Source organism: Vipera berus (assembly GCF_964194415.1).
Source record: "Vipera berus genome assembly, chromosome: 3".
Classification (NCBI taxonomy): Eukaryota; Metazoa; Chordata; class Lepidosauria; order Squamata; family Viperidae; genus Vipera; species Vipera berus.
In genome coordinates this window covers 191,992,774-192,136,952 of record NC_138204.1, presented here as the reverse complement: position 1 = coordinate 192,136,952, position 144,179 = coordinate 191,992,774, and the positions used below count along the sequence as shown (strand labels likewise).

At 39.2% G+C, this 144,179-nt stretch overlaps 4 protein-coding genes across 4 annotated transcripts; 3 read left to right on the top strand and 1 right to left on the bottom strand.

The window, feature by feature from the left end:
- Window positions 1-49,650: 49,650 nt before the first annotated feature.
- PTDSS1 (phosphatidylserine synthase 1) lies at window positions 49,651-77,526 on the bottom strand. Its single transcript, XM_081322732.1, has 13 exons — window positions 77,228-77,526; window positions 73,574-73,665; window positions 67,500-67,544; window positions 66,054-66,178; window positions 63,985-64,143; window positions 61,186-61,337; window positions 58,921-59,062; window positions 56,729-56,841; window positions 55,664-55,729; window positions 53,851-53,950; window positions 53,323-53,391; window positions 52,339-52,408; window positions 49,651-51,179 (listed from the first exon to the last, which is right to left on the bottom strand). Exons 1-13 carry the CDS (start codon window positions 77,404-77,406, stop codon window positions 51,070-51,072), a joined length of 1,422 nt encoding a protein of 473 aa, XP_081178858.1. The 5' UTR covers window positions 77,407-77,526; the 3' UTR covers window positions 49,651-51,069.
- A 137-nt stretch (window positions 77,527-77,663) lies between these two features.
- On the top strand, window positions 77,664-87,183 carry MTERF3 (mitochondrial transcription termination factor 3). The gene is made up of 8 exons (XM_081322733.1): window positions 77,664-77,827; window positions 78,409-78,736; window positions 80,078-80,230; window positions 81,047-81,236; window positions 84,137-84,284; window positions 85,048-85,119; window positions 85,872-86,033; window positions 86,460-87,183. Exons 2-8 carry the CDS (start codon window positions 78,424-78,426, stop codon window positions 86,652-86,654), a joined length of 1,233 nt encoding a protein of 410 aa, XP_081178859.1. The 5' UTR covers window positions 77,664-77,827; window positions 78,409-78,423; the 3' UTR covers window positions 86,655-87,183.
- Window positions 87,184-89,958: 2,775 nt separating this feature from the next.
- On the top strand, window positions 89,959-99,108 carry UQCRB (ubiquinol-cytochrome c reductase binding protein). Its single transcript, XM_081324871.1, has 4 exons — window positions 89,959-90,013; window positions 92,131-92,202; window positions 93,378-93,544; window positions 95,508-99,108. Exons 1-4 carry the CDS (start codon window positions 89,995-89,997, stop codon window positions 95,583-95,585), a joined length of 336 nt encoding a protein of 111 aa, XP_081180997.1. The 5' UTR covers window positions 89,959-89,994; the 3' UTR covers window positions 95,586-99,108.
- A 17,869-nt stretch (window positions 99,109-116,977) lies between these two features.
- On the top strand, window positions 116,978-140,684 carry GDF6 (growth differentiation factor 6). The gene is made up of 2 exons (XM_081325343.1): window positions 116,978-117,394; window positions 139,333-140,684. The coding sequence occupies exons 1-2, from the start codon at window positions 117,055-117,057 to the stop codon at window positions 140,271-140,273; spliced, it is 1,281 nt and encodes a 426-aa protein (XP_081181469.1). The 5' UTR covers window positions 116,978-117,054; the 3' UTR covers window positions 140,274-140,684.
- The last annotated feature ends 3,495 nt before the right edge of the window (window positions 140,685-144,179 follow it).

Here is a 144,179-nt window from a genome sequence, read left to right as displayed (position 1 = left end):
AATCAGCAAGAACATCATTTCAATGATTTACAGTCCTCCATAATATATAAAAAATCAAATATATTAATAAAAGTGCATCTTGCACCAAATGACACGCTAGGCTAATGCCTATCATATTTGATAGATCTGTCCTATAATTTTGTGTGGCAAAATACAATTGTTATCATTCAGTCATAGGTTAGAATCAACTGAGTAACTGTGGCACTCCAGTTTTGTTCAACTAGACATTCCACTGTCTTTCACCCCCCCCCCCATACTTCCTAGATATAATGCAAGTTATAATCGAGTGCCTATCTCAGAGCCTATCTCAATAGAAGAAGGGGCCGACAGAGAATGAGGTGGCTGGATGGAGTCACTGAAGCAGTAGGCGTGAGCTTAGATGGACTCCAGAAGATGGTGGAGGACAGGAAGGCCTGGAGGAATGTTGTCCATAGGGTCGCGATGGGTCGGACACGACTTTGCAGTTAACAACAACAACATCTCAGTGCCACAGATTGGTTTTCCCTGGTTTAGGACAAGTTTGTATAGCTTTTTGATCTACTTTTAGTCTTTAACTTTCATACAATTATGACCCTATTGTATGAATACTGATCACTGAAAGAAAAGAAGTAGGGATGCGATTCTATGGAGATTCTTGATGATCCAGGTCACGGTTGTCCCAAAGGTGCTTTTTAAAAGGCAACTGGACTTTCTTGTTTTTCCCCCCTTCCATTCACCACCATTCAGTCAGAATTGAAGAAGCTTCCTGGATGAGAAGTGAAACATTTTCAAAGAAAAGAAAGAAAGAAGGAAGGAAAAAAACCCAAGAAAGGCCAGTTGCCTTTTGAAAAGCACCTTTGGGATAGAGATTAGATGAGCAGTCATGGGAGACAGTTGTTTGAGATCTCAGATGCAGTTGGGGAAGCCATCTCTTGCTTTGTTTAACAACTCCAAAACCTAACCCTGAAGACACAACATATTGTATATGCCATGTCTGAGAAAATGGTATCACCAGAGTGGTGGGCTAATGAAGACAACACTCTAAAGGCTGTCATGCCAGGCTGTTTAAAATCATAGTTGATATTCAGAAGGACAAACAAAGAGAACTCAGTGAATTCAGATATAAGCAGTAGCAAAATAGTCTTGGATAGCAAAATATGGGGAATAATGTCTATCAATGCCTCTATTTTTACTTATATTTCCTGGATTCTAACTTAGCTCTTTTATCTGGGCTTGGCCTGTTCTTATACTATGCTCAACACCTGATCCAACAGACTTAAAAACTTCCTTCTGGTAGAGTTTGGAAACGTTTCTAGCCATAGTAGTGGTAGTGACTGTACTGTAAAACAAGAAATAAGAGGGGCCAGGATAAAACTAAAACTGGTTCCATTTCATTTACATTTAAATTTAATTACAAATACAGCTAAATATTTATTTCTGTAAGTCATCTGTGCTGTTATAAATCTTCATATAAACAGAAAGGCATCATTAATACTATTGAATTATGTATTTAATACTTTTTCACATCTTTCTTATGGAAAATTATCACTTAATTGCATTGGTAGCTGTAATTGTAATTGGAGGGGTATTTAAAAGTATGGAAATTGCTTTACAAAAAATACACATAACAATAGTAGTTTGAAGAATCTTACAATTGAAGACAGATTTACTCAAAGGTGGACATCCTTTTTAATATAGCTAAAATAGAAATACTGAATATGAATGTTCAAAATATTGGGATTTGCCTGTAAAGTTATAAAATATTACTATTAAGTTAGATATGTACATAAAGACTTTTTTAAAAAGCCAGTTTTCTTTTCTCTTTTTACATTTTATGTACTTTATATATCTATAAGTAGACCATTATTTCTCCTTCCTCTTTTGTTAAACAATTGGATTAATGGCTTCCAGAAGAGCAGCACATAATTTTTTAAAGACAGCATGAAACTCCAGAGTTAAGGCTAACATAGCAATAAAAGCAGGAAGTGTTTAAACATTTCATTTGGTTGTGTTGCAATTGCAATACTCCATGCTTTCATTTAGCTAATTATCATCTTATTGATAGACACTTTCTGATTTCCTTGTTGTTATACAAGATATGATGCTTTGTGGCATGCTGAGATAAGCTAAGACATTTGAAGTGGCTTCTGTCCCTTTGGAGCCTAGAGTACTTTAACTATCCTTCTCTAGGATGAAAGCTTTGCTTTTGCTTTCTTGCTTAAATTTATTTATTTCGTGTCTTCAAGTCCATTTTGATTTTTGATGACTGCTTGGACAAGTCCCTGCAGTTTTCTTGGCAACATTTCTGAAGTGATTTGCCATTGCCTGCTCCCTAAGGCTGAAAGAGTATGACTGGCCCAAGGTCACCCCTAAGGCAGGACAGTCTTCTGGTTTAATTTAATTTAATTTAATAATTTGATTTCTATACCGCCCTTCTCCCGAAGGACTCAGGGCGGTGAACAGGGCAATACACAGTAAAAATCGAATACAAAAATTAAAAAGCCATTAAACATCATGCCCATAAAATCAATCCATATTAAAATTAAAACTAGTTTTAAAAACCCAACCCCATCCCGTCAGACCAGGCCAGCTTGTTCAAAAAAGAATGTTTTGAGATCGCGCCGGAAGGAGCGAAGGTCGGGGGCCATCCGGAGCTCAACCGGTAAGCGGTTCCAAAGGTCTGGCGCGCCCACAGAGAACGCTCTCCCCCTGGGGGTCACCAATCGGCATTCTTTGATCGGCGGCACCCTGAGGAGGCCCTCTCTGTGGGAGCGCACTGGACGGAGGGAAGTTGACTCCAGCCGCAGGTGTTGCCGTAGGTAATCTAGCCTGGCGCCTTAACTACTGTGCCAAGTACTACAGGTTTCTAGCCTGGCGCCTTAACTACTGTGCCAAACTGACTCTCTTCTTTGATTTATATGGCCACCTAATACAAAATGACTATCATGAGTTGATATTACAGGCCACTTGACTTACAAAATAGAAACAAACAATTTGAATAGGTTTTTTCAGTGAGTTCAGTTCATACAGTTCCTGCTTTGCCTTGCTGCTTTGAGCTATACCTTTACAAATTGATTCCACATCATCCTATGGTTCTACATCTCTAATTTTCTCTTTTCCTTCCAGTAGTTGACTGCCCGCCTATTTTCAATCACATCAATTGCTTATGGACTTTTAGAGCATCATTCATATTGTACAGAACTACTAGACATGTGCCCTATTAGTTGATAATGTTAGCTGTAGCTGACATCTCTTCCAAAGAAACATGTAAAGCCAATGGAAGTGCTACAGCCGTCTTTGTAAAATAGCCACTGATTTAATACAGTCACCCAAAACAAGTTGAAGAGCTACTTTCTCTCTTCTTACCAACAGTCAAGTAATATATTTAGCCTCCAAAACAGGATCTAATTAGACCTCTACTTTAATTCATGACTCTAAGATGCCCTTGAGAGCTTGCATAATAAGTGGGAGAAATATATGTTCAGGTTTAAAGCAGAATATTACCATAAACGTAATGTGCTGGAAGGAAATGAGAAATATTTATTCAAGTGATATATCTGCTCTGAATGGTAACTCTCAGGACAACTGGATTATTGGAATGTACACTGCCAAAATAAAACATGTTTCTTACCTGAATGGGACCTTGGGAACTTCCCTCCTAAACCTATGCCAAATATTTCTACTAATACTACATACATACATACATACGTACACACATACATACATACTCACCTCACAGGATTGTTCTTGTGGGGGAATAGGAGGAGTGTCAGGACCCACCTCAATCCACATCTTAGGAAATAAGAACTCTTGGATGCAAGTTAGTCCAAAAGGAAAATGTTTACTAGGATGGAATCGATTGTGGGAATACAAGACGGAATCTGAGAAAAGTTACATTTCAATCCTATATAAACCATTCCCATTCCAGCCCCTCCCCTCAACCATTTGGTCAGGCTGTCGTCAGTTGCTAGGTGTCAGGTCCTTCCATGGGAAAGGGAACTCTCCTTGGTTTTATGGTTATTGCTTTCCTTTTCAGTTGTAAATGAAGATACAATCCAGACCTGTCTGTCCCCCCTCCCTTCCCCAGTAAAACATCCCCTGTTGTTTGAAAATCGCTTTAGTAACCATCCTCTCCCCCCCCCTCGGAGAGATGGCAGAATCCCCAGAAATAGCACGTTGTTCTACCTATACAATTATGAAATGTGATATAAATGGATTCTGACATTCGGCTCTCCTTTCAGAAAAAAGATGAGTCCATCTGTGGGGAAAGAAAACATATAAATGTTAGCCTGGTTTGTTTGGATATTCTGTATGAAACCTCTTAAGCAACTTAGGTGCTTTAACATGGAGTTTGTTAACCCACTCATTTTCTGAGGAGGAGAGGTGTTTCCATGCCACTAAATATTGTATCGTTCCATGGTGTTTTCTGGAATCTAAGATTTCTTTCACTTCAAAATGTTGTTCTCCTTCCACCATGATGGGGGGTGGTGGTGGTGGGATTTTTTTCTCGTAGTGGTGATTGTTGTTCTCTCTTTAATAGACTGCAGTGGAAGGTTGGGTGTATTCGTCTAAGATTTTTGGGTAGTTCTAATTCAACTGTTACTGGGTTTATGATTCTTTTAATTGGAAAAGGTCCAATATATTTTGGTCCTAGTTTTTTACAGGGTTGGAGTGATTTCAGGTATTTTGTGGATAAATATACCATCTCTCCTACCCTAAATGGTGTGGGATCGGTTCTTTTTTTGTCTGCCTGTGTCTTGTATGCTTTTCTGGCATCTTCCAACGCTTTCCTAACGATTGGCCATGTATTTTGTAATTGAGCAATCCATTCCTTCAGATCAGGGATAACCGGTTCTTTTGGGGTTAGTTCTGGTATTGGGTTGAAACTCTGGCCTGTAGCTACTTGAAAAGGAGTGTAACCTGTGCTTGAGTGGACTGCATTATTATATGCTACTTCTGCAAAAGGCAGTAGGTCCGTCCAGTCGGACTGCTGAAAATTAATATAGCATCTCAGATATTGTTCAAGTATATTATTAAGTCTTTCAGAAGCTCCGTCTGTCTGAGGATGGTGACTAGATGACAGTCCTTGGGTGGTTCCTAAGAGGGATAAAAATTCTTTCCAAAATGCCGACGTAAATTGCACCCCTCTGTCAGATATGATGCGTTGTGGTACCCCGTGCAATCTGTAAATATGCTGTACAAAAAGTTTTGCTAATGCTTTTGCAGTTGGGATTTTTTGGCAAGGTATGAAATGTACTTGCTTAGAGAACAGATCTGTGACAGTCCAGACTACGGTGTTTCCATTACTTTCTGGCAGTTCTACGATAAAATCCATGGCTATTTCTTTCCATGGGGCTGAGGGGTTTGCCACCAGTTGTAACAGACCTGGCGGTTTCCCTTGCAGTCTTTTGGCCATCGCGCAAATTTGACAGCTACCCACATAGCTTTCTATGTCCTTTTTCATAGATGGCCACCAAAATTGCCTTTTAGTTAAGTGTAAGGTTTTTACAAAGCCAAAGTGTCCTGCTGATTTTGTATCATGGCACAGTTGCATGAAATTGATTCTCTGTGTGGCAGGTATATATAGCTTCTCCCCCACCCACGGCAGTCCATCTTTAATTGTGCACACATGTTTATTTTTCTGGAACCATTCATCACTTTCCAAAGATTTCCTGAATTCTATTCCAGTTTGGCTATCTACCTTCGGCTTCATTTTTTCTTGTGCCCTGGTGGTGACTGGTGCTGCCAGTTGTTGTTCCGGTACAAGTGGTTTAAAGTCAGTAACTCTTGTGCTGTTATATTGGGGCATGCGGGATAATGCATCTGCCAGGAAGTTCTTTCCCCCCGGTAAGTGTTTGAGAGTGAAATTGAATCGGTGAAAATGTTGGGACCAGCGGGCTTGCTTAGGAGTGAGCTTCCTGGGCGTTTTTAGTGCTTCCAAATTTTTGTGGTCTGTCCAGACCTGGAAAGGTATTTTATTTCCTTCTAAAAATTGGCGCCATGTTAGTAATGCCCACCTCAACGAGAATGCCTCTTTTTCCCATATTGGCCAGCGTTGTTCTGTTTCTGTGAGTTTTCTGGATGTGTATGCACATGGTTGCAATGTCCCCCCATCATTTTCTTGTAATAGTACGGCTCCTACCGCTACATCACTCGCATCTGCCTGTATTACAAAAGGTTTGTTGGGATCTGGGTGTTTTAGGACAGGTTCAGCAGAAAAAAGTCTCTTTAGCCTCTCAAATGCTGCTTGACATTCCATTGACCATTTCAGAGGCTGGCTGGGTTTCACGGGTGACCCCCCCTTCGTTTTCAACAAATTTGTGAGGGGCATGGCTATTTGGCCAAATGCGGGGATGAATTGGCGGTAGAAGTTTGCAAACCCCAGGAAACTTTGCAATTGCTTCCGTGTGCAGGCGGGTGCCCACTCTAGTACTGCCCTGACCTTCTCAGGGTCCATTTCGATGCCCTCTGGAGATATGCGATATCCCAGGTAGTCGATTTTTTCCTGATGGAATTCACACTTCGATAATTTAGCATATAAGTGGGCAGCTCGCAACTTCTTCAGGACTGCTCTGACTAGTTTGATATGTTCCTCTTTGGTTTCTGTGAAGATAAGGATGTCATCGAGGTAAACCAGGACCCCCTTATATAGGTGCTCTCTCAGCACGTCATTAATTAATTGCATAAAGACTGCGGGGGCCCCTTGCAGTCCGAATGGCAATACTTTGAATTGATAGCACCCCATTGGGCAGTTGAATGCAGTCTTCCATTCGTCTCCTTCCTTAATCCTAATACGGTAGTATGCTTCCCTCAGGTCTAGTTTGGTAAAAATCTTTCCTTTCGATAGGTGGGATAACATATCCTTCATTAGGGGAAGGGGGTACAGATTACATTCACTAATTGTGTTCAAATTTCTATAGTCCACAACCAAACGAAAGGACCCATCCTTCTTCTCCCTGAACAGAACCGGGGCGGCCACTTTGGGTTTGGCAGGCTCAATAAATCCTCTTTCTAAGTTTTTCTTTATGAATCTCTCCATTTCTGCCATTTCCCTTGGGCTCATGGCATACATCCTGGGTTTTGGGAGTTTTGCCCCAGGTTTGAATTCTATGGTGCAGTCTGTGGGGCGGTGGGGGGGAAGCTCATCTGCTCTTTCCTCACTGAAAACCTCAGTCAGGTCCCTGTATTCCTCCGGTATCTCTGGTAATCCCTTCTCTTTCCCCACTGCTGCTGTCTCCTCCCTCTGGGTTGGGGGGGTGCTTTTGGAGTCTAAGTTCTTCTGCCCCCCCTTTGGGAAATTGAGTTCTGCTGTCCTCCAGTTTATCCCGGGGTTCCATTTCTTCAGCCATTCCAGTCCTAGGATCATTGGGCATTCCATGCCTGGGGCCACTATAAACGTTATGTCCTCCTCATGGGGCCCCAGTGATAGGTGGATTGGTAAAGTGGCTAGGGTGGCTGGTCCTCCCCCTGCTATTGTCCCATCTAATTGACTAAAAGAGATTGGTTGTTTTAGCCTCCTCACTGGGATGCTCAATCTCTCCACCAGCGTTGGGCTGATAAGGCAGCGGATGCACCCAGAGTCTATCAGAGCTTTTATTTTGGCTGCTTCAGGCATAGGAGAAGCTAATATAGTCACTGTCTTAAGTATGGGTGGAAGGGGTCCACTTACCAATGGTTCTCCCTCTGAGCTGTCTTCCGAGTTGTCCACCGTCCCTGCGGTGCAGGCCGGAGTCCAGTCCCAGTTCCTGGCAGGAATTGTGGACTCTACAGCCTCTGTCCCCTTCATGGAAGATTCTTTTGTGTTGCCTTGGGGCTTCCCCGGCTTCTTGGAGGATGATGCCTCTGGTTTTCGTGGGGGGGCTTTTGAATGACATTCTGCAGCACGGTGGCCCTCTCTCCCACAGTTGAAGCAACTTGTTGATTTTTTGGCTGTGGCTGGTGGTTTTTCCCCCTCGCGTGTTTGCTCGGGTGGCAGGCGGCCCCATGGTTTTCCTCTGCGGTGTCTCTTCAGTAGGTCTATTTCCACTTCCTCCGCCAGGATGTACCAGTCGTCGAGGTGGGGTGGGTCTCCTCGAGGCAGGCAAGCATCATACAGGTCATAGTTCAGACCGTCTTTGAAGTGGCTAAGGAGGATGTCTTCTGGCCAGTTCAGCTTGCTGGCAATGGCTCGGAATTCTTGGGTATAATCAGCCACTGCTCGCCTGCCCTGCCTCACCACTTTGATTCTCTCCCGGGCCTTACGGTCAGCCAAAGGATCCTCGAACCGTCGCCTCAAAGATGACATGAATCGGTAGAAGTCGTTGAGTTCTGGGGCGTTGGAGTCATGCAAGTTCACCACCCAGTCTGCAGCCGTCCCGTCCAGGGCAGATTGCACAATTCGGATGCGTGTTTTGTCACTGGGGATGTCCCGTCCGTACTCTTCCATGTAGCTGAGGACTTGGGTTAGGAAAAATCCCAGTCGTGATGGCTCCCCCTTGAATTTGACTTCCAGGGGCGGGAGTCTTTGGCTGGAGCGTTGTCTGCACCGTGGCCGGTATCGCTCCTCATCCTGGTCCCCATCTGTGGTTCTGGGGTGGGTGGGTACTGCTGAGGCAGCAATTCCTGTTCCATTGGATGGCCCCGGGGTTTCAGGTGTTGGATCCCCTCCGTTACCTTTCCAGTTGCGTCCCCAGGCGCTGCCTCGGTTGCGATTTTCAGCTCTCTCCTCCCTCAGTGAACTCAGGGTTGCTTTCATCAGATCAATGGCCTTTTCCAGGATCCGCTCCTCCTCGCTGGCGTGCAGGGAACTCTCCATCTCTTGCCTCCATTCCGGTTGGTGGTTACTACGCCTCAGGGTCGTTTCTCCCGAAGCCTTTTCCCACTCACTTTTCCTTCCAACGCCCATCGACCACCGGGGTTTTCGGTCGTACTGCTCCACCGCTTCTTCCCCGGGGGAATATGCTGCTTCAGCTTCCCATTGTCTCTGGGATTCCATTTGGGGGGAAGACTCCCCCTCCATGGGGCTTCCCTCCTCTCTTGCTTCGTCGCCAGACATTTTATTTGTTGCAAAGTCCCCCGGTAAGGTTTTCCCTTCCAGGTTGACTCTTAAAGCTGATTCCGTCTACTGTCAGGTCCCACCTCAATCCACATCTTAGGAAATAAGAACTCTTGGATGCAAGTTAGTCCAAAAGGAAAATGTTTACTAGGATGGAATCGATTGTGGGAATACAAGACAGAATCTGAGAAAAGTTACATTTCAATCCTATATAAACCATTCCCATTCCAGCCCCTCCCCTCAACCATTTGGTCAGGCTGTCGTCAGTTGCTAGGTGTCAGGTCCTTCCATGGGAAAGGGAACTCTCCTTGGTTTTATGGTTATTGCTTTCCTTTTCAGTTGTAAATGAAGATACAATCCAGACCTGTCTGTCCCCCCTCCCTTCCCCAGTAAAACATCCCCTGTTGTTTGAAAATCGCTTTAGTAACCATCCTCTCCCCCCCCCCCTCGGAGAGATGGCAGAATCCCCAGAAATAGCACGTTGTTCTACCTATACAATTATGAAATGTGATATAAATGGATTCTGACAAGGAGGAAGGAGTATTAGGTTTGTTTGCTGCCTTATGTTATTTATAAAAATAATAAAGACGGGATATAAATAAATAAAGAATTCGAGCTGGAGGCTATCTATCAGGTGGTTATTAGATTGAGCAAAGCAGTTTTAATTCAGTCTTGTGCCCTTTAGATATGTTAGGCTTTAACTTCCATAATCTGGCCTTGCTGGTTAGGACATAGTGACCATTGCTGGCTGGATACAAGGACTGCTGTCCAACACATCTGGAAAAATATCAGGTCAGAACCACCTGGTGGATACAATACGTTTTTTCAAAACCATGGATCATTTTTTTTTAATCAGTTCCCTTTTAATGCCTACATTAAATATTATGAAGAAGTATTTGCCACACACACTTTATCCTAGAATTAGTGTTTTTCTTTAACAAAGAGAACAAATAAATCCCTACCTAACAAATCCCATTAGACCTCATTAAGCTATAAAGATTTAAATGAGTGGAGGGAGACAAAAGAGATTAATAGTTTGCAGCAAAGCCAGATTCAAAATATCCTGGAAAAAAATTATATGCAGCACAAGAAAAATCTCAATGCAAATGAAACTGAAGCCTTTAATTATTACCTGCTCCACATTTGTTTGGCATCTGTAGTTATTTGTACTGGATCAAAAAGGGAATTAATTTAATCACCATTAGAGTCAATGCAGCAGTTTCACAGTATTTGCTGCCAATAGATATTTTTTCAAGCCAGGCAGGTAGCTAATTCTGGGACTGATGTAGGTTAAAAACACTCAGTTTATATTGCCATTGTTAATTATGTTATTAGCATCAAAGGATTCACAAGCTGTGTTGAACATAGTCTGTTGAACAAACTATTGTAGCCTGGTTTATATACAATGCCAAGCTGTTTAAAAGAGTGATGATCTCTTGAAGTACATTCTTTTTTCCCCCTTTTTTTAATCCCATTTATATCCCGCCCTTCTCCGAAGACTCAGGGCGGCTTACAATCTAAGAAGCACAAATCAATGTGCTTAGCAATAGCCTTCATTCTATGTATATGCCTGCTTATTAGGGCTTTCGCGCCCCCCCCCCAGCAGCATTTTTACAAAGTCAGCTTAATTGCCCCCAACAATCTGGGTCCTCATTTTACCTACCTCGGAAGGATGGAAGGCTGAGTCAACCTTGAGCCTGGTGGGACTCGAACCTGCACTAATTGCAGGCAGCTGGTGTTACTTAAGGAGGCATTAGCCCACTGCTCCACCAAGGGCTAATATTTAATGCACTAACTTAGCTATTTTAAGTAACATCAATGTTCTTAGTAATATTCTGTTTTAATTTTGCTATTTTATGATTTTATTGTACATTGCCCAGAGTCATGTTCCTTGAGATAAGTGGCCATATAAATATAATTTATAGATACATACATGCATACCAGAATGGCTAGATTTGCCTATAATACTAAGACAAAACCAACAACAGTTAAGTGCAATAAGAAGAATAAATAGGTTTACCTTTAGGTTAGAATACGAGTAAAACTGCAAATGAATATGAAATATGAATATGTTAAGGACTGTATGACTAAGTGCCCCCCAAAATGTATATAATATAATGTGAGTGGGAGAATATGTTGAATAAGGAATTGAAATTCATTTTGAGCAATAATTTGAAAGAGATTTTTTTATAAGTTGGTGCTATTTAATAGTTGATAAATTGCTTAAGATATAAAATGGTGTGTCAAAGATATGTTGAAAATGTAATCATTCTGAAGTAATCTTTTATCTCCTTTGATGGACATGTCTGAAGGCTAAGAATTATTTGTATCAAATATGATATCAAGAATTCAGAGAATTCTTTTTAAAATGTACATTTGAAATTGGAGGTTTTTCTTTTAGGTTTGATGGATTAGCAGTTGGAGAAAAACATAGTACTTTGCTTTTATATATGATAACTGCAGCAAGACTTTTGTATGCACAGAGATGGACAACTTACAGATTCCCACAATGGAAGAATGTATGGTGTAATTAACAGAACTGGACGAGATGGCAAAATTAACTAAATTAATTAAAGAAAAGACTTTGTTTCTATATGGAGACCACTTTCAGACTTTTGCTGGAAACCAAAAGAAATGCTATATTAATTTTAGGATTTGATTATTAGAATTGTTTATTATAGCTATACTGTGTAATATTGAATTATAAATCAGAAGGTTAATGAATTTTATATTTATAACTGTACAGAAGAAAGTTGGAAGTTATCTCTTTTCTATTTCCTTTTTCCATATTCCTAGGCACTTTCCCTATTTTTGCCTTATATATATAAGGTAAAGGTAAAGGTTCCCCCGCACATGAGTGGTAGTCGTTTCCAACTCTAGGGGCCGGTGCTCATCTCCATTTCAAAGCCGAAGAGCCAGCGCTTGTCCGAGGACGTATCCGTGGTCATGTGGCCGGCATGACTAGACGCCAAAGGCGCACGGAAAACTGTTACCTTCCCACCGTAGTGGTCCCTATTTTTCTACTTGCATTTTTATGTGCTTTCAAACTGCTAGGTTGGCAGAAGCTGGGACGAGTAACAGGCACTCACTCTGTTACGCAGCATTCGGGATTCGACCCGCCGAATAGGTCTCTCCAAATCAAAATATTGCAAAGACAATTATATATATATATATATATATATATATATATATATATATATATATATATATATATATATATATATATATATATATATATATATATATATATATATATATATATATATATATATATGTAGGTCTAGAGTCTCGGGTTTCTTCCTGCGTTCCTTTCATCTTCAGAAAGTTGTGGCGACGTTTCGACGAAATCCCATCCGTCATCATCAGGCCGGAGTGTTCCTCCTGCTGCTTTCAGGAGCAATGCGTGGTCTGTCTGTTCCTTTCCTTCCAACTGCCGGTGGGGCTGTGTTCTGACTGGGTGGAGGCGTGGCTGCTTTCTGATTGGGTGGGGGTGTCCTCCGACTGGGTGGAGGCGTGGTTGTCTTCTGATTGAGTGGAGGCGTGGCTGTCTTCTGATTGGGTGGATGTGTGGTTGTCTTCCGATTGGTTGGAGGTGTGGCTGTCTTCTGATTGGGTGGGGTGTGTTCTGAATGGGTGGGGTTTTTTGTTGTGTCGTAATATCCTGAGTGTTGTGATTTGGTGTCCTGAGGAGTGGGCTGTGTAGTGGCCTCCAGAGCTTTGGTTTGGCTCCAAGTTCGAGGACCTGCTATGTATCTCTGGTATGGGTCAGTCAGGTTCGTGTGTGCGTTCTTCTGCTTGGGTGATAGCACTTTTGCTTGACTTGTTCTGTCTTCTGTGTGGGAGAGTTTTTGTTCTGGGTGTGGATGAGTCTTGCTGGGGCTGGTGGCATTTGGGGTTGTTTGTTGGTTTTTTAAATCCTTGTTTGCTGAAATTCGTTTGTCTATCAATGCTGGTTTCCAAATGGCATGTAGGCGGGAGGTGTCGTCTCGCTTGTTCATACTGTCTGGGTGTTTTTCTATTTCAATGGCTTCTCTGATTATTCTGCTATTGAGATGTTCTATTTTGGCGATTGTTTTTGTACCTTCAAAATTGATGTTGTGTCCCGTAGTGTTTATGTGTTGTACTAGTGAAGATGTGTGATCTTTCTTCTGTACTGAGTTCTTATGTTCTTCTACACGTACCTCTATTCTTCTGTTAGTCTGTCCGATGTATGTTGCTGGACAGGAGGCGCATGGGATTTGGTATACTGTATGCCCTGGTTTTCCAGTTCTATTTTGTCTTTGGGATTTCTCAGGATGGTTGATATCTTTCTGTCAGTGTTAAATGCGGTTTTGATGTTATGTTTGCGTAGTACTTTACTGATTTTGTCGGTTGTTCCTTTTATGTAGGGCAAGATGGCTCGTCCGTTGTTCTGTTCTTCTTCTTGGATGTTTTTCTGTTTCGGAGTCCCCTGCTGAATTATATTGGTGATTTTGTTTTTTTGGAACTTGTTTGCTGTCAATATGTCTGTCAGGGTGTGTAGTTCTGTTTGTATATGTGTTTCATCTGCAAGGCGTCTGGTTCTTGTTATTAGTGTTTTGGCTACTGAAATTATTTGTGCTGGGTGATGATGTGATTGCGCATTGAGGTAACGGTTGGTGTGTGTTTTCTTTCGGTAGACTGTGTGTCCTAGGGTTCCGTTTTGTTTTTTGTATATAAGTACATCCAGGAAAGGTAACTGGTTGTTTGTTTCAATCTCCATGGTGAATTTTATTTTGGGATGTAGGCTATTCAGGTGTGTTAGGAAATTTTCTAGCTCCTTTCTTCCGTGTGGCCAGATCACGAAGGTGTCATCCACATATCTGAGCCACAGTTTTGGTTTGTTTGTAGTGTTTTCTAGAGCGTTAGTTTCAAATTCTTCCATGAAAAGGTTGGCGATAACTGGTGATAGAGGGGATCCCATTGGTGCACCTTCTATTTGTTTGTATCTCTGGCCTCTGTGTATGAAGTATGTGTTTGATAAGCAGTGTTCTGCTAGTTCTATAATATGGTTTGGTGGTTGGTATTTGCTTCTTATTGTTGATAGAGCTTCTTGGACTGGCACCTGTCGGAGCCAAACCAAAGCTCTGGAGGCCACTACACAGCCCACTCCTCAGGACACCAAATCACAACACTCAGGATATTACGACACAACAAAAAACCCCACCCATTCAGAACACACCCCACCCAATCAGAAGACAGCCACGCCTCCAACCAATCGGAAGACAACCACACATCCACCCAATCAGAAGACAGCCACGCCTCCACTCAATCAGAAGACAACCACGCCTCCACCCAGTCGGAGGACACCCCCACCCAATCAGAAAGCAGCCACGCCTCCACCCAGTCGGAACACAGCCCCACCGGCAGTTGGAAGGAAAGGAACAGACAGACCACGCATTGCTCCTGAAAGCAGCAGGAGGAACACTCCGGCCTGATGATGACGGATGGGATTTCGTCGAAACGTCGCCACAACTTTCTGAAGATGAAAGGAACGCAGGAAGAAACCCGAGACTCTAGACCTACACATACAGACACCCGCGAGAATCTACGAAAACATACATATATATATATATATATATATATATATATATATATATATATATATATATATATATATATATATATATATATATATGATTATATATACAGTATATATAATTGGGACCTTATTGCAGTATAAAGAAGGGCATTTTGCCCTTCCCCAGAAGGCTTTTATATATTTTCCATAATGGTAGCCCATGCAGAAAGAAGTGTTACTGGCTAAGGTGTTCCAAGCACTAACCTAGCATATATATATATATATATATATATATATATATATATATATATATATATATATATATATATATATATATATATATATATATATATATATATATATATATATATATATATATATATATATATATATATATATATATATATATATATATATATATATATATATATATATATATATATATATATATATATATATATATATATATATATATATATATATATATATAAATACACATTAGAAAGTAGTCAATTTAACCTTGCCTTAATCAATTAATCTACCATTTCCTTCTAAGTAGCAGTTCAATAAGGTCAGTACTATATCAATTCTAAAACAAGTTGTTAAATACATAAGGAAACAAACAGATTAAGCCGGGTAAACTGTTCTGATCTTACTCTCATGACAGCAGAAGTAAGAAAAGCAGCACAAACATTTGGAGAGTGGGGGGAAAGAGAGTGAAAGTGAAAATTCAGTTGGAACTTCATTTGAAATTAGGGAGGTTGTTATTATGCATTCCCAGGTCTGCAAAGCAGGAAAATGCATCTTTGATGTCAAGAATATTTTATTTCTATCACATAGATCTCAGCATGCTCAAGACCCCCAAACCATCTCAGAAAGGCTTTCTCAGCACTGAATATTTTTACAAAAAGAGAAAATAAGATGATAAAATACTCTGAACTCAGTACAGTTTAGACCCCAATCGCTGGAGCAATTTAATTGCTAAATAAGCCCAGTTATTATAATATAGACTACGTGACTAATTTTAATTGGATTACAACTGGGGTCATTGTTGGTTTTTGTCTTAGGATAGCATAGCTTTTTTCCAGGAGAGGGAACAGGCGAGTTCACCTGAGCATAAGAAACTGGGTGATGATTGAATGTATGAAACAGACATCTCACTTGAAAAACATTTCTATTTTGAAGTCACCCCAAAGGCAATGCTCTGTAAATAATGTAAAATAAATACAATAATAAAAAGTGAAATAAAAGGGCCATCAAGAAAATACATACAGGCGGGGTCTAGGACAACTTGTCACAGCCTACTCACTGTGGCCAACTCACCACAGGACAAAAGTTACATAATATCTAAGAAATGGTGGAATAGAATTATTAAGGATGTGAATGACAAAAGTTACAATATTTTTACAATTATTTTAAATAATTAAATAAAATCGTTGAATTGTCCCACAGCAAGTTGTCCTGCCACACTTTGGCTGCAGCAAGTTGTCCTATGGTGAGTTGGCCATGGCAAATTGGCAGAGGTTAGTGGGCCATGGCAAATTGGCAGAGGTTGGTGGGCCATGGCAAGTTGGCTGTGGTGAGTTGTCCCATTCTGATACACACATATATATTTCTTCATTGACATGGCAGTACACATCAGGAAAGCTGTATGAAATCCACAAAAGGGAGACTGGTCCAGTAAGAGCTTGTTCCTTGCCTTAACTCCCACAAGGTGAAACAGGATATTTGGACAAATCCTCAAAGAAAGGATTTGTCTGGAGAAGGGATAGGCAACCTTGGCTCTTTTAAGACTCGTGGACTTCAACTCCCAGAATTCCTGAGCCAGCCAGGAATGCTGGCTCAGGAATTCTGGGAGTTGAAGTCCACGAGTCATAAAAGAGCCAAGGTTGCCTACCCCTGGTCTGGAGGATACAACTTTGCCATCAGATGGATCAGATGAAGTTGCAGCAAACCTTTCATCTTCCCAGCTTTGCAGAGGTCTAGAACAGCTTCTAAGTCTAGAATCTCTAATACTACATAGAGGTATTTCACGACAAATGGGACTGACCATAGTATAGGTCTTATCCACCTAGAGAAGGCATTGCAGGATTATAAAGAGCATGTGTTCATTTTTATTTATTAATTTTTATCCCACCTTTATTATTTTTATATAAATAACTTATGGCAATGAACATGCATAATATTTCTTCCTTCTCCTATTTTCCCCACAACAAAAACCCTGTGTGGTGAATTGGGCTGAGGATGAGAGAGTGACTGGTCCAAGTCAACCAGCTAGCTTTCATGCCTAAGGTGGGACTAGAACTTATGATCTCCTGGTTTCTAGCCTGGTGCCTTAACCATTAGACCAAACTGACAAAACCTAGTCTATTCTTCAGTTGAAACTCTCAGTAATTTCAACCTTCATGGCCGTTGATGAGGGATTTTGAGAGTTGTAGTTGAGCACTGTTTTTGAGCATTCCAGGTTACAGTATTTTGCCCAATTTTCATGCATCCCAGAAATAATACCCTTCTGCTATTTTAACCTATTGGATTCACTTGGGGGCTAACTTGCTTTCTACTGCTTTCATCATCAAAATTCCTCCCTTGCCTTAACTGTACTATAATACTGGACTTCCCATATAGGCCCAGGTAGTCATAAAACAGCACTAATTTGAAAGAAGGAACCCTTCCTAGGACACTCAAATAGCTGGCAGAAGGATGTTGCATCAGTGCTGGGCAGCATGGATGCAACCAGATAAATAAATAAATAAATAAATACATACATACATACATACATACATACATACATACATACATACATACGTAAAGGTAAAGGTTCCCCCGCACATGCGTGCTAGTCGTTTCCGACTCTAGGGGCCGGTGCTCATCTCTGTTTCAAAGCCGAAGAGCCAGCGCTTGTCCGAGGACATCTCCGTGGTCATGTGGCTGGCATGACTAGACACCAAAGGCGCACGGAACGCTGTTACCTTCCCACCGTAGTGGTCCCTATTTTTCTACTTGCATTTTTACGTGCTTTCGAACTGCTAGGTTGGCAGAAGCTGGGACGAGTAACAGGCGCTCAACTCTGTTACGCGGCACTCGGGATTCAACCCGCCAAACTGCCGACCTTCTGATCGACAAGCTCAGCGTCCTAACCCACTGAGCCGCCACATCCCTTAAATACATACATACATACATACATACATACATACATACATACCCCTCAGAGTTTCTTTCAGTAAACATGGGGAAAAAAGTTTAAGACTTTCCAGTAAAGCATGTAATCATCAAATACAAACTAATCCAAGGAATGTGTCTCCTTGTGTAAACTACTTAGTTTGAGCTTGTTAGGAGGATGGTATTTTCTATACCAATTTTTCCACAGCCATATTATGTATGGCTTCAATTATCAAATATCACTGTTTTATCTGTCAACCATATTGCTGTATAAATAAATTGATGTTAGTCAATATTAGATGGAGCTAGAGTAATATCAAGCAACTGTTCAGTCATCTGACTGACGGGTTCTGTTGTAATTATTGTTTTAAGGTAACTTATCTTCTACATTAATGTTTTCAATATCTGTATTTGTGCATTTGATATTTATGTCACTGTTCACCGCCCTGAGTCCTTAGGGAGAAGGGCGGTATACAAATCAAATAAATAAATAAATAAATCTTTCCTACTCCTTGACTGGTAGAAGTCCTCAAGTGGCCTTTCAGACTGTCAGTTTCTTCATGAGAAGAAAATATTTGAATTTAATCATATTTTTTAACATCCTTTCTTTTACAAGTTCAGCCTGGGGGTGATAGACATTCTGTAAAGTAGCATTGCTGTCTCCAAAGCAGCAAGACTATTTGGGAACTGACTCTGAGGGCAGTGCACTTCTATTTATTTAGTTAGGAGGTAGTTGAAGCATGCTTGTGTGAATCACCTGTCTTTCATGCCAGTGATCTGCAGTATCCCTGAAGCATCCCTGACTTTCCACACTTCAATTAAATCAATTTTTATGCTTACAAACTTGATGGAGAATTTTGAAAGGCAACCTAGACTCAGCTGCATTTCAAATTATGTTTCCCTTTGCAGTATTTTTATGCTTAAGCAAAGATTCTGATTTCATGTTTGCCATCAAACCTTTGGTTTGGCCTTGACCCCTATTTGGGGTCCGATATTCCCGTGTTGTATTTGCGATCAAGGTCATTAAACAAGTGCCCTTCAAGTGAAACCATATGCAAAGAGCTTGTTTGCTGTAATCTGGAAATTGTGGGTTTCTATGGAGTATAACCATGACTTTTCATATAAAATGGAGCAGATGAAGTGTTTGTTTAAACATTGTACCAGTCCGAGGCTTTAAACATTATTATTGAAATACTAAAAGTGCACATTTTTTATGAAGAGAAAATGGCTGATCTTTTTCATGCTAATCCATAAAATTAAAGTTAGTTCTATCATCTCTTAGTTATCATTATTCATATCTCCTTGCTTAGGAAAGTGAAGTTTCTATTTTAAGCAACTAATGAATTAAGTAGAAGAGATGAGCAAAAGCTGAAAAGGATTACCGTACTTTAAAATGTTCCTATTATTCAAAAAAGCTACTGTTCATTTTAAACACTCCTAAGTGTTTGATGTAATTAGTGAATACTTTCAACAGCATTCTGAATGGCTTTGACTATGGACAGACAAAACATAATTCAAAAGAGTAATTTGCAAACTCATGCCAAGAAACAAAGACTGTTTTTCATATTATACACAGTTTTTAAGGCCAAGAATGCAGGTAGATGGCAAGTGCCTATATGCTTGTGATAATTATGTTTATAATTCCTGGAATTGTACTGCATTTTATTTAAAAATTAAATAAAGTTGCCAGTAGAAAAGTCCTATGACCGTTTCCTCAGGAGAACTTCCTAAAGGAGAGGAAAGGGTTGGTTCCCCACATTATATTAACTAGACTCAGATTCTTCAATGCAGCCACAAGTTGTAAAAGTTCCTACAACGTGGGCTAATTAAGATTTCTAAAATTCCTATTTAACTTTAATTTTGAATTCAACAATTAAATATAATATAATTAACTGAGCGTGTGGTCCTCAATGGAACCGCATCTACATGGAAGGAAGTGTGTAGTGGGGTGCCCCAGGGCTCTGTTCTGGGCCCAGTGCTCTTCAATATCTTCATTAATGATTTGGATGAGGGGATAGATGGGGAACTCATCAAATTTGCAGATGACACCAAGCTGGCAGGAATAGCCAATACTCCAGAAGATAGGCTTAAGATACAGAAGGATCTGGAGAGACTCAAACACTGGGCACTATCTAACAAAATGAAATTCAATGGTGAAAAAAGTAAGGTTCTACACTTAGGCAGGAAAAATCAAATGCATAGGTATAGTATAGGTGGTACCTTGCTCAATAGTAGTAACTGTGAGAGGGATCTTGGAGTCTTAGTAGACAATCACTTCAATATGAGCCAGCAGTGTGCTGCAGCTGCCAAAAAAGCCAACACAGTGCTAGGCTGCATTAACAGAGGGATAGAATCAAGATCACGTGAAGTACTAATACCACTTTACAATGCTTTGGTAAGGCCACACCTGGAATACTGCATCCAGTTTTGGTCACCACGATGTAAAAAAGATGTCGAGACTCTAGAAAGGGTACAGAGAAGAGCAACAAAGATGATTAGGGGGCTGGAGGCTAAAACATATAGGGAACGGTTGCTGGAATTGGGTATGTGTAGTTTAATGAAGAGAAGGGTGAGGGGTAACATGATAGCAGTGATCCAATATCTCAGGGGCTACCACAAAGAAGAGGGAGTCAAGCTATTCTCCAAAGCACCTGAAAGCAGTACAAGAAGCAACGGATGGAAACTAGTCAAGGAGAGAAGCAACCTAGAACTAAGGAGAAACTTCCTGACAGTTAGAACAATTAACCAGTGGAACAACCTGCCTCCAGAGGTGGTGAATGCTCCAACACTGGAGGTTTTCAAGAAGAGACTGGACAGCCATTTGCCTGAAATGGTATAAGGTTTCCTGCCTGAGCAGGGGGTTGGACTAGATGACCTCCAAGGTCCCTTCCAACTTATTATTATTATTATTATTATTATTATTATTATTATTATTATTATTATTATTATTATTATATACAATTAAATATAGCTCAGTAGTAACATCTAACTGAATGGCCCAGGTATTACTAGAAAAAGTGGTTGATTAATGACTATATGATTTGGGGGGGCATCATAACAACAAGAAAATATAACAATGATCTGAAACAAGAAATCCTTTAATGCAGGAGTGTCTATTTCTAAAACTCAGAATTTTTGAAGTTCAAGTCCTAAAGTTGCCAAAGGTGGACACCCCTGCTTTAAATTAGTTACAATGTAATATTACATCTGTTTTGCCTTTTTTATGTTTATCCTCCAATAGTTGAATAAATAACACCAAAATTTTCCATTTCAGTGTAACCGAAAAACGCATCTCAGCTGCATGTGAACAGATGTTATCCCACATTCAGTTCCAAAAAATAAATAAATGATTGTGCCTTGACAGAATTCCTAAGAGTCTACTTTGGAATTTCCATTTCTGTTTGTATTCCTTTGATCCAAAGTCTAGCCCAATCTAACCCTCTGATGCATAGTCAAGTCTTCCAAATAAGAAAGGCCTTTGAAAAATATACATTTTTAATAATGGCATCTAAAATTGACAACTGCTTATTTGATGGCAGTCAAAAGAGATTCCAAGATAATCTCTCATCCAAAATAAGTCAAATATATCGTAAATATTGAACTTGTTCCAAATCTGATCATCATGTTGCCATTTAGGTTTCATTTTATTGAATTCCTGCCAGCCATATTACAGCTTGTAAGACAAGAAAGAGATTCTTCTGGTTCTGCTAGAAGTCTTTGATTGAAAATTATTGCCTTATTAGAAAGGGTTTATTACAGATCTGCTGCCTTAATATTGCGGTGAAGCTTTTGGTGTTGTTTCAGATTACTTTTGAGGTTCTTTTAAAATAATTGTTTACAGTATCTGAAATATTCCTCTGACACTGTATGTTCTTAACATCTAACAATAAACAGTAAAAAATAATACAATCAACAGATTTATCTTCCATGGAGAAAGTTCACTTGGGAGATAAAAGCTTTTTGAAAATAACTTTTATTTCTATCTATCTTCCAGAGAAATATACTTGGGAGATATAATAACTGTCAAACAATTTTTCAAGTTCAATAAAATGTGACATTTGTTTACTCATTTATAGCCCAGTCGCGTGTAAATTCTTTATGGAGACATTAAGATTGTGATTGTATATACATGCAATTTAATTAATGAAATAGATAGCTAGTTAGTTAGTTTATTGTTTGCTTTGCATGGAAGATAGCAACATAACTTAGTAAAAGATTTGGCTCTCTTGTATATGTGCTTGTTTACATCATTTTTTAGAAAATGCCCCATTTTTTAATTTAATGGAACAGAGGTATAAATAAAAATGTAGCTGCCCTGCTTTAAATTTTAGCTTGTGGAGAAAAAAATACTTTTTTGAAATTAATTATGTTCCATCAAATCTTAGTGATTACATAGATCATATTTAAGAGATCTTTTGATCCTGAGAGATCCTTTGCAAGAGCATATTTTATTTGTTAGCTCCAGTCCTTCTGCTATTAATAACTTAATAATACCTAACTCATAAGCTATACTATTGTTGGTTGACAGTAGCTCTCTGTCATAGGATCTGGTTCAGTAGCAAAATACAGTGCTAGATTTAAATCATTATTTCAAGTGGATCCCCATGAAAGCATAATCTAGACAACCTTTGTTCTTTAACTAATATGCTTTCTGTCTTTTACGCAGCACAAAATAAGCAAAAGTCGTAGAGTAATAGAAGTCCTTATATATGATTTTATTAACTTGCCAAACCACTCTCACATTTAGGGAAAATGTTCAGCCTGAAGGGTGGATGGAATGGATTAGGTCCAGAATTTTGTCAAAAAATAAAAATTGTAAACAAGGTAGATATTTACAAAACAGATATTGAATAAATGTTTGTTTAAGATCAGAGTTATTAGTTAACATTTTTTTCCTTCCAACAGAGTGCTGTTAATGATTATTGAGTCTGTTTTGCTAAAATATCCAACAACAAAATGATAAGAAAAGGTTATTTTAACCCATGTTAAGCACTGATGTCAAAAATATTAACTGGATTCATGCAGGATGCTCCCCAAGGGATCCTGTATGGGTAGCACGTAGCTATGGTACAGCTGGATAATTATTAGTAGCTTATATGGCTGTAATTTGCAGCACAGCAGCAAATGTATGATCAAACATAAATGGATAGCCATTAATGGAATCTAATTTACTGCAGTTTTGTAATCTGCATTTCAATTCTTAAAGAGTCTGAATTAAGTGTGAGAAAACCATGAAATCATGTTCCAAAATATTAAATGCAGATGGTCTGATACTGAGTCTTTGGCTAAGAATTCATTTCATGGCTACATCTCTGATGACAGTTCCCAGAAACAGCCCTGCCATGAAGGAAGATGACATTGTCTCGTTAGGCAAGTTTAAGAGCAAGGGTGGGCAGCCCTTTCAACACCTTTCAGTTTGACTGAAAACAGTTAACAACAATTGAATTACAATGTACAAAATGCAAAGCAAAGATTAAAGTACATCTTTAAAACTATACAGTAGTACTTGTGGTCTGGTAAAAGGGACATCTCCATGTAGGTGGTATCAAAGATTGCTTTAAAAAGAGCTGTAATAAAAAATTAAATATTATTACTGATCCTTTTCATCATCATGGGAACCAGTTTTACGTAGTGGTTACAATGCTGGTCTAGAACCAGGAAGAGGTGTGTTCTAAACCTCCTTGAGGCATGAAAGCCAGCTGAGTGACTTTGAGTCAGTCCCTCTTTCTCAGCTCAATGCACGTACATAGGATTGCTGTTGTGGGGTAAATAGTAGCAGGAGCATTAAGTATTTAATTTAATTTTAATTTTAATTCCATTTATATCCCGCCCTTCTCCGAAGACTCAGGGCGGCTTACAAGCTTAGCAGTAGCCTTCATTCTATGTATATGCCTGCTTATTAGGGCTTTCATACACCCCCAAGCGGCATTATTACAAAGTCAGCTTAATTGCCCCCAACAATCTGGGTCCTCATTTTACCTACCTGGGAAGGATGGAAGGCTGAGTCAACCTTGAACCTGGTGGGATGCGAACCTGCACTAATTGCAGGCAGCTGGTGTTATTTAAGGAGGCATTAGCCCACTGCTCCACCAAGTATGTTTATAATAATAAATAATAATAAACCTTTATTGTCAAAGTACAACATGTGTACATTGAGATTAGCTGAGCCTCCCCCCATGCTCTCTCCCCCCAACACACAGTGACAACAAACCCTCCATCCCACCACACTATGTGAACCAACTACACCACACACTGGCCTCCCAAGTCAATTCTGCATAAGATTATGTCCTATTTAAAAGCCTAACAGCCCATGGATAAAAGCTATTTTTCAGCCTGTTGGTATGGCTGGCTATATTCCTATATCTCCTACCAGATGGTAGGAGAGTAAAGAGATACTGTCCAGGGTGTGAGTCATCCCTGAGAATCTTCCTCACTCTTCCAAGGCAACGAGCCCTGGCGATGTCATCCAGTGGTGTCAGGGAACAGCCCACAATGTCTTGTGCTGTGCTCACTACCCTCTGTAATACTTTCCTATCCGCGGCTGTCAGACCAGCGTACCAAACCACAATACCATACGAGAGGACGCTCTCTATAGTAGACCGGTAAAAGAGGGTCATTAGCTGTTGTTCTACCCTGTTCTTCCGCAAGACCCTAAGAAAGTGAAGCCTCTGTTGGGCCTTTCTAGCCACCTGAGTTGTGTTAACTTTCCAGGTCAGATCTTCACAGAGGTAGACTCCCAGAAATTTAAAGGAGGAAACTCTCTCTACACAGTTCTCTCCAATGTAAAGTGGGGCAGGTTCCTCCTTTTTTCTCCAGAAGTCTAACACCATCTCTTTCGTCTTGCCGAAGTTTAGGTGCAAGTTGTTGTTACTACACCATATGGATAGTTTTTGTACCTCTGCCCTATATGCTGTCTCATCTCCACCTGTAATAAGACCCACCACAGTTGTATCATCTGCGAACCTGATTATCGCAGTGGATGGGTCAGATGATACACAATCATAAGTGTATAAAGAGTACAGGTAGGGGCTGAGCACACAGCCCTGTGGCGTGCCAGTGCAAAGCTTCAGGGGGGGTGGACAAAGCAGACCCGACCCTCACTGTTTGTAACCAATCCCTAAGAAAGTCTTGAATCCAATCGCAGATGGCGGGGGAGAATTTCAAGTCAGTCAGCTTCTCGATGAGAATGCTCGGCAAAATGGTGTTGAAAGCCGAGCTGTAGTCAACAAAAAGCATCCTGACATAACTTCCAGGCTTCTCGAGATGACTTGCTACAGAGTGTAAAGCAGTAGCTATGGCATCGTCTGTCGACCTATTTCCCCTGTAGGCAAATTGATGTTTGCTGTCTTGAATCATATATAAAAAGATGGGATAAAAATATAATAAATAATAAATAACAGTTCACCCATTGTAGCAACTTATGATCTTCTACCCTCTTAAGGCATTCATATTCAGCTACTATGAAGGGTTTTCAACCAAAGAATTGAGGCCTTTGAACTATGGTGCTGGAGAAGACTCCTGTGAGTCCCTTGGACTGCAAGGTGATCAAACCGGTCAGTCCTAGAGGAGAGCAACCCTGACTGCTCTTTAGAAGGCCAGATCCTGAAGCTAAAACTCAAATACTTTGGCCACCTAATGAGAAGGAAGGACTCACTGGAGAAGAGCCTAATGCTGGGTAAGATTGAGGGCAATAGAAGAAGGGGACGACAGAGAATGAGGTGGCTGGATGGAGTCACTGAAGCAGTAGGCGTGAGCTTAAATGGACTCCAGAAGTTAGTAGAGGACAGGAAGGCCTCCATAGGGTCGCAATGGGTCAGACACGACTTCGCAGCTAACAACAACAACAACAACATTCAGCTACTGGACCTGCTGACCTCCAAGCCCTGCTTCTTAAGCCATCCCTGAACAGATTCGTTTGATGTACATGTTTTTTCCTATGAGCACATATCTTGATAAATCGAGCCATCTTAATGAAGAACAGTTTTGTCCATTGGCTTTGGTGTTGTATCAACTCTGCCCTTGAAATCAAAGCAAGTTTTAAACTAAATCCTCCCTTACATAAACCAGGTATGAAGCAATATCAATTTATAAGCCATCTAACAAGGCTGGCATCTGGAAAACCAATTCCTTCATAAAACTGTCATGGTGATTTGAAAAGCCCTTTTTACAATAAAGGGCACAAATGTCTAATTCATTACACTGTGGAGGTTTTACTAAGCCAGCCAAAATTTGTGAGGAAGTTCCCTTTTAATTATAATAGAACACAGATGCCTTAAGCAGACCCTCTTACAAGTCTAACAGCTCTAATTCCTATGCAGAATCCTTCTCAGGGACTTTTGCTTCGTTGTAACAAGCAGACAGAGGCCACCCAATTTGAACTGTGTCTCAGCACAGTGAAATGTACTTTGGGAATGAATGAAGTGCCAAGGGTTGGTTGAATACTACAAATAATATTGAGAAGGAACACTGGGAGGAGAATATCCACTATTCCCATGATAGAGAAATGACAACAACACCAGGCTCCTTAGAGGGACATAGAGTGTTTTGACACTTTCTCAGTAGCCTGCATATTTTTCCCCTTCTGTTCTTTTTTCCTTCTTGAAAGGAAACAAAAGAAGCAGAGTCCTCTGCTTAAAAATGTGCACATAGAGAGAGGGTAACTTTTTGCTAACTGAAAAATATGTACACTGCAAACAAGGAGAAAGGACCATGTGTCCCAGACACTATTCTTGGATCATGGGTGCCCAAAGAAGAGATAAAAGGGGGCAAATTATGACTCATGAAAGTTGGCATTGTCACACAGATGTTGTAACACAGTTACATCAAATCTATTCATGCGAAGTCAAAGTCACACCATTTGAGCAAAGACATCATCACACCTATGTCAATATTTTGGTTTCATTGTGGTTTAGCTCAGTTACTGCTGTACATGGCCATTAGCTGTATTCTATTCAGATAGTGAGCCCAGAAAGCCAGAAAAATAATAAATGGAATGAAGATCCAAAATGGATCAATGGAGAGAAATTGAAAAGTTTTTGCAAATATCAGTTTAGTTCTCTCTGATAATCTGTGTTTCTCCTTGATAATCCGCTGGATAGGAAAAAAAGACAGACTGAATTAATATACAAGAGTATGTCCTAAACTGCGATTAAGAATAGTTACTTGCTCTATTCTCATGGCATACTATTTCCCTCAAAAACATCATATTATGGTTTAAATCAGTGGCATGGTTCATATAATCAGCTGTGACAAGGGCTGGTCCCCAAAAGCACTGAACCATAAAGAGCCCCACCATATTTAGCCTGTCTGATCCATTATGTGAACCCATCCTGAGAAACAGAACAGTTTGTACATTGGTGTGGTGATGGAATAACCTACCCACCCGGGGCCCTCTGATTTTACCCTTTCTGACACATGGGTTCCAACTGATTGTTTCTGAAGGAATGTGGCTTCATTGTCTCAAGTGGCTGGCAATCTCTTGATCTACATCTGTCAGCCCTTCAAGTCCATACAAATAGCATAAACCATGAATATTAACACAGCATTTATTGTAAGGTTACAGAAACAGAATCTTACAACTCTGAAAGCACCTCTTCCCTTCTTTACTTTTATTTTCCAGAAAACTAGGGAAGTTCCCATGTTTCCTATGCCCCTATTCCTCTATGAGCTGAGATACCTTTTACATTATAGTTGTCTAATCTGTGGGTCTTCCTTCTGTCTCCCAAGGTCATTCCCACACACCATTACCATATCACTGTTTTTTTCCATAATTAGGCAGCTATATCCAATTCTGCTGAGTGTCATGTGTTCCCTGGAGACATGGGCTGTGCCTCAGTGATCCAAATATAGTTAAAAGCTCTTCCTGGATTTTTGACTTGTACTAAAAATTAATGTGGCTTTGGGAAATTTTTGCTTGACAGAGAGAATGCATTTTATGTAAATCTAAGATTTGTTTCATATCAGTCTGGTTAGAGAGGATGATCTTGCCTTTCCTCATGCTTAGTTAATTGCCTTTCATGGTGAATGGACTGTCCTACTTATTTATTACGACAATCATAAATTTGTGTTCTGCACATTACCAGCAGTTCAGTGAGGATTGTTACTGTGCTAGGATGAAGCTCATTTTGAGGCAATCAGATTCATTTCTTTAAACCAGCAAATGGCATTGAACCTTTATGCTACATCTGTCATTCCAGACCAAACTAGAGTCATCCAACTGGGGAGAGGGAGAGAATAAACTGACACAATAGTTGCAAGGATTATATCTAGATAGCATGTGGTGGAACACTTGAAAGCAACATATAAATGTTAGGTCTTATTTTGGATTGGTATGGAGAGCTTTTGCTCCAAACGCAGAATTCTGAAAACACGGAGAGTAATGAGCAGGCTGACAGCTCTCAAACAGCAGGGAAGCCAAGCAAAGTGGTGCCCTATGGACAAAAGAGGTTTTCAGTACGCTTGTCCCAGTTTTACTTGTAATGAAATGCATGTGTTTCAGCTACAAAAACAAATGGTTCCTGGGACTCCAAATACTTCGGTAGGCAGGATAACATTCTTAATTCCCAAATCGAACTCCTTTGTGGCGAGAGAGGGCAATTTAGGAAAAGTTGCCACATCTGGACAACAGCTGATGACAACTCTGGTTCTGCCAAAGGGGTGTGAACCAGCTGAATCCCACCACAGAATTCTAGACAATATTTCTGAATCTTAAATAGTAATGGCTCTTTGACTATGGTAATGGCTCTTTGACTATGGGGGGAAAAAAAACTTCCGCCCACTTCTTTACAAAGTTTATCCTCTTCTTTCTCACTCTTTCCTTTCTCTCTGAAAATTCAGTGAACCAAGAAAAATCATGTTCTTCCCTTTTGGAAACAAGGAAACTGACTTTTTCAAATATCCATACACTTAAATCAAGCAGTACTCATCAAAAATATCCCTTTTTTTCTCTCCTGTTTTCAGAAACAATAATAAAGTGTTAAACCAAAAACCTACAATTCTTTGTATTCCTGTCTAAATGCCTTCCTCCAAGAAAAAGTGGATAGACCTTTTCTTACTTTTCTCCACGTGTTTCGCCAACCAAGGGGAAAAAAATGAAAACTGATCCTCTTTCAGATACTATGTTATGTATGAATAAGAACCAAGATCTCTCGATTTCCATGGGAAGATTTTAAGAACTGGCTTGTTAGTGGGCTAACCTCTAGATATTTTCATTTATTTATATGTTTATCAAATTTTAAAACCAACCATCTCCTCTGACAGAGGGACTCTTGTGGTGTACAAATAAAATATTAAAACATAAAAACATTATATAAAATTTTGAAAGGCAAGGATGAATTAAAAATCAATCTTAAAGTTAAGTACAAGACAAGGAGAGCCTTTTACCATCCTTCAGACCTATGCCATTACCCCTCTGCATCCTACATGGCCTACTAAACACCTCTTGTGCACTGCCAGGGACCTTTCTCAACCTGCATTGCCCATCTGCCATACCCATATACTCTTCCCAACCCACATGGCACCTCTCACACACCACAATGTAACATATCTGAGTTGTACCCTGCAAACTCCTTTGCTCCCTCCCCCACCCAGCAGCGGTCATTTAGCGTCCTGTTGCAACTTCCTGCTGGTTTCCTACAGTTATTCTCTCTGCAAGCTTTCCCAAAAGTGAAGTAAATGGGAGGGAGGGAGGGAGGGAGGGAGGGAGGGAGGAAGGAAGGAAGGAAGGAAGGAAGGAAGGAAGGAAGGAAGGAAGGAAGGAAGGAAGGAAGGAAGGAAGGAAGGAAGGAAGGAAGGAAGGAAGGAAGGATTCCAATGGTCCCTGCCAGCTTCCCCTAAGGAAACTAAATGGGGAACTGGCAGAAATCAGAAGTTGCTCTGGCCTCCCACAGCTATTTTGCCCATTCTGTTCCTCTGTTTAGGTGATGAATTATCTGAATAAGTGATCCAACAAGACACAGGTTGTCTAGTTGCATCCAATTTTGGGGAGGGAAAGATGAATGGATAAGCAAGCAAACAAATGGTCTGGATCACAAAAGAAAATAACCCTTTTCCAAAGCAAAGAAAATCAAGAAATCCCAGCCGTAAAAATTTTGCATTATTGCCACACCCATTATTGCCCTTCCAAAAAATAATGCAGTGTGTTCCTCGGCTACCAAAAACTTTCTCACTTTGTGATAGACTGTAATCACAGTTTTACTGAGGTTTAATGGCCCATGAGAGATACTTCCTTTTTGAAGAGAGCCATGAATATCAAGGAAGTGGGGGGGGGGAATGAAGGGGCAGAAAACTTCACAGAAAATAGGTAATTCATCTTGTGAGAGTTTAGATTTTGATACTAACTCCATTTAATTCAGACCTAGCAATTTCCTGTGATCTCAGATACTTTTCTAAAGAGGATATCTGCACTTTGGGCTAATATCCTCTCTTTCAGTTATTGCCCATCACCAATAAGAACTTAAACACACACACAAACACACATGCCAGTTTCAATCACTTTAAGACTCCCCAGCAATCAAGCTTCGTTATTCTGCCTGCCACTTATTATTCCAAGCGCACTGCATGACACAGCTGAGAGCTTTTCATGGTTAGCATAAATCATTCCTGTTGCAAAATTGTCACCATTATACAAGGGGAAAAACTTTCTTTCTCTAGACCACATTGAAGATTATATTATATATATATATATATTAATGGAGAAAGTTAGAGCTAATTTTCATTTTCAACAGAGTGAGACAAAATACCAACTGAACTGTGCATAAAAAGGTGGGAACTCAACCAGGGCTTTTAATATACCCTTAACATTTTGTCAGAACATGTGTAGGTTTTGCTTCCGTGTTAATTTTATTTCATTTCGACATCACCCCCTGAAGAATTTAGAGCAGTTTTATAGCCTTCCCTAAAGATAGATGGGTCTTTATCAATGCCAAGGCATTGGTTTTCCATGACTAGTTGGAATGATATTGCAATGATGGCTCTGCATGATAATATCACCTGTAGTAGGAGTAATGGGTAAGCTCCATGACCAAGATTAATAATTTTATTCCCATTCAGGTTCCATTCATTCCTTTTCCTGGTTACATCAGGTCTGGCAGAAGAGGCTGATGATAGCTCTGAGACCAACGAAGAAATATACTTTAAGTAAATGTCTCAGACTGAACCATTCCTAGTTCTCTTTCCTATAAAGATAAGGAAGGGAAAGGCACAAACACAAGATTTGCCATAAATCTATGATAAAAGTAGTTTGAGTAGTCATAACTCTGATGTTCAAGTCTGGTCTACTTTGAAGGACTGACACAATTATGCCAGATTATTTGGAACAGACATGACTTGGAGGAAATAATTCCAGTAAAAAATCTTTCCAGGAAAATGCAAAGATTCATCACTTAGCTTTTAATGGGGAAAATGATGCCTCAGCAATTGTGGGAGTTCTTCTTATCAGAGAAGCAGGAAAGCAGAATAGCATGCAAGCTTCAGATACACCTTCCAACATCTGTTTTTGGCTCCCCAATATTTATTTTATTTATTTTATTTTAATAATATTTCTATACCGCCCTTCTCCCGCAGGACTCAGGGCGGTGAACAGGGCAAGAGTAAAAATACAAATTACAAAAGTTAAAACTAAATTAAATAAATGCCCACATACTAAAATAGATATTTAAAACCTAATAAATATCTCTATGTCTGTTATTTATTTTTATGCAGCAGAATAGAGAGAAGTGGAGGGAAAGAGCATTGTTCAAACAGGCTCCTATATTTACCCAATCGTTGGATTAGAAGAAGCAGATTTCCAGGGAAAGTAAAAAAACAAAAGTGGCTATGCTTGTAGAAGGCCAACTGTAATAAAGAAAAGGTTAGAAAGTACAGCTGGTCCTCATTTAGTGACCATTCACAGTTTTGGTGGCAATGAAAAAATAACTTTATGACCAAGCCTCACATTTATGGTCTTTGCAGATCTGTAAAGCAAAGGAAAGTTGAAGTAAGGTCATAAGCCATGGTTTTATTTATAGATCATTTAGAGACCACTTCATTTAATGACCAAGTTGCCAGACCTAGTTGTGGTCTGCAACAGCACATCCCAAACTGAATATGAGAAGCAACTATTATCTTCCCAGATATTCAGAATCATACAGGATCTAGAGAATATCCCCCTCTCCCCATTTCACCTTGGAAGTCAGACTAATTTTCCTACAAGCAGATTAACAAAAGCATTTGCTCTCCTCATCTAAATCCACTGACTGGGCAAAACCCTGGTGACTATGAAGTGCTTCAATCTGCAAATATCTGGAGGGCAACATTGCCTATGGAAATATTGGCAGGCATCCTTTCTCTGGAAGGCAAGCAGGACACAAGTTGTCCTCTCGTTTCCTAGTACTACAAGATTGTTCCATGATAAGTGACTTCCTTTGATCACTCTATTAATTTGTCATCTGTTCTGTTGGATGGGGATGCATGTCAGTGTTCACTCTTTGCTGCTTGCAAACTAAAGTCAAAGAAAAAGCACAGAGTTAGGGGAGAAAAAGAAAAAGTGTGTGCAGGGACTGAAAAATTAACAGGACACAGAGGTCATCTCATCTACAAATATTTAATCCTCATACAGAAGAGAACAGCAAGTCATTCAGCAGAAAAAGTCTCAAACAAAAGAAGCCAAATTCCCAGTTTTGCTATGAAATCATTGGGTGGGCTCCCTGTGTTCCTAGCAACTGTGTTTGTTTGTTCTGCATGCACTGCACCATATCATTAAGGAGAATGTAAACTGAAATTATGTAATTGTCAACCACCTAAAACAATTTGTTTTTAGTCTGTAGCCCTCTCTACTGAAAATTGTAGAACTAATAAGGAAAAGTTTTTTAAAAAACCAAAGGAACTATAAAACCAGCTTGCATGTGCAAACTATGACTGGATAGGACAAATACCAGAGTTTAAGATTCACAAATTAAGTTGTTGCAAATCATTTAATAAAGTTATTGTCAGGTATTCCAGAAGACCCTGCTTGGGAAGATCTTGAAGCAGCTGGCCTGAAATACTGAAAAACTGCAGTTGTTTTGCAGTATTGAGGAGGCTCCAGAGGGATGCATAGCTTGAAAGTGACATCCTTCATCAGATGATTTGCCCAACTATTTTTCCCATCTCTGGAGTAAATATAATATTTTTGATCTTAGAATTAAAGCTTGGACCACTATTTATGTAAATTGTTGGAGTTTTGAGTTCTCTTTCAACATCTTTCCTTACATTTCTCCAGATATTCCCTTGCAAATCCTATGTTGCTATTTTTATTGCACAACCACTAAGCAGTTTTGAACTGGATTTCATATTAAAATAGTAGAAAAAACATTCCATTCTCATTTGACAAAGAGTTTAAGTAAAAGGTCAGGAAACAAGATTTATGCATTGCAAATCCAATAATTATGATAAATTTAATATGTATAGGTTAAAGCAAGAGCCAAAACTGGTTCAAGTTTTTGAGCCCAGGAAAATGCAGGAATGGAAATATGCACCTAGAATCTAGTGTGATAAAGAAGCTATATCAGTCTAAGCCAAATTATCCCTAAATTAATAAATAACAGGGAATGTATTTGTATTGGAAAATTTTAGTGGAAAGGCCCTAAAGAAATAAGTCAAAAGAGGCATCTGGATCAGACTGAATTAAATAAATAACTGAAGTAATCCTAACAGAAACCATATTCTAAGCTGGGCTAAGGAAATAGATCTGATGAAGAATGAGAAGTCACCAGATGTGTGGCAAAGTGGTTCATAAAAGAGCTCTTCCCAACCCAGAACTCCACTGTCTCAAAATGTGTGGGTCTATAACAGGTATGTCAAACTGCCGGTCCATGGGCTGGATGCATCATACTGAAACCACACCCACCCCATTGCTGGCAATGGGAAAAAAGTCGCAATATGTCGTGCGATATCACATGACGTCGCGGGTTTGACATGCCTGGTCTAGAATACAGTATCCGAATTGTGCTACCTGAGGGGGATGTGTGATGGGAATTATCATCCCCCACATCTGAGAGGTGGTAAGTTGGAGAAACCCCAGTTAGGGCCTCAGATCTAGGAGTTAATCCTTAGTCATTTATGAAATTTACTGATTGCATCCTGAATGTATGACTTCTACAGGGCAGGAACCTTGCTTGAATATCTTCATGATCTCAAGCAACATGGCAGTTCTTTTCTTCCCCAAATTACTAAATGATAGTATGATGAAAGACTGTACGCAAGACTGTCAATATCTCATACAATCTCCCATGCAGCCATTAATTAATATGAGATTTTTGTGTCAGTTTTGCAGTCTTGAGAGGTTTGAGTGACTTTAAACAATTATGTTATTTTACTTGGAAGGAACACACCACTTGGTGTGTAGTTTGGGATACCACACTGTTCTCACTTACTTTGAATCTTTTCCTGTTATGGCTTCAATCTTCACCTCTGCATGACAATTATTTGCCAAAGACAATTAGTGTATTATTAGCTATGGGCAGGGGAATCATTGTGCTTAAGAAGGGGAAGTAAATACTGCAGCTGATATTCTTTCTCTGATAAGAAACCATTTTTTCATTTATTCAAGAGAACAACCCAAATAGTTTGCTTGGTCATTCAATTCCTGCCTGTTTCATTCGACAAACACAAATGCACCTATTACACCTGTTAATGAGAAGCTTTAAGTTTTTTTTTAAGCAGTTGAACACATAAAGAGAGCCAAACACAAGAAAACAGCTTCACATGGCCAGCTTTAGGAGCAGACAGATGGTGTTGAAGTCAATGGGAAATAAGGGCAGTGCTCTGTTCTTCGGCACATCAAGTACCCCATTTTCTCTCAGTTAGTCCTTTCACAAGTTACAGTTAGTTAACCTGAGATCACTTCCAAACTTTCTTGGATTTCAACTCCATAATCAACACTAAGCATGCATATTGTAAGAGTTCAAATATGGCTAGGTAAACAGCTGGCCAACAAAGGCTGTTGCAATAAGTTTATTACTAAACCTAGATTTGAACTGGGCATTTCCTGAAAGATCAAAGGCATATAAAACAGTGATTTTTCATCTTAATAGATTCTGGCCATTGTTTTGAAGAATTCAGTCATTCGTGCTTCTAAGGTATTACAAATATTGTACCCTGCTGGTGTCTCTGGTCACTGATTTGTCTATTGTGCTTGAAAAAAACAAAACAAATTTACCAAAAAGGTGGAAAGTGAACAATTACAACAATTATACAGTTAAGATTAGTTAATGATAAATCTATTACAGTTCTAAGCCTCTTTAACACTGATACTTTAATAAACTAAATCCAGCTACTCCAAAATTAAAAGTAAGAAGAATGACATGCAGAGTTTTTTTCTTTATTTATAGGCACTGTAGTTTTTACATGATCAATAGATTTTCTATTGAAGACTATTATGTCATCATTAATCCTGTTCCACATTGATAAACCTTTATGCTTTCTAGCATGAGGGTTTAATACTCTTCTTGGTATAAAATTGTCAAAAACCTAATGAAAGCATATTGTTTCCACCTTTGGCTCCAGGAAATTAATAATCTGACAGTACAAATCTATTCATATTTTCTCAGAAGTACATTTACATGTACATTTTTTATTTTCTTCCTTTCCTTTTCGTCTCTTATTTGTTTTTCTTTTGACTCTGTAATGTGTTTAGTTTTGTATTTGTTTTTCAATAAAAAACAAAAGTTAAAAGAGGCAAAAACCTCAACATTCTTTCTTGGGTAAATGTGCACCTTAAACATTATTTATTGGTTCTGCTAGAATTATCAATCTGAAGCTCAATAAAACACAGAGCACCATTAACCTGTTCTTAACAGGCAACTCAATACATCTTCTGTGATTGTTATATAACCTGCACACCTTTAACTGACTCAGGCTGCAATCCTAAATAGTCTTTTCTGGGACTCAAAGCACTTCTACATCACATCAGTTCCACTCCCTTGGGAAGAGTGGTGACACCTATAGGAAGGGGATCAGCTCAGGCTGAAGCCCTGGAACTATCACCATTGTCAAGCAGTGGGTCAAGTAGGCCAAAGGATTGAGTTAGAAGATGAATGTTGAGTAGCAGCTGTCACTATATTTGAAGGGGCCACTTTTACTCATTGTTGACAATGAATATCCATCAGCTTTTCTCAAGATTCTTGTGAAAATTGTACGTGGGAATAACATAACTGGCCAATGATACTATTCTTCTTTTTCTCTTATCTTTTTATGTCCCCAGTTCAATTGGTTTGGCTAGAACATTCCAGGAGGACTCACTTATGTCCAGGAGAAGCGAGGATCCTTGCTAAAAAAAAAAACAAAAAAACCCCACCATATGCCTAGCTGCAGCACCACCCAAACTAAAAGTTCTGATGTCAGGCTAAGACTGTAGGGCAGACATGTAGGGGGGAACAAAAGTTTTGCCAGGTGGCATATCACATTTTGAACAAATTTTGGTTCATAAAACTCATACATTTAGAGCCTAAAATGCTCTAATTATTTCACTCAAGCAACATTTGTCAATATGCATATTCCTATATATGTGTAGATTACAACTCCTAGAATACTCTACTGTGGCTATGTAGATTGGGGAATTCTGGGGAGTGAAGTCCACATATCTGAAGGGACTCAACATTGCAGCAGATTTTATTTATTTAATAAATGTATATGGCCACTTATCTCAAATACATGACTCTGTGGGGCTAACAAAAAATAATTCTAAGGTTCTATCCATTTATGTCAGGCATGTCAAACTGCCAGCCCGCGGGCCAGATGCGTCATGCCAAAACTGCGCCCACCCCATTGCCAGCAATAGAGAAAAAGTTGTGATACATCACACGATGTCACGTGACATTGTGAGTTTGACATGCCTGATCTATGTAGTCACTAGAAATCGTAATCAATCATCCTAAGGTTAATAACTGCACCAACTCCTTATTTCCTGGTTAAAATGCACCATCCATTTTGTAATTCCGGGCTTCTTTCTGACCACACTTTCCAACCAGAATATTGGTGCTACTGCTGGTTACTATTTCATTGCTGAATCCAACTTACAGGCATTCCAGGCTATAGCAACAACACTCACTCTTTCATTTTCAATATATTCCATAGCCATAGACCCCTGAGCTTCTGCCTATTCTGCAATTGCCAAATCTATCATTGAAATAATCATCCAGTTCAGTTGAACATAAGCTCACTGCCTTTACACAAAAGCAATCCCATATGTCCTGCGACATGCTTTCTTGCTGCACCAAAATGCAATAAAAGAAGCATCCCAGCAAATGAAAGATTCATGCATATTTCCCATGATTTCCCTATTCAGTCCTCCTCATATAAGCTTGAGTTATTCGTGATCAGTAGCACAAATAATTTGCAAGGTGAAAATATGGTGAGCCTAATGCAGACACAAGAAGCACAGATAGGTTTTCCATTTCTTCCAGTTGCCTCTTAAGCCTCCCATGAATACAAATGCACAATCATTTTAGTGACTTATTATTGGGGAAAACAATGGTTTGCATAGAAATACATGGGCCACCTTTGTGTTCTGCCATTTTGTCTCCAAATATTAGAATAGAGTTGAACTACTCTGGCTGGGAGGCACACTTGCTCCTTCCAACCTCATATTTGTGCTTTGAGGGCACATAGGGTGTATGCAGCTAATAAAGTGGGACATTACTGAGAGAGATTTTGGCACAAATCACAATTCCGTGGCATAGTTCTTAGGGATTAGCAGGGATTAGCAGGGCTGCAAAAATCAAATTGGGCTGCCAATAATATACAAGTTACCCACCACCGTGTTAGAAGTTTCGACAAAAGGAAAAAAAAGTGATTTTTTTTAACCTAGTGCAAGAGAAAACTATGGCTGTTCTAATAATAAAGAAACTGATTGGGATTAAGATTGCCTTGATAAGGACTAAAACAGTTTTTTCCCTTTGTGTGTGTGTGTGCAATCCAGATATGGTGGACATCAACACTTATGTGAGTTGAAAATTATGACAATTGAAATTCAGGCTCCAAAAGGTATCACTTCGAGCTAAGGAAACTGATGCACTGTAGCAATACTCTCATGAAATATGCAGGGGGGAAAATAAAGGCCTGAATTTTGCTCTGTATTCCCGTAAACATGTTGACCTTGGGGAAAAGTCACTTACCCCATGTTTGCCTGGAATTCATTCTATTTGTAAATTCAGTTGAAAGAAGCAAAGATCAGCTGCTGTACTCTCTCTCTCTCTCTCTCTCTCTCTCTCTCTCTCTCTCTCTCTCTCTCTCTCTCTCTCTCTCTCTCTCTCCCTCCCTCCCTCCCTCTCTCTCTCTCTCTCTCTCTCTCTCTCTCTCTCTCTCTCTCTGCATGTGTGTGTGTGTGTGTGTGTGTGTGTGTGTGTGTGTACACATACACAGGGGCTTAAATAATTTGTATCTATGGCAAGATGAGATCCTACCCAAATTTCAGACAGATATAAAAGTTTGCTGTAAGCAAATGCCAGGAGGAAATGCATGCCATGCATGCAAACAGCAAACAAAAACTGTTTGTGAGAACCACTTAAAAGCCACAGAATTAATTGCAAAAAAAGGATCATTCATGCAATTTCTAAAGTGCCATGGACACAGGCCAACACATTTGTGAGTTGCAATCTCTAAATTACTGTTCACTACTAGAATTCTTGGTTGAAATATGCATGTGAGAGCTCAAAGGTAGTTAACTGAATGGCAGGGAGGTAATTTCTAAAAAGAGAAGTTAGATGAGGTAAAATTTTCATGCTCACCTTTTCAAAGATATTCTTTTGTCACAAAGCCAGACATGCCTTGCTTTCCCAATGCAGTACATAAATGTCACTTCAAGAACAGGCAGAATAATCTGTTACGATCAGAGAAACACTTTCTGGGCATCTGTATGTTGAGATATAAAGTCAATAATAATAATAATAATAATAATAATAATAATAATAATAATAATAATAATAATAATAATAATAATAATAATAATAATAATAATAATAATCCTTTATTGTCAAAGTACAACATGTGTACATTGAGATTAGCTGAGCCTCCCCCCATGCTCTCTCCCCCCACACAGTGACAACAAACCCTCCATCCTACCACACCATGTGAACCAACTACACCACACACCGGCCTCCCAAGTCAATTCTGCATAAGTTCACAGAGATTATGTCCCATTTAAAAGCCTAACAGCCCACGGATAAAAGCTATTTTTCAGCCTGTTGGTACGGCTGGCTATACTCCTATATCTCCTACCGGATGGTAGGAGAGTAAAGAGATACCGTCCAGGGTGTGAGTCATCCCTGAGAATCTTCCTCACTCTTCCAAGGCAACGAGCATATATATATGCTTTTTTTTTGCAACAGCATTTTGCTTGTGCAATGGAAAACCCAAAGAGAAATTAATCTATAGAGACAATACCAATTACAAAATTCTTTTGTGGGCATAATACAACTGGTTAAAAACTCATATAACTGATAATTACTTCAACATGGGCAGCATATGCACAATGTATTGCATATTGACATTTCATACATCGGCTTTTAAATTGAGACTTATTTAAATCCACATTAAACTGAAATTTGGGGGTTCCCAGACCTGGTAGCTTCACTTCCAACTAGATTCTAAGAAGATTTGCTGCTAGAGGTTCCGAGATTTGAAGTCAAACTGTTCTGGAGATACTTAAATTGCAGGAAATCACTCCACAGCTACGATATTGAAAATGTGTTCTTCAGAACCCCAGGATTCCACGAAGGATTGGACATGAGCATTTCTGTATACATAATATGAAATGTATTATTGCAGGGTTGCAATATGACAAACATTAATTGTAACATTTTGTTTAAATAAAATCTATCTGAACAAAATTTAAAATTTATTCTATGGAATATTTGTTCAGATTGAGTAGCATTCTTTGGGTATCTCAAGTTTGAAGATCACTGCTCTAGAACAGGATTTCTCAACCATAGCCAGTTTAAGATGTGTGATCTTGCTGGGCATGCTGGCTAGCAGATACTGGGAGTTAAAGCCCACACATCCTACAGTGACTAACACTGCTCTAATCCATCTGCACCACACTTTGAGGCAATCTTTGGAGGACTCTCTCTATGATATTGGTATCAATGGGTCACACTGCGGACAGTTCAGAAATATGGGGAAAATACACGCTTAATCAGTTGTACTTTACCAACTTTTTGAAGAGCTGAAGACTTCTACAAGCCTTTTGGTACCAAAGCCTATTTCAATTACTGTAAGCAAGTAGAAAACTTGGAGTTTAATAATACAGTATGTAAACCTTCTCAGAAGAACTATGAATTGTCAGGATTCAAGCACTGTGTTTGGGGATCATAGGATTTATCTGACTTTGGCTTAGGATGTTACATGAACCCAGCCATAATGGCTATCTAAATAATGCTTAGCATGATGCATGAATGTAGCCATAATAGGACAACATCATTTTCCAAGCCTTGTGCTTGTTTTGTTATATTAATGTTGCATAGAAGGAGACATGCATGGAAGGAAGTCTTTTAGATGGCCAGATGACAAAGGAGAGTGAAAAATGAATACTCATAGATAAGGTATGTCTAGAGAAGCCCCACATTTTGTGTGTTTTTTATGAATTAAGACTTCCTAACTCATTTGTCAACTTTTAATGCAGGTATCTCTCAGCCATAAATTTGAGAGCATACATTTGCAAGCTGAAATGAAATTTTACTTTTGCTTGAGAATTATGTCACAAAGTTTCAGAACTATAACTGGTCATTAGAACTTTATGCTCTAAGATTATCTGCTTTTCTGATATTATGAGAGTGTGGATCTCATTCTGGTATATAGAATCTCACTATTCAGCAGCATGAACTCACATCTTTCCAATGTTTCCTTACAGCTCATTTTTTATAGGTTTTATAGGTTAAACTCATAAACTGAAAATGCAGCTAAAGAATCTGTTAATTGAAAGGAGAGAGAGATATTATATAATGAACAACTTGCAACAAATGTAAACAATGATCAGGTTTTTAAAAATCAATAGATTAGTTGGCACAAATCATAGTTAATCCTCCAAATCACATCTTCTGGGTTATGAAGAATCTCAGGCAAATAGAAGATTTCAGGATTTCAGTGCCTGTGAGGTACTCACAGCCATGCTCTCCATGGAACGAAGTAGGCTAAATAGGACAGATTAAACAGCCTGACTGACATACCAGCTAAAAGTAATTTGAGGGTAGAAGCACCTGACATGCTTACGGCTTGAGCTAGAGTCACGTCCTACACAAGTCTAGGATTCTGGCTGTTTGACCAGTGTGATATCCTGGGTCTCAAAGGCCTTTTTTGCTGTCCCACTTTTTTTGCCACATTGATAAAAATCAGTGGCACTGATTTCCTGCCATTTAGAGGCAGGGAACACTTAAGCATCCTGACATTGAACTGATTTAGAATGAATCACTTGAAATTTTTCATTCTCTTCAAGACTTAGAATAACCATACTTTGGAAGTGCTGAAACACATACCAATTGAAGAACTGAAAAAGAAGGCCTATAAATACACATTTTGTACGTTTGTATAGAGTTATTTTCTTCAGCTTTTTTTTTCTTTTATAAAATTATTTATCTTCTTCTTGTTGTTCTTTGTGTTCTGTATTTAATTTTATCTATCTATCTACCTACCTACCTACCTACCTACCTACCTATCTACCTCTCCACCTATCTATTTATCACAGCCTGGATTGACTACAGGAAATCTTATAGCTCAATGTCACACACATATGAACTGTGAATGCTTTATGTTATACAAATCAACAGGACACCACAGACCTTCCTCAGGAATTCAATGGGATAGTTGAAGACAATGCTGGATACTTAAGACAGCTCACGGAAGTGGTCATCAAATGATGCCCTATCCCTGATACTGTTCTGCATAGGCTTGAACTGCCTCAGACAAATAATCACAAGGATTGGACATGGTCACAAGAGTAGAATCACCATCAGCCACCTTCCCTACCTGGAGGGCATCAAGTTGTATCTACGAATGCATAAGACATCGACTTGCAGATCCACATGACTCTCAGAAGGTGGCAGCATCTGGCTGGCTTTCTCTGGATTTGGATGCTAGGATTTGGCTTGCCTAGTACTTGGAAAGGAGAACTGCTAACCATATCTTCTATGCCGCCACCAAGAAAACTACATAGACATGATTATGAAATCACCAGAAATGAAAAGTGAGAGGAGGAAGACCTTACCTTAATATATGCAAATTGCCTCATTCTCTTATTGTACCAAAGAAAGGTCCACAGTTGTCCTGACACTCAGTGGAGGGCCCTGCCATTCCTCCTTTGCACATCCCTTTGCCATTACGGCCCCTTCCCACACATAAACCTACAGTCCATCTATCCCCCTTGAAAAGCTTCCCTGTAGTTTTCATGATCCAAAGACATCTATATTCACACGTCTTCTACAGTTTCCTAGGTGTCCCTTCAGGGGTAAAGCACGCAACTACCTCTCCTCTCTCCATGCCCCAATTCCTCCATCCCATCCCCTGCTTTATAACCATCTTTCCCTTCCTGATCTGTTGAGGGGAGAGGGCTATATCTTTTGCTAAAATTAGTTTTCAAATAATATCTGAGTTTTCTATTTTCCAAGTTTTCAAAACCTCACTGCTGTTATGACTGCAGAAAAAGAAAGCAGGTGCAGTCCTAATGGGAAATGCATTTTGTTATAGAAAAGGGTGAAGGCTGCTTGAGAAGTCAAAGAAATGACCCTCAGATATATTAAACATGCCTGTCTGCCTGTCTCCTGTGTATAATCCAGTTTCAAAATCAGAAAGAAAATGGCTGTGTGGAAGTATGTCAATATTGAACTGGTTAGCCAGGCTGATCCCACTGCCTCTATTACTGACAACTCTCTCTGACCCCCCCACCCCCACCCCCTTGGGTTGCACGGTCCTGGCATTCAGCCCCCAAATCCATCTTAATGGCACAACTGAGGACTCTTCCCCAAGGAAACAAGGCAAGCCAGAAGAGATCCTTCATGAGCACCAAGCAGTGGTAAAAAAACAATTTACTTCTCTTTTGCCTACTCCTCTGCATGACTGGAATTCTATCATCTTCATTTGGGTCATCCTTCAAAGGCTTCTCATCCTGTCCTCTGCAACAGAAGCTGTCCTTTTACTGGAGTATTTTAAGATCTTCCTCAAAGTAGCCAGTGAAGTTGCTTTCAAGGTGATTTCATTATCCACCAGAGAACAACTGAGCAAAGCCTCAACACATTAGCAGAAAACAGACCTTCATTTTCAAGTTTTCTTGACTTGGGCGCACTGATAAAACTCTAGAGAACTGAAGAAATCAGGTTTAGGACAACTCACCACTGTGGAGGTGGTGACAACGAATTGTCCCATTACAGAAGAAATCTACAGGAGATTCAACAGCCCACATTTCCCAGAGGCACAAAAGCAGAAGAGATGTGGTGTTTGTGAGCAGAAAAAAAATGCATTTCAAAGGCTAAAAAAAATGCATTTCAAATTGCCTGGAATTTTGGTGATTATTTTATTGCTTCTCAGGTTCGTCTTCCCTTATTTCCCTAACAGCTTTTAGATGGGGGAAGAGAAAGAAATTATTTCACATGTGGTCAAGGGGAATCTGCTTATCCCAGCACATTCTGAATGTGGTGAAACACACTAGATGCACAAAAATTAGTATGAACCTACTGCATTTCCCTCCTTCGGACTATTTGCATTGATGACAACTAGCTTTTTCAGCACACACAGTGGGGGGAAAAATAGACATCCAAGCCATAACACACAGTTAGTACAGAACTATTTCAAGCAGATCTCACTGCTTTATTTCCAGTAGTAGTACGCCACTTGGAGAAATTTCTGTTATAAAGCAGATCCTGATTCCCAAAATTTCTGTCTGTACCCCCAAGCATAAGAACCCAATGGGGTTGGGAGGCAAGGGAACAAGCATCACATGTGTCACAATGCAAACTGTACCTCTTATGCACTTGTGTGTGATGAATGGATAGAACTTGTTTCATGATGTGATGTCACGTCGGCTTCATTAGGCTAGCAGATACAGTGCTATGTAGGAACTGTTCTAATTCATACTCCATTCTTCTGCCATGCTAGGTGAGCTTGGGATGATGGAAGCAAATTAAATCTGAGTGTGAGATGTTGGGTGATGTAGAGATTTGTATGAAGCCTAGGTTTAAATTTCAACTTGCTTACTATTCAACCTTGTCTGTTTCACATGGCTATTGTGGAGGTGGTACAACACTGTAAATAGGAGTGGTGTGGGGGGGCAAATGTGTTGGAAAAAGACAAGCTAAATTAAATGAAGGACTTAATAACAAGATATGCAAGAAACACGTGTGGACATTATTCAAGTTGGCTAACATTATTTTGGTAGTGTAAAATAGGTTTCCAACTAACAAAAATAGGCTTCACGAAAAATTAGCACATTCATATAGAAGACAAACGGGTTCAGGTTTCTACTTCATAAATGTGGAAGGGTTGCTTCTCTATTCAGAATAGTGTGCATAGGATTACAACTCACAACTAAGCTGAATATTGTAGACCTCCACAGATATTTGATGATACAAAGCACTATGCCACTCAAATCCAATTATTTGGAACAATGAGTCTGCATGAATTATTGCTCATATCCTACTTTGTGATGAACATTTTGAGGTTCAACCTACTGTGAGAACATAAAACATAATATTTTAGGATCTTGTGTGCACTCAACCAACATGTTAAGCTACAATGTGGTTTCTTTGCTTAGACATGACAGGCTATGTGAACATAATAATGGTATTTGGTGGTGGAGATCAGTATTTTGCATTCTGTAAATTCATCTGCTGTTTTTACCCTTTAGTCCAGCAAAGGTAGAGATGCCTTCCCAAGCTAATTTTCACTTAGCTTCTTTTAGCCTCATTACTTCCTACAAAGTCCCTCTCCTTATTTTTCTAAATCTTGATTTCTACTTAACAGAGCTGCCAAAAAGAGTAAGGTTTCTTTTCAAACCAGCTGGGCAGAATGCCACATTCAGTCCTAAAGCATCAGCTATCCCTTGGACAGATAATTGGAAGGCGACTGCACGCTTACATTTGGACAATGTTTTGTTTGAATGAGTGATTAAAATCTATTGTCAATTACTGTATTGATGTTTTGGGATTTGAAACCATAATTTACCATTTATGTAAGGTAAAGGTAAAGGTTCCCCCGCACATGCGTGCTAGTCGTTTCCGACTCTAGGGGCCGGTGCTCATCTCCGTTTCATAGCCGAAGAGCCAGCGCTTGTCCGAGGACGTCTCCGTGGTCATGTGGCCGGCATGACTAGACGCCAAAGGCGCACGGAACGCTGTTACCTTCCCACCGTAGTGGTCCCTATTTTTCTACTTGCATTTTTACGTGCTTTCGAACTGCTAGGTGGGCAGAAGCTGGGACGAGTAACAGGCGCTCACTCTGCTATGCGGCACTCGGGATTCGACCCGCCAAACTGCCGACCTTCCGATCGACAAGTTCAGCGTCCTAACCCACTGAGCCACCGCGTCCCTGATACCATTTATGTAGGAGTCTGTATAATTCGCTTCAATGTCCACAAAAGAGATTTTGTTCCTCCTCTCAAATTATTTAATGGCATCTCCTGTGATATCATAGCTCCTCCCTTCATTTGCATACACATTTATGGTATAAAATATAAGCCATCCTGCAGCAGCAAGAGATTCGTTAGCGTACATTGTCAACAATAGCATTAAGAAAGGGATGAGGACTATACGTTATTTTCTCCATTTTAAATCAGGTTAAGTAAGGACAATGGATTAGGTTGCAAATATAGTGGATCACCTGGTTAGCTGCTGCAAGATCACACAGACTGAGTACAAACAATGGCATGACAAAGTCACAACAATGGTGCATTGGAAGATCTGCAAGAAATACCATTTGCTTGCAAGCGAGAACTGGTGGGACCACAAAATAGCCAAAATGAAGAAGCTCAAGTGCTCTGGAACTTTTGAATTCAAATAGATAAGCACCTGCCATATAACAATGTAGGCTTAACAATTGCTTCTTTTTTTTAAAAAAAAATATTTTTTAAAAAAACCCAGAAGAAATTGTAGTCCAATCTCTTTTGTTTGGCTTCCCCCCCCCCCGAGCTCTTCCTCTACCAAATGAGTCTTCAGGCAGACTGCCCAACTGCCAGTAAAGACTGGCAGTTGGACAGTCTCATAAAGGGACTGAACCTACCTAGTTCATTTTATTTCGCACCACATGGCAAATTAGCTTTCTTGCTAATTAAGGTTAAGTTTTATATGTGCTAATTGCCCTAGGTGCACTTTAAACTGCACTTTAAATCTTTAATTAAATGAAGGTAATATTCATAACTCATGCCGTGGGAGACTTCCCCCCCCCAAAAATAGTACTTTGACGTTCATTATGTATATCATTGTATAAGAAAAGATATAAGAAAAACAGCTTTAAAGCAAAGGATGCTGTGGCAAATTCTTGTTACTTAGAGCAAGCTTCTTTAATTGGAATCCTCCAGTTATGTCAGAAGAGCGATTCACCAACATTTCAGTTTAACATCTTCAAAATGCCAGCTGTCAACTCCATCTTTTGAAACTGTCAGGGTTAGGATCATCTGGTAAGATCAATTCAATGTCTCCAGTTAATCGTACAAAAATGTAGGCCAAATAGTCATAGGCAAGCCAAAATCTTCTATCACTCTTTTCTTCTCAGTGCCAGATAATGATTTACAGTAAGATTTAGTAGAACATTTAATTTTTAAGCATTTGTCTACTACTATTATTTGATAGGTACCATTATAAATACACCAAGAAATCAGTTTGGAACACATCACTGCATAAGTTCTATTACATTTTTGTGGTTCCCTGGAAGTCATGGCATTTCAATAAAAAAAACTCCGCTTATCTTGCAGAAGAACAACACTAAGAAACAAACACATTTGGTTTTTCAAAGCATGCACATTTAAAATCAGACTCATCCAAGGATGTGTATCCAATTTACTGTGCAATATACCTCATCATGCTCATTTTGCCTTAAAAGGCAACTTCATGTCAGGTAATTATATCTAATAGTCCACAGCTAGCTCCTGCTACTCAACCTATTTCATATAGCACCACAAAATAAACTTATTATGCTTGGCAAGTTTGGCTCTAGCAGTGGTTGAGTGCCATCTAGAGGAGAGGTGAACTAAGCCATGCTACAAAACAACACAAAGCCAACACTTGAGAATGGAATGCTAGAAAAACAGAACAGAGCTACAATATAGAGCTGCAACAGTGAAACTGATTAAATTTCTTAAATGTTAAAAAGAATTCAATGGTGAACTATATATCAAAGCTTTGGAATTTGTTTTATCAGGAATTATGGTTATATGCAGGGTGGAGGCAGCTGAAAGAAACATGTTGAGGAATTGGAATGTGGTATTGTTCCAAGATGTCGAGGTATGGTTGTCAAAAATGGGTGATCTCTTTTGGAAAAGGTAGTATGTTTCTACAAGTCAAAACAATGCAGCAATGTGATATTGTGACAGACATGTTGATATTTTACAATTACATTTTATTTTCGTATAGTCATTAATGAACCAGTGAAAATTGGTAAATGACCAATAGTCTGAAAGGTCATTTTCTTTCAGATATGTCATGACCAGATTCCTCAACACCTTCAAAAATGACAAAATTCCTATGTACTGCCTTCAAATTGAGATACAGCCAGAGATGTACTCATTTTGAAAATAGCCCATGTCGAACTAGAGAACAGTCAAACATCAGCATAGGGTTTGTTTCATGACATTTTGTATTATGTCATAAACCGTTTTATGATCATTTTTCTGTTATAAAATACTGTATTTTATAAAATTTCAGTTCCACTGTCATAGGTCTCCGATTTTGGATCCTTTGTGTAAGTTAGCCCATTTGAGGTACCTTGGTTCAAACATTATTGCCTTATGATGCACCACTTTGGCCAGTTAATGGTTACAGAAATAAGAGTTTTAGTAATATATAGATAAAATATAGTTTTTTTTCTTTCCTTTTTTAGTTTGTATTTTTAGCTTGTTTGGGATTGTCTCTTTTATAATTTTTAAAATTAGCTTTAGATTGTTGTTGTGTACGCATAAAACAAATAAATGAAAATCAGTGGAAGAAAAAGGCTAATTGAATTTTACTTACTTTAAAAATAAACATTTTCAGAGGTGCAAATAATTTGTTAGACTAGAATTTATAGGGTATTGTTTTTGTAATGACCTATTTAGCCCAATTAGCAGAAAATCAGTATTAGGTAAGATTATTTGGGCATGGAAATTTATATTCTACTTTATAAGACATGAAGACTGCTTCAAGTATCATGCACACTGATAAGTAACATAGACTAAAAACCAGGGACAACAGAAATTCTCATAGCATCACAACTTATTCCATGCTAATGTTTTTGATCTAAAATGAAATGTTAATAAAAAGAAACTGGAAAAGTAATCCCAGGCAGTCCAAAGTTTATTTCTCATAGGTGAGAAACAAAAGTATGTACGGTATTGATTTTATATAATCTTTATATGTAGTAGTGCCTTCAACTTAGGTTGAATACTGGCAGCAGCAAGGTTTGCTCATTCCTACCCTATGCCCTTCTTAGCCTTCATTCTCTTTGTAGAAATCTCTTTGCACCAGATCTTCTTTCCCCCCCCCCAAAAAAAGGCAATCCCCCACCAAAAGATGACAGATAGAGCAGTATTGAAATGTCCATAGGAATGAGACATTTTTAAAACAAATAATCCCACATTAAAAAGTAATTCAAAAACAATCACAACAAACTGGATTGTATACTAATCTAAAATGTTTTAAAATGGAATGAGGCAACAAGGAAGTCAGAAGGCAATTCTAGAAATCTACAAACAGGAGCAATTTTGCATCCTCCAGAATTCTCAGTATAAAGATAATAGCCGTGTATCTCTTCAATTCAGCAGCAGTGAAGAAAAAACTTGGATCTGACAGATCTGATTTAGAATACACAGCTTTCCCCTATTTCTAGCAGCCTAGGTCTAATTGGCGTGGAAGGTAAAGCATATCATCCCTGCAGGCTAATGGTGCTTTGAGGCAATATATTTCATTAAAGCTAACCAATACAAAAAAGGCCATAAATGAAGACTTGATTGGATTTCTGAAAGGTGGAAAACTAACATGAAAGTGTCAGATCACAGATGTCCTTCCTGTCCAGAGTGCTCATCTACTCACCTTAGTCATGCATCTTTGAACATGCCATATTTATATATTTTAAAAATATTTCAGCCAGAATCCAAGTTGTGCACTGAAGCATTACAAGCATGTGGAGAGGCAATTGCTGCTGGTGGTCTTCCAAAGGCATATCCCCTGATCCAACATTGTAGGACCAAGAGATTGAAAAACTTATCCCTTATACATGGATCACTCCATTTCAGTATTAGGGAATATCAACATAAACTCTAGTTTTGCAAGATAGATATGGATGCCCATCCTGTGTACAATTAAGATACCCACATACGTCAACTGTAAAATCAGTATCTGTATATTAAACTGTACTGTGAATCTAATGCCCAATCTCTAGTAAGGTGAACAGGAATCTTATTATTGACTTTAGCAGAGCCAAGATCCTGCATGCCCCAGTATCTGCAAAACAAGAAAGGCTCTTTGAAAAAGTGGGATTAACCTCAAATTATTTTTGTTTTAAATGTTCCTAAGGACATTAAAATTGACCAGCTTTGGTCTTGAATATAAAGGGAGGAAAACAACTGGCCTGTTTTTCTGCAGCTAACGAATAAAGAAATGGAACTTGGTGAGTGAACAGATATTTGAGAATTATGCAAATATGCGTATGGAATGATCAATTCACAATTTTCAAAATATGAATGAGAAATCAGCTTCAGTTGGATCCCCCTGCCCCAACCCAACATGCACAGATTTAGCAAAGTTGCAGCAAATAGGTTATAGCAGTTTTTAATGCAAGGGTCACACATTTATGAGTGGAAAAAAGGGAGCTTGTCCACTGTTTAGCAGCTGCAATGTTACTATTTAAAAAAGCAGATCTTCTGTAGCACACAAGGTGGTGTGGATTGTGGTGGCCTTTTTCTATGTACAATCCTTTGATTTGTATGCTGAAGCCTTTACAACAGATCAGACCTTGGGTGCACAGCCTGTGGCATTCTCAAAGCTAGCAATAGCTCCCATACAATGGCAAGGGTGTGGGTTCTCATTTAACTGACTTGGAAAAGACTCTTGGCATAATCTGACCCACAGCCCACATGGGACACACAAAGGACGTCAAGGCAAAGAAAATGCAGAATTATTTCACTTCTGACACCTTAACATTTAATACTTCATTTCCTTTTCAGGGAATGTCTAAGAATTGACATTAAAGGTTTATTCTATGATTATTTCCTAAGAAACAAAAAGGAAAAAAATCCAGGAAGACTCTGAATGAGTTTCCCTTTTCTTTTTATTTAAATAGCAATGCTGAATGGTGCTTTCCTGGAACAAGCACTTTATTAGGCCAAGGAGATTGTTGTAAAACTGTCAGCATGTATTTGGCTTTAAATCTAAGGTCAAGTTTTACTATTGTTTGTCACAAGGCCTGCATGATATACTTCAAAGAAGGAACAGCGTTATGGAAAATACTGTAGCCGCCAGAAAACAAAGGGCCATAGGTAAATATCTGTTCCTGTGTTAATAAGTACTCTATGAACACAATCCATACATAATAGGAATGTGAATTCAAGGCATTCAACAGAATAAAATATTATTTTAAAAAACACTACAAAAATTCGGAATACGCTTTGTAATACTTAGCAGTCTCAGATTCAAAAATGGAAGTGCTGCTTCCTAAAAGTGAATAGCACAGAAAGGTTTAGTTACCAAAAGCAAAAGCAGTATAGCAATCAAAATGTTATGCTGAAGAACACAAAAATGCAAAACGAATGTAAAAACTCACAGCCATGGGCATATAAACCAACTGGCTGACAGTTAACTTTGGATCATACTTCTCAACTAAACAAGATCTTCATAAGGCATACACACTACCACGAGACCTCTCCAGACCAAGGAACTGCTTTGCCTTTGAATCCTTTTCAACTGTCTTGAGTGTCGAATGCAGAGAGTCAAGCCAATTAATGGCAAGGGACAGCAGCTAATGATTTGCAATACACAGGTGAATTCCCTCTTAACAAAGCCCAAGGCCTCCAATGACTGAAGAGTTTGTTCCCTTCAATCTCCTCCTCATCTCTTGTTGACCTTCAAGTAGGAAATTCAGATCCAGGCCCAGTCTTCCTTCTTTGCTCTCAGGCACGATTCTGGGACAAATCTAGAAACTGACAGTCTCTCTCTCTCTCTCTTTCTCTCTCTCTTTATCTCTTGCCAACCCCATTCGTTACTTTTGTTTTTGAATGACGATTTCTCCTCCTGGACGAATGGCTGTCACTGTTGCTTGAGTGTTTGGGTGGACTGTCTTCCATTCCTAAGAAGCAATTTGCACATACACAAAAGCACATAAAAGATAAATCAGTTAATTTATTGTTTGGTTTGGTTTTTCAGTCAAGAGAAATTCTGGATTATGAATGCATATTGAAAGTTTAGTTGAAGCCAACATGCCATCTAGTGGTTAAGCTGCCCTCAACTAATTTTACAAGCCATTAAGTGAGCTGATTATTGTGGAATACTCATGTATTCAGGCAACACCATGAAAGATCTGCTAACCTTGATAGGCCAAGCTCCTGCTGGACAGATGTACTTTATGTAATTTTATATATTATGAAATTTTATATAATTTTAAATATCGTACTCTACATAAATGTTAATTATTGTCACATTTTTGTAATGTGTGTGAAATAGTATATAACCTAGATATATTTTGCTCCTTTGGGACTTAACTCACAAATCTAGACAAGTTTTTTATAGATATATTTTAAATATAATGTTAAGAATATATCTGTTTCATCACACATACAGGAGAGTATCATTGGAAAGAAGCCATTGGCATCCTTCAACTATCCAGAAAGACTGAAGCAAAAGGTGAATCCCTTCCCTGCTGCTGTTAATGTAGGTATGGAAAATGCTTGAGTGCTATAAAGTTGAGAAACTACTTTAATCATTCAAAGAAGATTCTTTTTTCTCAGTCTTTCACATCCTGTTTTGGTGTGAAAGCCTACTGCTGAACACGGATCCTTCCACCAATTGAACATGGGGCTACAGCAACTATTTAAATTATTAAGTATATTTGTTGCACCTTAGTTTATTATTGCATAAAAAGTTAGTGAGTTACAAGCTACCTCAATAACTAAAGGCTATGGAGTAAGGTTTCCATGCATATGGTAGGACTGATTGACCAGGAGCCACAAATATTTACATTAGCCTTTACAATTCCTCAAAAATTTTCTGGAATAGACTGATCAGGATAGTAGAGCATTTCTCAATAGATAAAATAATGCAGTTAGATAAAATCCCTTTAATTCTTGAGATAATTACAACAGATCCTAAGAATAATATAGAAATCATCAGGCAGCAAAGAGTATGAAAGTTGATTGTGTGAATTCACAAGTGATTCATGAAAACTTGAATTAAATGGAATTTGGTATTATTGATACAACGAATAAATATACCAGAGCAAGTGACAGTACCTCTAGTGATTTTAGGGTTATGCCAGGAAGCATCCGAGATGTACAAACCATCTTCACTTTCCGACAATGTCTGGTGAGATAAATATAATAAGGTATGTTTGAGAATACTTGTAGCAAAGAAACACTATTAGTTTAATAACTGAGATAACTAAGTTAATTTTTTAAATTTCTTCTTCAATTATGCAAATTTAATCAATAAGTGAGAAAGGAACCCTTGCTCTCGTCTGTTACTATATGCAGATGTAGGAAATAACCAGGCTGAGCCCGAAGGAGGGATCAAACACGTCATCAGTCATGAGTCCCTGCATGCCCACATGAGATCTAAGTCCAGCCCACCTTGAATGCCTTCTTAATTCCCACTCATTTCCCTTGACTGTTAGTAGCTCAGATTCATGTAGAGAGCTTAGGCTTGCAATAAATCTTTCTTTATACTCATTTGAACTGCCTGAATCTCCTCTTGACAGCAATCCTGTTCGACATCACCTTTTGCCTTTCTGTTCAAATATAGATCACTGATAATTTCCTCTCCAACTCTACTCTGCAAGAAAAAAGTACGTGGAATGCAGAAAAAGACAACCAGGAACAGATTTAGGCCTAAGAATTTTGCCTCAATCATAGAAGAGAACTCAGAAATGGTGACTCTGCATGTTTGCACATCAGCCAAATCACCATTTTCCACCGTTTTTCTAGTGCTTGGAATCAAAAGCCTTCAGGAAGTTAAAAGAAGAGAATGACAGCAAGAGCCCTCTGACTGTTGCATATTGTCACTGAACATTTTTATTTAATAAAAGTATAATCTAATCTCCCTTCCCCAAATAGTAATACAAATAAATTAAATTTAGACACAAATTATGTCTCTATATGAAAGTTCACCTAAATGTCAACAGGTTATAGCTAACATATTTTAACATGTTTACCCAGAGGGCAATAGTCTACAATGCAAGAAATCTCTTGAGCCACGTTCAGCATTTCCATAGACATTACCTTTTCTCGTTGTCCATAATGGTCTGCATACCACACCATCCCATACAAACACAGAAAAGTCGTAACCGCCTATAACAGAAGAAAAAGAAGATGCCCTTCAGTTGCTCTTTTAATACTTATTTTTAAAGGGGATTTATGCCCAATCTCTCATGGTATGACATGGCTTGCCAAAAGAGACAATAATGACAGTATTAAAACTGGAGGTCTTTTTTTACAGCAGTCAAAAAAAGCTGCTAATATTGCAGGTATTGAAAAAAAATTGTTTCATTGAAACAGGACACCTATCTAAAATAGGTTGTTGATATCCTAGTAAAATTTGATATAGCAATTACCTATGTTTGAGTGGAAGAACAGAACGAATACAGCATTTTTCCTGGTTATAACAACCACAGAGTCAAAAACAACTTGTCTTAAATACATAGGTGATTTCTGGAAGGTGTTATGCCAGTACTTCTGCAAGGTACCATGTTAAGAAACCTGGGTTAAAATATCAATGTGTGCAACCTAAATGCGAAAAGATGCACTTACCACACAAAGAAGCCAAAATACCACATACAATATTTGTGTTTTGGAGAAGAGGTCTTGACCAAATTTGATGCACACAATAGCTTCAAGGAAACCAATAACTCTAGAGGATGACAAAAAAAATCAAAATATATTGAATTTCTGTTTGAGACTCTGTTTAACCTAACAATCTCAATTTGTTGGGGGCATATTTTGAGAAATATTTTCTCATCACTGTCAGGTTATGAATCAGAAAGCAAGATAAAGGGAACATCCAGAAAATATATCACACACCTAATTGGATCACAGTGTTTTAGATTGAATTGGCACTGCTTTTTTTCTTTCCTTTTCCTTCCACAACATATTTTCTCATAAGTTTATGTTGGCCTCTTTCAGTGTTTTAATAATGTAATACTTTCTCACTATGTAATGAAGCTAAACTATTTATACTGACCAGAATATTAATACCCATTTTTAAAACCTCTCTTCTTGATTTCTAATGGATGCCAATATAAAGAATCTGCTTTCCTCCTGATGATAAAGTCTGCCATGACTGCAATAAAATCAAAGGCAATAAAAAACCAGTCCTGAGTCCCGTAGACCATTTGTCACCAGATGTCCAGGAACTTGGATGCCTACTAGAGCAGTCTTTGTTGTTGATGGTGAAGACCCTATGCAGTATGGGTTTCTGTTAATTACATCTCACCATATTGTTTATGGGAGAGACGCTCTTCACCTGACTCCTCTGATGAAACCTGTCCAGTGTGGTTGAACCTCTCATCTACTTTACAGCAAATAACTACGTCAAGATAGTACCTCATTGGGAGATTACTGTTGTTATTATTATTGATTGTTTTATCATATACTATGAGCTGCCAAGAGTCTGCTAATTTGATTGGCTCAGTTGTCAAAATATGTTAATTTGGTCTAGCTAGCACCTCTCCATTCTACATCATTTTAAAATCATTGATACTATCTAACAAAGATTCATTTCGGAAAGCAAGAGTATTCTTTGAAGGTGACTCTCTTGTCTCTCTACCTTTTTTGTCAGAAGAATGAGTAATAGCTATTCTGAATACACTGACAAGATAGATCAGAACAAAGCAAGTGATGACAGAAAAATGTTCCCAACGACATCCAAGCCAGCTGAAGAAATCAGCATGTTTCTGCCACATCTAGTGTAAAGCAAGTTTTTCCAAAAGGCCAGAGCATACTGGTTTGAATCCTGCTATTTTTGTAACTTCATAGTATGAAAACCTTTTGAAAGGCTAACGTACAATATTTGGGAAACTAATTCTTCCTCAATGCTCAAAGGGTGGGTTTTTATATTTTTGCTGAAATCAGAATTCCATTACAGCCCTCCTTACAAATGAGTAGAGTACATAAAACTCAAGCAACAGAAAACCTAGAGGCTTGAGAACCAGAAGCAGAAGCTGGACAAGGGGGTTGAGTCCTTCCTGCAGCCTCCAATAGACATGGAAAACCACATCTGGAGTCAAATGACTCCTCACCATGGTGTCCAATGGGGAATAATAGCAACGGAAAAAGGAAATTGCTCAAACTACAAACGTATGCGAAAACACAAGGTGAATGTTATCCCATCTCTCAACAGGATTTAGCATTCTTCTTTATGCCACTGTAAGTCATATTTTATTTTTAACTATGATATATTGAATAAACTACAATTAGTAGTTTACAAACTATGGTTTCCAAACTGGAATGACCAAACTTATACAGCATGCTAAGACAAAATCATCTGGTGGCTTAAAACAATGCATGAACCCAGCCAGTAAGTCAGATGACAAGAATTTCAAGAATTCTATATTCAGCAACTTACCCAAATACCCAGCACTGAGTTCCTACTCTTTTGCACTGTGTGTCTGTGAGATAAGCATAGTACTGCCTGTAACAACAAAAACAATAATATTTTTAGAGAAGCAGACAATGGCATATTAAGAGGTTGCCTGTAAATCTGTTTTACAGGGGAAATTATTACTATTTTTCAGTGACTGTTTGAAATTACAACACTGAACAAATGGCACTTATGCCTGGTCCTGAAGGTATGGCTTTTGCAGTGCCCTTGTGGTCACATGATCAAAATTTGGGACCTTGGTGCGCCCTGCAGGGACACTTCAACTCTCTCACAAATCTCCTCCCATCTCTGCTCTTTTGCCCCATACTATAGCCATCCACAACAATACTAAGTCTCTGCAATGCCCAGCTGATCTTAACCATCTTTCTACCTCTGCTGTCGAAAAGTATCCAGCTTGGCCATATGTGAGGCCATTGCTAGCCAGGCCAGGCCTTTTTCCTGAGGTCACTTGTGTTTTTCTCCAAACAGCATGCCCCATTCTCTCATTTCAGAGTCTTTGGAATGTATCTGAAGTCTTCTGAAGCATCACAAGAATGGGATGTGCTATGTGGAACACTAGACTGCATTTATTTATAGGACCAAATCAAAAGCTTAAAAATACGGAACTATTAATGTTAGCCACCAAATTAATAATTGCGCAACACTGAAAATATCTAGATAACGTAACAACTGAGTTGTGCATTAATAAGACCTCTTCAATTGCTACATTAGAACAAAATTGCTACATTAGAAAAAAATTACAAGCAAAGTTAAATTAATGAGATATTAGAGGCAAGAACCATAATTATATCAAACTTGGATGGTTTTTATAATTTATCTCAATAGCAATAGACTTTAATCTGGTATACTCTATATATATGGCAAATTTTCAATTGTATAATACCTATCTCTTTATTTATATTGCAGTAGATCTCCTTGGCATTCTCAATATGTATGCTGAACCATCATTAATGTTTTTTTTTCTGTAGCAGGCTTCCATCTCTACATATGAAGGAACTAGGTGATGAAGGTAAAACAGCCAAAAATTACCTCACAGTTGGTGCTGTAATAATTCCAATGAAGAGAATCCTACCCCAGCTTAAAGGGTGACTTGCTTGAAAAACAAAGATATGTTTCAAGAAAAAGGTGTTCAACTCTGTCAACTAAAAAGAAAGAGGCAGGGAGAAAAATCAATATATTCATCTGGACAAACAAGACAAAAACAGAGCCACAAAACAAGTTTGGCTCATTCCAGAATAATAATATATACTTAGTTAGTAAATGCATAGCTATTTAATTATATAGTGAATTGGTTAGCTAATATATGGTATATATGAAATCAATATATACAGCATTTATGTAGCAGCGAATGAAGAATTTGCATTGTATTTCTCTCCATTAGAAGAATGAGACTGGTTTTAAATGGTCACGTTTTACTGATAAAAGAAAACACATTCATTTTTCTCTTTTATTATTCTGGTATTAAGAAATTATAGAAGTTCTGGAACAATACATAATTGGCTGATATGGGAGGGGGAGTGCCAGAGACTAGATTTGTACAATGTGCTAAACCAGGGGTCCCCAACCCCCGGTCTGTGGACTGGCACCAGGCTGTGGCATACTATCCCCACGGGATGCAGGCAAGACACGAAACCATGCCCCCTCCAGTCTGCAGAAAAACCTCTCTGTACAGAAAGGTTGGGGGCCATTATGCTAAACCATGGTCTGTAAGCCTAATATATTAAATAACCCACAATAACTTCATCTGTCGATCATACAAAACAATAAACTAATTTACAAACTACAAACTCAATGGAATCAAACAACCACACTATTTTAGCCCAAGTGCAAGCCTGATCAGAATGTTGGCTATGGTGAGGAAAGTGTTTATGTGACAGCACCTGTAATCAGTTAATCAATCAGAGCTGGAAGAGACCTTCAAGGTCTTCTAGTCCAACCCCCTATTCAAGCAGGAGACCCTATACCATTTCAGATAGGTATGTCCAGTCTTTTCTTTAAAATCAGTGATGAAGCACCTACAACTTCTGAAGGCAAGTTGTTCCACTGGTTAATTGTCCTCACTTTTAGGAAGTTTCTCCTTAATTCCAGGTTGCTTCTCTCCTTGATTAGTTTCCATCATTTCTTGTCTTGCCTTCTGGTGCTTTGAAAAATAAGTTGACCCCCTCTTCTTTGTGGCAGCCCCTCAAATACTGGAATGTTGCTATCATATCATCCTTAGTCCTCCTTTTCTCTAGATTGGCCATACTCAATTCCTGCAACCATTCTTCATATATTTTTGTCTCCAGGCCCTTAATCATCTTAGTTGCTCTTCTTTGCATTTTTTCCAAAGTCTCAAAACTTTTTTGTAATGTGGTGACCAAAACTGGATGCTGTATTCCAGGTGTGGTCTTACTAAAGCTTTATAAAGCGGTACTAATACTTCACGTGATTTTAATTCTATGCCTCTGTTTACACAACCAAGGATTGTATTAGCTTTTTTGGCTGCTGCCAAACGCTGCTGGCTCATGTTTAAGTGATCGTCCACTAGAACTCCAATGAATGAACAATGAATCAATGAACAACAGGACAGGAGATCTTGGGGTGGGAGGGAGAGGAATAAAGAAAAAGAATTAGTTTGAAGGTGTGTCTATCAATTAAGATTAAGAGTATAACTCTTCAACTTTTGCATAATAAGAGTAGGAATAAATACTTGTGGGGAAAAATAATAAACATTATATCATTTTAGGAAAATGCTAAGTAGTTGGATGTATTACATAAGTACAGTATTTAAATACAGGTAGCACTGCTTCCTGTATGAATAATTTGCCTACTTAGATAATCAAGTTAGCAAATTATTTCACAAGGAGTTCATAATGTTATTATTCCTTTTGTAAATACATTTCCCTTTGCTTTTATCTGAAGAGAATTATCATGCTTGAATCATTCCGTATATGCACAACTATGGCACTCCTACTTTTCAACAAATATATGTATACCTAGCATTTCCCTGGAATTCAAGCCAGCAAATGATATCATTTCATTTGGTTATGCATTAACACAGTGGTCCTCAAACTTGGCCACTTTAAGACTTGTAGACTTCAACTGCCAGTATTCCCCAGCCAGCCATGGGAGTTGAAGTCCATAAGTCTTAAAGTGGCCAAGTTTGAGGAGCCCTGCATTAACAAAACAAATATAATCTGCTCCCCAACAAAACATCAGCTAAGTCTTCAATTATATTTTACCTGCCAGATGATCATGAAAAGGTACACCCCAGCTACTCGTTGAAAGGAGGACTTGGGATCAAACCAGCGAACGTAGGTCCAGCTTGCTGGAGTGAATTGTAAAACAGCTCTCTTGATTTTACCCGTGGTAGTGTGAATGTCCCTAAAAGCAGACAAGGAGGAGATCCATGTTGCAGTTTTGCTTAATGATCATAATTCAAAATGGTGCTATATATTGTGATATTGTTGCAGACTTAAGTCCTTTAATCTATTCAGCAAGCAAGCAATTTTTTCAACAGAAATTTGCAATAAAATGCTCGTTCACACAAAGGCTTTCCTCTCTAAATGTATGAGAGAACAATTTCCTACGTTACTCAAATAGACACTGTTACTACACACTGCTACTTTTTAAAAGTTGCTTTCAAGGAAAAAGGATTTTTAAATTGTAGGCTTTCCCACCCAATTTTTAATCATTTGACAGATGTTCTTAGAATTAAGGATAAGTGAATAAAAAGTCACCAGTGATTGTATCAATGCGAATGTTAGCATTAAAGGTGCCTTTGTAGAAATTTCTATTTGCTTTTTATGTACATAAACAGTTTCCAAGTGCACTTCAAAGTCCCATATGTGAGGTTTCATTTCTATTCTACAACAGTGACTTCCATTCTAGCCTCTTCTAATTCTATTGGACCTTCCAGGTCCTGCATTCACATTCCTGATCCTGAAGATCTGAGATCCTCTGGAGCATCAACAGTGTGGCTGAAGGAAGTGGAATCTCCTCTAAATTACCAGGATAAGAAACTTTCCTGCTTAATGTCTTTCACTATATCTAAAGCACGAAAATAACTAAGGATATCCACCATTATTTTTTTATTTGTCACAATGGCATTCAGAGAAAATTCTCCCTCTCTCTCTAGCAGGACATGATCAATAATAAAACTTCGAACACTAATTTGAAAATCATCTTTCTGCATTCTAGCAACTGCAGGATGAAATCAATTTTACTTCAAGCTCTATGGATTTACTGTTCCATGGATAAATGATTGTGTACATAGTATAGATGGTTGAGAAATATATCAAGAAAGACAGGTTTGTTCTTCTAATTCTATTGCCAGGGTAAAACACAAGGAGAGTAACCAGAAAGGAAAATAGATAAAACAAAGGTTCATATATGGAAATAACTTTTTTCAGGCACAGCTCTCAGGAGATAGAACTAACTTGGTTTTTTAAAATGCTCTTACACCAAATTCAACATAGAAAGAAACAGGAAACATGGGAAACCATTTCATAATTTCACCCTTCAACGGTATACTTAACAACAAGCAATATGAAACAATTTGTTTTCATGCTCCAATCCCATACAATTAATCACACTGTAGAAAGGACTTCCTTGAGTCCAGTTATTTAGCAAGAAATGGAAGTTGTTTGTCATTACCATCTCCTGAAATAATTTTAAATTTCTCAATCTAGTCTATATTTCTAAGATTTTTCTGGTTGTCTCTCATCCAAGTTCATGTCTACTTATCTTTTACTAGGACGAGCCCAAATCAGCTAATTTCTAATCAATTAGAAACTAATAACAAAGGTTCTTTCTAAAGATGTCTTAGATTGCTCATCCAAATGAATCTGTAGGTGGGTCCATATGACTCAACATCCACTGGTAGATATAACTGGAAAACTAAGATTATTCCAAATTACAATTCCTAGCACAAGTACATGTAGTATTTTCAGTAATACAAAGAGCTCATAAATATGAGCTTAAACAAATCTATTTAAGTGGCCTACAATTAAATTATCCCTGCAATTGGCAACTTTCACTATACAGGCAGACCTTGACTTACAGCAGTTTGTTTAGTAACCATTCAGTTACAACAGTATTGGGAAAAATTGACTTATGATTATTTTTCATATTTATAACCATTGCAGCATCTCTGTGGTCACATGATCAAAATTCGGACCCTTGGCAACAGGTTCATATTTGTGATGGTCAGTGTTCTGGGGGTCACGTGAACAACTTTTGCAACCTTCTGACAAGCAAACATCAATGGGGAGCCAGATCCACTTAACAATTACATTGCTAACTTAACAATTGCAGTGATTCACTTAACAACTGTAGCAAGAAAAGTCATAAAATGGGACAAAACTCACTTAACAAATGTCTCATTTAGCAACAGAAATTTTGAGCTCAATTGTGGTCATAAGTTGAGGACTACCTGTATTCCTATGAAACTGTGCAATATAATATCTCATTAAAACAATGTTTATTGGATACTACTTGAGACCTACTTGAAGCTTGCCCAGTGATAAGTCCTCATCTCCAACCAACGGCAAACCACCATGCCCAACCAGATGCCACCTCCATTACATAATAGGATATCCAAAATAACTTGATCCCACCAGCATTCAGCAAAATTCGGCAGCAGATGCATGAAGAACAGCTACAGAATACAACAGAAATTTTGGTAAGAAATTCATTTCAACATAAAAAAAAAACAGAATTTGAAAATATGGGAAAGATTTTAATACAATAAGTGAATGTGACTGAAGGCCAGCCTATGATTTCAGAAATAAAGGAAGCTTTATTATATTTGAACTTTAAAGGCTTTCTGATAGTCAATGGATAAAAAATAAAGTTACAGATAGTAATTACCGTATATACTTGAGTATAAGCCGACTCGAGTATAAGCCGAGACCCCCAATTTCACCCCCAAAAACTGGGAAAAGTTGTTGACTCGAGTATAAGCCGATCCGCCGTTCTGCATGCCTCGGAGGCTGGATCCGCGCTCTGCAAGCCTCTGGGATCCTGGGAGGCCTAATGCAAGCACCAGCCCGCCTGCCTCAGGTCTCCCCCACCCCCAGATACTGGGCTTCAGCACAGCTGGCTGTCTTGCCAAAGAGAAACATCTGGGAAGGAAAACCCTGTCTTACCTCTTTCCCAATTCTGCCTCTGCCCTTCCTCCTACCAAGGTGTTCTGGGACTAGTTCCCTAGCCTTTTGGAGCTTTTGGTGTTCGCCCATCAGCTGTCTACGGGGAGGCAACAAAGCTGCCTCTCTAGGCTTTGAGAAAAGGCCCCTTGCACAAAAGGCAGCTTCAGGACGAGCTTCCAAAAACCCTTTCCTTCCTTAACGCCCTCCCCACCTTCCCCCAGAAAGCCATATTTCTTTTTTTTTTATTGAAAATTTTTATTGAAGTTACAATATTATCCCCTCCCCAACCCACCCCAGAACCCCTCCCCCTCCCCCATATTTCTTCAATAACAAAAACATAAAAAGCTGGTTGGGATGTACTCGCTGATTTCCCCCCCCCCTTTTTTTAGATGCTAAAACTAAACTCTCCCTCTGCCTTCCAACCAATATCCCTTTTTAAAATCTTACCTTGGCTCCAGATGGAAGAGTAGAGGAACTAAGCTAGTAAGGAGAGAATTTTTTTCTGCAACTTTTTACTCCTGAAGTAGTAGTAGTAGTAATAGTAGTAGTAGGAATAATAATAATAAATCCCTAAAAGTTGTGCCAGAAAATGGAGGACGCTGGGTCTTTGCAAGTTTTAGCTGTCTGTCAGACTGCCTGAAAAGGGCGGCCTTCAGGCAGCCAGGCGGACAGCTAAAGCTTGCAAAGACCCAGCGTCCTCCATTTTCTGGCATAACCTTCGGAGATTACTTTTAAAAAAAAAACAAAAAAAACCTTCAGAGGAAAAACAGCTGCAGAAACATTTTGTCTCCTTGCTGGCTTGGTTCATCTACTCTTCAGCCAGGAGGGAGTCCAAGGCCTAGAGAAGGAGAGCTTTGCAGCATCCCTATGGACAGCTGATGGGCAGACAGCTGAAAGAAGCAGGCAGGCAGGGCGCGGAGGAACGGAGACCTGCAGGTCTCCGGATGGCGGTGGCTTGGGAGAGGTGCGCGCGATCCCGGAAGCACCAAAGCCTCGGCCGCGCACAAGTCCTCGGTAAGTTTTTTTGTTGACTGGAGTATAAGCCGAAGTGGAATTTTTCAGCCCAAAAAGTGGGCTGAAAAATTCGGCTTATACTCAAGTATATACGGTATATACGCACACACATACACATATACAAACACATACCATATGATACCATATACGCATGCGCGCGCACACGCACACACATACATCAAATTATAATTTATGGTAAAACTATTTAAACAATATGTATGTATATATATTGTTTAATTAGTCTTATCATAAATTATGATATACTAGTGATAGTTTTATTTATTTAATGCCCTAATTTAAAGAAAATGTTATGTATTTTCAACAATGTTCTATTCTTTTTATCCATGTCATACCAGTAATTCGCTGATTACCAGGGAAAAGTTTTGAAGCCTAGCATCTGTATAAAGCTGGACTTAATTCAACTAATTTAATATAGATCCATGCAGATGGATACAATAGAATATAATAATAGTTAACATTGCATTTCTTGTTTTAAGTCTCCATATGCTCTAGAAAATAAAGTTTTAACAAGCATTCAGAAGAAAATATTGGGCACTTTGGGAAAGATGTATCAGAAATCCTTAATAATCTAAAGGGCTACTGAGATTTTTTTTGAGACATCTGTTAGATAAAATCACTTGGAGCAATCACTGTTGAGTTCAGGAATGATCCTGCTGAGTTGGCTTTGGTGTGATCTACTGGACTACACCAAGGCACTGTAGCAAAGGGCTGCCCTTGAAGAGTACTCAGAACTGTAGCTGAGCTAATTCTACAGAAAAGAATTAGAATTGTATTTTGCCACATAAACTAGCTGCAGGGACTTCCCATTTATGTCACATACATGCATAGGTATCCTATATAAATTTCTTTCCTTTATAAATGAAAAGGTGGGCACATTTTGCCACATCTGACTCAGGCTGCCAAATAGATAGATAATAGAGATTTCACTCCAGAGATATACCTTTGATCCCAAAGGTGCTTTTTTCATATACCTTTTATTTCTGCAACAATGCTACTGGGAAAGACGTCTGTATGGTCTCAACTGCAAGGAAGCTCTCAGCATTCTTTGGCACATACCAAACATCAAGTCATGGCGGGTGCCCTGTGCATTCATCTTTTTTCAGTGCTCATTACCCAACTTACCTCTGTCAGCTCCCAGGTGATGCTAATAGTCCAACACAATCCATAGCTGCGAATCAACAAAGCCTTCATTGCCCAGCCCCAGAAATGTCCAAAAGCAAATATGTCAAAATGACTTAGGATTCGTTCCCAGGTAATAACATGGCAATTCACAGCATATTCCTGTTGATGATTAAGAAAGGATGTAGAGAAGAGAGACAAATAAGGCAACAGAAGCTGAAATTTATTTTAGAATAATTTTAGATGAAATAGAATACACTATTAAAATACTATTCTTTTCTGTAGCTCAGGCTTGTTCAGAAGCTACACTATGTATCTGGATAACATCAGACACCGACTAAGATGCCTCTTCATACAATATTAACTCACACGTTTGCTCACAAAATAGAAACATGACTTTAAAAGAAAAAGTGTGAGGATTAATCTAAATAATTCTGGATATGACTAACTAAATTCACACCAAGATAAACTAGATTCTTGACCAAAATTCATGATTTTTATTCTTAAATAAGATTGAGTTGCAAGTCAACCCTGCCAAGATTGGGAGACTTTCCATATTTGGTCCTGGATGGATAATCCTGTCCTGTTCAGACTCAGTATGCAATCTGAGAGTCCTCCTGGACTCACAGCTCCTGCTCAAAGCTCTTTGAGATCAGTGGGGGTGGGGGGTGGGGAGGCTTTGCACATCTGCATCATGCTGTACTAATTCATACCTGCAAGGCCTTGCTTAGGATCAGTTGCCTAAGTCATCTCCTGATTGGACTATTGCAATGCACTCTATACGGAGCTGCCCTTAAGGTTCATCCACAAGCTTCAATTGGTCCTGAAGGTAATGGCAGAGGTAGTAATGGGCATAGTTCTCTACACTCATGTGACACGGCTACTCCATGAGCTACACTGGCTCCCAAAAGGCTTCAGAGAGCAAATCAAAGTGCTGATCACCTTTTCAGCCCTATACGGCATAGGACCAGCAGGATCACCTACTCCCAAGAACATCTGCCCAGCCTTAAACTCCAATAGGGAGGGCATGTTTCTTATGTGAACATTGCTATTTAATGGAACCTAGGAAATGGGCTGTCTTAGTAGTTGCCCATCTGAAATTATATCTCCCTCTCGAGATTTGTCAGGCTCAAGCTCTGTTCATCTTTAGACAAGCTGTTAAGATCTGGCTTTTCTCCAGGTGTTTGGGTCCAGTTCAGTGGAGTCCCCTGTTTTATAACTACTTTTTTTCTGTATGTACACCACTCAGTTACATTATTTAAACTGGGCAGCCACGTAAAGCATATCAAATAAATATACATCAAACTGGATACAAATAAATGGTTTTTTGCTGCTTTCAGGTTGGCAGTCTTTTAAACAAAAGAAAGGCACTAAAGCTGCAGGTATCAGAGGTTTGGCATCCAATGGAATACACCTACTAAGGCTTAGCAAAGATATGCAACAGATGCCTTCCAAACCTACTACTTGAAGCTCTAAGATGCTTAGTTCTCTTGAAGAGTGGGCACAGCTGCTTCAAAAGGCATCCTAAATATCTGTGCATGCAAGGAACACAGGAGTATTGCTGTAGAAAGCCAAAGGGAAACTATGAGAAGATGCAACACTTAAATACTTGCAGAAGTAGATTCAGAGGGATGCTTCAGTTAACCCCTATAGCCTTAGTTATTACTTTTATTAGACAAAGCATGTCTTCAAGTCTACAATCCATCCATCAAAAAACCCTACACAAATTAAATAAACACAACATCTTTAACCATTCCTCATAAGTCTTGGTTCCTGGAACATTCACCATCCTCTGAGAGCCCACCTGTGAATGTGATCCAATTTGTGACTGTCTTTTTTGAATGGTGATGCTTCCAATGGAGTTTTACCAGGGCAGAGCAGAGTAGAATAATTCCTTCCTGTAATCGGGACTCCGTGTTCTTGTTAATTATCCCAAAATAGTATTTGTGTTTTTTTTAACAGCAACTTCAAACTGCTGGGTCATGTTTGTCTACTGTTGCTAACTCACATGGTATTACTAGGATCAAGACACCAAAATGTTCATTACAATGCTATCAGTGTACGGTACACACCATAATGTCTGCTTCTCTTGTTGCATATCGTAGGTTGGGATCCAACCAGTACATCACTGATTTCACTTGTTCAAAGTTAAGGAAGAGCAGGAATACCAGAAACAGGAAATAAAGTACACTCAAACCTAAAAGACAATAATACTTTTGGTGAGTGGCTATTTAATGTACCACACGCAAAAGAAATATGCACGCATACACAAGCAAAGTTCATCAGGAAAAAAGATCAAAATATTTTACTGTCTTAAGGCTCCTAAATTAAGCTTCTGTATTTTTATACCAACTTTCAAGGTCACAGATTTTGTTTTCAATCTATAGAAAGGAAAATGAAGAAAGAAAAGGGAGCTTAGCAAAACATAAAGAAGCATTAGTACAACTCTGATTATTTGTATAGCTTACTCATACTCCTCCAGCACATGACAATTCTGCTAGGTTGCTACCCAACTGATTACCAAGGAGAAACTAGGCAAGGTGAGAAGGGTCAGATACAAATAGAAAGGCAAACATTTGGAAAGAAAGAAGTCAAGAGCTATAATCCAGCTGTAGCTGTTACATTTGCCTGAAGATTACGTTTTTTCAAAAGGAACTTGACACTCAGCAGGTCACATCCTATTTCCCAAAGTCCATTGCAAAATTCTCACTGAAGTGACAATAAATAAAAGGCTTGCTCTGCCATTTTTCCTTCTAACACTAATTAGGTATTGTGTCCATTCTCTTCTTATTTAATGACCAATGTTCCTTTTTAAGAAATCCAACATGCTCACATACAGTGGTGGCTTAAAAGTTTGTGATTCTTTCTGAATTTGAATTTGACAAAATTGAAAGAAGTAAAAACTAATACTGTTTAAAAAGGATCTTAATTTTAAAAAGGTCAGTTATAGTAAAAAAAACAACCATCAATGTATAAATTAATCACCGTTTTTTAACCCTTGCTACTCTTGGGGCTGTTTATTTTAAATATTGGCTATATTATGAACCACTTTTAAACATTTTTCACACTTAGACTTTAATAAATTATGTTATGTTTCAATGATTATATTGCATGGCATTCAGTGAACATTTAGAAGAACCGACTACAAGTAAATTATTATTGTAATCTATAAAAGCATTCAATAGAAATTAATGTGAGAATACTGTATGTCAGTACCATCACAGTTTGAGACTGCAAATTGTATTTATATGATGAACTATTCTGAAGCTTTATCCAAAAATTCTAATTGGTTTTATTTTTTAAACAAATTTATATAGCCACCCAACTCACACATAGGTGAGTTATTAAGAACATTAAGATTGTGAAACGGGAAACCTTTCTCACAATATCTGAGTATTATAACATACCTTTGCAGTAACACAGATAGCATAAAATATATTCTACTATAAAATGGATTGTTGAAAGAAGATACCCAGAAATCTGTAACAATGGAAAGTTATACCTTGAAAATCACTTACCAAATACCATGCGCCATATTGCAGGGTGTGGACGGGTGAAAGGGCCTGTAGAAAGAAAAGTGTAATTGCTGAAAATGATCTGATAGTTAAGCATTGAAATAATATATCTAACATTAAGGCTTATCCTCAAAGCCTGATTGCCTTGATGCAAAGACATCTTACTAACCATTTTGTGGGGACATGTGCTCATGACATCACTTCAATCTCATCTTCAGCCCATTGCTGAGGTATCCTAAAACCATCTTTGGTTATTCAATTTTAGAAGTGATGTTTTCCTTCTTTGTTTATTATTAATCATATTTATATAGCTGCCCATCTCACCAAAAGTGGCTCTTCGTGATGCACAATAGATAACACAGAACATATTAAAAATAACAATTAAAAACATAAAAATCATAGTAATAAGTATCCTAACAACAAACGGTAAGAGAAGGAGAATACGAAATGGCCGCCTCAACAATGGAAGTATCCAGACAAATCTCCAGTTGTCTCCAAGATTCCATGGCAACAATCTAAGATGCCTAAAGGAGTAATCTACAGATGATAGACCCATGGACAAATTCTGTTTACTTATATCTGGCCAAGCAATTGCTGTGCAATCACTGCTTTCCTGTCCTACCCAATTTCTAGTCACTGTATCCCTGTTGCCATTTTTTTTTAATCCCATTTATATCCCGCCCTTCTCCGAAGACTCAGGGCGGCTTACAATCTAAAGCACAAATCAATGTGCTTACCAATAGCCTTCATTCTATGTATATGCCTGCTTATTTTGTCTTGGTTGCACAAATGTTGGACAATCCCAACGTATTTAGTGTTTCCCATCAGCTGTCATTTCTCTCCTCCCCCTTCCTTTTTTTTATTTTGATGTAGGGACAGGAGCAATTATATCAAGCATATGAGTGGGAAGATAGCAGCTAAGAAAATCAGGAACAGTTTTATAGGGAGAAAACCTCAATCTGAAGTTAGGATGCTCAGATCTGGGCTCCAAATCTTTCTGGATTTTCAAACATCTAGAGACAAATACGCAGATAGTTCCAATTATGAGATGAGAAATTGATATATCTGCCTTATACATTAATGTGATACATTTCTATTGAAGATGTTTCTATTGACTCCTGGCAGAAATCCATGCTGATTTTGAATGACTTAATATTTGACCTTGATCTTCATCTCTAAGAAGAACTCTTTATCACTCAATCTTTCATATCTTCCAGAAGACTAGGACTTTGATATTCCAACAGGAAGGAAGTAGATATATGTGTAGTTTTCCAGCATCAGCTCACTACATTTCATAGATAAGAATTGGTGGGGGGAGGGGGATTCTGCAAACAGGTAACACTGGAAATAGACCACTTACTACCAATTGCTTTCAGTGTCATGAACTAACACTTTATGGCTAATAACAGTGACCAGCCTATTCCTGATAATTATTAAAGACAGTGGCAGCAACACAATTTATGGTGATGCTCCTTCCTCAAGACTCAAGGATGGGAGGAAAACATATTAAAGCAGCTGCCTGGACAAGCCCTTAGTTTGAAACTGGGGCAAAACCTTAACAGCATAAAAGATTCTCATTAAAGTCATTTAAAAAATTCTATGCTTGCTAGCCTGTTCTTAGAATTTGTCAAAGACCCCTCAGAATTATTATGGTAACTAAATCCAAGACTTTTGGATCTTGAGAATTGTTGTTGTTGTTGTTGTTGTTGTTGTTAGCTGCAAAGTCGTGTCCGACCCATAGCAACCCTATGGACAACGTTCCTCCAGGGCTTCCTGTCCTCTACCATCTTCTGGAGTCCATTGAAGCTCACGCCTACTGCTTCAGTGACTACATCCAGCCACCTCATTCTCTGTCGTCCCCTTCTTCTCTTGCCCTCAACCTTTGCCAGCATTAGGCTCTTCTCCAGTGAGTCCTTCCTTCTCATTAGGTGGCCAAAGTATTTGAGTTTCAACTTCAGGATCTGGCCTTCTAAAGAGCAGTCAGGGTTGATCTCCTCTAGGACTGACCAGTTTGATCGCCTTGCAGTCCAAGGGACTCGCAGGAGTCTTCTTCAGCACCATAGTTCAAAGGCCTCAATTCTTTGGCGCTCAGCCTTTTTTATGGTCCAACTTTCACTGCCATACATTGCAACTGGGAAGACCATAGCCTTGACTATACGCACTTTTGTTGACAGGGTGATCTCTCTGCTTTTTAGAGTGCTGTCTAGATTTGCCATGGCTTTCCTCCCCAGGAGCAAGCATCTTTTAATTTCTTGGCTACAGTCCCCATCTGCAGTGAACTTGGAGCCCAGGAAAATAAAATCTGTTACTACCTCCATTTCTTCCCCATCTATTTGCCAGGAATTGAGAGGGCTGGATGCCATGATCTTGGTTTTCTTAATGTTAAGTTTCAACCCAACCTTTGCACTCTCCTTCTTCACCCGCAACAAGAGGCTCTTTTGTTCTTCTTCACTTTCTGCCATTAGAGTGGTATCATCTGCATATCTTAGGTTGTTGATATTTCTTCCGGCAATCTTAATTCCAACTTTTGATTCATCTAGCCCTGCCTTTTTCATGATGTGCTCTGCATATAAATTAAATAGGCAGGGCGACAGTATACAGCCTTGCCGGACTCCTTTCCCAATTTTGAACCAATCAGTGGTTCCATGTCCAGTTCTCACTGTTGCTTCTTGGCCCACATATAGGTTTCTCAAGAGACAAATAAGATGGTCTGGTACACCCATCTCTTTAAGAACTTGCCACAGTTTGTTATGATCCACACAATCAAAGGCTTTAGCATAGTCAATGAAGCAGATGTTTTTCTGGTACTCTCTAGCTTTTTCCATGATCCAGCGTATGTTGGCAATTTGATCTCTAGTTCCTCTGCCTCTTCGAAATCCTGCCTGTACTATCTTGAGAATAATCACTAACAAGTTAGGATCTCATTCTCTTCCACAAATGAGGCAATAATCTGCAAAGAAGTAAACACTCATCGGAGAAGTTTGCAATGTAGAAGAGATCATTATAGTAATACATTTAATTGTTGATCAGGATAGACCATTTAAAAAAACTTACTAATGAAGCATCCATAACTGAACTGAGGTCCATGTGCATCAACTGACATACACTAAAAGGATTCTGCATATGTGAGCACCTCAGTATATATCTACTATACATCTCTGTATTCTTCATACAAAAATACCTTTATGAATCTATATATAATCCCTAGCCAAGATTTCCATTGTTAAAGAGATATGGTTAAGTTTATTAGTCTTATACTTATCTCTATGAATGGCACAGTAACATTTTGCAACCTGGTAGTTCCCACATATGTTTGGAATTCTACTTAGTTAAAATTTGAGATTTGCAAGCCCCATGCACTTTGAAAATGCTAAGATGAAAAAGGCTATGCCATTTTTTTACTTGAAGTGATACTTGTTTAAAACAGTGGTCAGATTGCTGTATCAAGGCTATAACTTGACCAAAGTCTACTAATTGTTTAAAACTCAGTTATCTCTTGTACATTTGGTCAGCATAATCAAAGCTAAGGAATGTCAGAAATAAAATTTCTGTGACATCTGTAGGACACAGATTCTCTACTCCTACTCCAAAGATTCCATTTATTTGCATGTCACTTCTACACTACAGTGGTTGTTAACATTTTGTGAATCCTTTGAATTTCAATACTTCTGCATAAATATGATTTACATCTTGCCATACCTTCAAGAGTACCAAACAACATACATAGCAATCACTCCCATTTTTCCCTACAGCAATCATACAGAGGTAGGTTGCTCTGAAATTGGCCCAAAGTCACCCAGGGAGCTTCTGTAACTGAGAGTGGACATGATTCTGAGTCTCCCTGATGCTAGTTCCACAGTTAGAGCACTACCCAAACTCTACAACTGCACAACCTAAGGAGATTAGAACCTGCTAAGAACTAGGAAGAAGGAAAAACCACTACAAAGCAAAAACAATGAGGGCAGTTCTTTGCAAATTATTCAGCTATCGACTCTCAGCAGGACCCAGAGATAAGAGCCTTTTGATGTGCTCATAGCATATACTAGCTGAAGGTTGAAATCCTTAACACATTCACTTAATGAACAAACCTGTGAGAAACATAGAATTGTGCAGAAAAGGAAATAGCAATTTCATACCAAGCTAATTTCATTATTATTTTTCCCCTTGGGTTTATATGTCTATCTATTGTCAAGTCATTTTAGAGGTTTAGTTGTCCTTAATTTGCTTTGTTCCAGTGACGCCATATAGATAGGAAAAGAACCAAGAGCTTGGCGCTGTTGACCAAAGGGCCAGGGAATCAAATGGACCAGGTAAACTCTCAATAAACTGGACATCAGATATCCAACAGGCTATCAAATAGCATGCACATAGGCTGAATTTATATGGAAAACAATTCCTCTTGGCTGCTGAACTGAAATCAATATCTTTTAGACATAACTCTGAGATCAAACATAAATCTAGATTATATGGCTCAAAGTAGATTAAATTTTGAAAGAGTTCTTGACCTACAAATAGCCTGAACTGCTGAAAGAACACATCTACTTAGCTTTATAGTCTTTCCTTTAGATTTATTTATATCTGCCATGATCAGGCATCTGGTTTTGCAACATATACTTCAAAGGTCTCTTGTAAAAAGAGATAGTGTACAATTCCAACTGGACATGATTTAATGACCAATAATTTGAACAATAGCTAATGCTTCTATAAACCACAGCTCTATCCTGAGGAAGTATTGCAAAGTGCTTATGCTGCAACTTAATTACCAAAGCCAAGAATCGGTAAAGTACCAATTATCATAGCAAAGGAACACAGCCAATTTCAGAGGAATTGGAACAAGGCATTTAATAGCAACCACATCTTCCTTGGGAAACATCATCTGGAATTTAGTCCTTTCCTAAGAACAAACAGCTATAGCTTTTAGCCAGAAAAAGCAATATAAACTGCTTTTTTTTGGAAAAGAGCAATAATCATCCACCATAGATAATAATAGCACTTCTACCCATTCCCTTACCAAACACAATGAGATCATATTTGTGAGTCAAAGAAGAACAGGAATTTTAAAATATTGAACAGCAAGTTCAGTTAAGCAAGATTTACTGATTGTATGTTCCTGCCAAATTTGAGCTCATGACCACAAAACACTCTCCACATATGCTAAATTATTTTTCAGGCTCTGTCCCAAACATGTAAGGGCTATAATTAAGGTCAAGTCTCCAATCACATAAAGTCATATTCAAGTAAGTGGACAAACAGATCTTCCACCCAGGGTGGAAGACAATTGGTATGCATGTCTCCATTCTGTGTCAAGCACAATTCATTCAGGAGAACACATGAACAGGATTTTTACTTAGTGATAATAAGTAAAAGCCAATAAATATTAACTTTCCAAGAAGAATACAGCTTTAAACAAAAGCATTTTCTTTGGGAGAATTGAATCACTGTCTAATAAAAAACAAAGTAAAATAAAATATAAAAAATATTTTAAATTTAATTCCTTTGAAATAGTAAGATCCATGCTCAAATAAATATTTGTAAAATCAATCTGCTTTGCAAGATTACAGTATTAGGAACTTGGCCTAAATCTCAATTATAACCAAAAAACTGTTACAGCTCAAAAGCACTACATATACTTGTATGTAAAGTGACAATTGCTTAATCCTTAGAATTTTCAATACAGGCAAGAACTCAGCTACATATTTTAATAATTTAGCACCATTGCAGAAAGTATTTTTGTCATACACAAACATGGAAGAATAAACAATGGAATTCTAAACATCTTTTCTTGCTGTAGCTGCCATAGATTTCAACAAGATTTCCTTTAAGTATGCATGCTGAATTCAACATTTAATTTCCTTTGATTAAGGGACTTCACTTTCTTTTTTAAACTGTTAATGTGTGTGCATGTCTGTATCTATTCTATTTTGGCAGAATGGGTTGCCTGGAAATGAAAAACTTATATAAACCTTCAGTTTAGTGTAATTCTTAAAAGAACAATGTAAACACAGTACATATAATAATAATTATAAAAATACAGTAAATCAATACTCATGAAAGTCACATACAAAGATGTTACTTACCATTGGGAAAAGCTAGAACACTGATGATTAGAAAGAAAAATATCACAGACAGCATGCCTTTCCAAATGTTATCTTCAGGGGTTGAATCATCTCTTTTTTTTTTAAAAAAGGGCAAAGTAAAACATATGATTAAAACACTGTTGTTCATCTCTGCTATAAAAAATATTTGTTAATTATTTTCAAGCCTAGTAACTTGTTTTGCCTTTTTGTATAAAAATAAACCTAACCCATACAATCAACATATTCATATTTTTCTAGTTCCTCAAAATTTACCATACTTGTTAAATGTCTACAGATATTCTCAATCATCCAAGTCATGGTTATTCCAAAAGTGCTTTTCAAAAAGCAACTGGCCTTGTTTTAAGGATTACACTGGAACTTGGGAACTACTTAGATTGAGTTTGGAAGACAATTTAATAAAGATATATTTCCCAATCTTGTTTCTTTGAAAGCTCTGTTCAGACATTTAACCTCATTCCTGTTAATTCCCTTTTGTTTTTCCTATGAAAGTTCAAGTAAAAATGCAAACCAACAATGTCCAGTTGCCTTTTGAAAAGCATCTTTGGGATCACCATACTTGCTACTTAATATGTACAGAAGTAAAGAATCGCTGACCAAAATAAAGATATTGACTATAGTATCCAATCTGAAAACAGAGAACCACCTTAGGGATACTATGATCAGCTAACAATCATACATTATTTAAAAAGTTCTTTATATTGCCGTCATTTTATTTCAGACAAATTAAAACTGAAGCTTTCTACTAACTAGAAAATTAGGTTTAATATAGATGTCTGTGACAAAGGATGGGTTAGCTTTTTTTATTATTTCACTGTAGATAAAAGGATGCTCTTTCTTTCTGCCTTAGTTCAAAGGTATTAAAAACTGTATAATTATCAAAGATGTAATGACTGCATTCTGGTATCTTCAATAATAGTGTTAGTAGACATGAGTAAAAGCTGTAATAATTAATTTAAGTAATTCTATGCCAGAGTATGTATAAGAGCAAGCAACAATATTTAAAGGAGAAAAATGCAATGAAATAATTGTGATACACAAGCTAGAATTAAGAGCAAAGTATCCTTTATTTGCTGCCATAATGGTTGAGGCAAATGGAACTTATTATATTCCTTAAGGTCAATGGCAGAAAAAACAAAAAATCCAGCTCCTGTACACTAGATGAATCTTTCTCTAGATATGAGTACCTTCATATGTACAATTCTGTATATTTAAAAGTAACTCTTTCCTACATATTGGATTATATGTATTTACTTATCCAAAAGATTGATCACACTTTTGTAAGAATAGCACTTCGGCACATGGAATTTGACTTTGCATCTTCTGCTAATTATTTTTGGACATTTGTTTGTATTTTTATTTAACTGTTCTATTTTGTTTAGTTATTACTTCTATTTTCTATAGAAATAAAGCAGACCACTATGTTTTAGTTTCTTCCAATTCGCCTACAAAGATTTACCAGTTGTAGTCACTTCAGTACAACAATGGTACATTAAAGGAATTAGCATAAATGACATGCATAGATGAAGTGCATGATGTGCATTTATGGATATGTACATCATAATGCAACATGGAAAATTTATACAAGATTGTAGCAATCTATGCTACATGCATATATGTAAACACCCACACATAATTGTGTAAATTATCAATTAAATACAATTCATGCTAGTGTGTAAGGTATTTCTACATAAGAATTTGTAAAATAGTAAGGGCAATGACAATATTCATAAGTTAAAATAAAAAAAGGCAAAGGTTTCCTCTGTCCAGTCATGTTCGACTCCAGGAGGTGATCCTCATCTCTGTTTCCTAGCCAAAGGAGCCAGTGTTGTCCGGTCATGTGGCTGGCATGATGTATTCTGAGGTGCACAGAACGCTGTTACCTTCCTACCAAAGTGGTACCTGTTTATTTACTTGAATTTGCATGCTTTGGAACTGCTAGGTTGGCAGGAAAATTAAAATAACAAAGAATACAAATTAATCCAGCAAGTGCATTGAATTACAAGAGATCTCTCAAGTGTGCATAATCATAGGAAAAATGACCAATATGTTTGCTGGATTATATCAGGTATCTTGTTCCTTTCCCCTCCCCACAATAGTTATTTTAGCTACCTCATACTTTTCCCCTCCAAATGGATTAAGGTTATTGATCAATAGTTGACAGTTATTTCTGTAAACTTATGTCATCACAACAAGGATATTGCACCATGTAGCAGACAAGACTTTTGGAAGAGGATATTTTAACATTACTGGCAACCAAAACAGGAACAAGAGCTGCTATCTGGTACATTTTCCCAGAAGAACTGCTCCACAATATCTGGAAACTGGTGTTGCCAAGATTTTTAGAAGTGTCTTTATGAACCTAGGAAAATCTACTTGTTAACAGAAATTGTTGATAAGAAAGAGTAGGAATAAAAATTCTGGAGAGCTCCTACGTTACTATTTTTTAAAAAAATCTTACAGTATTATCTGTGTGATATATATTAACCATCTAGGCCTCAATGTCTGGTCGCATTCACCCATTCTCTTTTGTATTTCTCTCTTAAAAATCCCCTTTATTATCTCTCCCCATTGATTTCAGCTCTTATCATTTCCAGAACTTCTTGCTGGCTCCACCCTATCTAGTCCACTAGAGAGAGCTGACTTCTCATTCTTTTTGTTTGAACATAGAATGAGTCACAAAAATTAAAATATACACATCTTGACTTCCCACAAAAAAAAGTAAAACATAAGACTGTGTCTCTCTACTTTGAAGTAAATGGGCATCCAAGTACTGTTTGATGTGCTCTTCTTGCACCTAAGGAATTTAAAGCCTACAAACATTAACATAGATGCTACTGCTCAGAAGGGTGCGTTTAGAGAAAGCACTTCAGTTTTTACTAGCATTGCACCTTTCTTCTCTGATGAAACTCAAGGCAGCTAATAGAGAATGCCCAGCCTCCTAAACTGCCATTAGCCAGATCTAAAGTGCATCACTTCTGCAGGGCTGAAACACCATGTTTCTTTAAACAGCGTTTCTTAAACTTTTTGCTTTCATCTTCCCACTTTTAAAAATTACGTAGAGCCCTCAAAGATTTTGTATAGGTTACCAATATTTACCACACTAAAAATTAAAACTGACATATTTATGGAATATTTATTTAATGAATCATGTAAAGGCAACCATATAAACTCATTAAATGTGGATATTTTTTCACAAAAATACCTGTATTTTTCAACAAATTAAAAATATGAAGATTTTTTTATTTTTTTGCTATTTTTTTCAGCAGATGGTAAATAATTTTGATTTTGCAGACCCCTGAGAGGGTATTAGGGGTCCCCTGGGTTCCTGGGACCACACATTAAGGAAACCCTGCTTTAAAGCATAACCTCGGAAAGCTGCAACCCCATAATTTTACAGGATGATGCTCCCCACAGCAGCGGACCGGTGCAGGGCACTTGCACACATGCGGTCCTTTCTCCAGCATCCAAGCAGGGCTGGTATAAAAATCCTGCCACAACGCTGTGCCGGTTTAGGGTTGCCCATCCTACAACGAAAAGACCAGCAGATGGTCTCTGCGGCGGTTCCTCCTCGCAAGACAGCCGGGCTGCCACCGCGCCCTGCCCCTGAACGGATCGCCCTCGTCCCGCGGATACCTGGTGAAGGCGAAGGCCATGAGGCTGAGGATGGTGAAGCTGAGCAGAGTGATGGTGTGGGGCCGGTAGAAGAACTCCAGGGTGATGTCCTCCACTTGCTGCTCGTTGATCATGCGGAAGTGCAGCCGGTAGTTCACATCGTTCTTGCTCAAAGTGCGACTCCCCATATACGACGCCATGGTTGCAGCGCCTTTCCTCCTTCGCCCCGTCCTGTCCAGGCGGCGATAGCGGCCCACACCCAGCCCTGGCGGCTCAGCCAAAGGGAAGGGATAGCAGAAGGACGCGCGCCAGGGGGCAGCGAGGAGACGTAACCGGGATGGGAGAAGGGGCGGCGCGTCGCTTTAGACGTAGCCGGCCGCAGCCACGAGGAAGGGCTGCTCCGAGCCTCGCCTCCTGCTCCTGCGTCAGGGGGAGCGCCTTGCGTGCCGGGGGGAGGCCGCCCTCGTGAAGACGAAGAGGGCTTCGCTGCAGCCGGGCGGGCGTTGGGCCCCTTCTCTCAGGCGCTCCAAGCTGCGGGTCCACAGCGGATCCTCAAAGAAAACAAACAAACAAACGGGCTCCTCTCCGGAGGACGAGAGTTGCAGTGTTCCCTGGCCCCGGGTGAGTTGGTCCTTTGGAAGTAAGCGCCCAGGTTTCTATGCTCGGTGGAATTTAGAATAGCATAGCATAGCACAGCACAGCACAGCACAGCATAGAGCTGGAAGAGATCTTGGAGGTCTTCTAGTCCAGCGCCCCGCTCAAGCAAGAGAACCTATAGAATTTCAGGTAAGTGGATTTGGGGAAGGGAAGGGAACGGAAGAATGAAGGGGAGGATTCCCTTTGCTGACCCTGGAGTATGCTGTCGAGTGCGCTCTAATGTGGGCATCACCTAAAGGTGACCGATGTTGGAGTAAATATAGTACAGGTAGTCCTCGACTTACAACAGTTCGTTTAGTGACCCTTCAAAGTTACAACGGCACTGGAAAAAGTGACTTTGACCGTTCGTTTTTCACACTTATGACCGCTGTAGCATCCCCACGGTCACGTGATCAAAATTAAGATGTTTATGACCGTCACAGTGTTCTGGGGTCATGTGGTCACCTTTGGCAACCTTCTGACAAGCAAAGTCAATGGGAAAGCCAGATTGCAAACCAGCATCACAAATCCTTATTCTAAGTTCTTTTCTTGGTCTTTTCTTACAGAACTTAATCAGTAAGATGCCTTTGTGGACTCGACAATTTTCCAGATACTGCTCTTTGTTAAATGCGTACGATATTATAAAGAGTACAGAGCTGAGAAAGCAATCAATAAAAATGTGGACACGTTTTCTTGAACCGTCAGATTTGCAGTGCTTTTGTCCTTATGGATATTATTGCCACATGCTGTTAAAGAAGTTCAGAACTTTGCATCTGGATAATCACAGGCAACTCTGCAGCTCAAGTACTGAACCCCAACAGACCTCGCTTTCTTTCATTGACAAGCCAAAACCTGAGATAGTGCCTACTGTAGATACTGAAGAATTGCTTCAAGGTAAGTAACAAATTTATATGATGTTGAACGTGACATATCACAGCATGATGTCTAAAATTTTAAAATGTTATTTCCTCAGCCTTCTCCACTAAAAAATGTTTAGAATTTATTGTTTGTTACAGTAATTAAATCACATTTTTTAATTGAGCCTGAGAAAATTATTTGGTAGAGTTGAGGCTGGTAGAGTTGAGGATGAATCTTATACAGGTAGTTCCCAGTTAATAACAGTAATTGAGACTAGAAAAGTGAGTCGTCACATGACCACATTACTTAGTGACAGCATTCCCCCTTGCCATTGTTAACCAAACCACCACCTGTTAGGTAAAGACCTACTCCGATCCAAGCTAACCCTGGGTTGGTCCCTCCCAGCCCTGAACCTCAGCAAGGTAAGGGACTACCTCCAATGCACCCCATCCCTTACCTCTTTCTCTATCTCTGCCCTTTTGGCTGCCTTACATTCCACCGTCCTATCTGGTCTTCACTGTCCCCTTTCTGCTGAGGCATGCCCACCTAGCCCTAGCATTCTTGTCCTGCAAGACTCCTTTGTTTGTAGAGTAATAAAATACATCATTCAGTATTTGAGGCACCTTCAACTTCAAAGCTATCCGAGTTTATTGCAAAAACACCTTTTTCCCCCCTCACTTTATGCAGTGTAATTAGAAATGTCTGATCTCAACCTTGAGCAAGCCATAATATATTATTGTATCTAAATTAGCAATGATTAATATTGCTTGTGCAACTATGAATAATGCTTTAATATAATTATGCTAAATTTCCAATCTAAATCTACATTTCCAGTTGGGTTCACTCTTTACCCTAAGGTATAATATACAGTAGTTTGTTTGATTTTATTGTGTTATGTGAAGCCAAACAATTACAGTTTAATAACAGTGTGTGGGAATCAAACGTGTGTGTGTGTGTGTGTGTATGTGGGTGGGTGGGTTTATTGCTTCAAGTTTCATTGTATACTGTAACAACAGAACTATAAAAAAAACCTAGGGGAAATTTTTTTTGAACACTCATGCATTGTCATCCTCAAAGATTCCATATGTTGTTATTGTTTTTTTGTTTCTCATTTTTTAAAAATAATAGTCTTCAATAGACTATTTAAAAAGTAGAATCTCCGTTTCCCTATATTTTGAAACAAATACTGTAATAAAATAAGGAATAATAATTAAAGCCAGAATAATAAAAGAATTCTCATTAGGGTTATTTATCAGTAGCTAAGATAGCTCAGCGGAATGGTGTTCACCATATAAAAGCTATTGATGTGTTTGGTATTCTATCACTTCTTTAACATCAGGGTTGTGTGTGTGTTTTTTCACTTTAAATGAACTTAAGATTTGGACGATGATTTGCCTATATCTCCCTTGGAGAAAATTTCAGAAGATGAGTCTCTTCAAATCAAAGCTGCACCACCACCTCCATTAGAATCTTTCTCACTTAGAGATTACGTTGACCATTCGGAAACATTACGCAAATTGGTGCTTCTAGGTAAGTATAGCTCCACTTGCTAGATACTTTGTGATATGTTGGAACTCTGATAACCATTTTTACTATATAATAGACAGTCATGTTTTTGAATACGCAGCAGATTCATGTTTGCAGAATATATTTCTATCATAAAGTGGTAGATGGAAGGTATACTCTATTGCAGAAATATAATTGAGGACAGAAACTGCTTTCTTTTACACAATTTCTTTTACACAATTTAAGGATCCTTAAATACAAGAAATTCATGAAGAATTTGGAAAAAACTTCTTTAGAACTATTATTTATTTACATGTTCCTCAGGATGCATACAATATTACATATTACCTTTACACTCAATATCATATTAAAATTTCTGTATCATATTTAATTATTTGGTGCCAATAATCAATATTCTTCTGAGACATTTAAAAAATGGAGTTGATCTGTTGATTTTACCAGAATGATAGGAATCAATGAGCCTTGAGCTCTCTCTACCACAATCTTTAATGATTTAGAATTGATATCTGTGTTTACTCAATCACATTAAAAATAGCTATAAATGATAGATTGTGCAGTGGAACTCAAAATTGGTAAACAGCAGGGGTGGATTCATACATGATCCGACCTGGAGTAAATCTGTTGAAGTTAATGTCACTTAAGATAATGTGTACCTTAAAGCTGATTGATTTCAGTGGGGTTATTCCAAGTTTAATCATATTTAGATCTAAAGTAGAACACACCGTTTTTACTGTTTGCATATACAAAATTGCGCATGCTACAGGACAAATATTTAATTTCACTGAACAGTTATGTAATCTATTTTTGAATTTCCTGCAGGTGTCAACTTGTCCATGGTTGAAAAACATCCAAATGCAGGCCAGCTTCTTGTAAAACTAGATTTTGAAAATGATATTAAAAAAATCCTTCTATTTCTTAAGGATATTGGTTTGGAAGAATCACAGTTTGGGGCATTTCTCACTAAAAATCCTTATATTCTCAATGAAGAGGTAGAAGTTCTAAAAACAAGGTAAGGACATCTGGGCATTCCAACTCCCTCATCCTCCAAACCTAACCTATTTAAAGCTCTGTTGTGTTGGAAGCCCTTGGATTTCTTGTTTGTTCCAATGACACCACTTTATAATGCTAGGTTCTGTATGGTAGCAGGAATTAAGAAGGTCTAAACAGCACTGCTGGCATGCAGAATGAAGGCTGAGAGGATGAAAAAGGGAGGTGTACATGAATTATTAAATCTGCATTGGATTATTCATATAAGAGTATAGTCTTTTGAGTGAGTGGGTTACCAAATTTGTTATTTTCCAGATGGATATTTGTGTAGCTGGCCAAGTTTTTTCCAGTCACAAATTGAACATATCGATAATCCTCATTTAGCAACTACCTCATTTAGCAACCATTTACAGCTGCAGTGGTGATGAAAAAGTAACTTTGTGATCAACCCTTGCATTTAGCAATAGCAATAGCACTCAGACTTATAAACTGCTGGATAGTGCTTTACATCCCTCTCCAAGCAGCTTTCAGAGTCAGTGTATTGCTCCCAACAATCTGGGTTCTCATTTTACCAACCTCAGAAGGATGGAAGGCTGAGTCAACCTTGAGTCGGCCAAAAATGAACTCCTGGCAATGAGCAGAGTTAGCATGCAATACTGCATTCTAACCACTGCACCACCACGGCTCTTACACCTTCACAGGTCTGTAAAGGAAAGGAAAGTTGGTGTAATATCATAAGCACAGTCATGGTTTCAATTAGCAACTACTTCACTTAACAACCAAGTCACCAGGACACGATTGTGGTTGCTCAGTAAGGACTACTTGTAATTTCAAGTGGTCAATTTTAACATGTATAGCAGCTGCTTTTTAGAAAGAATACCACCTTCTGTTTATTACACATGATTATTTCCCAAATAGAGTCCAATAAAATGCATGCATTTGATTTTCATGGAGGTTTTCCTGAAAAGACAGATTTTTTTATTTTCAGTAAAATTTGTAATACATTCTAAATTGGAGTGACAGAATTCAATTGTTAAAATTTGACTAAACACAGAAACGTTATCACAAGTTTTTCATTATGAGGCAAAGTTAAAATTCCTTGACAGTAGATTGAAATGAAAAAAATAGAGATTCAATTCATTTTACTTGCCATTTTCTTAAAGGCTTATTATTCACATATTCTGGTAGAAGGGAAAACCTACCCTTTTATCAACAGAGGAAATATTTCAGCAGTTACATTTTGAGTATAATGTACAATAACATTCTTGAAGTTTGAAATATCTAAGAATCAAATTTTAAGTATTGCCAAAAGTTATATTTATGATCAACTAAGGAATTATGTAGACCTCATGCAGTCTTTTTGTGATAACCTGCTGAAGCCAAATGATTACCTCTAACAGCAGATATGGAAAATATTTTTAAAAAACTTGGAAGTCTGAAGTAGGAGTGCCATAACAGCCCACTGAAGATGGAGAAGTGCTGGTTGGCTGTTGGTGGCAGAGAAATTGAAACACTTTCTAGAAGCTTAACTTCACACTTCAATGTTTATGCATCTTATTAATGGAAGATGTAAAAATGACTTGGATTTTAAATTGATTCAAGAGCAAGACCAGTATCTCTTTTAAGTTTCCAAAGGCCTTTATATAGCAATGTTTTAAAAAGGCACCCATGGTAGAAACTTATAATCACCTCAGATGCTGCTGAAGTAAGCCCTAATTCACTTGTTAGTGTGCAAAGAATGCATAATTAAAAAATGAATTCACAAGAGAATGTTAAAATCAAAAGAAACATTGTTTTTTCCTTGTACCACACAAAAGAGAAAAAAGAGTAATCACTGCAATTGCTAAAAACATGGTTTCTGTTATATCTGAATGGAATCAGATTGTGAATGCTATTCAAGCAGGTTCTAGTGAAATGGTAGTAAGTAATTATAAGACTCTTTTAATATAATGTTAGTTTAAAAAATGGAGTGGAAGGAAATGAAATAAATAATTCCCGTATATAATCTTCCTTTTCCCAATCTTCCAAATGTTTATGAGCATGAAAAGCCTGTAGATTGTTTCTGTGTAATATTTGGAGAATATGTTACCTATATTTCGGGGAGGTTAATTAAAGCAAAAAGACTAGAACATTACAGTTGGATCTTTATGGGTCAGTTGGCAGTGCCAAGAACATGTTAATTTGGGGGTCTTGAAATTTCAAGTTAATTCTTTTTCACTATCCCATTTGTAACTACAATATTACAGTGGAAATGTTTGTCCAAATCTGTTTGGCCAGTTTACCCTCAATGCTTTCTGAGGTTCACAATTGACCTTCTGTCCAGAAAGCCTGCCTCCCACACAAACTGGTTTTCATGAACTGAATAGTATTAAGACTTCTATTTCAAGAAAGAGGCTAGAAGAACAAGGAATGTCCAAGATGAATTCCCAGCACTTTTTCCATGGTTATGATTTTTGGGCAGAGAAAGAAGTATATCTTTCAAGCAACTGTTTGATAACCTTTTTTATTTATTTAAATATGCCATTTAAGTTCGTTAAGAACTTAAGAACATTTTTCCTTAAAATCAAAATGTATTTGCATTCAGCTGCAAAAATACCTTTTTCCATGCTTACTTTAGTGTAAGCCATATGAGATACTAAGATCATATCTCAAAACTCAGCTAGTATTCACAGAACTTTTATTTAAATACAGCTGCAAATTGTTAACTCTTCAACATTTTTACATTATGATTTTATTGTGATTGGGAATCATGGTATTTTGCTTTAGTCAGACTTTTCCACCCTTCATTTTGCTGTTTTGCTTGTTAATATTATTGAAATATCTGCCTCTTTGATAGATAATGCAGGGAACTTGGGTTATTTGGATAAATGGTTACTACTTTGATTTATTTCATTATAAATGAATGTATTTCTCTGTTTCTAGGGTCGACTATCTAATATCAAAAAAATTTTCCAAAGAAGGAGTCACACAAATGGTCTTAAGGGCTCCATGTTTACTTCTCCTTTCTGTGGAAAAACTGGATGATAGATTGGGTTTCTTCCAAAATGTACTTGGACTAAATCCAAGAAAGGTACCTTTTGCTTTCCTTTAAGGACCATGTTAGATTGAAAAGAGCACTGTGTGGCATTCCATATGTTTGGCATCCAGCAACAACTGGAGAGGTGTTGATAGTCTTTTTTGATTACAATATATATTTTCCCACAATATGTGAACATATAATTGAAAGAAATCATCAAAAATTATAAATAATAAGAATTTCTGGCATTATAAGAATTTAAAACTTCCTGTTAGATAGACATTTACCTAGATGGCAGAGAATAACATTACACCCAGTTTTCTGAAAAGAATGGTTATAAAAATCAATTGATATGGAAGTTGAAGCTGTTTATGTGAGTATAAATTATTGAACCTGAAATCCTGTTAAGATTTTACCTACGTTATAAAATATATTCCTATTTTATTCACACTGAGTTATATACCTGGCGGATTTTTCCTTACACAACCATAACACCTAAATAAGAAAATCTGGGCCTATAATCCCTTAGCTAAGGCACAGCAGCTTCCCATGAATCTGGCTGTCACACATAGCTTCTCTTCACACAAACATAAGCCAAAATAGAAGATATATCACTTCTTTTGAAATTACATGTGTGTGAAAACTGCTATTATATTAAAGTAAATTATCTTCAGATATGATTTCACCATACTATATACATCCATATATTTTTCAACTAGAATATGTTGCCTATGTAATAATATGCTTTACCAGCAAAATACAAATTTTAACCTAAATATATATTATTTAATATATATTTATTTGTTTTTGAATACAGACTAGAAATCTGGTAATCCGTCTTCCAAGATTGCTAACTGGCAAACTTGAACCAATTGAAGAAAATCTTTCAGTAAGTCTCCTTTTAGCAATTATTGTAAAATCATTACTTCAGCTCATAAAAGTTGTTAAGTCATGCAGGATAGCAACTGACTAATTTTCACAGGTTTCAGTTCTACTTTGTACTTTAACAAATAACAGGAATAATACCTTAGTACATGTAAAGTATTTTGCACAAGCCCTGTAACTTGAAACTAATAAGTTCCTTGAAGTTCTTTATACAGAAATATGATGGAAAGCTAGTATGAGGTGGTAGTAGTGTATGATAACTTGAGTGTTGTTACTCACAAAAATGGAGGGGGTTGTATGTTTAATGAGGTGTAGGTTAGATTTATATGAAATAGGCTAAATCTTTTAAAAAATTTTAGAAAATGGCATTGTATTATGTGTATTACGTAAACTCCTTATACAGTATTTAAGTGCAATCAATGAATGTTAGAAATTCTCTGCTATACATAAAAAAAGGTTTTGTGACTGCTCAATAACAGTAGTTAACATTGTGAGTCTGCTGGAAGCTGGGACTTTATTTTCTATTTCAGTATTCTAAACACAGAATACAAATCACACAAAGATTTTGAAAAGATACTATAACTTGTTTTATTTTGGGCAATCCACAAAGCTAGGTTGAAGATGTAATTCTATAAAAAACTGGGGGGGAAATAAGTGCTTCATTTTTCCCCCTGAAAATATTGTCCCCATGTCATCTATTTCTCTGACTTTTTTCAAATTTCAAAATTGATTCATTGCAATCACTCTCTTTTTCAGGTATATGAGGTTGAACTTGGATTTAGTAAGAATGAAATCCGCCATATCGCACACACTGTCCCTAAGAACTTAAGTACAAGCAAAAAAAAGTTAACACAGATTTTTGATTATGTGCATAATGTAATGGGCATTTCCCACAGACTTATGGTACATTTTCCTCAGGTAAGAATCTTGTAGTTTATTTAATTACTAGTCATTGGAGCACATATTGTGAAAGGTAGCTTAAGGGGAACTCATGCAGATTGTAGGCCAACATGATAGATTTAATAGATTTACATGGCTACCATCTCATATATGTATCTGGGTGGCAAGCAATTAAAAACAGTAAAAACAGAAGAAATAACATAGCAGCCAAAAACACTCAGTTAGCATAACCACTACTAAGAAATAGGCTCACCCAAAGTCTCAAGACATAAAGACATTAATGTATTTTAAAATGTAAGTGAAATTGTCCATATTTATGAAAATTACTTGCATATGTCACTAGTTTTAATGACCTGTTGCCATAGTTGCTCAGAACTGTATGCCACTGATTTCAGTATGATTTATGCCCAAATAAGATACATTTCAATTTTTTTTCCATTTTAGATTTTTAATGCAAATTTTTTACGAATCAAAGAAAGACATCTATTTCTTAAATTCCTGGGAAGGGCCCAATATGATCCGGAGCAACCAAGTTACATCTCCTTGGAAAAACTGATAGCTTTGCCAGATGATGTGTTTTGTGCTGAAGTTGCTAAAGCAAAAGAAACAGACTTTGAAAAATTTTTGAAAACGCTGTAAAGAACTTTTTAAAAAATATAAACAGATCTGGTAGTATGCCTTCCAACTGCAAATTTCGACAGAACTTTGTCAATAAGTAAACTGACTTCTAAATATGCAAACTAATTTAGAAATAAGATAACACTTATATCTGTGCTGATAAATGTTAAATAAGAGAACGAAACATCATAGACCAAATAAAAGGATGATTGAGCATTTATAATCATGAGTGCAGCCACCAGTGTTTCCTATCAATGACCTAGATGTAATGTTTACCTAAGTATAAAAATACCTGGGTTTAGATTTATTCCACAGTGACTAAATCAATACTATTACATTTAATTGGTAGCATCTTTTCAGATTAACATAAATGTGAGATACGGCTCACTTCATTAGATGCAGCAGAGTTACTAGACTAATGCAAGATTTAAACTGGGAAGAGGTGAGAGAAGGAGAGGTCTTTATGCAAATACAGGTTACATTTGAGACAAATTAAAAATTTTCCTATTAAATATACTGTGTAACCATAATAATTATAAATCACATCAAACCAAAAGTCTCTCTTGTTGTTCATCCATTTAGGGGCTGTATTCACCTCAGGTCTGTCTGTTTTACATGGCTGTATTCTACAATTGTATAATTGTGTGGCATATTCCAACCCCTAGCACAGCATCATCCTAAGCCCATGGCGTGCCTTCCCTGTCAGATGGTCCCAACTCCAACTCTTCCTTCTCCTGCAAACCAGCCTCTGAAGGGGGCATGACATGCATTTCATAGGTTTGCCATCGGTCTAGAGACAATGGATTTCTAGTCTGCACTTCCATTCCACTCTCTACTCTTGCATTGCAAGGGATTATAATGATTTACTGACCTTGGTCTTTATGCAAGTGAGTTCTGTATCTACATCTCTATTCTAGGTCATATTTGATAATATGATTTTAGGATTACAATGGAACCAGCGCAGAATAGATCTCCATGTCCAATGCAGAAATTATAACTGCAACTGGGTGTTGTGATTCAGCGTCAGCCTGTGATACCGGCAGCTGAGTCTGATGATTCTGAAGAGGAGGAGGAGGAGGGGTTTGGAGAGCCTTTGGTGTCAGAGGGAGGCTCTGATGCACTGCAGGACTCTCAGCCTGGCCCCTCCCATCATGTTCCTCATCAGACTCAGCCTTGTGAGCACAAGGTATTGGACGTAGATGATTCACAGCTGGATCTATTCAGGGATGCTAGGAGCAGGAGGCAATCCAGCAGAGTAGAACAGAAAGGCCATGAGGCAACTCGGTGAGAGGAGGAAAAGGCAATGAGAAGCCATGCCTTGGGACTGCTGATAAAAGGGGAAGGTGTGGGAGGTGCTGGTTGCTGAAGGCAACCGTTTGAAGGTCTGCTAGAGTCGTGGTCTGTTATTCCTGTTTAACTCTTGTTTGAACTTTTGATTTAACTCTTATTTAAACTTGATTTCTTTGTAAATAAATTTGGTTGGGTTTTTCCAGCCTGTTGACTATAAAAAGGGGTTGTCCCTGACATTCAAACAGGGCCGGTCGTAGGCTGGAACAGAACACTGGGTTCCTAGGGTATCCGAGATGTAAAGTCACCATCTGTATTTTAAATGGAAAAACAGAACTTTCAGGACACTTTTCTCCTTAATTCTTATACCCTCAGGTCCTTCCATATTGAGTAATCAAATTTCCTGAAGTTCTTAGAAATTTCTCGGTGCTATTGTTAGCCTGAGAGGAGCCAAGCAAATGTACTTCCTGAAGCTGATGTACATACCTTTTTGTTAGTGAGTAAATGACAGAAGTAAGGTGTCTTGTGGCAGTGTTCTTGCTGCTTCATTTTGCTGTATGAAATGATTGGCTCCCTAAAGAAGTGTGGAGGCAAAATGGAGAAATGATTTCCATATTTAAGAAATAATGTTGAATTAGGGATCTTGGATTGCTATTGTGTGCGCTACACTATGATAAGAAGTTCTGCACCTTAAAAACAATCTGATTTAAACTGTAATTCCAAAATACATTTTCACATTAAACTTTTCTAATAAATAGTAATCCAAATGATTGTGAAGATTAACTCAGAAGGAAAAGGGAAACCTAATATTTGGATATGATACTTTCCAAAATATAGCATGAAGATGTTATAATTTACAATTTACTTGTATTCCATCCAAAGTCCCTTTGTGAGGGAGATGAGCAGTTTGTACATTTGATAATAAAAAATATTTTATGGAAAATTGTAGGGTTTTTTCCTATTAGCATTGGTTCATAGTACAAAGAGGCACAAAGGAATGTATTTTTTGTTCAGTCTGCTCATTTGGAAATACTTTGGCAGCATTCAACTTGATTATAATCTAAATTACTTCTAAGCACTCTTTACTTAGTACTTCTGATTGTGAGATTTTATTTATTAGATTTTTATCCCACCTTTGTCACTTTATAAATAACTTTACAGGATATGCATGGGTATATAATACAACAGTAGCCAGGCTCTAAAAGCAGAAAGCAACTTGAATTTGATCTCAAATGATATCCAAGATTGTGTGAGATGTATATGTTACTGAATTAATTTGAAATATCTGCTACTGATAAAAAGAAAACCAGATGACAAAAGTTGGCTCCTGGAGAATTAATCCTGCCTTGAAAAACATTCTTCATGGTTGCTTTGGAGTTAAATTTCAGACTGTTGACCTGCTAAAATATTCAGCCTTTTATCGGCTTCCATGGTCTTCACAGCATGACAGGATTTTTTCCAGCTTTCACAACCTGAGATTGAATGGAGATTCATCGAAATAATAGTACTGGAAATTTTCTCAACGCTTAAACTTTTTAAGATCTGTAATACATACCACTGTTTTGATAAAATATTTAAATAAAGGCTTTTTTGCTCTGCCAGAAAAAATAATATATCATACAAGGGAATAATAACCCTGGTTTTCATTTTAGGGCTGTTTGAAGCTACTCTCTTAAATCGTTCTTAAAGAGAGACTTCGTTACTCCATCTGCCAAATTTAGTAGACTCAATTCGTAAGTCATCTTGACTACCCATTTCCCACTGTCGGCAGCCTTGTTCACTGTCCAGTGTCAGATAACAATGAAGGGCAATTCTTTTTGCAACACATTTTATTGGTTTTAAAAAAAGGCACATTTTGTGTAAAAAAAAATGAATTTGCCCTTCACGCTTCGGTTGTACGCAGCAGGAAAAGACCCATCGCTGAAACCGTCCCAGAGTCGAGTTTGAATGAGGCCGAACCGCTGCTAACCAGGCGGTAGACCTCAGAGTCACGTGACAATGCGAACTGTGAGCACGTGGCTTAAAGACGTCGCTCTTCTTCCCAAGAGGCAGTGCGGTTTTTGTAGAGGTGAAGATGGCGGGCAGGGCACCCGGTACGTAAGTATAAAGAGAAAATTTAATCCGGGCAAGTTTATCCGTCGAGGGAAGGCGGCGTATTTAAGATTGTGTCGTTTTGTGACCCACACAAGCCTGGTCTAACCGGTAATGATGGTAAGAGGACGTAGACATTATAAGGGGCTTAGGATGGTTCTCGACCACTCAGGTGTGTCTGTACAGCATCGCTTTTATACGTGGCTCCTTTGAAGAAAACCCCATTGAATTTAGCTCTGCTTTGAACTTCGGAAGGAGAGTAAAGAGCCGCCTATAGGAAAAGGGCAGACATCCTGCCCCCTCCTCCCCCCCCCCGTCCTCCTAATTGTTTTTATCAGTCTTTTATTTTTAACTGCTTATTTTGTCCTGTGCCCTCTCGTAAAGAATCAACTTTATGAAATTGGCGGCTTGTATAAATTTGCTAAGTAGAAGACGATTTCGCCAGCCACCCAAGAGGCAGTAAATAAAACCGCTTCTAGCCGACGATGGAGAAATTTATTCGTTTGTGTCTCCTCTGTCCTGCCAGCTTCTAGTAGGTTGCTGGTTTTTCTGCAAGGGCCTAGGTCAGGGGTAGGCAACCTCGGCTCTTTTATGACTCATGGACTTCAACTCCCAGAATTCCTGAGTCAGCTATGCTGACTCAGGAATTCTGGGAGTTGAAGTCCATGAGTCATAAAAGAGCCGAGGTTGCCTACATAGCTGACTCAGGAATTCTGGGAGTTGAAGTCCATGAGTCATAAAAGAGCCGAGGTTGCCTACATAGCTGACTCAGGAATTCTGGGAGTTGAAGTCCATGAGTCATAAAAGAGCCGAGGTTGCCTACCCCTGGCCTAGGTAGACCCTGACTCCAAAGGGTTCTTCTGTCAAGCAATAAAAAGAGTTTTGATGAAATGATAACTTCGGGGCTTCCTTTCCTCTCCTGAAACACTTGGATGTGAAAAGGGAACTCTTTAAGGAGAACTTTAGGACAGCAATTAATGGCTGTCATTCCTGCCCTACCCTTTTTGACTTTCAAGTCTCAGTCTTCTACTCTGGTCAGAATAGATATCTATATTGTTTGTCTTCTATGAAATTTTTAGTGGTTTCTAAAGGCTATATGGCTGCTTAGTGGAGAGTAGTTGGGGGAAAAAAGGTACTGTACATGAGTCCTAGAGGAAGAGGAACAGGGTAGGAGTATAAGTTTTGCTTCACTTCTCTTAAACTTGATATTGCTGTTAGCAGCCACAGGAGTTTCCCTAGTAGGGGAAGAAATTGATAACAGTTTTATCAGTATGTAATTAAAGGGTTGTTTTTTTTCTCAACCACTGTTTTGTATCTGTTTCTTAAGTTTGAGAATACAAAGATGCTGCTTTGGTTCTCAAAGTGTTTCCCTTTTCTGATTCCAACTTTATCCTGTACAGTTTTAAAACAAATATTCTGCAATATTGCCATTGTGGTTAGTGTTTTGTGTAGGCATAAAAATATAAGTTATAAGGGTGATTATATAAAAAGTGGCAAGAGAAACCTAAATTAATTAGTTTATATATACCTCAAAATACATATTCAGTACTTTTATTTAGTTACAGGTATTGCTAGTTTTGTTTATACTGCAGTAAATGGAATATTTACTTCTCATATTCTTGTAGCTGCATTGTTTTAAGCCTTTTAAAGTATCATTCTGTACATCCTTAATGTATTCAAATCCTTTGGATTATTGGTCTTCACATGTAATCACTAATAAATTTGAAGTCGTATGATACCAAGTGCAAAAAAATATTTTCATCTACAAAATATAACTAGCAATTGTCTGATGAAACCAGCAATTTTATTCTTTCAAATACAGTTAAAACTATGCATTCATTCAAGGTAATGGTCGACAGATGTAACAAAATTTATTAATAGTATCTGAGCTTGTGTATCAACACCCAAAGATAATACACATGTATGCAGATTCTCCTTTCTCAAAAATATTGTACTCACTGTTTTACTGTTGAATTTTTCTGAGCTGACAGTCTTATTTTCTGTACTGAAGGTGCTGCAGTCCTCTAACTGCAACTTTCTGTATTTATAGTTTTGATGATGTTTGGGTCTGCACATGGAACATGTGTACCATCTTAAGTTAATTGATTCATACTTCTAGTTTCAGCTGGCAGTCGTTTGCTTGAGAGTTTTCGCAAATGGTATTACAATGCACAAGGATTCAACAAATACGGTGGGCATTTTCTGTGAATATTTTTAAGTTATAAATTTTATTTGCTAATATGTTACTGGTTTGTAAGTTCTTTATTGAATTGAAACAATATTTTCAGTTGGATTGACAAGCAAACCATGAAAATATAGAAAGTTGCTGCTTATTTTATTAGTTGCAGAATAGATTATAAAAATTAAAGTATGTTACTTTGAATTAGTGTATTTTGTGACTTTAAAAAGGAACAACTATAGCTATAATTGTCATGTTAATCAGTTTAGCCAAACAGTGATTGTAAATGTAAAACAGCAAATTGTTCCAGCTATATGGGTATCAACCTGTATCTGTATTTCATTATGTCATAAATTTTGCTAGAACGTAAGGCTATTGACTTCAAACAATCAAATATGAATGTTTTACTGCCAACTATAGCTACAGGCATCACTGAAGAGAAACAATATGGTTAACTGTCTACCTGTAAATGTTTATTTAGAAATAAATCCTGTTACAGTTAAAGGATAAGATGTGCTCACACATGATAACCAAAGTCATTAATAGCAAGATTACTGATTGTCTATTCCTTGTTGCACTAACAGTATCCTCTTCTTCATGAGCTTACCTACTTTGCAACTCCCTATGCAGAAGTGGATTCGGGCTATTAACATCTATCATAATTTCTGCTAAATCAAAGATTAATACACAGTATAGATTTACACATGTCTTTTCAGAAGAAGCCCTGTTAGGTTCAGTAAACAGACTACCATATAAGTATATACAAAATTGTTGCTTTGGTTTTTATTCAACTCATTGAGAAGATAAGCGTGGCACATTAGAAACAGCTACTAAAGTATTAATGTGTTTTTTGGTAGTTTTAATGTTATTCCAAGACTGGTTCAGAAACTCAACATAAGGGACTTTTGAATGGCGATATCATGCAACCATCATAAAAATATTTAAAAGGGTCTTTTGATTATGCTGGAGTTGGAGATGGGATGCTGGAGTGACTCAACTATGATCCATTGTTCAGACACTTAACAAACTACAAAAAATTATTTCTTTGTGTCATATCCAGCAGTTAATTGTACAATGAGTTGCCAGTTGCAAGCTTCAAGACCTTAGTATGCTTTAAGTGCTAAATACATTTTTCTCATCTAATTGACTGGTATTTTAGCTAATATGAGAAATATTTTCTGTTGCAGGATTAAGGCGTGATGATATACTATATGAAAATGATGTTGTGAAAGAAGCAATAAAAAGACTTCCGGAAGATGTATATTATGAGAGAATATTTCGCATCAAGAGAGCAGCCCAATTGAGTCTGACACATGACATTCTTCCTAAAGATGAGTGGACAAAATATGAAGAGGTATGAATTCTTGCATGCATATTAATAAAAGGAATCCATTTTAAAGGGAAGGTTGTTTCAAAGTGGGCAGGAATATCAGTGTCCTTGTAGAAATTAAATCATTTAAGATATTTAAAACTTTATGGTAAAAAAAAATCATCCCAAAGAAATTTTGCTAATCTGAGTAGAATGAATGTGTGTATGAGAGAGAGTATAAATAAAAACATCTGAATTAAATAATTATCCAATGTAGTGCATCCGACTCTAGTATAGTGTTTCTCAATCTTAACAGCTTTACGTTTTATGGACAATCTCCCATGCTTTCTAGGGAATTCTGGAATATGAAATCCACACATCTTAATATTGCCAAGGTTGGGAAACCCTGTTCTAGTACATGAGGGCTCTCCATTCTATTTACTAATTAATGCTCATTTCTAAGAAGTTTCATCCCTCTTAGGGAAGACATTGAAGTAAAAATATTCTTTATTCTCTGAAGTTATAGTTGTACCTAGCTGTTTTAAATTCTGCCAGTAATTGGTAAATCAAGGTTAAGATAAGCTATGGTGTAACGTGTGAAGGCAGTCACAGAATGTTTTGACCCCAAAAAGATGTTGTGGGGAAGAGGAGTTCCTCCCATTAGCATCATCGGGAGCAGTTTCAATAAGCTTGCCTGGTGTAGAATTAACTGATATTAACAGCATAATGCTTAATACATGACTTTTAGTACTCCCTTTATACTTTTTAGAGTCCTAATGCTCTATTTTGCTTTATAAAAATGATTCTGCAGAACACTAATATAAAGCTCTGTGTATAAAAGAAAAAAATGTTTACTTTGCTTTTCATTTTGTGGACTAAGGAATCTTGTTCTCAGTTGAAGAACAAGATCTATTTTATATCCTGGAGTTGCTGGAGATGAAAAGGCCTCACATAGTGTCACTCTATACCAAAAATCCAGTGGTGAGATCTTCCCCTCTCCCAATCCCAGCTGAATAACAAAAAGTGACATGGGAGACCAATGTATTGTAGTCCACCTCTCCATACGTATTCTCTCAGATTAGAGAAAGATAGTGTGCCCTGTGCATAGAGATCTGCGTATCAGTAAATACAATACAAGAAGAGAGCCATGAAGAGTCCTTTGCTAGCTGACAAGTGCTTAGTGAAATAACTTCCATAAGGTTAATACATATATTCAGTGGTACCCTAAAAGACAAATAGATGTGAAGGTGAAGGTTCATTCTCAGAGTTTGTGGTTGGTTTCAAAACGCTTCGTTGCCAGGCTAGGTAACATCTTCAGCGCCGTGTAGTGTACTAATCTGAACTCTACTAAACACCACCGAAGATGTTACCTAGCCTGGTAACGAAGCATTTGGAAACCAACCCACAACCTCAGAGAACTAACCTTCACCCTCATCCAACACCCGAGGTACAGATATTCACCACTATTGCAAACAAATAGATGTATTATTGCATATCCTCTATTAAGTCATTCTAGTCAAGAATTAATTCAGAAGATTGTAAAGGGTAAAATACTTAGACTTTGTTTCTGGAACTAATGGATAAGTGACTAGAAAAAGGTCATTTTTTCATATATGACAACTGCAGCAAAACTATTGCAAGCACAAGAGTGGAAAGGTTTGACACTTGCAAAGAGGAATGATTTGATAAAGAAAAACCAGTATCTTAACATTTATGATTGACTGGAAACTCCTTATGGATTTTTTGCATGAAACAGAAAAAATGCACTTATGACTTGTGGTTTATGATTAGAAAAAAATTGGATAATAGAAAAAAGTGAGGATTTTTTTGTAATCAGAGTAATTGACAATTTTGTAAATGTACTCGTGCTGCAAAGGAAATCAGAATCAAAAGCTTCTATTGTTTCTGCATTTTTACTCTTTCTTTACTGCTTCTGCTCTTTCTTAGCTTGTAGTATTAGTTTTTATGTGTTTTGTAAAACTAATAAAAATGTCTTCTGTCTTTTTAGGATAAGCCTTATCTTTGGCCACATGTGGTGGAAGTCATGCGTGAAAGACGTGAAAAAAAAGAATTCAGAGATAAATAATTTTCTATCATTTATTTAAGGAGATATTTTATTTAGAATGTAATTTGTTTGGGCAGAGATTTTGAATACTTCAAATGCTGAGCTAGAATTCTTTGCTTAGTAATACTTGGTCATACGGTTCAAATAAACCTTACCAAATCCTTTTGGAATCCTGTTTCCTAAGCTGCAAAGAATTGGTTAAAACCTTTTCAGCCATATTACATGTTGACGTGATCTGCAATCTTCATTCCAGCTGTCTGAGTAATTCTTTTTATCTTAATACAGATGTTTCCTGCAGTTGGGAAAATGGATAGCAACTGTCCTTTTCTGTTTGTTTCTGCTATTCCAACTCTTTTTTTAAAAAAAAAAGAGATGCTTCTGTGCATAACGATCGTATATTATCTTGCCCTAGAAATGGAAATAGAAGCTTGAATGTTATGCCAGTGATGCAAAGTCAGGATTACATAGTTCCCATCATATCTTCTCAGAAAGATGGAATGCTCTATTGGTATGTTTTTGAAATCTGTAGTTCTTGCCAACTTTCAAATAAAGCCAATCACCTCACATAATCTGAATTAATCACTTAATGAATTTACTAAATAGTTGAATGTAAATTCAGCCTTGACAAATTACTTAAACGTACCATGGGTTAAGTTTGACTAAAGATCTCATTAAATTCAATCCATATTGGCATTGAAAAATTTCAAAATTTGGTTATTAAAATTGAAAGTTGTGTGTAAAGGATTGGTCTCGCTGGCAGTAAGTTGTTATTTGCATTGGGGTAAATTCTAAACATGAATGGAAATATTTGTTAAATGAAAAACAGGAATGCATTCCCTACTTTTCCTCTAATGCCTACATTATAATTATATATAGCAAACTATATATTATCATTTAACTGGATAATATCCTCAAGTGTTTTTTAATTTCAGAACTACACAACAATTTGTTTAAAAGCTGGGAATTAGGCACAGTATTGTAATATGCTTCCAAGAATTACCTGGATTATGAAATCATCTTTATTTCCTAAGAAATATATGATACTGCTTAGCTACAAAAACTGAAGTATTGTTTTAGGCCTATATAAATTGGATTTTATTTATCTATGTAAAGGATTTGCTTGTTAATCTGTTGTATTGGTATAACTCAACTTTAATAGTAATTAATTGACTGGAATTTAATAATGATTGACCAGAAGTTTCAGAGTTATTGTTGCTTCAGAGATTTATTCGGCTCTGTTACATCTAGTTTAGCATAAGTCTCATTGCCTTATAACCACTTACTCAAGGAGTTTCTTGGCAAAAAAGGGAGGAAAAAATTTGTAAGTGATGTCAGTGGGAAACTAAATCCAGAGAATATAGGTGTTACTGATTTCCTTAGTAGGTGTCATTCACCAAACATGAATATAAGATAAACTCATCCTGAAATATTTAATATTGCCAATATGGATATCAACTTTGTGTCGTTTTATTGTTCTTCCCAGCCACAATCTTTAAAGAGGAATTGCAGGATAAAATCCTGCAGTGGTCTTACCAGAGTACATATGAAGTTATATTCTATTGAATCAAATAACAAAACATCAGTTCAGTTCATCAAAAATAGGATCTTTCACACAACAGCCTTTGTATTTCAATTGGCCTTCAAAGCACAATTGCCCAGATGCCCTGGTAGCAAGAAGTCACCTAAAATTTTCTTTTCAAATGCCCAAGATAGCAGAATTCCTTTGCGTCACAACATTATCTGTATGTTACATGATATTTCCATGGTGCTGGAAGACTGGAATGGCCAGGCTAGAGTTGAATCATCTGGAGAAAGTTTATCTACATCGGGCATGTCAAACTCGCAACGTCACATGACGCCGTGCGACATATCGGAGCTTTTCCCCCATTGCCAGCAATGGGGTGGGCGTGGTTTCGTCGTGACGCATCCGGCCCGTGGGCTGGCAGTTTGACACCCCTGATCTACATGATCACTAAGAGATGACACTGATGGCCTGTAATTAAAATCTGTTAATGCAATCCAAAACTACTTCCCTTTTGTACAGCCGTGTCAGCTTTCTCCTTATAGTTTATGAACAATCACAATTTTAATATTATCTAGATATCCCCCATTCTTTTATCTTTGCATTTCTTTTGCCAAGGGGGAACTTTGTATTTGTCTCTTAGATTTCATTCTTTGTTTTCAGTTCTTTTCTATAAGCTATCGAGAACATTTTCAAACTTTGTTTCTGTCTTTTAAGAACTTTCCCTAACTTGGAACCCATCCAGAATTCTTATTAAAGTCTATATATCTATCTGAGTGGGTAAAGCTATTCTTTGATATGAAATCTACCACCAAATTAAGTTACCTGTAAATTTGATCAGTATTTCCTCTGCCTTGATGCTAAAGGATGCATTAGAATGATTAGATGTTGAAGAGTGGCAGTGTAGAATTTGTACTTAATGGGATGAGCTTAAAATTCAGTGAAGTCCAGGCCCTGAGGTAAAACAGTATCATTCGGAAATAGCAGTAGCACTTAAACTTATTTACTGCTTCATAGTGCTTTACAATACTCTGAGCAGTTTACAGTGTCAGCAGTCTGGGTCCTCAATTTTACCCACCTTGGAAGGATGGAAGGCTGAGCTAACCTTGAGCCTGTCAGGATAGAACTCCTGGCTGTGGGCATAGTTAGCCTGCAATACAGCATTCTAACCACTGTACCACCATGGCTCCTGGAAATACAAGCATTTGTCTTTTCCTTTTGCTAAATAGAACAATTTTTTTTTCTGATCTTTCATCATTTTGGATTGTATCATCTCCAAAGCAACTTGGACAAGCCTAGACCCTTATTCAGACCACGTAGCCTCTGCCTACCCTACACTAAATTGTTGTTTTTTTTACACACTAAAAGGAAAAAAAACCCACATTTCTGGTGTCCATGCACTATTTCCTAGGAATCATTTCGTTGGAGTCTTGGCTGTGGAAGCAAGAAAATTGACAGCAATAGAATGAAACGTTTAAACCTATGTCTGCACCAGTCATCTCTAATATGTCCCATGGTTCATAAAAGTGGTGTTTTGTGTACCTTTGTAAACTCCCTTGAATGTGCACTTGTCTGTAGAAAGGTCTGGGTTGATTTTCAACCATTTCCAAATAGTTCTGAGAGGTAGAGGTTTTAAAAACATAGGAAAAACTGCCTATATAACCAATATTCAGCTAATTGGATAAATGCAGAGATGCCCATATCAGTGAAGTCAAAGTAGCATATAGATCAAGTAAAGAAAGTCCCACATCACATATTCTGAAAGATGATTGCACCTTCAGAATTTATGACCCACAGGTGAATTTACAACTAAGTTGTATATTGATGTAAGAAATCTCATGCAAAATGAATTATGGGATACTTTCAGAAACTTTTTTCTTTAATCACTTGTAATTATTTCTTTTTCTTTTATTGCTTAGCCTTTAAATATGTCAGATGACAAACAGTAAAATCTGGAACTGTTAAATCATGGGTATTATTTTAGATACTTAATATAATTTTCAAATTAAAACCACATCCTCATTACAGTGTTAACTGATTTATGATGTTGAAAAAGTAAAGTATATAAATAATGCATTGTCTCCAATGAAAATTATATTTACAAGTCGTGTCTGAGTATTAAGAGTTACAAATAATTAAGGGTGTTCTGGAGTAGTTTAATATATATATTTTTATACAGATGTTTGCCATGTCTAATTATATGTTTGAAATAGGATATCAATATTGATTCTGATCTGTTGAAGAAAGCCAAGGTCAAAGTTTGGATAGGGTAAGCTTTGGAGATATGTTAAGGGAATGTTTACTGTTATAACAGCTATATTATCACCAATGTTGCTTAGCCCACATAAGATCTATGAGGGCTATCTAACAGTAAATTTGAACAATTGCATTGTTATGGGGAAAGATGATCATGATTCACGGGATGCATTTCATTTTGGAAGAACATGAGAAACACCACATCAACCACTGCTGGCATTATTCTTGAAGGCATCACGTATGACACTATAAATGTCCCCCTGAAATACAGCCAAGGGGCCTTCATATGCGAAAGGCAATAAGGGTCCAGACTAGGAGAAGAGGCAGTGGCATTCTAGGAAGAGATTATCAGTCCACATAGCTGGATAAATCAAGACTCACTTGGTCACAAAGCAGCTATATATGTGTGTATATTTGTGCCATTTGCATACATACACCTACATACGCTGTACTATGTTATATGTATGGCTTTGTTTCTAAGGCTGATAGGATGCGATGACTCAGTGGTTAGGATGCTGAGTCTTAGACCACTAAAGATCTATATCTTGGCAGTTCGAAACCCAAGTACCTCAAGACAGAGTGAGCTCCCATCACTTGTCCCAGTTTCTACCAATCTAGCAGTTCGAAAGCAGGCAAATTCAAGTAGATGAATAGGTACCGCATATAAGCACGTGGGAAGGCATCAGCATTCCATATTTTGCCATATGCTTTATGCCATGGCACATTGTCATGCCGGCCACATGACTCGAAACGTTCTCAGATAATGCTGACTCTGGTTTAAGGAACTGAGGTAAACACCGTCCCCTATAGTCGGTCATGCCTAGCAGGGTAAAAGCCTTGGAGACACCTTTACTTTAAAAAAAAAACCTAAGGCTGAGCGGTCTCAAAATTTTGCTGCAAGATAATAAATTATGGGTTTTGGGATGTATATTCCAGCCAAACAGAACTGAGCCTTCCTATCGTTTAAAACGGGTGTCAAACTTGCAATGTCACATGACATGTCACGACATATCATGACTTTTTTTGCTATTGCCAGCAATGGGGTGGGCACAGTTTTGCTATGATGCATCTGGCCCGCGGGCCGGCAGTTTGACACCCCTGGTTTAAAAGATCAAGCAGGAAATAATCACCTCAGAGGGTTTTTTTCCATTTTTGCCAATAAGTTTGCCTCAAAGAAGCTAGAGCTTTAAACAATTCAGAGAACCAAGGCCTACAAAGGTAAGGCAGAATTTGATCTGATCTTAACCTTTCCAGAATGGATTCCTGGAAAGGTTATCTTTCAGTCATGCCAGGAAAGGAATAGAATTTGGCCTCAAGATTACATTACAGCGGAAATTATTTACATACCCTGAGCTGCATAGACATGGGTGCAATCCAGCCAAAGCAATTGCTGTTGCTATCACTGGCATGAATTCCACTAATTATTGGCTACAGTTATTTCACATATTTTCAAGGAACGGAGTCCTTGTGGATGCCACAATAGCTTTTTTTACTGAAGGTATGTAAGTATATTTTTCCATCAGCAGAATTTCTTTGCATCTATATTGTGCTCATAGAAATTTAAAGCACTTAAAAATCACAATAATGATAATCTTGAATTCATCTCAAAGCTTTGGTGACCATTTAAAAGTGAAGATCAAGCAATTATTTTCAGTGTATAAAGTGAATATATTCAAGTTTAAAAGAGACTGTTGGACATACAGACTACATGATTTTTCAACTGTTAAATATTTAATCTGCTTTTAAAATATGTTTCCCTTCTGGAAACGTGTCAAGGCAAACTTCCTCAGACTCTTCAAAACTGGGAAAAGAGCTCATTTAATGATTAGACCAAATTTCTAGACTAGTTACACAATCTCTGCTGTAATCCAGGCACCCAAATCTCTGGTTGACAAAGCAGATGGACCCTGCTCTTACATGTTCAACTAACATTTAGATGGATTTAGTTTTTCACATGAACACCAATGAGAGGGGATCCATGGGAGACATTTTAGTCAAAATAATACACCTTGTGAAAAACGGGATGGAGAATTAATAGAGTTAACCCTTTCTTCTTGCTCCTGGCACAAAACCCTGCAAAAGTAGAGGATCCCATCATTTGTTTTCTTTTGTTTTTCCTATATCAAAATTGAAAAGACTCTTCCACCCACAGACTCTTCTACTAAAGGAGATTACAGCCCACCCATCACAGGAGTTACATGTCAAAATACTTTTCTTCCAATTCATAGACTAGAGCAGTGGTGTCAAACTGCCGGCACACAGGCCGGATGCGTCATGGCGAAACTGCGCCCACCCCATTGCTAGGAATGGAAAAAAAGTCGCGGTACGTCGCAACAGTCACATGTCATTACAAGTGTGACACCCCTGGACACCCCTCTAGATATGGCTATATGATCAGAAAACAAGTTTTGAAAATAGCCAGTGTAATTGCTATTTTATTTAAGATGTCTTCATATTTGTTTATTAAATAAATTTCAGCCACTGAAGACCACTACATAACCATAATAGCTAGAAATGGTGATATTTGGGTGGCTCTTGTTAATTTTTATGGGCCAAGCAGAGCTAAACCAAGTAGATTTTTTTTAACATGGATGTTTTACTAATACTTTAAAGGTAGACCATATAATGGTGACCCAGGATTTTAATTTGGTTGGACTCTTCAATGCAAGGGAGATCTTTACTGTTGCAAGGTTCTTGTGACAGAATTTGAAGACCTGTCAATGAAATTTTTCAGTGCTCCAGTCCAGAGATGCTGGCTGGGCAATTCTGGGAGCTGAAGTCCACAAGTCTTAAAGTAACCAAGGTTGGACACCGCTGATATAAAAAGTAGAAACATGGGCTCACCAAAGGAAAAATTTGATAGTTTTTTAAAATTTCCTCCAAAATTATGAATAGCCTTCTGAGTTATTCTCAACTCTAATAGGCAGACTGTGCTGTTCTTTTTTCTTTCTTTTTTTTTTAATCAAGGAACTTGTTTCATTTTTAAATGAGTGTTTCATTTATTATCTGTCCACAAGATGGAGATATAATTCCACCAATCTCTGATAATTCCTTCAAACTGGGGAAAAAAACTGTCATCCAATCAATGTTGCATTGTTGCTGTTGAAAAATAAAATCTATGTCCGGATGAGACATTCCCTTTACACATTCCTTCTGAACTTCGGGAATCAGTGATGAAACAAACCCATATAACATTTCTAACTTGGAAAATATTTATGAATCACTGTTGTTGTGCTATCTACATTATAAAAAGCAGTTGATCACATATGATCCCCACAGTACCTTTCCCCCAATTTTTTACTTTTAAAATATATCCTTCATGGAGGACCTTAGGTGATGAAATTTGATACCATGGAACTCTGTTTTATTAAAAAGTTGCTATTGTACTTAAATCACTTTTGGAATGAAGTTCTGGGCATGATGCACAAAACGTGATGTGGCCTTCAACTTAATCTATGTTACACACTTCTTACATAGATCACCAGAAACTAATTATATCAGGTTACTGTCCATTACTTGCTCAATGATTTTTTTCCTCTTTTTGAAGACAGTCTTCGAAGTAACTTTATTGAAAATAAAGATGATCCTGGGCGCTTGATAGTGACCAAAACAACTTCTATGAATACACATGGACATACACATACATTGAAGCTTCTAGACACCATGTTGACTAGCTCATCATTAGCTCATCATTGTCTCAGCAAACATATTCTCAAGCAAAGGTTTGTAAGGTCACATAAAGTATTTCTTGATTCTTTGAAGTGGAAATGCAAGGGATTGATTGACCCAGGTCTTCTTCATGCAAGGCATATAGTCTGCCATTAAGAGACAGCTCCCTTCCATTTCCCCAGAGCAAAATCTGGTAAGCATTTCATTGGACTTTTTAACTTCCATTAACTGTTTATTTTTTGTAACAAGTTATCAGAAATATTCAGCTGGAGGTTGGAGCAAGATATTGGTGTTATCATCCAGAATATACTCAAATATTCTGAAAACCTAAGTTATATTTCCTATGCATACCCTTGAATTCAATGGAGGTCACTGCCATTGAACTTATGAACCAACCTTGCTCATAAACCAACTTGATATCCTCCAGTTGTGTTATGACTACAACTTTCAATTTTCCCAGCCACTGGCCATATTATGGTGGATTTCTGGGCACTATAGTTACAATCCATTTGGATGACATCAGGCTGGAGGAAGTTATCAGGAATTTTTCCATGCATCTTACATTCTATTAAAGCCAAGGAACTCAAATGGATAGCTTTAAAACATTACTTCTTGTTTTATTTATGAGTGGGAAGAAAAACAAATCCATCATGTTCCAAAAGACTTATCAGCCAATTTCTGCTGGACCATCTGACAATTTTTGATGCTGGGAACTGTACAAAGAATGCTGGTCTAAGCAAATTTTTACTGAGCAAGGACTTTTAAACAAGTCTATGATCTCAGAAGGGTCATTTAATAAACAGTTGAAAAATAAGTTAAAATGTGTTTTAAAAAGTCTGTGCACTTCTTTTGCTAATTTAACAGACCCCTTTTTTAACTGAAAAGTGCAAGAAATGAGAAGCCTTATAATGAAATCACTGTTATGAAATAATGTAATGTAAATATTAAACCTGAGAACCAAGTGTAATGGTTAGATGCCAGGCTAGAACTTGGATGACTGTGAATTTTGAGTCTTGGTTTAGGCATGAACTCAGCAGGGTGACTTTTGGTCAATCACTCTCTTTCAGCCCTAGAAAAAAGGCAATGACAAAACATCTCCCAAACCCCTTTTTTATTTTGTTTGTATTTATTTATTCAATTTTATAGCCACCCATCACAATCCAATTGACTCTGGGCAGAACCTGTCAAAGAAAACTGCAGGGACTAGTCCATTCAACACTGCCTCAAAGTCTCACAAACATATAGATATACACACAAATTATTAAATCTAAAGCTCAAATCCTATTAACAAAATATCAGTTTATTTTAACTCTTAGATTATACTCCTCTATCAATGACATTTAACTGAAGCAATAGATCACAATTGTATATGTTACTGAAAATCAAAGTTCAAGGACATCTCTTCTTCTTTCCCCTTTGTTTTTTCATTTAATTCATTTAACTAACTGCTGCATACAATGTATTGTGCATTACTAAACAGTTTTAGAAGAGAGAACATTACACTGTTCCTTTCAATAGCAGGCATATGGTACTTGTAACATCTGACCTTATATCAAAGGTGCTTTTTCAACAGGCAGCAGGACTTTCTTTCTTTTGCTTTGAAAATGTTTTGCTTCTCATCTAAGAAGCTTCTTCACTTCTGACTGAATGGTGGGGAATGGAAGGATTTATATTTCTTCAAGGAAAAACCAAGAAAATCCCGTTGCCTTTTGAAAAGCACTTTTGGGACAACCGTGACCTAGATGGCTGAGAATCTCCAGACATCTGACCTTATATTAACCTTTATTTTTCCCAGAGCAATAGAACCAACTCTAGATTTTATTTATTTGTTTATATTTCATGTTTCTAGACTGCCCACCTCCTTCAAGGAGGGCTCTGGATTTATGGTTTCGGCGGCTAGGCAACAAGGTGAGAAGCCACCTACTTTTGAAAACAAAACTAGAAACTAAACTCTAGTTCAAATATTATTTTTAATATTTGGAATGATCACTCTTGCTCTTTGTGTATATGTCCATATGTATGTGTATTATCATTTGAAATGAAAATTTCAGCTGCAAGCTTCAGTTTTAAGATTATAGTTTTAAACACTGGGCACTATCTAACAAAATGAAATTCAATGGTGAAAAAAGTAAGGTTCTACATTTAGGCAGGAAAAATAAAATGCACAGGTATAGTATAGGTGGTACCTTGCTCAATAGTAGTAACTGTGAGAGGGATCCCGGAGTCCTAGTAGACAATCACTTAAATATGAGCCAGCAGTGTGCTGCAGCTGCCAAAAAAGCCAACACAGTGCTAGGCTGCATTAACAGAGGGATAGAATCAAGATCACGTGAAGTACTAATACCACTTTACAATGCTTTGGTAAGGCCACACCTGGAATACTGCATCCAGTTTTGGTCACCACTATGTAAAAAAGATGTCGAGACTCTAGAAAGGGTACAGAGAAGAGCAACAAAGATGATTAGGGGGCTGGAGGCTAAAACATATAGGGAACGGTTGCTGGAATTGGGTATGTGTAGTTTAATGAAGAGAAGGGGTGACATGATAGCAGTGTTCCAATATCTCAGGGGCTACCACAAAGAAGAGGGAGTCAAGCTATTCTCCAAAGCACCTGAAAGCAGGACAAGAAGCAACGGATGGAAACTAGTCAAGGAGAGAAGCAACCTAGAACTAAGAAGAAACTTCCTGACAGTTAGAACAACTAACCAGTGGAACAACCTGCCTCCAGAGGTGGTGAATGCTCCAACACTGGAGGTTTTTAAGAAGAGACTGGACAGCCACTTGCCTGAAATGGTATAAGGTTTCCTGCCTGAGCAGGGGGGGTTGGACTAGATGACCTCCAAGGCCCTTCCAAATTCTTATTCTTATTATTATTATTATTATTATTATTATTATTATTATTATTATTATTATTATCATTATTATTATTATTATTACTATTACTATTACTATTATTATTTTATTATTATTAAACACTGAGCTAAACAAAAGTTTCATACATTTGGATTTTGAATATTCAACTCCAGATGTCTTTTTATCTCTCTAAATTGTGTTTTTGGAGTATGGCTCACCAGAGATCCTACATTTGAAAACATAATTTTATTTGAAAATGGAGTTAATTTGAAACACCATTAAAAAACCTAATGATCCATGAATTCAAAAGAATTGTCATTTTTGTTTTGCAAACAAAATAATTTTAAAAAATCATGGATTAGATTGGACTGAAGGCATAGTTTATTGGATTTGAAGCTTGTTTGTAGCTATTCATTAGAGGAAGTAGGTCCTTGGATGTGACCTAATGATTGGATTGGCTGCATTAATATTTCACTAGGCAACAGAATCCGTTTATTTTTCTGCAGTTTTGAATGATAATCTGCCAGATTTCAGACAGAACAATAATCTTCCAGTCAAACATTAGAACAGAGTTTCCAAACCTTAGTTTCTAGTTGTTGTTGGATTACAGATTGGGAACTATGTGAGCTACAGTCCAACAACCTAAGGAGATCAAAGTTTGGGAAAGGACACACTGAATTATGCTTTGTGTGCCTCATACCAATTAGAAAGAGGAGAGTAATATTCAGATTATTTATTCTGAGAATGTTTATAAAAACAGAAAATAAATCTTATCTTGCAGTTTCTGCTTATTCCCAAACAATTATGGGTTCTTGTTGGCCATCCAAATCCATCTCAACCAGGATGTTCTAATAAACATCTATAAAATATTTTATTCATAAAAACATGATAAATATCTATAAAGTATTTTATTAAAACTACTAAACATCTATAAAATGCTTTATCTGTAAACATGTAATTTATAAGTCTTTTTAATGGCAATACCTAGTACTTCAAAGTTGACCCAAGCAAACAAATATATTTTGTTTTATTTTTAGGAGATTCATTTTGTTCTAGCTGTTTTATCTACCTGAAGTTTCTACTAGAGGAAATGATGTTTTCAAAACCAATTTTTAAAATTATTAAAATTCCAATAGTTACTTCTCTGCAGTATCTGACCTAGTAACTAATATTTTAAATATTAGTTCTAAATAGGCATTTAAAGTGATAGATAGTTTACCTGAAAAGCAGGATTTTTTTAATGTATGCAGGTCAATGTAGATGAACCTAAGATGATATTTCAGCAGTGAAAATTTTAGGAACATCAGAAGATAAAAGCAGAATGTCTGCTAAACTTTATTAAATATTTGGGCATAAAGATGTTAAACTAATTATTAAGTGTTCAGAATAAATAGGGCAATACTGAGATGTTGCAAGGTTTTGGAAAGAAAAGATTCTACAATGAATTAATAAAGCTGTACATTATATGATATATGTTTATTGGACTTATTGGATTTTTATCATTTATTTGGGATTGAATCACTTCTTTACCAACACTGAATCATTTTGTCCACATTAATTATAATTTATTCTGATTTATTGTAATCCAAGATTTATCTCAATAAATATATTAGTTAGAGAATTCAGTACATGCATATCTAAATTTCCCCCACTGCTTTAATTTTCTGTAATGTGTTCTTTGTAAAGAACTTAATCTGTTCCGGATATAATTAAGTATGATGTCACAAACTTTGGGAATTTTAAGTGGCTATTCCATGCTCACATGTCACATGTCACATTTGTTTAGAAATGGGTTTTTGTTGTTGTTAGTTGCGAAGTTGTGTCCGACCCATCGCAACCCCATGGACAACATTCCTCCAGGCCTTCCTGTCCTCTAGCATCTTCTGGAGTCCATTTAGGCTCACACCTACTGCTTCAGTGACTCCATCCAGCCACCTCATTCTCTGTCGTCCCATTCTTCTCTTGCCCTCAACCTTTCCCAGCATTAGGCTCTTCTTCAGTGAGTCCTTCCTTCTCATTAGGTGGCCAAAGTATTTGAGTTTCTAGAAATGGTTACTTTTCATAAAAATGTAGTTGTCAGTGTGTTGTTTTGTTGGAACCACTTATTCACTCAGTGGGCAACTTATAGATATTTATCATGTTTTTATGAATAAAATATTTTATAGATGTTTATTAGAACATCCTGGTTGAGATGGATTTGGATGGCCAACAAGAACCCATAATTGTTTGGGAATAAGCAGAAACTGCAAGATAAGATTTATGTTCTGTTTTTATAAACATTCTCAGAATAAATAATCTGAATATTACTCTCCTCTTTCTAATTGGTATGAGGCACACAAAGCATAATTCAGTGTGTCCTTTCCCAAACTTTGATCTCCTTAGGTTGCTGGACTGTAGCTCACATAGTTCCCAATCTGTAATCCAACAACAACTTGCAATTTATGCAGATATATTCATTCAGTACATGTGCATACTACCAATTTTAATGGCTCTAAGTGGTCAATAAAATATTAAATATAATATTTAAAAAATCTAGTAATATAAAAATGAAAAACTGTAAATGTCCTTGGTGAAGTATATGCTTTGCATTCCCTCTTAAACTGCAAGGATAACTTGTTCCGCATTATAGATCCCAGTGTCAGCCAATCTGGTACACTGGTTAAAGATATCGAACAGCTCCATATTTTTTAAAGTCTGGAGACCATGAGTTATAAAGAAAATATTGGCAATCCAATTCTGAAAAATATTACCAAGAAAATGATATGGACTCATTCCTGCGATCACAAAATCAAGGTTGACTCAATGAATCCTAGCAATTGCAAAAAATGTCAAACTTTTAATCAATTTACAAAACCTATTTTGTAATCTATCCCAAAAGCATTTTTCTTGTGTTAAAGTTCTCTGAACAATGACCATGATGGTCATCATGGCAGGATCTTTTTCACACAGTCCCATCAATTGCTCAATACATCTATTGAATCTGGATGGATGATTATTAGCATTTCCTTCAGCATACTGATGTTGTCATAAAATAAGAAAACATGTTCTTCCTTAGGTAAAGGTAAAGGTTCCCCCGCACATGCGTGCTAGTCGTTTCCGACTCTAGGGGCCGGGGCTCATCTCCATTTCAAAGCCAAAGAGCCAGCGTTTGTCCGAGGACGTCTCCGTGGTCATGTGGCCGGCACGACTAGATGCCAAAGGCGCACGGAACGCTGTTACCTTCCCACCGTAGTGGTCCCTATGTTGTGATTCAGGGTCAGCCTGTGGGTTTGGCAGTTGGGTCGGACGACTCAGAGGAGGAGGAGGGGGGTGTTGAAGAGTTTGCTGAGGGGGATGGAGAGCTTGCTGATGAGAGCCCTCAGCCAGGCCCCTTCCACCTGGTCACGACGCAGACCCAGCTGTGTGAGCCTGACAGCGTGGATGAAGATGACCCACAGCTGGCCCTGTTCAAGGACGCCCGATGCAGGAGGCAGTCAATCAGGAGTAAACAGAGGAAGGCAATGGGGCACCTCAGAAGGAGGCAGAGAGAAGCCACGCCCTGAACTGTATAAAAGGGGAATGCATGGGAGGGCTGGTTTGCTGAAGGCAACCGCTTGAATAGCTCCTGTTTCATGGTTCGTGTCTTGTTTTGCTCTGTTTTATGTTAATAAATTTGGCAGGCTTAGTTCCAGCCTCTTGCCGTTTGTAAAGGGGTTGTCCCTGCCTTTTCTGCAGGGCCGGTAGCAGGCTGGTACAGAACACCCTATTTTTCTACTTGCATTTTTACGTGCTTTCGAACTGCTAGGTTGGCAGAAGCTGGGACGAGTAACAGGCGCTCACTCTGCTACGCGGCACTCGGGATTCGACCTGCCAAACTGCCGACCTTCTGATCAACAAGCTCAGCGTCCTAACCCACTGAACCACTGCGTCACTCTTCCTTATCTAGTTTATTATTGCCTCAGAACAGGCTAGTATATGTCATCTCCGCCATTATGCTAAACAGTTGGTGTCTTGCAATGGAGAACTTGCATCCTTCTTTGTGGACAGTGTTGATGGGATCTTTTTGACTTAACTCGTAGCAATGCTTTTTGTGTAGTTTGGGGGGGGGGTTGAATTTTTGTTTAGCTTATAGAATGTGGAGAGGTTAAGTATGGAGGCAATTTCTGTCTTGGCTTTCACTCATTCAGATTACTAATTCTCAAATGGGACTGATGTTATAGTTAGCATCTTCTTGTGGATGAGATGCATTTCTCCCTGTCTAAAACAGGCAATTATATGACCAATATTGAAGAAAATATTCCTTTACCTGGAACATTTATATAGTCTCAATTATTCAATTCCAGGAAAAAGTGATAAAGAAGATAGTATAAAAGTTAATTCTTGGATGATACCAGATCAGCCTGTTAATCAGAAATATGGAAACTACTACTCCTGCCAGGAAAGAGTTTGGTTTCTAGCCTTTTTTGTCACACAAAAAGTATAAGAATCATGATCTTGACTTAAATAGAACTTGCATTTTATTCACCGAAGCCACTGAAATTCTTTTATAATGACTTAAGTTTCCTATAGCAAAGCAACTTATATGAGCTTTCATGTCCTTCAAAAGCTATATTTTTCCTATTTCTTGTCTAGAAATCTGATAGGTAGAATCTCATTACACCAGATACATCTGGATTGCATTGCTTATCTAGGCCTACCGGGATTTCAATTATATTTTTGCCATAAAACTTCAGTTTGGACCCAGCCTAGGAAAAATTGCACTGAAACTGCTTTGATCATATTGGTCAACGGTCTACATGGGAAATTAGGTGAAGGAAGTGCAGCCATCCTTCCGGACTTCTGAGCTGTTTTCAAACATCAAGCCTATGATTCTTCTAGCTTGTCTGTGACTTGGGGCTTTAAGAGCATTGCTTTAACATGCTTTCAGCAGTTTTTCGCAGGCTGGTCGAGAACCTGATGGTGAAGAATTGTATTATATTTAGACCTCTGATTTATGGAGTTCTGCAGGGATCCTCCCCCTTACTGTTCATAACTATATTACACTGCTAAGAGAAGTTTTCAAGAGCTTTGAATAATGTTTTACAGCAGGATACATACATTAAAGCTTTCAACTTTCTTTGTTAAGAGAGCCACTGTCCTGCTCTCATTTCCCTGTACCAGCCAGATTGCATCTTCCCAACATTCCTTCTCCCATGGCCTCCAATGTTCTCAAGATTGTGTTTCATTGAAGCCTTAGAGCCATGATGCTGATACAGTTCTGGGCAGGTAGCCGTTGCCAGAAGCAGACATTCAAAGGCCTGCTCTGCAAATAAGCCCCTTTCCACAGCTAGTCATCAGGCAGGCAGCACATGCAGCACACTTCCCCGCTTTATCACTACTACCAAGTGGTGGCTTTCAATGCAGTCTCCACTCATGGGAGTGAGGTGATTGTGCTGATAGAAACAGAGCTGCAAGGCAACATTATTTTTCATCTCCAGGGTGGTGTAAGGCTAAGCATTCCACTAGGAATGCATCATGAAAGGCTGATCGTCTATGGAAAAAGTTTTCTACAAGTAACAAGCAAACAGAAGGCGCACACAAGTAGAGGCCTCTTTACGGAAAAGGTGGAAGAGACAGGATCAGAAAAAAGGAGAGAAGGCAAGGTTGTATAGGAATACAAGCTAATTTGAGGGCTAATCCACATGGAGCTCTGTTTCCATCTGCCCTGTTTGCCATCGTTCACTCCCTAGAGACTAAAATAGAAGATCTGTAACTTGAGCTAGCCACGAACAAGGAGTGTATATCGGAGGTAGTGACCCTTTGAGAGCTGTATGCAACGAAATTTCATTTTGATGTCTGCCAATTGGTATACATTCAAAGTGACAATAAAGTTGTTGTTGTTGTTATTAAGCCTTCTGCTTAACATGGAAAGCTTAGAAAGTAAAGAGGCTGAACCAGCATACAGAGACACAATGGGAAGCTAGGTCCTGTTTCAGCATAGAGTTTGAATACTGTATATCTATATAGTTGTTAGTTTTATCTTAGCCACAGTTATTTGTAAATATATTGAGTTCTGTAGGAGTTGCTCCTTTGTAAGTCAATCAATCGGAGCAGAGCTGGAAGGGCTGCTGCCACATACTGCTGGCTCATGTTTAAATGATTGTCCACGAGGACTCCAAGGTCCCTCTCACAGTTACTGTTTTTGAGCCAGGTTTCGCCTAATCTGTACTTGTACCTCTGTTTTTTCCTGGCTAAGCATAATATCTTGCTTTTCTTCACATTAAATTTTATGTCGTTGGATAGGCCCATTGTTCAAGTCTGTCAAATATATATACTGTGAAGTGTATACAGAAAAGATGTGGAATATGTAATTCTCCAAATGTTGATAAACCACAGGTCTAGCCATTAAAACCACTGGCAAGGGTTACTGGCACTAGTAATTTTGGACAGCTGAAAGACCATATTTAGTGCCTAGAATTATAGTGAGAATCTAGTTATGATATTATCATTAATGGTACGTGGCTTAATACAGTCTATATAATCATTTCCTAGAGATACTGGATTTCCTGCAGCAAGTAGAGGGTTACAAATTTATTACTTTGGAGCTAATTTCCGAGTCTGTAATTCTATGCATTTTGATAAGATAGTTACAATACAGAGAGAGTAGGGGAAGGAGATGCACAGAAGTCTACACTGATGAACCATACTTCAGCAGCACAGTAAGGGGACTCATTTACCCCTTAGAATAGATGACAATTGACAAAAGCAATAACAAAAATTGCTTCTAGTTTCAGAGTCTTTCTTTCTTTCTTTCTTTCTTTCTTTCTTTCTTTCTTTCTTTCTTTCTTTCTTTCTTTCTTTCTTTCTTTCTTTCCGCAGAAGTGGGGAGGTGGTTGTAAATCAAAGGCCTGAAGCCATGATCCCCAGTGAATGAAGGAGTTATGGCCTCAGAAACAAATTCAAGAAAAGAGATTACACCATAATTTTACAGATAATGCCTTATTTGGGGAATTTAATGCAGAACAAGCACACTGTCTGTAGACTTAGTTCAACAGCTGGGCAAGTCACAAATGATAATAAAACCAGGAGTTGAGTTTACATAACTATATGTATTTCTCTAAGCAGAAATACAAATTATGACAAATTAATGGGGATTGTGACATTTTCTGCTCTTGTAAATTAACTCTGAATCTGAAAACCTCCCTTTTCCCAAAGTACTAATAAATAAGAGTATACAGGAGATCTCATACAAAGTAACCACATGCTTATAATTTTCCAGTTTGTAGATTCAATGTGTAACATTTCCTGTTTATATTGCTTCTTTAAAGTTTGCAAAGTAGATAACTTTCCAATTTCCAATTAATTGGAGGGTTGTTTTTTTTTTAAAAAAATGATATTTCTATATTAGGTTTCATAGAAAATTATGGTTCCAAAACGTCTTCCCCAGGTATGTAGTATAGTTACAATGTATAACATTTAATAAATAAATAAATATGTAAATGGACAATAAATAGTAGATCCAGATAATAAGGATCCACAAATAGGGATTGTTTTTCAGTCCATGTCACTGGGCTGTACCAATCTGTGGCCAATAGATTAGCTCTGTCTAAACCAAACCATAAACTGAGTTAACTACCATGTCAAAAAAATACCTTCAAGAATTGTTCCAACTATTTTACTATGCTGGGGCTGAAAAGATCAGTTAATTTCCTATATCCCTTTGAGAAATAGAGAGCTGATCAATCCAGACAATGAAATCCCGAGATTGAGGTAAGAAGCTGACTAAATTTGCTGGGCGGAGTCCTGGTATGTTATTGGCTCACATGATAAAAGGACCCTGCCAGTGAAAATTCTTGTAACTGTTTTGCTATCTCTAGTCTACAGCTTTACATAACAATCTTCTGAGTTAACTGAAAGAAATATGTGGAAGATAAATAATCTTCCTCATTAATAACACATACACATTCAGGTGAAAGGGGGCCATAATGAATGATTGTGTGGGGCCGGGGAGCAGAGGTGGGCTTAATGTCTCCCCTTCTCAATTTACCAGGAAGAAAACTATTGGTGCCATAAAAGGGCTTCATTTCAACATACTTCCTCCCCCCCCACAACCCCGTATCATTCAATATATAAATCTGCTTTAATAATTTTTTTTTCCATTAGCCACGCAATGCAGTACAGAAAGTGTAGCCAAGTAAGTTTTCCCCTTCAAAAAGTAGTTTTTATCCTTTTAGGGTCAAACAACCTTTTCTTTAAAAAGTAAAACAAAATGAAACCATTCCATATATATATACAAATGTTGGTAATAGTCTTAATTTTTTTCCCCAAGGGTAGAATTCAGTATTACTTCTTTCAGTTGGAAAAGGATTTATTTTTTGTTCCGTCGAAGGTTAAACGGCTGTTATAGTATCTGTCTAAAGACATAAAAAAGATCAATTGCAATATTCTCCTTCTTACAATCAAAAGTCTGCAGTATTTATTTATTTTGGCTTTGGAGTTGAAAAAAGTGGTGGTGATGAGCAACAGAATAATTACTTCATCCCCAGTTCAATTATGCAAATATCCTTCTTGTTTACTATCGTTTACTGACATCCTTTCCAGCATTCTCCTTCAGGTTTCAGGTGCACAGATAATATTCTGGGTTGTTTCTTCTTAGATATAATGAAATGCGGGATCAGGGATCATATCAATGTGAAATCAGGGATCAGATCAAAACAGCATGTTACAGTGCTGTGTGATCATTTGACATCACTGGTGTGTGACTTACATCATTAATAACACAAATTAGTAACACAAATCTGACATCACTACTTGCAAACAAAGCAATTTTCATCAGCACTTTTCTGGAATTAGCTCTTTTATCAAAAAGGTTCACAACCGAAATCAGCTTCTCTTTTCAGCTCAGCATTACACAACAAGAATGATTCTGTCAGATATTGTTTGATTTCAGTATTGATATTGATACCATATTTGAAGTACAAGTTGTTCTCAACCACAATTGGGACTAGAATTTCCATTGCTAAGCAAGGCAGTTGTTAAGTAAGTTGCATCTGATTTTACAACATTTTTTGCCAGGGCTGTTAATTGAAACACTTCAGTTGAATCATGTGGTCATTAAGCAAATCTGGCTTCGCCCATTAACTTTGCTTGTCAGAAGCCCCCTAGGAAGGTTGCAAATGACAATTCGAGGACCCCAGGACACTGCAACCATTGTGTACGTATGCCGGTTGCCAGGCACCTGAAGTTTGATCTGTGACTTTGGGGGTGCTGCAATGGCCATAAGTGTGAGAAATGGTCATAAGACACTTTCTTAAATGCTCTTGTCATTTTGAAAGGTCATAAAATGAATGGCTGTAAGTCAAGGATTACCTGCTTGGCAACCCTTGAGCACATGGTCAGCACCAGTTTGGCGATACCTGCTTGCCCAACCTTCCCTTAGTTTTATAGATTGGAAAAGAAGAGGTGTAGCCCTGATCAGGGTATTATTAGACCAACCCCAATCTTGAGCAAAGATTTTCTCTTTCAGCCTGATGCCCTCTCTCCCTGGAAGATCACAGTACTTTTTAAAAAATATTTGAGTATCTGGCATCCTAGAGCAGTTGTTTCTCAATTTTGGCAGCTTTAAAATGTGTGGACTTCAAGAATTTCAGAAGTCTGTTTGGAAGTCTGCACATCTTAAGGTTGCCAAGATTGACAAACATGGTCCAAGATGTTTGGTGTAGGCACAGCAGCTCAGATCCAAAGACGATTCCCAACTCCTTTAAAAATGTTCAAGCAAAATTGCCTTGCTGGTAATTATAATTAAAGTGGGATGAAATCCTAGGTGATGGCAGCTTGATGGCAGCTTCAGTTGGAGCATGGAGTGGAGTCAAACATGCAGATTACTTCCACAGGTTACCATGATAAGACACAGATAGTCCTCGACTTACAACCATTCATTTAGTGACCAAAGTTGCAACAGCAATGAAAAAAGTGATTTATGATCATTTTTCATACTTATGACCATTGCAGCATCCCCGTGATCACGTGATCAAAATTCAGATGCCTGGCAACTGACATATGTTTGTGACGGTTGCAGTGTCCCAGGGTCATGTGATCTCTTTTTGTGACCTTCTGACAAGCAAAGTCAATGGGGAAGCCAGATTCACTTAACCACCATGTTATTAAGTAAACAACTGCAGTGACTCACTTAACAACTGTGGCAAAAAAAGTTGTAAAATGGGGCAAAAGTCACTTAACAACTGGCTTGCTTAGAAACTGAAATTTGGGGCTCAGTTGTGGTTGTAAGGGACGCGGTGGCTCAGTGGGTTAGGACGCTGAGCCTGTCGATCAGAAGGTCGGCAGTTTGGCAGGTCGAATCCCGAGTGCCGCGTAACAGTGAGCGCCTGTTACTCGTCCCAGCTTCTGCCAACCTAGCAGTTCAAAAGCACGTAAAAATGCAAGTAGAAAAATAGGGACCACTACGGTGGGAAGGTAACAGCGTTCTGTGCGCCTTTGGCGTCTAGTCATGCCGGCCACATGACCAAGGAGACGTCCTCGGACAAGCGCTGGCTCTTCGGCTTTGAAACGGAGATGAGCACCGGCCCCTAGAGTCGGAAACAACTAGCATGCATGTGCGGGGGGAACCTTTACCTTTACCTTTTACCTGTGGTTGTAAGTCGACAACTACTCGTAAAGGGCTACAACAAATTAAAAAGATTTACCACCAGCCCCCCCGCCAAAGCCTGAGGGGTTCCTGGCTGGTTCTGTTTAAAATAAGAGAACTCAGGCCCATTCCCAGACCTGACTCCGTCTCTTGTGTTCCTACAACCTAATGTGTTAGCAGTGCTCATCTGTCTTGTGTAGACGGGTGTAATTCTAGTTTTCACAAGAAAATGCGTGGATTGGGCGTTTGGAAAGGGTAGAGAGGACTTTCTACCGCACCGGTTGGCACCCTCGTCACAGCCCCGGCCGGCTCGGAGACCCAGCGTCCGACTCTGCCTAACGCCAACTCCACTCTGGGCGGGAGGCGTGACCGCAACCAAGGAAGGGGTGTGTCCGGGGGGCGTGGCGAGGAGTGGGGGCGTGTCCCGCCCGGGCTCTGGCCTCTCGCGCTGGGGACGCCGCGCCGCAGACAGCCGGAGGGAGCTGCGCCGGGCTGGGCTGGACGCGCTGCTGCTGGCCGTGGGCGCCGAGCGAGGAGGCTGGGCGGAGCGGGCGGGCGCTTTGCTCCGGGGCAGCCGCTCGCTCGCTATGAATGCTGCCCGGGCTCTGCTCTCCGCCGTGTTCCTCGCGGGTTTCTTCTGGGGGGATCTTCCCTGTTGCCAGCAGGCCACCATCCCCGCCGCCGCGCCGTCTCTCCGGGAGTCCGGCAAGGGCAAGCGGAGCTGCCGGGAAGGCGGAGCGTCCCGATCGGCTGGAGACGCGGCCCAAAAGGGACCCGCTGCAGCCCAGCCGCGAGTGGAGCCCCACGAGTACATGCTCTCCCTCTACCGGACCTATTCCATCGCCGAGAAACTGGGCATCAACGCCAGCTTCTTCCAGTCCTCCAAAGCAGCCAACACCGTCACCAGCTTTGTGGACAGGGGGAGAGGTAAGCGGCTCAACACCGCGGCCGGGATTCTTCTCGCCTGTGCTTCCCCCATCCACCCACCCACCCACCGGGCAGCCGGTCGGTCCGCGATCTCTCCCCACTTCCCGCCGGCCTACGATACTGTACTTGGGCGCGCTCCAGGGCGCTTCCGGGCGTCGGGTCCACAGGTTCCCTGGCCCGACCGCGGGCTTTTATGCCCCGCCACCCGGCAGGTTCTTTTCCTTCTCCGGGCTGGGCCACCGCTAACATCACTCACAGCTGCTCTCTGACCTCTTTGAGATGGGGTGGGAGTACAACAGCACCCATACTTCTTAGCCAACAGTGGCTAAGCTGGCTTAGAGCGATGGGATCGTAGCGTAACGCGAATTGGGAAAACCTCTGTTAACCTCTGTTCGGGGTGTGTTTGTGTGCAACGTTCCTATTTAGCTGGGTCTCCTGGTTTGGGAGTAAGCTTTGGGATTCCTTGGGAGCGACTGTGCACCAGAAATGGGGCTCCCTGATTAAGAGCACATTCCTCTCGGAATAAGCATATACGGGATGGACCCTGGCGATTGGTCCTAAAAAGAGTAGCGCCTTCTTGGCTGACTTGTTCAGGATTGAGGAGGGAAAAAAACAGCGCTAGGTTTCTTATAGGTGGATGCTTAATCTGGCACGAGTGCGCACCTTCCAGCCCTGCTTCCTTATTTTCACTAAGCCTGGCGGCACGTTCACTTAATAGCAGCAGCAGTAGTAATGGTAATAATACCATTGTAATGGCAGTAGGAGTAATACGACTGTTTCCACTGGCTTGCTCGGTCTAGAGGAGCGGGAGTCGGAGAAGATGCTTTTGAGTTACTGCGATAGCCGCGGAAGGGTCCCGGTTCCTGACCTGCTTTCTTCGTTGTCTAGTGACCCAATCCTGACGCCCACCCCTTCCTTCCCTATTCACTTTGGTAAGAGAGACAAGCCTCTCTTTGCACCACGGGGACTGAATTCGACTTCGGCCCTTCCGACTTTGAAGATTACTCCCAAGCAGGAAGAAGGAGTTGAAAAGCCCTTCTTTTTGGACGATTTTGCGGGTCCCGGATTTTTTCGGGATGGATGGATGGGGAACTCTTTCTTCCTTTCCTTTCCTTTCCTTTCCTTTCCTTTCCTTTCCTTTCCTTTCCTTTCCTTTCCTTCCTTTCTTCTTTTCCTTTCCTTTCCTTTCCTTTCCTTTCCCTTTCCCTTTCCTTTCCAAGATCAGACGCAGTTTCCAAGATTCCAATCTGAGGACGGGAAGTCTGCTCAGACCAAACCAAAATTTGGGATTGCGTATAGAGCGATTGACTTGCGGCTTCCCTTACTTTTTCGCGCTTTATCGTCTGATTTCTCCTTTGTAGGGAATAGAGATTTCTGCTCAGAAACCTCTGGCGATCCTTTGGGGATCCACTCTGCGTCGCTTAGCTGTGCCAACTATCAATTATCGGTTAATTAAACGGCTGTCCCACGGAGTTAAGAATTCCCGAATCCTTCTCTTCCCCCCCCACCACTTTTTTTTTTACTTCTCACCCATCCTCCCCGTTCTGACCGATGTCCTCCAGATCTGTAGCGAGACCTAGGATGAGATCCGTGAGCTGTCCTGGAGGCTGAAGTTCAGAATAAATAAAAGAAAACTCAGCGCTCTAGTTCCAAAATACCAACTCTTTTAAGTTTCTGTGAATCATTGGATCTCCGCATAAAAAAGTATCCTAAAATGGGGAGGCGGGGGCGGGTTTGAAACAACGCCTAAACCATGGAAGGGGGGGAAAGAGATGAATCCCTCTTCCTTTGAGACGAGGCATAGATACTCTTATTTGCTATTTTTGCTTCTCCGTGTCATTGATGGGGTCAAGCAATAGTCATTGCTACTACTTCCCGATATCATTAATTTTACACCATTTCGTGGTGCCCATAATGCTAACCATGCAGCTCCAAAATTCGATTGCAGTAATCCGGAAGATTTTCAGGAAGAATCAGTGAAATTAGTTTGTCCACCGGAGGCCTCGGTGTACCCCAAAAGGACTTGGGTAGTGGACTCGAATTTCATTTCCTTGAAGATCCTTAAGACAAATTCGTTCCGGGAAAAAAATAGGGACCTTGGAAGAGTTGGTTTTATCCTCCTTCTGGAGAAGAGTTAAGCGGTCCTGGAGGGCGCCAGCATTCTCATTTTTTTTTTCTGGCAAACCTCGAACTTGGTGGTGGTGCCCATCAGTGGCATCTTAGGAATGGATTTAGCATGGACATATTTTTGCAGGACTTCATAGGAAGGCTTTTAAAACTGAGATGCTGCGCTCATAGCCTCCTCAGCTGGGATGAACCGAGAAAGAAAGCGCGCCGGTTCTCTAGATTGGCAGGGGCCCGAGAAAACCTCGCCGCTCTCTTGCTTTAATTATTAATTTCATTTTTCAGCAAGAAAAAACGGTTGCCTTGCCTCTCCCTCTAGACTAGAACATACAAACGTCATTTATTTTTGTACGCTTGGTTTCATTCTTTCTTGCCCAAACCGCGCCGTTCCCAATGTCTCTTTATGTGCTTTAAAACAAGAGGGTTCCTCGGGATTTTCAGGACTAGGAAATTTGGGGAATGAGGGGGGGGGGTGATCAGGAAAAGAGAGGGAAGGAGGGAAGGCGTCGCGCCCAAGCCTCCTGATTGGACGGAGGGAAAGGCCTCCTCCCGCCCCCTGATTTTGATTTGATGTGTCAAGGCTGTGACCTGGCGCTGGAACTTCTGAGCATTAAGTCCCTGACTGGAGTGGTTCAGCTCCGCGATCTAATTGACCGCTGCTGTCATAACAGATCAAATAGTGTCTGGTCTCTCCTAATGAAGGGGGAGCTGCCAGAAGCCCCGGACTAGTCCGACCAAGACTCCAGTCCCTCCAAAGCGGAAGCAGCCCTCCGCCCTTCCCCCACCCGCCAAACCCTTCCTCCTCTTTTCTGTTTTTAAAGCTCATCTCCCTCCAGGCTAGCCGTCTCAGTTCTCCCTTTCGGCTGCTAATTGTTGAGACTGCTTATATTGCCCATGCTATAAAAAAAATCGGCTCTTAAAGATTCGCTACTTGCAGCCCGTCCGTTCTTCCTGCTTCCTGCAAATTCTCCAGCGTGCCTCCCTTTGGAGCTGCAGGGAAACCAGTGCAGGGAAGGGCTGAAGTGTCGCTTCAAGAGACGAAGGAAGGCAAACTCGAGATCCGGTGGCGGGTCCTGCTTTTGGCAGGCGCCCCCGGGAGTGACAGCAACAAAAGCAGCAACCAGAAGGGTCGGTCTTATTTTTCCAAAAGCGTCTTTCCGCGCTTCCCCAAACTTTTCGAATGTAAAAGGCGGTTTTATGATTAACAATATTGGCTAAACCGCGACGCCACGATTAAAAGCATAATGCTTATTACCTCAGTAGGTGGCGGCACCTGGCTGGCATTGTCTGCGCTGGGATGCTAAACAGGAGCAGATTTAGTTAGTAGTTGGATAGGAGACCATTAAGTAATCCTGGGGCTCTGGCTAAGGTGGGAAGGCTGTCTGCGCACACTAGTCAAAGACACCGGCAAAGAAAACGAGCTAGATTTGCCAGCTCCATCCAAACAAGCCTTTATTTTTCAACACTTCTCTGGCTTGTCAGTCCATTGCCTCCCCGCCCTTCGTCTCCTCTGGGGACCACGAAGGACTGGCCAGAAGTGCAACGCCGCAGATCAGTGGGCCGGTTACTTAGCTAGTTGCCCTCCAGTGTGGAAAGGATCATCCCAATAAAGGCTCTGCAGGACAGGCGACGATTGGGGAACCGCACCCCGTCCTTCTGCCTCCTGGCTGTCCGTTGGAAGTTCACTTCAAATTAGGGGGCTCAGGATCAGAGGGAAAACTTTGCAAGGATAGATCTCCTCGAAGGCCTTTGGAGAAAATCCCAGGAATCTTGGATCCCCCTACTTGGTGCTGGAGGCTTGAACTCTGCAAATAAACGGAGCTAAGGGCGGAGCTTTGGGGTGCCCCGAAGATCGGATCCTCCTTGGACACTGGCAGTTCCCTCGTCGACACCCTGCCTTCGTCCTTCTGAAATCGGACCGAAGGACCGCAGTCCCCAGATTCTCTAATCCCGCTCAGTCCAAAGGGCTCTATGTGCTTCCTAGTAGGCGCCGGGTGGCAGGCTGCCTTGGCTAGAACTGCCTTAACTGCCAGTGTCTTCAGCCCGCTTCATCCGTTACCCAAAGAGGCTGAGATGGAAGGGTTAAGCGGCGCCTTTAGGGATAGCAGCTGGCACCAAAGTCTAGGTGTATGTCTGGCGGTGGGGGGGGGGGGGGGCTGCGTAGGAATCTCTGTGGAATCGGGGAAAGGTTTTACAACCTATGCTAAACTTCAGAAATGGGAGGGGGAGGGTAGTAAATGGTAAGCTTCCGGTTTACCTCCGGGCACCTGGTTGTGTACAGCCGTCTAGTCTCAAAGTAGAGGCCTCTTTTTGCTCTTCCCTCCTAAAATCCTATGGGACGCCTCCATTCTCCTGATGTTACCGTGGCTGGTGCAAGAAACTTACATCTCCTCCGCGGGTTGGGGTTATTTGAAAGTAAATCACTTGGCTTTCCCCCCCCCCCACACACACACACACTCCGTGGAAGTGAGCGCAGAGTTTCTGCAGTCCGGGGGTGACGTCTGAAGAAACCCGGGGCTGGTTTGCTGTTCTCGTAAGCAAAGCAGTTTGACGCGTTTGCTAGTATGGAATAAACCAGCCTTTTCCAACAGCGTAGCCGTCGTGTCCATTGGCTGGGTTGGATTTCAGCCCCATTGCTCCCAGCCAGCTGAATCCCACTAAAGGCATCTAGCGGGCACCAGGGCAGAGAAGACTACTTAGTCCCGGACTAGATCCACCCTGAACTAAACGGATCCGAGCTGGGAGGTGTTTTCCTATAGCTGTTCTTGGACGCCTTGAGGTGGAATAGATGGATGGGCGACACCCACCCCCCCATGGTCGGGACTGGCGGAGAGAGACCAGGCGACTCCCGCTTGAAATTCTGGAACTTGGGTTTCTAAGCGGATCCTCGGGCTGGCTGGTGGGGCGCCTGTGCGGGAGCCCTACCTCGGCCGCGCCTTCTCTCCAGTCGGCCTGATGGTTGCGCGCAGTTCGTGGGTGACCTTGAGGTCTGTTGGATGGGGCCTTTTGTGAAAAACGCAGAGGAGATCAGAGGGCCGGAGCGGGGCAGAAGATTCGACACCCCAACAATTAGAGTAAGAAAGTAGAAAATTGGGGAAAGGAGAGCATAATAGAAGAGTCGTGCTTCTCCCTTCCCCCTACTCCATGAACCTTATCAAGGAGCTGGCCGGTCTGTAGTGTGGGCATTGTTGAGACGAATTTAAGCTCACTTACTAGAGCGCAAGCCTCCTTCAGGTCAGTAGAACTTATTCCTTAAGAAGCGAGTCCTGTTTATACTTTGATATAAGTCCAGTTGAACTCGGTAGGCCTCATATCCTTCTCGGGGTCGCGCTGCGGGTAATTGTCCTTGGGAGTAAGTGCGTGTGACTCCGCCTACATTTTTGGGCAGGGAAGAGGGCAAAAAGAATTTGCCATGCGATCAGCGTGTTCAGACTTGCCTGGAATTACGGTTGGGGGTGCCTGGGCTCGCCAGGAGGGAGGATAGGTGTCGGTGAGTGGACCGATTTGCGCCAACAAATCTCTTTTTCTTTTTCTCTTTCACTTCCTTTTGGGCGGCTTTTTTCTGTTTTTCTGCGCCGCCTCGACCGCTAGAAATGTTGCGCTCAGACGTGTAAGGCGGTGTTTTTCAAAGGTGGCAACTTTAAGATGTATGGACTTCAATTCCCAGAATTCCCCAGTCAGCATTTAAGTTCAAAATCTTAAAGTTGCCATCTTTAAAAAAAAAACACCGGCGTGTTGCGCCTGCCTATGCCCAGAATCAGTCCTGGAAAACTTGTTTCATTCAGACCAATATTGTGGCCTCGGGGACCTACTACCGTTATGTCAGAAAAGTCGTCCCAGAAATTTTGGGTTGCACCCAGCGATTGGCTAAAATATAGTTGGCTCGTTTGTGGGGTACCCTCTGGGGAGGACTGAAGCACCAAAGCCCGGCTGTTTGGGCAACGCGCACGGCTGTCGTGTGGTAAGTAGCTCACTTCGATTTGCTGGCCTGTCCTTCACTTCCGAGAGTTAGGGAGGCCTTGATGACCTGTACCCAAGAAGTCCGTCCAGAAGACTGCGCAGGTCCCCGGAGGAGCCAGCGCTTTGTATACGAAGCCCCTTCCTACTCCCGATCGTATCTCTTGACTTCCAGGGGCGCTTCCTTCCAAGCTCTTGGGCGGAGAGATTCAGGGCTTTGGCCGCAGTTTCGAGCGTCGCTCGCCAGAAGAGAGGCCGTTTCGCGGACTTGAAGGTGGATTCTTCGCAGGCGGGGATTTCCTTCGCAATGAGCCCCGTTCCATTAAGAGGAAAAAGGCGCTTCAGCCGGAGACCTTCTCCGCTGGTCGATCACCTACCTCTTCGACCGGCGATCTCCCTGCGCCCAACGATTTTGAAGGAGCTTCATAGCGGAGAGGATACTTGAAATCCTTTACCGCAATTTTAGTCAAGCAGGTGTTATATTACAACTCCCATCAGCCCCAGCCAACAGCCTCCAAACTGGAGGCAGGAAGGAAGGGGGGGGGAGAGAGAGAAGTTGGTTTTCCTTTTAGATTTTGACCAGCCAGGTTGTTTCAATTCTATTTTTAAATTGTGACACCAACGCTGGGAAGCCACGTATCATCCTGGTGCCAGGTATGCCTAAAAAAAAGCAACAGGCACCGTTTTAAACCACCCTGAAGATTGCGGGGGGGAGGGGGGAGGTAAGAGGGATTCCCTCCGGGCGGAGCAACCCCACCTCATAGCTCCCAACTAGGCGCTCTTCTTTTCTGGGATCCCCCCCCCCGGCGCGCGCTTTTTCTCTTAAATGCGGGGAGACGGGCAGCTGTGCCGTAGGAGGAGATCTTTAGCGGCATCGATCCACCTCTCATCTCCATAGCTAGCTCCCAAGACTCGCCGGCCTTCCGATTTGCGAGTATCGCAGATACCAGAAAGGATCCTTTGTTATAAGCTATTTGGAGACAGAAACGAGTTTAAACAACGAAGGAATGGCGTGTGGGTTTTTTTCTTTTATTTTATAGGCTACCACAACCAGGTCTGTTAAAACTCATAAATCAATAAACAATTCTTATTTGAAAAAGAAGAGGGCTGGCGCCCTTTCGCTCTGAGCGGAGGGGAAAAAAAGACTGGGGGGGGCGGGGAGGGTTGGATGCGGTATTGGTGGACAGCGAAGCACCTGCTCCGACCAAACGCTCGGCTTTAGAGCCAAACTCGGTCCCGCAAGCTTCCCTTTCAGGCAAAATTGCACCCCAGGCTCTCTTCTTAAGGTACCGCTCATTTCCTTGAAAGGACGACGAAGGCCGCCGCCTCTCTGACAGCCCAAGAACAACCCACCACCCATCTTCTCAACGCTGCAGCCCCGCTCGATCCCTAAACACGTTGGCTCCGCCTGAAGCCGCCTTGAATTCAGGCCGTGTAAAACTCTTGGATACCGCTTTGCGGGCTGCAGTTTTCCGATGCAGTTTTACTTTTCTTTCTCACAGTAAGCGCGCCCGAAATCGATGGGGTTTCTTTCTAAAATAAGTCCTTTTCGACTTCTTGGGCAAACTGCTTAGGCAACTGACTGATACCTAATTCAGATTTATAATTCCTCCGCGCTCCCTCCTTCTTACACTCTCCCCGCCTTTCTTTTCCTTTTCCAAAGGTGTAAGATCAATGCGGAGTTGCTCCAACGCCTTTCTTTGGTCGGCCAACGAGGCTCCTGTTAAGAGAAACTGAATTCCTTGGATAGCGCCCGTCCTCCTTTCCTTGACCCGCTCGCACTGGTCGAGTCCGCGGGGATTTCAGAGGCTTTGGCTCAGGCTGGTCTTTGTAGTTTTTCCTTCTAAATCGACCCAACTAGCCAGGATTTACTACTGGTCTTACTCGGGCGTTTCTCAGGAAGACTATAGGTACCATAGTAGATAGTGTGGTGCGATTAGCGGGAAGGTATCAATAAAGATTCTCTTGATCAAAGAAGTGACGCCTTTAATTCCCCCACCAGCTTCAGTCCCTGATCCCCTATTAAAGGAAGATACAATTTAACGATGTGAAAACTTGAGGAGGGTGTTTTAGATATATTTAATTCATCCTTAAACCTTCGGTTCCTTTAATGCGGGCACAAGATGAAGAAGTGGAAGGAAGGAAGGAAGGAAGGAAGGAAGGAAGGAAGGAAGGAAGGAAGGAAGGAAGGAAGGAAGGAAGGAAGGAGCAAAACGGATTGCAATGAAGAAACGCTGCATGTTTTCCTGTTGGCACATCAGGTGTGAGAAAATGAATGAATTTATCAATCCTCCTCTTTTTTATTATTAATGGAGAGCCTTCAGATTAAGTCTTGCGTGATCCACCCCTCCTTTTGTTTGTTCGTTTCCTGCTTTGACAAGTGACAATGGTCCGGGAGAAAAAAGAGCCTAAGAGAGCAGAACAGCGATACCCTTCTGTAGCTTTGGGCTTCCCTCGACGAGGGCCCGGCAGCCTGTTATCTTTGTCCACCCTCCTGCTCCTCCTCCGGGTGAGGGAGGTTCCTCAGCCGTCCTGCTCCAAAGGCTCACCGGAGAAGGAGACTCGACTCAACCAGCTCCCGGGGCTGGTGTGTTTCCTTGTTTTGAGATTCCTGTCGGAGAGAGGTCAGTACCGAAGCTGGCCAGAAGCCTAGAGTTTGGGGTCTTCAGGGGGTGATCTCCTTCCATGAGCCCAGGGGTGGAAAGAAAGGGAAGACTTTCTATCAGGCGACCTCCGGTGATAGATAGTATCCTGAGTCACTGGGATGTTTTCTTTTTCTACATGCTGACTTATCCACCCACGGCAAAACCCTTAAGCATGTGAGAGAAACGTTAACACAATTGTACAGCTGATATACTACACAGGGGGAATTGGGTCTTAGTTCTGAAAAATCCGATTTTCCCTAGTTTACAGCTGCCTAGCTCAGCGATCCTCCATCTTCAAATATTAAATATACCTCCTACGTTTCTCTTCCATTGAAGCTCCGCCAAAACTTACTGGCAGGAAGGGCGTGAATTGGGGGAAAGGGAAGGAAGGTGGAGAAGATTCCTTTCCAACAAGCCGGCAGTTCCACATATTAGCAGAGAAATAGTATTGATGATAACCACAGCAGCAGCCTTCCCTCCGAATCTAGGAAAAGATTCTAAAAATAGTGGAGTCTTAGTTCTGTGAAAAGCTGAACGAGATAGGATCTGACAGGCTAAAAGAAAAACAGTGTTGACCATTGTTGTTTGAGAGATTTTTAGAAAGTGAAGGCATTTGAGAGGGACGTAGCCTCCTATTCGCAAGCCTCCTATTCTCTCTCTCTCTCTCTCTCTCTCTCTCTCTCTCTCTCTCTCTCTCTCTCTCTCTCTCTCTCTCTCTCTCTCTCTCTCTCTCTCTCTCTCCCTCTCTCTCTCCCTCTCTCTCTCCCTCTCTCCCTCTCTCTCATTTATCTGCTTGCTTATTCGTCTCAAACATTCTGCAGTTTTACCAGAGATGATAAAATATACTTCGTGGTCCCGTAAGAAGATATGTGCGTCTCACGGGAAAAAAAATGCCCTCCTCTCTCACCCCACCTCAGACAGGGGCGTTTGTTGTTGCACCGTACCTGGGAATACCTGCTTTGCAGGCAATCTTCCCCTTTGCCTTGTAACTTAGCCTCCTTATGGCAACTTTCAAGGTGGCATTTTAAATCACGTGTTTTTGGGGCGGAGGAGATTCCCACGAGCGGCAGACCTGTTTTTTTTGACGGGATGCAGATTTACAGCCATTTCGAAATGGGGCAGCGGGAAGGAAGTGCGCTCTCCTTGATATGTGTCTTTTATTTGCCAGATAAATACAGTACTACTTTTTTTAAAAATCCCATTTATATCCCGCCCTTCTCCGAAGACTCAGGGCGGCTTACAATCTAAAGCACAAATCAATGTGCTTAGCAATAGCCTTCATCCTATGTATATGCCTGCTTATTATTAGGGCTTTCACCCACCCCCCAAGCAGCATTATTACAAAGTCAGCTTATTGCCCCCAACAATCTGGGTCCTCATTTTACCTACCTTGGAAGGATGGAAGGCTGAGTCAACCTTGAGCCTGGTGGGACTCGAACCTGCACTAATTGCAGGCAGCTGGTGTTACTTAAGGAGGCATTAGCCCACTGCTCCACCAAGCAGTGAAAAGAAAGAGATCCAATACTAATATCAATAATGCACTTTACCCTGGGGAGGCCAGTATCGTCCAAGGTGGAAAGCCAGACTCGGGAGCTCTCCGTCGCAGCAGTCCGGGGGAGAGAGAGAGAAAAATAACCCCCTCCGAACCGTCCAAACACTTTCCCTTTCACGGCCGTGTTTCTTTTGCCAGTCACTTAGAAGATCCCCGACGGAACTTCTGAGGCGCTGATGGGAAGCGGCGCTTGGAACGGCCCTTCTTTCGCCGCTTTTTGAGCTTCGAGGAAAGGGGAGCCAAGAAGCTAAAGCGCAGGCATTCTCCACTCCTGAGGGTCGTGAAAGGGAAAGACCATCGAAGAGAAATAAAACTTCCAGGCCTGGGCATCTGGCCTACAGCGCTGCCATCTCCAGAGGAAGTGGGGCTCAAGTAGAACGCACGCCTTGGATTTAGAACAGCGTCGGCCCAGGGAAGGAGCGAGCGAGCGAGGCAGGCGGCTTTAGTGCTAGTACTTTGCCACCCAGTGATTTAAGGATAAAATTATCCCACGCCTTGCCTTTCGTCGAGAAAAACAAGCAAGCGTCGGGAATGGGGTGGCTCGCCAACTAGGCTCTCAGCCAGTTGTGGTGAGGCCCCTCAGGGTACAAGGAAACCCTGCAAATTAACTCAAGGAGAAATGCAGCTAATATATTTGAAATGGTTTAATTCTAGTACTTAGAAGGCAGCACTGGGGCAAAGGACCGCCTGCAGGTACCTCCTCTATAAAGGAAAAACAGACCAGAAACTAAGCAGAGGAATTTTGTATTTTCTACATGGAAAAAAAATTCTAAGTTCAGTAAAGCTTATTCTCAGGCCTTTGTGTATAGAGAACTGCAGCCTTCCTTCCTTCCTTCCCTTAAAGAAAGAAAAAGGAAGGAAGGACTTTCTTTCTTTCTTTCTTTCTTTCTTTCTTTCTTTCTTTCTTTCTTTCTTTCTTTCTTTCTTTCTTTTTCTTTCTCTTTCTTTCTTTCTTTCTTTCTTTCTTTCTTTCTTTCTTTCTTTCTTTCTTTCTTTCTTTCTTTCTTTTTCCCCTTTGTTTCTTTTTTCCCCTTTCTTTTTCTTTCTTTAAGTTAAAATTACAGGGGCAGACTGGAACATCTCATAGAAAAGACAGTTTGGATATGTTTTGCTAAGGATTAATTTCTTCGGGAAATACTGTTATAGAAATATTATTTTTATCCCCACCCTTCCATTAACCATAAGCTTGCCTTGCATTGGAAAGCAGACACAATTATGGAAGGAGACAAAAGGGATTCCAGTAAGGGAATTGAAAAACATTCCAGCATCACCCTTGAGATGTTCAAGATGTTCAAGGAATGAAGATACTTGCCCACAGCTAATATATCCATGGAGCAACTTCAGTTGTAAGTGATGCTGCTATCTCAACTGGTATTAAAGGCTCTATTCTATGACCTATTGAAAAATGAAGGCAGGAGTTCACTCTTCATTGAGTTTATGCAGAATTAAGTTTCATCCAACAAAGCATGATTGACTTTCTCTGTTCTCACAATGTGTAGGGGGAAATGTTGTTAGCAGGTCATTGCTTATGAATATAAAATATAAATAAATAAAATATAAATAAATAAATTGCTTATGGCATCCGTCCGAAGAGCTTTCAGAGAGCAAGGAGGAAAAACAGGAGGGAGATATTAGGTTGGAAATGTATCTCATGAAAAATTAAATGTCTATGGCTTGCTTAAAACATTTCCCCCCCTAATTCTCCAAGGATAGGCCACAAATGCAAATATTAATTGTTCCAAACATACTTCCTTGAAATTAAGCTTCATTGCTGCTACTGAGTTGTCCTAGAATGAAATTCTACTTAGTTTTTAGATTTGTATCTCAGTTATTTCTGGGTGGAAGATGGTCATGATGGTGGGTGAGTAACAAAATAAAATGCTGGCATAAATTTATATTCTGTTTAAGCATAGAAATTGTATATCTTCACTTTTGGAATTAAGGAGTATACATGTTTACTCAGAAGGAAGCAATGTTGGCTTTTTTCTGTGACAGTATGAAACTTTAGTTGGGCTTTGAAAAAATAGGATAGAAAGTATTGATGCTTTTGAATCTTAGAATTAGAGAAGATTCCTGAGAAGACAATGACTAACAAAAAAATACATCACAGAACAAATCAGAGTTATCACTTGAAGCTTCAAGTATCTTATTTTGGACACATCATGTGAAGATCTGGCTGAGAATGCTGGGAAATGTAGAAGGAAAGAGAAGAAAAGGACAACCAGAAGCAAGGTGGTTAGCCTTGACTACAGCAAAAATGGGTGCACTATTGGAAGATTTGAAGAGTCAGGCTGGAGATAAATTACCCCAGTGAAGATCTATCTACAAGTCAATCTCAACTTGATGGCACATACTCATTCATCAATCAATCAATCACAATGTTGAATTTGGGGATTGACTGCTGATTCAATCTTGTGTAGGATCAGGTTACAAAATGTAGGTAGGAAGAGCTGCACTAAATTCAGGAAGAATTACTTCAGGCTAAACCTATAAAGGGTGAAGAAAACAACCCAGCATCCCTTGATTCCCCTATGGGCAGCAGGCCATTCTAAATTTACCAGAATGAGGCGTTTCATAACTTCAGAAAAATCCAGGGTATCCAAAGAAGTTGAACTAAGGAGGGTGGGAGTATAGCGGGGAGCAAGGCAGGGTGGGGAGGGAGAGACTCGCCAAGGCGAGAATTATGGTCTGATGTCATTTTAACATGTTAACTAGGATTCCACCAAATAAATCATATGTATTTCCAGCCGCCCTTAAGCTACTTTCCTGCAAGAAGGGTCAACTGAAATAAATAGAATGTAATTCCGCCTTAGTGGATTTAGGAATAAAGGAGTAGAGATCTTTGTTACACAAACACACACACACACACGTGCGCGCACATGCACACACACAGAGAGCGCACTTTTAAAGGAAGAGCCACAATGATATTACAGCCAAGGGTTGAGCTTTAGATCCATGTATGAATAATCACAGTAATTCGCCTGAGTGAAAACAGAGGCCAGGCCAGCCTGCTTTCAAGTTGATGCCCTCCAGATGTGTTGGGACTACATGTACCAGAATTACTAACCCTGGGATTTTCTGGCTGAGGATGCTGGGATTTGCAGTCTCAGCCAGGCCCCTTTTAAGTTTCTGACCTTAAGAAAACCAGAAACAGAATGTCCATCATGCCTCCCTCACCTTCTTATTCTTTTTGTACCCTATCTCACTTTGTTTCTCCATTGTCTTTACTGTTTCCACAAATTCTATATGATGTACATACATTTTCAAAAAATGCAAGTCATGCAAGATATTTCAGTTTGGTCACTAACTGGGATCATATGATGTCTCTATTTTTTTAAAAAGAAATCTGTACTGCTTCCTCATCACAAAGTAAAGTGTTGGTGTTAACCTGTAAAGTTGTAGGGTGCTAGAAGTCTTACTGAGGGACAGGCAGCCTTGTTATGAACTATCCTGACAATGCATTCTCCAGGAGAGACCTGTTTGAAGATCTACCCCAATTCCTCCATTAGAGGCTCAATTATCAGGCATGAGGGGAAGGGGCATTTCTCCTGCATTGGGTTCAAGTGTTCACATCTCATGTTGTTTGGCTGTCTGGACATTTACAAAATCAAATACAATTTTCCCCAGGCTTTTAAGCATTCATATTTTTACCTTGCATTTTACATTTATAAAAGTTTGCATTGCATTAAGTGCTTGCTTGAGCAGGAGGGCAGAGAATAACTGGAAATAAATAAAAGGCTACATGAGATTTATCCACTGAATGCAGTAATTTAATAAAAAGGGAGCTTGAAGGGATTCTCACAATACTGAAAGTGCTCCAGTGAGCCTGTTTTAACTCATTGCTTTTCTTGCCCTGAATGAAAATTTTAAATCCATTGGACCATTTCAAATATTGAACCCAAATTTAGATTATTCTCTCCGGGGCCAAGTCATTGGTCCCTCTATAAATACAAAAATCTATGAAAATCTAAATCCATCTTCTGAGAATAGCAATAATCCGGTTCAATTATACAATTTTTCTCTGGTGATATATATTGGCATTCATTTCAGTGTTGTTCCTCAACTTCTTTATTCAAAAAAAGCCTCTATTATTTTGGGTGGGGTTTATTCTGAGATAATGTGATGAGATTACAGCTTCAGATGTACAAGCAAGCAGGTTTTTGAAATAAGCCTAGCAAAAGTCCCTGTCTTCCAATATAGAGCTATTTTACTCATGCCATGTGGCCATATGGTAGGAACCACATTTCCAAAGTTTTAAGAGACTGGTGTTCTCCTTTCTCTTTATCCATCTTATGAGCAAACTATGTCAAAAACCAGCACAATATTAAAATATTACCAAAGCTTTTGCTCTATGTCTTTAAACAAACATCTTGTTTCATTTATGGATTTAGCTGTGAATCTTAGCACATGAGAGAACAAAACTCAGATTAGTCCAGCTGGATGCAAACATTATTGGAATTTGATATAGACTAAAAAATGCAGTGTTGGTTTTTTAGTGAAAGTTATATTGTTTGAATCACTCTGCTACTTAACTACTGATACAATTGAAATAGGCTCAACCCTGGACAGCCACAGGGTGGGGCATAGTGATAGAAAATGGCAGGACCCTGCATACATGTCACCATTTTGACATAACCTTGGTTCACTGCAGATGCCAATGGTCTTGGCCCTTATAATCTGCTTTAAAAACATTGAACTTCCATAAGCTCTGTTTGGAACAATCAAAGGAATGAATTAATGAGGATAGATGAGGCCAACCAAAGGCAATTCAAGAGTTAGGACTTTGCTTCCTTTTCAGTTTACATTGGCATTAAATTGTCCTGGCAACCCTTCACATGACTGCAGCTTTATTTTGCTCTGAGCCAAAATTTTAAGCAGTTTTGTGCCATTTCTTCACATTCTCAATTTAACTAGTTTTTCCTGCTTGAGCTGGCACAGTCTCACTGCAGCTACAAGCTGTGCAAAATCCACAAAACACCACTCCTTTCTGGGAAGTGAGATCAGATGACCTGCTCCTGGGAGTTGTCACAAATGTATCTTCTCCATGTGGGGAAATGTGGTCATGTTCTCTAACCTCTTTGGCTGTCAGACTTCCACAACTCAGAATTTGGCCTGGATCTAATTGGGGATTTGGCTAATACCTTCTTTTTCTAGGGTTCTCCTCATCATTTTGGTATTATTTATTGATCCATTTCTACAATTGGCCTTCCAGTAGGTTTGCTCTAAGGTGAATTGCATGGGCAACCTGACAATTAAGTTTATTGCTGTTATTACAGAATCATCTGTAATTTGGAACCACATTTATAAGCAGCTGTTGCTTTCCAAGCATCTTAGACTATAACTCCCATCACTCTCCCACCACCTCTGTCTGGGGATAATGGGACCTAAAAATGCATTTGAAGGATGTGAAGTTGAGATATCTGAGAGACTTAGAGATAAAAACAGAGCAGCAGAGAAAAAATACCAGCTTCTCCTGTTCATATGGGAATTGAAGAAGAACTGTAAAATGGTATCAGGATAGATGCAATGTCCTGTCATTTCTTGTTGTACGGTCCTGATTTGTCCATGTTTTCATGCCAACAGGTGACTTCATCTCAGGAGAAGAGTAATAGCATCAGAGGGAGATTAATATATACTAGCAGGATACTGATGAGTTATTCTCCAATGTCAGGCATGAAATATTGTCACATATGTTAGTGGGGACAGCATAGTTAGGCACTGAATTGTTACAGGTGTTACACATATAGAATTAATCCATCTTTGTCAAACCATCTGAGGTGTGTAGTGTGTGAGATCCATCATTCACAGGCACCAAAACCAGACTGCTCTGAATATCAGAGAGCCAGCATACCTTACACTTACATAATTGTACATATTATGCATTTTAATTTGATAATTAAATACATGCAGTGAGCAGTTTATTAATTCTTCAAAATCAGGCCATGTAAGACTTTCCAATTTGTGTAACAACTATTACTACCTGTCCCTTCTTAATACATGGTTTGTAAATTTTCCAGAGTCTCTTAGGTAAAAAGGGCAGTGTAGAAATTTGAGAAATGCATACATACATACATGCATACATACATACATGCATACATACATACATACATACATACTGCCCAAAGGCCACTGCATACAATCACATTTATTCCCTAGCCATACTTGCATGGTTTCACAAAAACATTAATTACTAAATCTACTATTAGATTCATATCTGATAGAAAATAAAGGTTGTGCTAGGATTTAGATGATTTAGACCAAATGTTTCAGGTCAATGCGGAGTCCATACAAGGTTCAATTTTCAAAGAGGAGACAAGGGAAGTAAAATGGATGTCAGAATGCTGGGGGAAATGAGGAGTCAGCCCTGATAAGAAGACCAATAGTTGGCAAATATTGAGTTAAATATTTTGTAGAAATCATATGCAAACTGAAATCTTTGTGCTTATGGAGAGATTGCACATCTGTATGAGAGAAAAATCCCACTGCATTCATTGGGACTTCAGAAATAAGAAGCATACAATTGGAAGAAATCTTGGGGATCCTGTAGTCAAACGTCTTCCTCAGAATTCTCATATCGTCTATCCAATCTTTTTTCTTCAAAATATCCAGTGATGAAGCACCCACAGTTTCAGGAGGCAGGCTGTTCTTTCGCTTAATAGTTCTCAGTTAGGAAATTCCCCCTTGTTTTACGTGGGTCTCTTCCTTCCAATCCTCTCCACCACTTTCTCTAATTATCCCAATACTACCACCAGTAATATTCTGCTAGATTACTCTTAATAATATGATAATCTCCCTGCAAGGTCAGGGCGATTATATGGTTGTTTACCCAAAAGCCACAGACAATATCAAGCACAGTCTCCTGTTTCCAAAGGCAGGTCTTCCTGATGGTCTTGGAAACTCACAGGTAACAGCTAATTCTTATAAACTGTTTCCAGTTATTGAATTTGTGCCACACCAATCAATCAAAAGTAGAAGGAATTGCTTTCAGTGGGTCTTACTCCCATTTGATCAGATGTAAGATTGCAGCCTGGTTCACTACCCATTTCAAACTTGTTACTCATACTGAAATCTGGCTCATAAGAAAAGTGTTCAGGAGCCAAAGGCAAAGGTCCCTAAAATTGCTTGTAAGGGCCTCTGATTTCAGAAGAAAGTGGTTTTGTTTAGGGAAGGAATTCTACTTAGGCAGAAGCCTTAAATTCTGCCCTGGCATCTTCAAACACCTCTCTGGGGTCATTCTGCTTCACTTGATCTGCACTGAGAATACTCAACTAGGAGAACATTTAGTCTGACTCATTTTGTCCTTGAGGCTGAAGTATTATTGGGTGAGTATGTCTTCCAGCCACGCTGATTTGGAATCATGGGTTTTATAGTCAGAATTCCATCTGCAAGGCGCTAATTTGGAAAATGTTGCCCTAATCTGCTAAGTTTGTAAGCCGCCCTGAGTCTTCGGAGAAGGGCGGGATATAAATGGAATTAAAATAAATAAAATAAATAAATAAATAATCTTCTATTTCTGTTAGAAAGATGAGGAAGATGCGTCTGTATCTATCAATGAAGTGTGCTAATAATTCTTAGCATGTGCAAAACTACTTCTACATCTTTGTATATGTAGCTTGCACTTTTTCATTTGGTGGAACTGACTGATATTTGCCATCTATTCTCTTTTTCAAAACCAAACCTGCCCTCTCAGGATTAGAGGTTATCTGCTTCAAGATAGCTAACAGATAAGGCTCCTACCCATTTCTTTCCAGCAGGCTGATAGATATTTTAGTAACTGAGCAGAAGTTACTAAGTTACTAAGGGCAGGATTATGAAAACAAGAACTTTTATCTTTTAATTTCTTAACCTCACTTTCAAGCATTGGCTTAGATTCGATAGCAGCAAGTGGGGGAGGGGAGTCTATATTAATCTATATTAAGTGCCAGGGATAATGGGAGTTGCAATCCAACACATCTGGAGAGCCTCAGTTTGGAAAAGGGATGAGCTAGCAAACTGACGGTTAGAACAGGAGTAAATGGGTTCTTATTGGATGGCTTTGGGCCAATCACTCTCTTAGCTGAGAAGAGTTACTCAACTTTGGCAATTTCCAGATGTGTGAAATTCTTTTCCCAGAATTCTCAGTAACAATTGTGCTGGCTGGCTGGGGAATTCTGTGAGTTGGCCCACACATCTGAAAGTTGCAAAGACTGGGGAAATACTAACCTAACACCTTAATTTTGTTAAGTTAAAACCTGGTGATGACATTACCTTGAGCTCTTTACAGAGTATGGAATACTTTAAAAAGGATTAGGTAAGAAATTCTGCAGAATTCTGTCTTCTTCTACTTTACACAGATTAAAACTTACTTTGCAAATACGACACCACTCAGTATCCAAAATAAAATTCTCCTTTGGTAGTATTTTTTAATAGTATTTAATAGTATTTTATATTAAAGGTGACAAGAGGTGCTATTACTGGTATTACTTGTTATGCATCTCTTTGTAATTCTGAAACTTCCATGCTTCTAAGTCAGGGAAAAAGCCCTTTGGGAGAGCTTATTCATGCCATTCCTTGGAAATGAATTGAAGTGTGAGAAGCTAGGGAAACTGTAGACAGCTGTAGAAAAGACTGTGTAAAGGAACACAATTTTCTTGGCCATCTATGAGCATTTTTTAAAAAAATACTCTTGTCCTTGGAAAGAATGTCTAAAGCTAACTGTCTTTCATTGCTAAAGATACAAAGAAATGCAAAGGAGTTTCCCTGCCCAGCGTTAAACTTAAGTGGTCTAGTCTGGATGATAATTTTATATAAGAAATGTGGTGCTCATACTTGAAGAGACATCAATATTTCATACGCTAATTCCTCTGTTACCACAATGGCCATATTGAGCATTTAATTAAGAATCCTGGATACATGTTTATTCAGGAATCGTCTTCACTGAGATCAATGGTATTTTCTGACAATATTTAAAACCATAACCGCATTCTAAACTTCATTTAATTTTTTTCTTGTATTTATATTTTTAATACAATTTAAATGCAGTTATTGATTTCAAATATAATTTAGCCATAATTTCATATTCACACAGAGAAATAGGTATCCAGCAATCTGGACTGAGCAATCCCTACTCATTTCAGCATCATACTATATAATAAGCGTGGTGGCTATATTTTGTTGGAAAAACCAGAAAAGGGGACAAGTCTGAAACATAAGGATTAAAGGATTATAAGGATTAAAAAATAACTTTGCTTTACCAAGACAATTCAGGAGCAAAACCAAAAAATAATTGTTCAGAAATGCTATTTTAATAAAAAAATCTAAAATCAAACAGTATATGTAAATTTATTTTTTTAAAGGAAATTCAATTTTTGTATTTTTCACATAAACGTAAAATACTGTGCATGAAATGGTACTATTTATACAGTAAAAGTTAAATGATCAAGGGGGAAAGTGAATTTTAAAAAAATAAATCTGTTTTCTGAAATAATGGACCATCCTTTGTAATAAAGGATGTACGGTCACTGTATATATAAAGAAAGCCAGTATTAAAAAGAAGCAGTCCAGGACTGGCATTGAGATCACAATATGAACATTATATTGAAATTCGGGCCCAGTTACTTTTCATGGTTCTTCTGAGAATAACATGGTAAAACTATCTTGGAGGAATCACAAAACATCAATCTAAGAATACTACATATCTCAGTGTATTTATTCCAAGGTACATTTGCAGGGTAACAAGTACAGAGTTGCAATCAAAATGTCTTAGAAAAGAACTGGCAATCAAAATCTACCTTTGCCCTACTAAAAAATATGGATCAGGTCCTCAAGTTTCCATGGGGTAATTCCCACTAGAATTCACAGTGGATTACAAAGAAAGACTGCAAAGCTCTTTGCACCAGTTGGAAGTAAGCCCCATGTAATTTGATAAGATACTCACAGGGTCACAAATGCTGCACTGCCACTATGAATGCATAACCTGGGCATTTGTCAACTTGTCTGTTAAACAACCACATGCAAGACATTTTCTAAGACATTTAAAACACCCCATCAACCACTGTCAAGGATTAAAAGGATGACATTGGCATCCAACCATTAGGTATCTCCTTGCCTAATAGACATGACAGATTTAATCACTCCAAAAACTTAAAGGTAATACCTTTCCCTTAGCTGGTCTGCCTTGCCTCAGTGTTGGTAAAGTAGTCCTTTGTTCAGCACAATGCAACAGTCCTCACTGCCACTGAAGCTGCCATTGACCTCTTTAATTGTATTGATCAGTACGGCAGCTAAAAATCTAGTCTTAATAAAAGACATAGCATCAAGCATGTAAAGCACACACTGTCTTAGGAGAAGCTTCAAGGCCTATTACAAAGGTGCAGATTGTGGAATTCAAAACAAAGTATCAAATTGCAGGGATGGATAAAATCCACAAGCCAAAGAAATGAGCCTCAGAACACTTTTCTATCTTTAATAGGAGAATTATTATTCCTACCATGTTTTTAAACAAGAAGCACTGTTAGGTGACCAACATGTTTGTAACTGGCAGTTTTCTTGAATTTGTACATGGCATTAAAGTCACAGTTTGCTGATGAAGCCAGCGTTGTTTGGGTTCACATTTGCAAAGTCAGAACCAAGCAAAATAAATGACAGATTAGCAGTGTGTCAAACCAATCTTTCTCTTGCTAGTGTTATCTGAAGATATCTTGGTTCCCATCATAAGTATCTTTTTGATACTTTACTGTCATTTTTCCAAGTCCTCTGATCCAGACCTTTTAGTTTAAATATATATTGACTAGGAATATTACTGGTGACCCTTGCAATCAATAAATGATCAGGACTATTGCAGCTGCATCTCTTGGTTGCAATATTTGTTGGTGATGTTACTACCAAAAGACATACAAGTTTTACTAGCTCTTGAGGGAAAACCCAGAGAAAGGGAGAAATTCTGTGTATTTGCCAACTTATAAAGCTTTGTATTGGTAAGTAGAAAAATAGAGGTGACCTGATTTGCTTTTCGTAGCTTGCCTTTTGCATACCGCTGTTTTAAAGCAATTTTTTAAAAATAATTCCAATGTGATTACAGTACCTTTTCGTAAACCAAATTGGAAATATGATTTTTAAGCAATGAAGTTTCTTTTAACTCTCCATTATTCCAATTTATGGAAAGATTTGGGAAAGGGGTGCTTTACATTGGAAACACGCTACAATTAACACATGGATTCATCCCTTAATATCCTATCTGCCTGGAAGTTGTAAAATATACAGTAATCCAATTTGAACAACATAAACAGGTTGAAAGTCTCCAACATTCTAGCTGGCTTGTATGCAAAAGCAGTAATGTCAAATAAGCTTAACTTTTAGAGCCAAATGAGTGCAGCATCAACGTATTTTGTATTTTGCACAAAAAAGGCACCAGTTATTAGATATAAACCCCTCCATTTGGAAACTTGTGGTTGCTTGCTACTATATTCTAGGAAATCCCATGGATTTTGATAGGCTCCCTGGGAGCTCTGCTGGGGAAGAGCCCTCAATTTCTTGAGACCCTTCCACGGGTCCCCTCTTGCACAAGGGGACCAGAAAAAGGTCCACCACACCCGGACAAGGCTTCCCCTCCCTTCCGTAGGCCGTTTATGTTCTCCTTTCAGAGGTGAAACTGACTGCAATTATGCCTTTTTATCTTGCAGACGATCTTTCGCCCAGCGCTTTAAGGAGACAAAAATATTTGTTTGATGTATCGACTCTCTCAGACAAAGAGGAGCTGGTGGGGGCCGAGCTCCGTCTCTTTCGCAAAGCCCCCGGCGATCCCTTCTCCAAGGCTCAGACAGGCTTGGCCCGTCTGCAGGTCTCGCCCTGCCTTTCGGGCCGCCGTTTGGACTCCAGGACTCTGGACTTGCAAGAGGCGGCGCCTGCCCGGCCCGGTGGCGACTGGGAGGTATTTGATGTGGGGCAAGCTTTACAGCCCCTTCGCGGGGCCTGGAAGAAGCGACAGCAACTTTGCCTGGAGCTGCGGGCCGTCGGGGGGATTCGAGCTCACCCCCCTCCGCAGCTGCTGGACCTGCGCCCCTTAGGCCTGGGGCGAAGCGCCCGGGCGCAGCAGGAGAAGGCGCTGCTGGTGGTCTTCACCAAGTCCAGGCGGAAGAACCTCTTCGCGGAGTTGCGTCAGGAGCTGGGAGTCCGGCCGCTGCCGCAAAACGCGCCGGCGCTACCCTGGGAAGCGCCGGGCCCCGTCCAGCTGCGCTTTCAAGCCCGACGGACGAAGCGCGCCGCCTATAACAACCGGCACGGCAAGCGGCACGGCAAGAAGGCGCGGCTCCGCTGCACCAAGAAGGCGTTGCACGTGAACTTCAAGGATCTGGGCTGGGACGACTGGATCATCGCCCCGCTCGAGTACGAGGCTTACCACTGCGAGGGCGTGTGCGACTTCCCGCTCCGCTCGCACCTGGAGCCCACGAACCACGCCATCATCCAGACCCTCATGAACTCCATGGACCCGGGCGCCACGCCGCCCAGCTGCTGCGTGCCGGCCAAGCTGACGCCCATCAGCATCCTCTACACGGACGCGGGAAACAACGTCGTGTATAAACAGTACGAGGACATGGTGGTCGAGTCCTGCGGATGCAGGTAACGGCGCGCCTCCGAGCCCGGCTGCCCCTGGAGCGGAAGGGCGGACGAGAGAAGCGCCGGGCATTTTCTCCGGCGGAGAGCGAAGGCGCGCGAGCGACACGCCAGGGGAAGCCGAAGGAAGCGCGCCACGTGCCAGCCCTCGCTCTGCGCTAGGGAGGAAAAAAAAAACGGGCTGCCCGGACTGCGCCTGCGCAACGTCTGCTTAAGGGGTTTAAGTTCCTGCTCCTTCAAGAGCCGGGAGAGAGAAAGAAGCTGACGCCGTTTTGGGAACAGCCTCAGTGTTTCCGCGTCCAGGCAAAGCCGTAGATAGAATGGGAGACTTTGCTCAGAAAACACGTGGAAAAAGTTGCTGTGGGGAGAATGAAGGCTGAATGATACCTCTCCTCGACTGGAAGCTGGAACTACCCAAACGCGTAGTGACCCATTTTGCAGAAATTAAGCCTTGTTTTTGAATCCGGAAACACAAGGTTTTCTGGGAGAATTCGCTGCCCCTTTCCTTGTAGTATATGTCCTTGTACTTCGTGGAAGAAAATAAAAAAAGGAGAATCAGGGAGGTTACTCAAGTCTCTTAAGAGAAGCAACGTGAGGGATGCGTGTGTCAGAAATTGAATTGTGGGAGGCAGGCAGAGACACGCGTCGTCGGTTACTTTCGTAACTGGCGCTAGCCTGTTGCACTCCTCTCGTTGGCAGAACTTGGGCTTTACATTCAGGTTTTAAAACGGATTTCTTTTACTTTTTCTCCCTGCTCCCGTGTCGTTCACATGTGCGGACCAGCTGTGTTGAAACGGCAATCGATGGCTTCTAATTTCCGACTTGAAGGCAACGAAGTCAAACTGCACCACTTCCGATGCAGGATTCTGTTCCAAGAATGTAATCCTGCCATTCTCTTCTAGGCTCTCTTTTAAGAGACGCTATTAGGGAAAGCAAGTACAGATAGAGAACGTTTAGTTTGACAGTCTTTGAATCCAGAATTACTTTTGTGTTTCCCTTACAAATATTTCCATCCTAAAATAGATTAAATAATCCCTTCTTCCTCTAAGTAAATGCATTAATAAAAATCAGTCCTACTCTATAATTATTAGTTCGGTGGCTGATCTTTTAAATCTGTTAATTAGAAGCTGTGAAAAGAGCTACAGGGGGGGGACACACAAGGAAGGTTTAGAGAGGGTGAAAGAGCTCCTTAATTTCAAAATGTTACAAATTCAAAAGTTCCAGGAAGGGCAGGTAGGCAGTGCATGCTGCAGTGGTGTTTTATAGTCAGTGCATATGTGATGCTGAGGGAGACAATAGTTAAACTGCTCCACAAATAAGGCTCTGCACGGAAGACTTAGAAGTATTCCTGAGATTCCTTAGGCATTTCCTTCTCTCTTGGATTCAGGATTTCATAGAACTTCAGAAGGGTGGGGAGAGTGGAGGAAAGAAGTATTAGTGTATAAATTAATAGATAATTAATATAAAGCGCTAATAAAGGAGAGCCTTGATCAGGAGCGATAATTTAAAAGAAAGTGCACACTTTGGTTTGGATACAGTGTTGTTCATATTGAAGCTGTAAATATTTATTTAAAACAGACTGCAAAGTACAAAAATGGAGGTGAGCAATGTACATTTTCCCTTAATGCCCAGAGCATTATATGCACTCAAGTGTCTAATATTTTTTAAATGTATTTGAGCTGTACAGATTTAAGCATTAATCAAGTGTTTCATTTGTATGTCTGTAATGATACCATTTCGTCCACTCAAAAATGTTCCTGCAAGATTTAAAATTATGTGCTAATGAAGAATTCTTTGTTTCTACTGTCTACCTCACTATGTTGCGAGGGCTTGATCTTCTGGGAAGACTCACCAATCAGGCCTGGTTCCCATTCATTTCAGTGATGCTCTGAGCAGGACATCCTGCTGGGTTGTATTTCAAATATTTACAGCACGGCAATCCTCTGTGCACTTACCCAGGAATAAATGCCATTAAATAGTTAGAGCTTATTTCTGAGTTAGAATGGATGGGATTGTTGTCTAATGTCCTCCAAGTTCAGTTTATACCTAGAACATTTTTACAGTACACTTTTGCTGGATGGTATTAAAACTATGACTGTATTATTAAACACTTTGCATAAAAATGTTGTTTTTCCTGTTATGGTTAATATAACAGAATAAATATATGTTAATATAACATATATTTATTTTACCAAAATGTTGGCTATAATTTCTAAAAATGCTCTCAGCAAATTTGAAACAACCAACTCCTCAAAACACATCTGTCTGTATTTCATAAAACTTTTGAAATACTTACGGTTTGCCTTTTACTAAGAGTAGTGTTTATAAGTTTAGACTTTATAAGTTTAGACTGATCTATTTAAGAGATGCTACTATTCAGAGAAACATAAAGATATGTTAGACCTAGATTTGTAACCAAAAAATATTTTATGGGAAAGAAAAGTTGTAAACAGTATTGGTACCCAATACTGTTTCAGGGTTGGTTTCCTGTGACAGTGATATTTTGTAAAAATGAACAAGTGCTCATTTTTGAAACACAGGTCCTGGATTGTATAGTCCTGTACTGGAACATGGAACTCTTATACATAAAGGTTGTGCCAAAATAAAGTGGGTGTCTTTGAAATGAGGCAGTATCCCACAACGTCCTCCTCCTCCCCCCATGTTTTCACTGTCTTGATAATGGAAAGGAGAGTTTGGGTCAACCATTAAAGTAGGCCAAACTAGAAAACTAATGCTGTGTAGATCAGTGCTACCTTTATTACAAAGCCATAGAAACACAAACTTCCAAGTTTGAGCATGCTTCCTACTATCTCCCTTTATCCTCCCTTACTGTATACTAGGTAAGAGCTTGTCTAAGACATTCACATTCCTGGCCATGACTCAGGCTTCTTTTACCTGATTATTGCCTTGATAGAGAATCTTCCTTCCATTCCTCAAGGCCATTCACCCATCATACTACAGCTTGTGACATCCTTGCCAAGAGGAGACAGAAATGTTATTATTTTTTTAATAATTTGTGGAGGAAGCTTCTGTAAGAGAGCTATGTTGATTTGGCAATAAGCAAATTTAAGTGCCACAATCTTGGAGACTTTGTACAATTGAGGAATTGTACAAAGGAGAAGTTTGTAAGCCACAGAATACTTCTCTTTGGAGTAGACATTTGAAGAAATGTGTTTATTGAACCAAGTAGAGAATCCCTGGAGTTGGGTTAGCACTGACTCACAGCAAAGCTTGCGTATGTGTTGATGGGGGTACAATGTGAGAATGGCTAAAATTGTTTATCTCCTGTGAATTTAGAATAGGTTAAGGCTACAAAGCAGGAGAACATGAATTCAAGTCCCACCTTCACCTTGAAATCCAGTTGGGTGATTTTTGCCCAGTCTTTCTCAGCCCAGCCTTTCTCACAGGTTTGTTGCTGTTGTGGGGGAAAAAGGAGGAGGAAGATCTGTTGGAGATGTTTCCCACTTGAGTTGTTTGTAAAAATAATAAAGGTGGGATACCAGTAAGTAAGTAAGTAAGTAAGTGAATCTTATTTGCACCAGTGAATCTTATTTGCACCATCTAGGCATGTTTAATATATCCAGTAGGTAGAAGAAATTAAAAGTAATAAGATGTAGTTCATAGAACTATAAGAATTAGAGCATCATTCTTTTCTTGCAACAAGAATAGATGCTTGGCAATGCGCCTCTTGGAAAAGAATAGTAGTGAGCAATGTGTATTCATATGTTTGGATCAGAGAACAATAAATGTATTCCATTTATTCGCAGGAAATCCTTGCCATTATTCTCTACTGATGCATTCTGTGTCCTCACTTCCTCTGAAGACATTTTAATGCCTTCGTAAAATATATTTCCCTCTATCAGCTGTTTAGGACATTGATCTGATTTTCGTATTAGTTGTAAAGTGCAAATGTGGA

What these genes read in the sequence shown, in the direction of transcription:
- PTDSS1 (XM_081322732.1), bottom strand. Translation starts at nt 77,406, where the DNA reads ATGGCGTCGTATATGGGGAGTCGCACTTTGAGCAAGAACGATGTGAAC. An exon ending in AATATGGCGCATGGTATTTG is followed by an intron (nt 66,179 to 67,499) that starts GTAAGTGATTTT and finishes ATTGTCTTTTAG; the next exon opens with GTTTGAGTGTACTTTATTTC. An exon ending in TTTTCATGATCATCTGGCAG is followed by an intron (nt 56,842 to 58,920) that starts GTAAAATATAAT and finishes CTTTCTTTTTAG; the next exon opens with TTGACAGAGTTGAACACCTT.
- MTERF3 (XM_081322733.1), top strand. Translation starts at nt 78,424, where the DNA reads ATGCCTTTGTGGACTCGACAATTTTCCAGATACTGCTCTTTGTTAAAT. An exon ending in TACTGAAGAATTGCTTCAAG is followed by an intron (nt 78,737 to 80,077) that starts GTAAGTAACAAA and finishes AATGAACTTAAG; the next exon opens with ATTTGGACGATGATTTGCCT. An exon ending in TTGGACTAAATCCAAGAAAG is followed by an intron (nt 84,285 to 85,047) that starts GTACCTTTTGCT and finishes TTTTGAATACAG; the next exon opens with ACTAGAAATCTGGTAATCCG.
- UQCRB (XM_081324871.1), top strand. An exon ending in ACAAGGATTCAACAAATACG is followed by an intron (nt 92,203 to 93,377) that starts GTGGGCATTTTC and finishes TTTCTGTTGCAG; the next exon opens with GATTAAGGCGTGATGATATA. An exon ending in AGTGGACAAAATATGAAGAG is followed by an intron (nt 93,545 to 95,507) that starts GTATGAATTCTT and finishes CTGTCTTTTTAG; the next exon opens with GATAAGCCTTATCTTTGGCC.
- GDF6 (XM_081325343.1), top strand. Translation starts at nt 117,055, where the DNA reads ATGAATGCTGCCCGGGCTCTGCTCTCCGCCGTGTTCCTCGCGGGTTTC. An exon ending in CTTTGTGGACAGGGGGAGAG is followed by an intron (nt 117,395 to 139,332) that starts GTAAGCGGCTCA and finishes TTTATCTTGCAG; the next exon opens with ACGATCTTTCGCCCAGCGCT.